Source organism: Necator americanus, chromosome V, assembly GCF_031761385.1.
Source record: "Necator americanus strain Aroian chromosome V, whole genome shotgun sequence".
Lineage (NCBI taxonomy): Eukaryota > Metazoa > Nematoda > Chromadorea > Rhabditida > Ancylostomatidae > Necator > Necator americanus.
In genome coordinates this window covers 26714272-26857189 of record NC_087375.1, presented here as the reverse complement: position 1 = coordinate 26857189, position 142918 = coordinate 26714272, and the positions used below count along the sequence as shown (strand labels likewise).

At 41.0% G+C, this 142918-nt stretch overlaps 13 protein-coding genes across 24 annotated transcripts in view; 3 read left to right on the top strand and 10 right to left on the bottom strand.

Moving 5' to 3' along the window:
- Positions 1-788, top strand: part of RB195_015337 (uncharacterized protein) — a gene marked incomplete at both ends in the record, with an annotated part of 9671 nt that extends 8883 nt beyond the window's left edge. Inside the window, 5 exons of the mRNA XM_064206003.1 lie at positions 6-103; positions 172-268; positions 324-452; positions 516-606; positions 683-788. Of these exons, the coding sequence (XP_064061884.1) occupies positions 6-103; positions 172-268; positions 324-452; positions 516-606; positions 683-788 (521 nt within the window). The remainder of the gene's footprint in view (positions 1-5; positions 104-171; positions 269-323; positions 453-515; positions 607-682) is intronic.
- Positions 789-23582: 22794 nt separating this feature from the next.
- Positions 23583-49386, top strand: RB195_015335 (uncharacterized protein; the record flags this gene model as incomplete). 3 transcript variants are annotated; one of them, XM_064205999.1, is made up of 16 exons in its annotated part: positions 23622-23672; positions 27703-27783; positions 27854-27949; positions 32431-32598; positions 38990-39169; positions 39347-39494; positions 39815-40054; positions 41138-41260; positions 41458-41598; positions 41649-41802; positions 41974-42101; positions 42175-42330; positions 42387-42574; positions 42640-42757; positions 42832-42968; positions 46300-49386. In XM_064205999.1, 16 exons carry the CDS (start codon positions 23622-23624, stop codon positions 49384-49386), a joined length of 5196 nt encoding a protein of 1731 aa, XP_064061880.1. The 3 variants fall into 3 exon arrangements, with proteins under 3 accessions (XP_064061883.1, XP_064061880.1, XP_064061881.1); XM_064206001.1 differs by lacking the exon at positions 46300-49386 and having other exon boundaries at positions 23583-23672; positions 42832-43019; XM_064206000.1 differs by lacking the exons at positions 23622-23672; positions 27703-27783; positions 27854-27949; ... (10 more) ...; positions 42640-42757; positions 42832-42968 and having other exon boundaries at positions 46441-49386.
- RB195_015336 (uncharacterized protein) lies at positions 45491-46198 on the bottom strand (the record flags this gene model as incomplete). Its single annotated transcript, XM_064206002.1, has 2 exons — positions 45491-45724; positions 46088-46198. 2 exons carry the CDS (start codon positions 46196-46198, stop codon positions 45491-45493), a joined length of 345 nt encoding a protein of 114 aa, XP_064061882.1.
- Positions 49387-52991: 3605 nt separating the features above from the next.
- On the bottom strand, positions 52992-53321 carry RB195_015334 (uncharacterized protein; the record flags this gene model as incomplete). The annotated part of the gene is made up of 1 exon (XM_064205998.1): positions 52992-53321. One exon carries the CDS (start codon positions 53319-53321, stop codon positions 52992-52994), a length of 330 nt encoding a protein of 109 aa, XP_064061879.1.
- Positions 53322-53404: 83 nt separating this feature from the next.
- Positions 53405-54864, bottom strand: RB195_015333 (uncharacterized protein; the record flags this gene model as incomplete). Its single annotated transcript, XM_064205997.1, has 2 exons — positions 53405-54165; positions 54576-54864. The coding sequence occupies 2 exons, from the start codon at positions 54862-54864 to the stop codon at positions 53405-53407; spliced, it is 1050 nt and encodes a 349-aa protein (XP_064061878.1).
- A 175-nt stretch (positions 54865-55039) lies between these two features.
- RB195_015331 (uncharacterized protein) lies at positions 55040-80331 on the top strand (the record flags this gene model as incomplete). 2 transcript variants are annotated; one of them, XM_064205995.1, is made up of 14 exons in its annotated part: positions 55040-55053; positions 55339-55467; positions 55637-55696; positions 56030-56126; positions 63596-63653; positions 70657-70702; positions 70765-70900; positions 75582-75722; positions 75773-75886; positions 75941-76033; positions 76493-76588; positions 79744-79919; positions 79976-80132; positions 80197-80331. In XM_064205995.1, 14 exons carry the CDS (start codon positions 55040-55042, stop codon positions 80329-80331), a joined length of 1452 nt encoding a protein of 483 aa, XP_064061875.1. The 2 variants fall into 2 exon arrangements, with proteins under 2 accessions (XP_064061875.1, XP_064061876.1); XM_064205994.1 differs by lacking the exons at positions 55040-55053; positions 55339-55467; positions 55637-55696 and adding an exon at positions 55933-55985.
- RB195_015332 (uncharacterized protein) lies at positions 77272-79134 on the bottom strand (the record flags this gene model as incomplete). Its single annotated transcript, XM_064205996.1, has 3 exons — positions 77272-77622; positions 77884-78301; positions 78893-79134. The coding sequence occupies 3 exons, from the start codon at positions 79132-79134 to the stop codon at positions 77272-77274; spliced, it is 1011 nt and encodes a 336-aa protein (XP_064061877.1).
- A 2113-nt stretch (positions 80332-82444) lies between the features above and the next one.
- RB195_015330 (uncharacterized protein) lies at positions 82445-85752 on the bottom strand (the record flags this gene model as incomplete). 3 transcript variants are annotated; one of them, XM_064205993.1, is made up of 10 exons in its annotated part: positions 82445-82595; positions 82702-82785; positions 83280-83369; positions 83430-83498; positions 83592-83687; positions 84167-84281; positions 84754-84898; positions 84981-85070; positions 85129-85210; positions 85688-85752. In XM_064205993.1, the coding sequence occupies 10 exons, from the start codon at positions 85750-85752 to the stop codon at positions 82445-82447; spliced, it is 987 nt and encodes a 328-aa protein (XP_064061874.1). The 3 variants fall into 3 exon arrangements, with proteins under 3 accessions (XP_064061874.1, XP_013301216.2, XP_013301217.1); XM_013445762.2 differs by lacking the exons at positions 84754-84898; positions 84981-85070; positions 85129-85210; positions 85688-85752 and having other exon boundaries at positions 84167-84279; XM_013445763.1 differs by lacking the exons at positions 82445-82595; positions 82702-82785; positions 83280-83369; ... (1 more) ...; positions 83592-83687; positions 84167-84281 and having other exon boundaries at positions 84746-84898.
- A 926-nt stretch (positions 85753-86678) lies between these two features.
- RB195_015329 (uncharacterized protein) lies at positions 86679-91557 on the bottom strand (the record flags this gene model as incomplete). 2 transcript variants are annotated; one of them, XM_064205992.1, is made up of 16 exons in its annotated part: positions 86679-86789; positions 86849-87000; positions 87054-87157; positions 87229-87256; positions 87303-87365; positions 87428-87502; positions 87678-87753; positions 87877-87972; positions 88055-88192; positions 89149-89241; positions 89652-89723; positions 89772-89843; positions 90227-90368; positions 90450-90572; positions 91166-91260; positions 91447-91557. In XM_064205992.1, 16 exons carry the CDS (start codon positions 91555-91557, stop codon positions 86679-86681), a joined length of 1551 nt encoding a protein of 516 aa, XP_064061873.1. The 2 variants fall into 2 exon arrangements, with proteins under 2 accessions (XP_064061873.1, XP_064061872.1); XM_064205991.1 differs by having other exon boundaries at positions 87229-87502.
- Positions 91558-91959: 402 nt separating this feature from the next.
- Positions 91960-115889, bottom strand: RB195_015328 (uncharacterized protein; the record flags this gene model as incomplete). 3 transcript variants are annotated; one of them, XM_064205990.1, is made up of 27 exons in its annotated part: positions 91960-92061; positions 92125-92231; positions 92303-92426; positions 92685-92866; positions 100611-100686; positions 101685-101767; positions 103063-103306; positions 103366-103437; positions 103492-103587; positions 103697-103830; positions 105924-106003; positions 106132-106229; positions 106292-106386; positions 106452-106527; positions 106602-106761; positions 107168-107287; positions 107367-107484; positions 108241-108339; positions 108476-108560; positions 108619-108731; positions 108819-108971; positions 109796-109942; positions 110020-110095; positions 113257-113361; positions 113471-113523; positions 113613-113702; positions 115844-115889. In XM_064205990.1, the coding sequence occupies 27 exons, from the start codon at positions 115887-115889 to the stop codon at positions 91960-91962; spliced, it is 2934 nt and encodes a 977-aa protein (XP_064061869.1). The 3 variants fall into 3 exon arrangements, with proteins under 3 accessions (XP_064061869.1, XP_064061871.1, XP_064061870.1); XM_064205988.1 differs by lacking the exons at positions 91960-92061; positions 92125-92231; positions 92303-92426; ... (1 more) ...; positions 100611-100686; positions 115844-115889 and having other exon boundaries at positions 101553-101767; positions 113471-113695; XM_064205989.1 differs by lacking the exons at positions 101685-101767; positions 103063-103306; positions 103366-103437; ... (17 more) ...; positions 113613-113702; positions 115844-115889 and having other exon boundaries at positions 100611-100740.
- Positions 115890-116204: 315 nt separating this feature from the next.
- Positions 116205-117923, bottom strand: RB195_015327 (uncharacterized protein; the record flags this gene model as incomplete). Of its 3 annotated transcripts, none has more annotated exons than XM_064205986.1 (9): positions 116205-116254; positions 116317-116422; positions 116513-116641; positions 116697-116777; positions 116846-116965; positions 117192-117323; positions 117380-117464; positions 117720-117820; positions 117888-117923. In XM_064205986.1, 9 exons carry the CDS (start codon positions 117921-117923, stop codon positions 116205-116207), a joined length of 840 nt encoding a protein of 279 aa, XP_064061866.1. The 3 variants fall into 3 exon arrangements, with proteins under 3 accessions (XP_064061866.1, XP_064061867.1, XP_064061868.1); XM_064205987.1 differs by having other exon boundaries at positions 116317-116419; XM_064205985.1 differs by lacking the exon at positions 116205-116254 and having other exon boundaries at positions 116303-116419.
- Positions 117924-121973: 4050 nt separating this feature from the next.
- Positions 121974-129896, bottom strand: RB195_015326 (uncharacterized protein; the record flags this gene model as incomplete). 2 transcript variants are annotated; one of them, XM_013445769.2, is made up of 11 exons in its annotated part: positions 121974-122112; positions 122277-122401; positions 122485-122575; positions 123937-124054; positions 124138-124194; positions 124749-124906; positions 124975-125078; positions 125165-125272; positions 125341-125476; positions 129239-129323; positions 129827-129896. In XM_013445769.2, 11 exons carry the CDS (start codon positions 129894-129896, stop codon positions 121974-121976), a joined length of 1191 nt encoding a protein of 396 aa, XP_013301223.2. The 2 variants fall into 2 exon arrangements, with proteins under 2 accessions (XP_013301223.2, XP_064061865.1); XM_064205984.1 differs by lacking the exons at positions 125341-125476; positions 129239-129323; positions 129827-129896 and having other exon boundaries at positions 125165-125230.
- Positions 129897-133740: 3844 nt separating this feature from the next.
- Positions 133741-142602, bottom strand: RB195_015325 (uncharacterized protein; the record flags this gene model as incomplete). Its single annotated transcript, XM_064205983.1, has 21 exons — positions 133741-133815; positions 133871-133944; positions 134026-134119; positions 134287-134406; positions 135819-135887; positions 135954-136088; positions 136152-136236; positions 136336-136415; positions 136489-136588; positions 136654-136742; positions 137843-137950; positions 138068-138194; positions 138478-138558; positions 138628-138727; positions 138783-138876; positions 138950-139100; positions 139189-139334; positions 139390-139524; positions 139927-140073; positions 140152-140292; positions 142501-142602. The coding sequence occupies 21 exons, from the start codon at positions 142600-142602 to the stop codon at positions 133741-133743; spliced, it is 2253 nt and encodes a 750-aa protein (XP_064061864.1).
- Between the last annotated feature and the right edge of the window lie 316 nt (positions 142603-142918).

The following is a 142918-nucleotide window of genomic DNA, read 5'->3' as shown; positions in this document are numbered from 1 at the left end:
TTCAGGCCACGACGGCACGTGGGTAGCTCACCCTGGATTGGTGCACGTTGCTCGCCAGGTCTTCGACGCCCATATGCCAAGCGCAAATCAGATCCAGAAGCAAGTACGTAATCGCGCAAAAATCGTTGATGTTAACACATTTCCAAGCTAATATCGTCATTTCTACTACAGTACGAGAACCTCGTGACAACGAAAGAAGACCTGACCGCTATTCCGGAAGGAACCCGTACTGAAAACGGCTTCAGACATAACATCAGTGTCACTCTGGGTAAGTAGACGATGATCTTGGGAAGTTTAGGATCAGTGTCTGTCTCTTGATCCAGGTTATCTCGATTCATGGCTACGCGGTGTGGGCTGTGTACCCCTGTACAACCTCATGGAAGACGCAGCCACGGCGGAAATTAGTCGTGCTCAGCTCTGGCAGTGGCTCAGACATGACGCTCGGCTTGAAGGTAAGTTCCGGAAGGGGCGTGGACAGGAATGTGAATGGCTAGGATTTGATGGTGGAATTCCAGACGGACGTACTATTGACGCTCAACTCGTGAAGCAGACAATTGCCGCAGAGACTGAGCGACGTCTGATCCGAGCTGGATCGATTGTTAGCAGGTAGGCAGGGCCCTGTGTTGTGGATTACAAGTATATCGATTGTGGCAAATCCTCAAATAATCCTCCTCTATTCCAGACTTCCCGAAGCAGCCGAACTTTTGGAGAAATTCGCTCTCGAAGAAAATATGAGCGATTTCCTCACGCTGGACGCTTATGATAAGCTCGTTTCCGAGGGTCACTAACTAATGACCAAGGATTTACTCTTTGTTTAAAAGTATCTCTAAGCATATTTAAGGATTTCGATTAGATTTCAAATGTTTTTCCGTGATTTCACCCATTCCTCATTCCTACCTTTTCATGTACATATATAGATTCAATGTAAATAGGAAGCACGGTTTGAGCGTTTTATTATATTATTTTACGAATTTTTAACTTGGAAATTGTTTTAGAGATAAAAGTAATTTCTCTCGTCTCTAATCTTCGTTCGTTTCTCGGTTTTCACTATATTCGCGCAAGAGAAAAGCTGAGCTTACGCTACGAGAACAATCATCGTTCCAGAAGAGTTGTTCTGGTTGTCCAGGGGGTGTAGAATGTGCGAAAGAAGTGGAAAGTAAATCGAACCTTATTTTAATTCATCTTCAAGCTGCAAGTTCCTGTCCTGGGGTTCAGGTTCGAAATTTAAGACATATAAAGTAAAAAAAATCAGAGAAATAAGGCAGATCCTAAAAAGGTGGATCATTCCTAGTCTATTCTATTATTTCTATTCTACCTAAGCTTGTCAAAGTCAGGAAATGAATTTGCCACCTGTGTAATCCTGGCTATGAATTCCAGTCCATTTTCATCATTTTAAAGCGAACCGTTAGGCGAACGCATAGAGATCTCCTTGATTTTGACCAAAAGTATCTAGTTTTCGTACTCCCTATTCTATCAAATAAGCGAACTGCATGTGTAATAAGTGTATGACATCCCTTTGTTCCCGGAATGTCTTCGGCTACCTATAAACATCCGAAGAGTTGCTAGCCCCCAGTGTTTTTGTGATCTCATCATCAATAGTTCAGAAATAGATCCACAAAAATGAGTGGTGAGATAGCGGAGAACGCTTTGTAGCTTGTTGGATTCTTCAACGATTACAAATTTTCGGTTCGCCATGGATTCCTGAGCTTAGCGGGAATTTTCTGAATGTTTTCGGTGGAATTCATGGCTGAAAAATCCCGACAAAATACGCTGTGAAGATCATTAGATGTTCGCCTTTCGGTCGGCAACTCATTTTCTCAGCAGCAACTCAGCAACTCATTTTCAAGACTCACTCAGAAATCTTAGCCTTGTTACGGAAAAAAAATGTGAACAACATTATCGCTCTTCGAAGAAACAAGCGTAGCACATTTTCCAGTGGTGAGCTTGAAGGACATTTATGTATATCTTTAGCTTTACGAGAAAAGTTTCCCTCTTCTACGTACAATCTGCAAATAACGAAAAGCAAAAATAATTCCTCAAAGGGTAACGATTGGAGAGCTGGGATGCGAATTTTTAAGATTCTTTCTGGATTCCTCAGTAAATATCCTAATAATAGTTTCAACAATAATATCAATAACAATACCAACAATAACATTCCTCATTTGATATCCCAAAAATAAATATAGTGCTTTTGTTTTGCGCGAATTTGAAAGGATTCTTCTCGTAACATTGAATCTACTCCGAGATCTTTTATTTTCGTCCTACTGCATCCAAAACTATCTGAGTGCGTGATGCACACTAAGATACTTACACACGTTCACGGGAAAGCATAAGTCAGTGGAAATTGCGAGAAAATTTCGAGATAAGAGATTCCAGTAATTATTTTCTGTTCTATTTTCTGTTCATTTACGTGTTAAAATTTTTTTAATGTGGTCTGCACACCATTCGAATGTGCTGAATTCTTCGAATAGCTGAAGATCTCTTCTCTGCCTTTTTTCTTTGCTCCTTTTTTTCTCATCTTTCTCAACAAAAATAGACGAGTGAGCGGATAAATATTTAAATAGATGCGTGTGGATGAGATCTGTAAAATTTTTTTTTTTTTAATCGCTTCATTTCACTTCACGAGGTTTCACTGAATGCAAACACAACAGCTAAGCCATTCACTTTAACTTTACTATACATTTATTTATTTTAGATTTTGTGCAAGGATGGAATTTCTCTCCATAAAAAGAAGATTTGCATTTATTATGGGCTAGCAATTTTAGATGCTATGAAATCCTCATAGATATCCTTGTGACTAAAAGCAATTGTATTTTAAAGAATTTGGGAACTTTGTACTTCAAATATTTGATTTGATTCTTCCTTTTCTCTCTTTTTTGTTCTCACTCATTCATTCTTCACATTTCTCGATGCTACGTTAAAACATATGAATGGATGCAAGGTTTCCCAGTACATATTTGTAGCGAAGAACCTGAAATCCTACGGAGTACAAAGTTTTTTGAGGTAAAGTGTGTCATTTCTCTGACGCCTCTTCCATCACCTCCTCAGCCCAGTCTCTTTTTTGTTTTCCGGTGACGAATTACCGTGGATATTGTGGATCTTTCATCTCTTGGCTGAACATATGGGTTGATCACGTCGAAGGATCAGTATGTAAAAAGTGTTCAGGAAACTGAGACGAAACCAGTTCACAAGCCTATTCACTCCCTTTTAAAGCTGTTATTTTAAAACTTTTTTCCTTCTGATCCTTGTTTTAGGAAACGTCGTTGATGAACTGAATGCATTGTGGTGTACATACAGAGGAGTGCCCAAAAAAGGTTGTTTCCATCTCGCTAATCCAGATCTCCCCAACAGTTTGAGGGTATTTAAAGGCTTTACCCGACGAATCTGAGGTGGTACCGATTTCAGGTGGAGTATTCGTATACGGGATCTTAGATTATGGAGAGGAGTGATTCCATCTATTTCTTCCTAATTGCCGTAAAAAACGGTCCGAAAGATGCGGAGCGTACACAGGGCTGGCGCGCTCTAATCGAACTCCTTGTAGAAAATAGCGCGCCGGAACGCTCGAAGTCGCATCTTCCGGGCCGTTTTCTACGGCAATTAGGAAGGAATGGGCGGAATCACCCCTCTCTCCATGATCTACGATCCCGTATACGAATACTCAACCTGAAATCCGTTCCACCTCAGATTCAGGGGTGATGCCTTTGAGGAACCATCTAAATTTGTGACACCTCGTGATCTACGCATGTAAAGAGTAAAAAAAGAGGGTTCTGTTTCAGATAAACTTTAAAAAAAAACTTAGTAAAGTGGTGCGCAAAAAAATTAAGGACGAGAAAGGTATTGTGTTAGCAACTCAGTGGAAATGAATGAAATTCCCGGGATATGTTGCCGGCGGTCTTCCAGTCATGCACACAAAGCTGGATGTCACATCCCATGAGGTTAGTGTGACTGTAGCGCGACTATAGGCGACGGCGCCCTATCACAAAAACTCTCCACCAATCTTGTGGCTAGCGTAGCGTAGGAGCACGTTCCATATCATATCATCATAGATCGCGGTGACTTCATTGTGACTAATGCCTTTGAATAAAAGTATCATTTCCGTTCGCCTCAATGCGTATTTCTTTCAGCTGCCTTCTGTACTATACTTTGACAGTTCTTTCCATGTGTGATCCATCATCCAGCTGAGTTACTTGGCAATGACACATCATGCGAAACTTACTTTCGTCCCTAACTTCTGAACACCAGCGTACTTCTTACTTCGACAATTAATCATAGTAAATATTGGTTTGGAGAACTCACTTTTTCAGGAATTTCTAATCCCGGTCGTGGAACACGAACAAATTGAGGGAAAGTAACTCGGAAATTGAGAATATCAAAGTTTTTTCTTCGGAAAGAATTAGGCCTGGACAATCTTTAAAAAGAAAGTAAGCACAAGTTTCTTAAATTTTCACCTACATGATTCACAACTTTTCTTTGGATTTTGGAAGAATAAAATTATCTTGGATATACTGAGGGTTGATGGAGAAGAAAAAGAGAAAAAAAAAGAAGACATGTTAGTAAAGTTGCCGCTCGCGTTAAGACCATAGTAATCAGGAGTCACTTGATCAGGCTTGATGTAGCTTCCGTAGCGCAGTAGGCAGCGCGTCAGTCTCATAATCTGAAGGTCGTGAGTTCGAGCCTCACCGGGAGCAGTGTTTTGTCCGGAGTGTGGAGTTTATTTTTCTTTATAAATATTCGCAGTAAGTAAATACTGTCAGATTTAGATCATTCGAATCCCATTGGTGATTTTTCCCATCTTCTCTCATTTTAAAAAGATTTTCTCCATAAGAGTTATATTGTCATTGCACCAAGGCAACTATTATTTACTTTTTCAAATCCAGAAATTTGAATAAGAAATTAATTGTCTGTTACAATGATACAATGTTTCCTATAAAGCTTTTAGAGTGCCATAGAAGACTAAGAACTTCTTTTGTTGAGATGGATGCATAGAAATGTAACTCGGCCCATAGAAAGATATTTCTTCACTTCTATTTTTTCCATCAACAATGTAATCCTGCGGTTGAACCGCACATATTCACACGGTTATGTTTTCTCTGGTTTTGGTGAGTTTCCCGCGGACAGATTTTAAAAAAAATGCAACCATACTGGTTTCCTTTGTTTTCTCCTCTGGAGGGAAATTCACGGAATAACCTATGTTCCTTATCGGGTTGCTCCTCACGTTGACATCCTGTCCCCTTTCTGGCTAATTCTGTATAAGAATCGTTTCAATAGAAGATTTCTCCCTTTAAATGACTGGTTAGCTCTCCAGGAGCTTCTTTTACAAGTTCCTCTTTTACATTTGTCTGACCAAGCCGGGGGTTATCAGCAATCCATCAACCTATGCTTATCCGAGAACAGGCTGCGCTGCCGCCAGTGAACGATTTGTTCGTTGCTGGGATCGGCTAACTAGCCGCGATGTCAACAACACGCAGAACACTACTGTCACATACCGGTGATATCGTTCCTAGGATCTAGATCCGAGTGAAAGCCGGTGCGGAGCTGAGGCATCCGGGTAGCGAAAGCTAAGGCTAGTGGGAACATGTGCACACGTTTTTTTTATAAAACAGATATCAGTTGTTGCAGTAAAACTGAATTTCTTCTATTCGCATCAGAATTTCGACTCATTTTTGGGAAAAAAATGGAGAATTAGATGAAAAACTTCAGTTTTGACTTGACAGTTCACCATTATCTCTTAACTATGCAAATATGATGGAGAGGCCATTTATTCTAGAGATATTTCCAGTTTATATGAAGTTCAGAAGCCAGAAAAGCTAGAAATATGAATTGGTCGGACCTCAAAGAGATGGATTTGGATTGTAATTAAACCGAATGGTGGATCATCAACCATCTGGTTTAATTACACACATGAAGACTACAATCCAGAAAACTGCACAGAAAAATTACAGAAAATTACACAGAAATTCCTCAAAGCCATAAATGAGGCTACCAAAACTCCCGTGGAAATTTCCTCTAAGATTTCTTGATTTCATAGAGTCTGATGCTGCAAGAAAACTTGTCATATGAACCATTGCTTCGAAACACCTTTTCTAGGAATAAAAAAATAACCAAATAAATGCTAAATAAAATGTTCAATGCCAAATAAAAATTATGCTTCAAAAAGCTGCTGCTTAGCAGCTTTATTCTTTTCGAAAGAATACCCGCAACAATCTTAAGCGCTAATTTCAGTGTAATTTTGCGGTGAACTCGATGCGATGCAAGTGTTGCCTGTCAGAAAAAAAGAGAAAAATCTTGGAAGTTAATTTTTTATGTGTCAGGTGCAGTTTTACATAAATCCCAAGTAAAACTTACGTTTCGTTTTATATTTCTTCCATTATTATCCTTTTTACTATTATTATTATTTCATTATTATTTTCATTTTATTCTTATATGTCTTTTGAGGCTGACCGCATATCTTTCCCTGCTTTTTTTTCAAGCGATCTATATATATCCACGAAAATGTTAGAATGGGATTCGCATTTTTTTGTCGTACATCCCACCAAACTCTTTCTCTCCACTTTCCAATTCTCAATATCGTTCAAAAAACAACATTTCTAATCTTAGAATGCGGTGATGGTATGAATATACTTTTCTTAAGCTTCTTTGGGTTTTCTTTCCTACAAAACCTCTTAGCGTATCGCGCTTGCGGTCTAATCGCATCCAAATTTAGAACCGAGAAGTGGAACCAGTTGCAGCGACAGAGCTATCGAAAAGTATCCTGAGCGGTCTAATATCTATAAGCGAGTGAGCTGAGGCAATTTCCACTGAAAAACCTCGTATCCACATCTTACGGTTTTCAATCACGGAAGCACTAAGATTTAACCACATCCCGTCCGACTAACCAAGTTGTTCCATTAAGAGGAGCGCCTCGCGTATTCAACGGAATTGTTTTTTTTATGACATGCTTTTCGAGCAAACTACAAAACGTCAAATCTTACTTTTCTTTGTTACTTTCCATATTTCAAATTTCATCTTCTTATTATATAATGTTACCTCCACTATTATATATTATTATATCTTTTTAACTTTTATATTGTGTTATATTATATACCCTATGTAATTGGTAGTTTCAAGCCGCGTTCGTAAGTAAACGCAGCTATTTGCTCCATCTATCAAGAATCAGAAGAAATGAAATCACCAAAATTTTTCGAATTACTCAAAAGTATTAAACTAAATTTTTTAAACTTTTTCACCAGAAATAAAACATTTTATAAAAATACGAAAAAACCGAGTCAATCTCCTACCCCTAATCTCGTTTGACAAAGGGTGACCGACCGTTGGTCTGCGAAGTGATCTCGACAGTTTGACGAGGATCCACATAATCCACAGTAGGTGGTCCTCCGGATCGCAGTTCCTCCTTGAAGATGACGCATCCGTTTGCGGACATTTCCAAACAACAATACAAAAAAATGGTAATTCTTCGACAGAACACATTCTCCATAACTTGTCCAGATTTGATCTTCAACATTATATTTGGATATCAATCAAATTGTTAGTGTGAGATCAATCGAATGATTGGCCTTACTCCAAAAAAAGGAACTTAAAGCTCTCTGAGATCCTTTTTGATGAAACAAGTTTGCTGTAGCTACTTAATAACAGGGCTGAGACCTGGATAATTGCGTCCTAAGGGCATATGATCCTCGACGTACATAGATTGTGCGGAAAAAATTTTGGTTATATTATGCAGTATTCCATGACTCTTTTATTTTTTCAGGGTTAAGATATACAAAGGACGGGTGTGGCGCAGTCGGTTAGAGGTCCGTTGTAGCCACACGGTGGAGGGTTCAAAACCGCCCTAGTGCAAACCAAGCCTTTCATCCCTTCGGGGTCGATAAATTGGTACCAGACTTGTCTGGGAGGATATAAACACTGACTTGATGATCGGCTGGCCCTCGCAAGTCATTGTACAGGCCAACACGCGTTCCAAAGCCTCAACGATTATGAATTGCAGTACATCCCGTTGGCGCATCCCAAGTGGATTGATACGCCAGTGACTTTATTCTTTATCCTTTTAAGACAAAAATGTGTGTTCTTGACGAATGATGCGGTGCGCTTAGAAAAAAATTATCCAATGTAGTTGAAAAACCGCTTCAATTAATTAACAGCCCATTATAAAAGTGGCATGAATATGTGACGGATTAGTACTTTGGAAACGTTTAAGTCACGTGTTGTTTGCTCAGTTTCTATATTAATTTTTTTAAAAGATTACATTTTGTTTGAACTGCGTTCGTAAGACTAATTCTAGGGAAGAGAGCAATTTCTTGGATTTTCTGCAGACAGATCCTTAGTGTTCCTTAGGGATGCAGGTGTGTAGCGCCGTTGATAATAATCCATTTGTTCAATCCAGAAGTACATAGATCAACTACTGACTTCCTAACCCGCAAAAAAATAGCCACAGCCTCGTATTTTAGTTACTAAGTTTCAAGTTCAGTCCCTCCCAGCAGGAGTTCAGTTGGTTTTGAGATTGAGACATGATTTGATACGGATGACGTTTCGTTGAATGTGATCGTGGAAAGACACCTTTTTATGGCGTCATTTACAGCGGCCCCTGGATGTTGCATAGTGGGCTGAGGATTGAGGTTAGTGAGAGCGAGAACGAGTTTTATTGGTGAGATGTGAAAACGGTAACGACGATGAGATGAGTCGAGCTGATCATTGCTCGCTGGAATGTTGTTGAAAAGATTTTGAAAAAAGCAGAGACCTCAGATCCTCTTATGACTTTGCTATCCATTAGTCTTCAGTAACCCTAAAGAAAAAAGAGAAAACAATAGGGAAAACGACTGTGATGAATGTTCGAAAACGAGATCTGCTATAAGTTGATTTGCTGACCTACAACTAAGAATTATTATGGGTTAAGGATCAGTAACACTCCTAGAAAATGTTATTGGCTGGTCTCCAATACATAGATGTTTTCTATGTTCTGTTCCGAATTCTGCACATATTCTGCTTGAATCGTCCACATCCAGATCATCCGATGGATTTCGTGTAGGATCCGCCTTACTTCCAGATATGCTAGAAGTTAGATTCTATCAGGTTAGCATTTTTAGTCGTTTTCATTATTAGAAATGCAACCAGTTACACAAAAATGAACGAAGAAGTTACAAGAAGAAACGGTTCCGAAAAATCGTACTGCTGATGTTTCAGACCCAAGCAGAACATAGAAGATTCGCTCTTGTGATTAATAGGTCAGCGGTGGTCACCACCAGGCTTCTCCAATCCGAGACAGACTGAAGAAGGCGTATCTGGCGAAAAGTTAGCCAATTAAATCAATTAACAAACTCGTGTACACCTCATAGAGAATAAATGCGACAACTGACTATGTCGAGATTCATTGAAAGTCGAACATTTCGTAACACATGGAATGGTTCAAAAACATTAATGTTCTCCAATTTTTCGGTATTGTACCATATAGCGATCCTGAGCAGAGAAATTCGACTTCTATTGGCACGGTCGGGTCAAAACGACATAAGCTTGGTGCAGCTGCGATTGTTTCCGAAGCGGCGCGGTTGCAGGTGGCGGTTGCGACCCATGCGGGACCTTATCTAGCTTTATTCGCGTTTGCAAGAAGAAGCAGGCTAGCGAACCTCCGACTGTAGAGGCATCACCCCACGAATCTGGAGTGGCACGGATTTCTGGTGGAGTATTCATTTCCACTGAGTAGTTAATACAATGTCATGTTATTTTACCTATCTCCGTCCTTAATTTTTGCACAACACTGTACTAAGTTTTTTTAGAAGTTTATCTGGAACAGAACCCTCTTTTTTACTCTTTACATGCTTAGATCACCAGGCGTCACAATTTCCCACGGTGCCCCTAAAGGCATCACCCCACGAATCTGAGGTGGTGCAGATTCGTATACAGGATGGGAAACTACGGAGACGGGGGTGATTCTGTTCATTTCTTCCTAACTGCCGTAAAAAACGGCCCGGAAGATATGGCTTCAGGCGTTTTGGCGCACTATTTTCTACCGGGAGTTCAACTGGAGCGCGCCAGCTTTGTGCGGCGCCTCATTTTCCGGGCCGTTTTTACGGCAATTAGGAAGAAATGGACGGAATCACCCCCTTCTCCATAATCTATGATTTCGTGTAAGAATACTCCACCTGAAATCCGCACCCACTTAGATCCGTGGTATGTTGCCGTTAATCACTGATCCCATCACGCCGCTTCGGGTGCGCCCGTTCATTACTGTAGCAGGTGTTCTCATCTGTTCCTACATTTTACACCTATTTCAATTGTTGCCCTGGATTTACTCTCAAAATTCAGGCGCATGAGTCAAGAATCGTCAAATCATTTAACGCTACTTTGACCGAAACCTATTCGGAATCTACCCATGAAGATTTGCCAGAGGTGTTAATTGCAAAACCTTATGTCTGTTCATTTCTATGATTTTCTGTAGCTCTTTGTAAATTTTTTTAAAAGATTTTAATATTCATGTGTTTGAATAAATAACATGGCACATGTTTGAATAGATTACATGTATAGAATAGTTGCACTTTTAAAATTTTTATTACTTTGTTCTACTCCATAAGTTAATCCATAATCATAGGTTATTTTTACAAACCTCCCTTATGAAATCGGATTGCTTTTTTCATATTCCACAATGGGATTTCCGTTCGAATGAAGTTTTCATCCAATGAATGCTAATTCACTTTATTTGAGTTCCCCAAATAAAGTTTCGAATATTCGATATTAGGGAAAGGGGAAAGGGAAAATCGGGAAATTTTAACTGGCTTAAGTTACTTTCGGTTTAGTTGAATAATAATGGTAGTAATAAGTAGTAATAATAACTTTGTGCTAAGCTACCTTAGGCTTCAAGAAGGATTGTGGTATAATTTTTTTTTAGCAAACTATGAACAAAATTTCCCCACAAATAATGTCCTGGATTGCTCGTAGCGTACATTCGGAATTCCCTCAGATCCTTTTGTCAATTCTAATACTTCCCCATTCCCCTTCACAACCAACTCTGCGTTGTTTTTTCTGAACAATGAAACTGGTTTTGCGTCGACAACACTTCCGTTGGTTGGTGAGAGCTTGCTAAGCTTCATTTGCCAATTCATGCGCCATAGATTCTTAACATAAAAGGGACAATCTTCATGAGGAGTGGAGATTTCTTTGAATCTTCCCTCAGAAGCTTGGAGACACGCCTAAAGAATATTTATAGGTAGCCTTCATGAAGTTGACGTAGTGTGGAAATCTGGTGGAAGAAGACAGAGTTCAGGGTGTAGATTCCGAATGCGAACGTGGCCACTCTTAATTTCCCGGAAACCTCCTAAAAGAAACGACATGGGAAATGCGTTTATTCCTACGAAGTACGTAAGAACGCGTCAACCTTTTGTACACATTCCAATACCCGCAGCACTCTTTTCGCTGATTTCACTCGAATACGCTGCTGAGGAGACCTCATCGATTTTCGACTGCTTCCTCAATCGGACTTGGGGCTTGCACACGGGCAGCGCGTTCCAACTCACTTCGTAGGAATTAAGGGCGTTTTCCACGAACCGTTTCAGGACGTTAAGGTGAAAATGAGCGGAGCCACGTTCATATTCCTAATCTGCATAGTGAACTCTAAGAGCCCTTAACTAATGTTTAATTTCTTGATCTGTATTGATTAAAAACAATCGCATACACATGTTCACTGGACTGTAGTTAAATAACGTGAATTTTATAAGAGGGGTGGGGCGAAAAAGCGAAAGACCATCACAAAGAGCGGAGATACGTACATGATTAATACGATGATTAATTCGGTTCGCTAGATCCACAAACTCGTCCGTGAATTTTTCTTAGAACGGCACTCTTGGAGCAAAAATGTGTTTCCGATCGTAGATCAACTGTAGTTGATTACATCGCTTCGGAATCAAGATGGAACTATTTTTTTTCAGTCTCTTGATCGCTTGATCGATCGATTGATCCAAAATGGAGTTTTTCTTTTAGATAAATCTTGTTTATCAGTACCCAGTGGCGTTTTGTCGAAGAAGCTGAATAGATTTCTGATTCCATGAACTCGCCAATATCTCACATAATTTCCTCATCCAGACATTTTTCATTGAGTGTAGATCATATCGGGAAGACACCTCATATATACAAAGAAGATTGTGGTGCCTTAAGACTAAGGAAGTGGAGATCGGAAGTTTTTTTTAGAAAGGATAAAGCTAATTAAGAAGGAACCGTTTGGAGGGATTTTCGCTGGCTGCGAATATGTTTAGCACTCGTTCACTTTCAGATCCACCTGATCCGATAAATCTGCTTCTGCCAATTGGGACACTTTCGTCCTTAAACTGATTAGTCGTAGATCAGAAACTTATGAAAAAAAATCATGGACACTCACTTGCCTGTCATCTCCCTTCTCCATCCCTTCGCAGCTCAAAAATCGCCGATGCCGATAGCGATGATTAGTGTTTTTGGTGTGTGGTGTTTGGGCGCTTGCGCAATACGCGCCCTGTTCAAGTTCTTCCAGACTTGTTCGCAGCTTCGGATTCCCTTTTTCGCATCCGAAGAGAAGTGATGAGGAAAAAAAGTTCAGTGCTTCATCGAAACGCAACAGATATTGAAAGAGCATGGCATGGTCTGACAGTGACCTAACACAACTTTTCTACAACGATGGTAATGAATCTGCTTTTTGGGGGCGGGTGTAGCGCGGGCGGTAAGAGGTTCCGCTGCCTGCACGATCGATTGGAGGTTCGAATCCGCCCTAGTGCTCACCAAGCCCTTCATCCCTCCGGGGTCAATAAATTGGTACTGGTCTTGTCTGGGAGGATAAAACACTGACTTGACACATCGGCCAGCCTCCACAAGTCATCGTATAGGCCAGTTACACGTTCGTAAACCTCAAACGATTCTGAATTGAAGTGAACGTGGAGGCGCATCCCAATTGATTAACGTCAGACACTTTAAGGAACAAATAATACAAATATACGACATAAAAAATGGGTAATACATAACTGCGTTTCTTATTAGAAGCCAAGAAACCTGTAACTGTTTGCTTAAGAAATCCACTAACAGCTTTTTTAAACATTACATTTGTTAAACATTACATTTGTGCCTGTGAACAGAAGGAGGTGTGATCACAAATTCAGCTCCTTTCTCAAAGAACAATACAAGTTCTTGCATTTCATGCAGTTCATTTTCGTTTTCATGTAGATTCTGAGCGCTCTGTGAGAAAAGGCTGAAAAATTTGAAGTGAAGTTGTTTTTTTCTGGGAATTTCCAAAGTACTGCACGCAGAAGACAACCTTTTGTAAAAAAAAAATCAGCTCTACAGCGTTCTTTTCGGTCTACTGAAATCAACTACACTGCTTTTCAAGAGGAAGGCAAGAGTAATTCTCTCTGTTACAGACGTTATACATCCTTCTACTACAAAACTATCTATAAAACTCAGACGATTCTGAATTGCGGTCGACAGCGTTCGCGTATCGCAGGGGGAATGATCAACGCCTGCAATGTTATCGTTCAGCTTGTAGAATTGACAAATAATGGGATAAGCAATAAGGTGACGCAGCTGAGCGAAAAATGAGACCCAAAGTACTTCAATATGGTCACGTGCTGGTTGATTGACACCAACTGACAGGTGACCAGATTGACGTTAGAATGCTGGGACTAGTCCACATTTTTTCAATTTGCGGAGTCATGACTAGGTACTTGGACCAGTAAAAAAATTCATGATATTTCCATCATCACATAAGCTCTGGTAATCACATAGTTTCTCGTATGACCGTAAGTCTCCAGGCAGGTTCTCCGTGCCTGTTCTAGATGTCCATATAACTAAATACATAGGTTGTAATCACAGGAAAATGGTTTCGATTTGAAGGAAGTTGCCGATCATTCCCGAAAAGGAAAACAACAAATCCTACAACTGTACGGATTACCATCGTAGGATCCACCGTTGGATTTTCTGAAGCTAAATCAAAATGTGAAACAGAAGTCTCTGCTTCCGTTGACTGATTAAAGTAGACAACAACCGTCCTCTCTCCTCACTTTTTCCCTTCTTTTCACGATCACTCGTCGGGTACGAGGCTAGAAAACAATTATATAGCAACGCTCTCTTCCATAACAGCCACTTTACAGCTTGCGCTACACCATACAAGTTAAGCGAGGAAACTCGTCCATAGTGGACGGAACACACTTGGGATTTTCGAATCTGAATAATTGTGCGCGGCTAGTTCATAGCCGCGATGAGGGAAAGTCAATTAACTGGTATAAGGCGTAAGTAGAAGGATCGCTGACAGCTTTTACGTGGAGATCATGTTCGTCCACAGCACAGCCTGAGCTTTGCGCAGCATTTTTAGCAACTTTTTAGCCGCCGAAGCCATCCGTCCAATTTAAGGGGCATTGGAGGATGGAAACGAGGACGAGTTCGCGGGAAAATCGCCGCCGCTCTCAAGCAAATATCGTTTCCTCATCCTGGTGCCTACTTGATTTCTGAAATTTGCTTAAATTTCTTATCTAAGATTATGACGACTCGAAGAGCGGAGAGATTTCGTTAAAGAAAAGCTACCTCTCCTTTCAAGAGAGTATAAACGGGATGGGACTACAAGCGATGTCCCTTGAGGATGCAGTTAGTACCAAGCATGTATCGAAGTCGTTTTCCGCTCGAGTCACAAGAATCGCTGCTAAATAGAATTTTTGGAAAGGAATTTTAATTTTGAAGCAAATTCCCGAAAACAACTCAGCGGGAGATATTGACTGGCACCCTTCTTTTTGATATCCGTACCATTCAAAGGCAGCATACCGAAAATGACGATGTGGTGATTCCTCCACGAAAAGATAGGGTTATGAGTGTGGATCACCTGTAAATTGAGCGATTTCAATTCCCCCTGATTATAATGAAAAATGCCATGGGAAACTCCTTCGCAGATCGATGTTTCCTACGACGCACCTGACAACGTGTCATGCGACTCATGTCACTCATGCGACAGCACGTACAAGCGCTGCGGGCGAGTAGACAATCAATGGAGCTGCTCATGCTCTCTCCCAAACTTTCCGCTTTGTAGATGATATCCTGAGCTAATATCCGATAAATTTGACACTGGGAGGATAAATACTATGGAAACAAAAAAAAGTCGATGATTTCTTTTTTCAATCGTTATCCTACATTATCTAGTGAAATTGCTGGTTCAAAGTCTGTATTACGGCACTTCGCTGCGGGACCTGTTTGTGTTCCTGCAGAAACATCCCCAGAGGCAAAACGAGTAGACGCGTATTTCCGCTACTCGTTGCGTTGTCCGCGGACAAATTTTTACTGGATAGTAACGAATCCAGCAAGGACACGTTTTTCCGCCGAAAAACTTTTATCCAACCGGAAAATATAATTGGATACGGATTCTGGACAAATGACTCTTAGCGGAACCAAAGAAGTTGCCTGGAGGTGAATGCAGAAATTTCTGCAACACTCGGAATGAGTTAAAGGCTGAGCTCCAGTAAATCTCGAAGAAATCTAAATCGACTACGACGAGAAAAATTCCCCATAAATCCAGAAAGAAAATGAATTGGGACACTCAGACCAGATCAGTCCAGGCGAAAAGAGGACTGATCTGGTCTGAGTGTCCCGTGAGTTTTACACCTACGGGAATGACGCGAGGATGTCGCATAAAGTAGCCTTTATTACGTCACTGGTGTAAAGTGTAGAACGTCGCTGACGACTTTCAATCATCAATTCATTTTCAGCTTTGTTCATGCAAGTGTAACGAGTTGCTTCGTTAGGTAAACTGATCATCTGATGCTCTTCACCCATCTGAATTCCAAATTTCTCTTCTCCTTCTCTAAAGGCTATCTAATGCTGGAAAAAAAACCCAGAAAAAAACCCAACATAGGAAGTACTGTTGAAGCTGCCTTTGAGATCGTAGTCTTTGCTCCTTGCTTCACACCCTGACGGTAAAAAGCTTCCGGCGCCGTCGTCGTAATCCTACGACGAACTAGATGAGAAAAACTTCGACGAAAAACGACTGGACATAGACTGCCAGGAAAAAAATTCCAGCATCTTTTCGTGAAAAGTGCTCTTATTATTAGCTAAGTGCGAGCGACAATAGAATCGAATTCCGGTCATAATTACTCGAAATGGCTTCACGAAATGACGTCTTCTCCCCATTTCACTATTTTTTGCACACTTATGCAACGATTTTCAATTGGTCATTTCCCAAGTTGTCCAGAGAGGAAAAAAAAGATTGCTTCAAATGTTGTCCTTCAATGATACAAACTGGTTATGCGAAGGAACAGTGCCGCGTCAGAGAAAATCGCAGTCAGCCGGGGCGATAAAGATCACGATCGTGGTTGTGGTGTGTTGCAGCTGCATCGCTATCGCCCTACGTCATCAGCGATTTGTGCGGACACAAACGCAATTTGCTTGTTAATGAATCAGGATTACGATGTGGAATCGCGATTAAAGCACGTATTGTATCATTCTTGACACCAACACGACATTTTTTTATCGTGTGATCAAAAAGCCTCAATGACGTAAATATGCTGCATAACAACGCCGAACAAGTTCTGAATACGTACGATACGGTGACTCCGATCGATTTGGCTACTAGGCAGGATATGGATGGGACATTCAGCAGAGCTTCGAAGTCAGAAAAAAATGGGCTGAAAGGTAACGGCTCTTGAATTAAGGACAGCCTTTTAGGAATCCTTTTGTTTATTTATTTCACTTCCTTTTCTCTTCTTTTTGAAGCAACGGCACAAACTTCTGGAATTAGCTTAGAAACTCAAGGTTCAACCTAAAGGAGTCATGCGTGTAGGGTTCTATCTATTATAGTCGTAACTGTGGATTATAAACCATTGTATTCTCCAAATACCACAGAAAAAAAAAGAAACACCCCCTAAATCACCAAAAATTGGAAGAAGCAGGTATGTATAGGCCCAAAAAGGTGTAACGAGTGAAATGTCATGTGAACTGCTCAATTTCGTGTGACATTCGCCTCAGTTGATTTCTGGATTTGCAGGGGTGTTCGAGGTTTTTGCCGTGACGCTTACAAACTGTCGCATGTACCCCGTGTGAATACTCCAGTACTCTCCGAATGCGCTTCTAATGAAGATCAAAATCTGCAGGCGAATGTGAAAGTAATTCAATCGCTATGTGAATGTGAACGGAAAACTATTGGGGTGTCCTGATCAGGTACTGTAACCACCCGCCTTTTTCCCCGCAGAACTCGCAGAAAATTACAACTAAGATGGGAGATACATGCACGTGCTCGTACGTGCATCGCACACGAAATAATAATAATATATAATAAATAATAATAATTAATAAAAATAACAATTCACTTCTTTCATGTTTTCTTGTGGTGCCAATGAGGTTTTGTTGGAATTTCTTTGGTGACCTGATGTTTCGACCATCTGGTCCTTATCAAAAGCCTGAAAATAATTCGAGGTCTTCGACGTTATCCACATTTCATCGATTTCCTCCTCTCTCTCTTTCCCACGCCTCGATATCGTTCTACGTGCACCACGCAAGAACTCCAAAAAAGAAAACAAACTGACCACTTCTTTCACCTTTCCGTCCTTACTCGCATTTCTCTGATTCTGAAAAATAGCATTATAAAATCAGTGAAAACGTTTTTCGCGGCATATTAATGAGTGCGAGGAAGAATAAAAATGACTTCTGAACGAGGTAGTTGTGTGACTCCTAACCTCAAATCTTGACCAAGTGGAAATTACGTATACGAACACTCCACCTTACATCCGTACCACCTCAAATTCGTGGGGTGATGCCTTTAATACCACTTAAATATAACCCTGTGGACAAGAAATTTGAGGCTATTTCAGTTCGAATCACAGTCCAAAGGGCTTGTGGTTTTCGGGATGAGTTAGTCGCTGAGCTGAATGGTCAGTAAAATAATGCATCACATAATAACCGTTGTTTCTTTACTTTAACGTCATCTCCATTTAATTTCCACAACCAATAAATTAAATTGCTGACTTACAAAAATACTACACGTTTCTTTATTTTTTCCGAGAAAAATGAGGCAATTTCAAACCTGTTACAACGATCTCGGAGTCCCTGAACAGTGATAGTATTAAAGGTGTTATTGAAAAGTGTCGAAAGGGTAAAAATTTAATTTTGAGAAGTTGAAGAGAAATTCTGAGAATTCTTTGCCTCCTCGGTTAAGGATGACTGCCATCTGTAATATAACAAAACGTTTCTGTAGATTTGGAAACAAGTGGAATTTTGCTAAAAATTGACCTAGTTAGTTAACACTAGTAAAAACAGACCAATTAAAAATACTATATATATTATTAATAATTAAAACTAGGATTTTAGTTGATTTTCATTCATTGATTACTTTGTGTGCGTTTTTTTCACCACTCCATGGTTCGAGCTCTGTACTATGAGTGACTTACGTACATTGACAAGACAGGTGGTTCAGTCTGTCAGGCTGTAGACGAAAGAACACAGTTGTCAGATATGTGCGTACTGTCAGGATAAATCTGTCGGAATTGTTTTTTTATATCGATTTTTTAATCTTCTGAACACACAATTAATTTGTTAACAAAATTAGCTTTAACAAATGAAGACATTTTCAATAAAAATATTAGGTCGACAACTAAGTTCCCGCCGCTTTTTTCAAATTTTTTCAAAATTTATTTTTCAATTAAATTAATTGAGCGGTTGATACATACATAGATATGTGCATAACCTGCATGATAAATATGATATTGACGCTTATAAATAAGTAAACAAAAATCTTAATAAATAGAATAATAAATATATATATCTATAATTAATTAGTTAATTAGATCGAGCGGTTCTTTCAGCTATGGGACTCTCTCCATACACAACACAAATTTCACGAGCAGCTTTTGCAGCATCCGAACCTTGAAAATTAAAAAGAAGAAGATGTCGAAAATGTTTATTTTTCTCAACTTGACATTCCATTTTAATAATCAGAAAATTAACAGAAAGTAACCCCAGTGAAAAAAAAACATAGATTACGGTAAAACAACTGTTTCGAATGATTGAAAACATTATGCCAAAAGCATTTAATGACATGCAGAATGCTCAAATAAAAAAAAAAACGTCGGGAACTAAGTTGACAATCCAAGACAAGAGAATCAGAGCAACCGTGGTATTGTTATCTCTTGGGTATCCGTTCTGAAGTTACTTCTTTTCGCCTTTTTCTGGGGAGCTGCACATTTTGTGGACCAATAGTAATGAGCTTCACGAACGCCTACTAAAGCTGGTTGAAGGCAGAAGCCTACAGCCCCTACAGTACTAGTCTACAAGGATCTCGAATCCCACTGAAGTATTCTGTACGCGGCAAACATTTCACTACGAAACAGTTTCCTCTCAAATATCTGGTATTTTCCCTTGCTCTGCTAGCAATACTATTCATATGCAACGTGTTTCTCTAGCACTCTTAAGCCTTTAAGGAAAAAAGGCTCTTCAAGACTAGCCTGAAAAGAACACGATAAGGATATCATTGTAGTAGCACTTCTAGAACGTTTCGTCACACTAAGCGAAAACATCCAGGCTCTTCAACTCCTCGTTTTTGACGACGAAAAGTATCGGCAATGAAGTGCTCGAAACTAGCTGTGGCATGCAATTCCTCTAAATTTTCATGATGTTTCTTTTCTGCCACTTAAGCAAATGAAGAACTAAGCAATAGAATGAAGAATGCGTTGAATACATTGAAATGGCAGTGCTAAACTTGATACGGATCCAGATTGCCAAGTCCTGAAACAATAGATCCATGATCGTCTGTTTTTACTGTCGTTCTCCCGTTCCACAACGGTTTAGTTCTTTGCCGCTCCTACATATGCAAACAATAAGCAGATATTTATGGATAAAAAAAAGTTGTCCGAGACTTTTATGGTCCTTGAATAGAACCTGCTCAGAAATTTCATCAGAAAATTACATCTAATTACTTTGTAACTCATTTACACAAAGTATTCTGACGTGACTTGAGATTATTCAGTAAATTTCCTAATTCTTCTATTATTTTCTGCTCTGACTCCATTAGTCTCCTGAAACAGAAAATATGAATAAAAACAAATAAAGGAATTGAAGAAAGGGGAAATGGAAGAAGAAAAAATAAATAAAATGATTCTGCAGAGGATGAAATAAGGCAAGACTCAGTCACATTTCCAGGTAATTCTCTACTGAACGTACTTGGTAGCTGCGCTCGAAGGTGGTCCCGTTCGTTTACGAGCATGCATTCTATTCAATTCTGAAGTTGCTGATGAAGAAATCCTGAACCTTTCCTCCCTGCTGCCTCAATGATATTTGAGGTCTAAGTTGCAGAAGTTTGTTTCTTTGTTCTTCAGAATGATATGAAGGACGAGGTACCTATTTCTCTGCTTCGCTGTGTCATCGTCCTTTGAACAACCGAGCTTCCTATTCCTGTATTTTCTCTTTTTTTGTTGTTTTTTTTCTCTTTTGGAAGTGGAACCCTGAATTTTGGAATGCTATGTACGGTTCTAAGGGTGTCATGCGTCAATTATGTATCACTGCCGAGTAGGGAACTGAAAAGGCACTTCTTCCAAAATAGTTCCGGATTTAATTTAGCAAAGTAATAATTTGGAATCCTGGTTTAAGAATTCTGCTATCAGTCTGTATCATCTGTCTTAAATTCTGTACCGGCACTGAGGATGATGGTGGGTAATCTCTGAATACCTATGCTAGTCATGAAATCGTAAGTAATCGTTGGCAACGTTCAAATATCTTTTTACTTCTACACTTTACAGTGATTCTTTTTGAAATTCAAACAATTATTAGAACATAGGTTTCAGAACCGTTTAACTAATAACTAACTAATCCATACCTTTAAGTGTGAGTATGAATGAAAAAAGGGAATTTCGATAAATACGAAATTTCCCGGCGAAATCTTGTGTTTACATCTCAGCGAGTACTGAACGAACCTTTCTGACCTCAAATCATCGGAACTAAACTAAATTTCGTGAAAGGAGTCCGATGAGCGGTTGTAGCGCAGCCGATGAGATGGTTCGAAATTGCTCTTAAGCCAATCAAAAGCCTTTCATCCGTTCGGGGTCGGTAAATTGCAACCAGAGTTGACTGGGAGAATAAAAACGTTGACTTAATTCATCATTTGCACTTCGCATGCCACTGTATAGGTTTCACCCCATTTCATAAATCCAGAAATCTCAAGAGATTCTGAGTTGAAGTAAAACCTCGCGAATCCTACGAGGATTGATCACCGCCGTGCGCTTTATCCTTAATCCTTAAAGAGAGTGATTCTCGAGTCATTTCTAGTTTCACTGCTGCCGACCCACCATTGGCTGGAGCACCGACACAGTGTAGGTCACAGTTAGGAAGAAAGACATGTGATCAGCGTCCAGCGGTGTGGAAAGAAGCTCCCGGAGTTACTCGAACTTTGTCACAGGACCTGAGCGTATATAGGAGGTTCTGAAGGATAATGCGATCACGAAAGCGATTTGCGCAGCTGATCCTGAGAAGAACCTCCATAGGTCCTCAGCAGCGAGAGCCTCCTTCCCATTTTCCCATGCAGACCAAAGTATTTGGTGACGATCGTCGTGAGAGCAATCCATGAATTCTGCGCCAAAGTCCAAAGTGTACGCCTGTTGCGGCATGCACGATCGGCACAGTATTTGCAATGGAACCCGCCTGCACGAAATTTGATCCACAAATATCCCCAGGAAGGAAGGTGCGAATCCGAATCCTGTCCTCGCGGCGCGTTCGCTACTGAATATTCACATCATTTCAATTGTAATTATGATGATAGGATTGCGACCGGATCGTTGTCGATTTCCGATTTTGCAACGTGTCATTAGCACGAATTTTTAGGATGAAAAATATATGAAAACGTTTCTACCATGAATTTAATTCATTTCATTTTAACGATAGGCGACATTTTTTGCCCGACAAAACTCGTCCGTATCGTAATTGGGCCAGTCTATTCCATTATCAGGACAGGCATTCTCGAGGGGGACGTCGATATCTTCCTGGCTTCCATGAAACTACAGAATTGCGTTTTCATGGATGTTTTTATTAATTACACTTTTTTATTTGTAATTATTTTTATTATTATGATAATTGCTATTTACAGAGAAAATCAATTTTGAATAAATTTTTTATGCTAGAGTCGTTACCGTACTCGTCGAAGTCACAGCGCAAAATAAGCTTGAAAGAAATTCGTTTGGTTGGTGATGGACCGCTCTTTTTTACACTTATCTAAAATTTTGCATCAGAATAAATGAAAAATAAATGCAAAAAAAAAGATCTTCCGGTTCAATGTTTAGAGGTACAAGCACTTTCTCACATTATGTGGAATGCAGAAAATTAGAGGAATGCTCATTTTTCCCAGTCCCCGTAACCAAGATCATTTATCCGGTTGGATAAATGCGCTTTGCCGTATAAATAGGTCTGGGTTGCTGTTCAGTAAAAATTTACCCGCGGATAAATGCATCACGCAGGAAAAGAACTACGTATTCACACTCGTTCTAGCACTGGAAAAATCTATCCGGTAGATGACCACACCCTAGAAAGAAGCAGAATTGCACCGAATTTGTATCGGGAAAGCAAATAAGTAATACTGGATAGCACTAAAGAAAAATGGTAAAAGAAGTCGATGGTTCCATTTTCGTCGCATTTGTCCTTTATAGGACAAATATACTGGATAGTTGCTCAGGACGTCCACCCCATAAGAATAGAGCACCAGTAGAACGAGATGAGAGGACATTTGAGATGAATTGAAGTGTAAATGGAAATAAGGACTTGGTTAGCTCCAAAGCGGGTATGAACCATCGACTGATCGCCTAGTCTCGGCTGTACCTCTTACCAACTGCGCTACATTCGCCGCTTAGATGGATTATCGGATATTCTAGGTTAATTTTTTCGTTATCACCCATCCATAGCAGCGTGTTTGTATCTGAGATTTCGGTTATTAAGAACAATTATGACGTCACGTATGTGCTATCCATCCTCATTTTTTTCTCTTTGCATTTCGGCTTTACACTTATTTCCTTTTGTGCAACATTATGAACAGCGAAGTGCCTATTTTTCTGTTCCGCTCTCTCATCGCCCTTTGGGTACACCAATACCTTCCTGCTGCATTTTTCTTTTTTTTATTGCTTTTTTCCTTATTTTTAGAAGCTCGCCTGAAATCTCGGCAATTTTGGTTTTTGTTACGGTAAATTTGATCATATGTTTCAGTTTCAGGGAATGTTTCAATTCACGAACAAAATGAATCTAGTGAGGTTATTCTCTAGAACTGAGAACTACACTACCTACTGCCTGGATGGATTTCTCAGGTTGTAGTCCAGGAGAACACTTCTCTCTAAAAAGTTCGAAGTCATCCGAACTCCGGAGGATCCACCACCTTTTCCACTCGTTTTCCCTCCATTACCACCTCCAAAACAATGCAAAACATCCGAAAACTTCTAGCGAAAAATCACAATCACGAACAAAGACATCGATGCTTTGTGGATGTCGCGCGTTGTGTGCGCGAGCGGCATTTACGTCTCCGTAGCCGGCTGCGTCGGGCCGTTCGTTCATCCATACGACCAACGCCTGGCCACGCCCACATTTCTCACCGAGCGACAACGCCCGCCCCAGCGGATAGCTCAAATCTCGCATCTTCTATGCGCAGGACGACATGCGTCAAGCCTAAGCGTAATTCAATGTTAATTTCCGCTCTATTATTGGCATTAGCCGCTTCGGTGGCGTCCACGGTGAGTAATTTCGATTTCTGGGGACGTTTTTTCACGTTTTCTTGATGATTCTGAAAAATTTTTCGTCACCTCTACGCTTGTTGAATTTCACATCATAAAACACTTATTTTCTTCACCAAAAAGTCTCTTTTCCGATACCAAACCTACCAAGGATGTATTTACTTGGTTCTGAAACTAGTTTGTCCACTCCCGCGTCTTTTATTGCGATAGACTCACACACGAGGCCTATTCACTCAATAACTTTCAGAATCCACAAAACCAGAAACTTTCTCTACACTGTTTTTTCCAGTCTCCTATTCTCGAATTTTCATTGACCTGGAACCGTGAGCAGAAGTTTTCTGGAAGATTCATTCCTGGAAGATCTTCATACCGTGTTGCGCATATTCCGTAACTCCTCCATTTTTCACCTCTCGTTTTTCTTCCTTGCGAATCCGAAATTTGTCTTGAAACTGAGCGTTTTCTGCAGTTTTTTCCTCTAACATTTCTCATTTCATGAAGTCATTTCTTAAGTCACCTAAAAATCCGGCGAGTGATTCTGAGGTGACAGCAATAATCAGCACCAGAAGCATAAATTATTCAGATAGGGAAGAATTATTCTTCGGCCCCGTAAGACAGAAGAAATTATTATAAAATGTTACGCTTCATATTCACTTAGAAATAGAAAAAACAGAAATTAGAATTCAAATTATGGATAAGAATTAATTGTTTATTTCGCATCTCCAGAAAAACCTCTCGAAAGAGCCTTTTCTCGCTCGCGCATCCTTTGGTTCGCAGCTTAGAAGAGCTGTAATTAACGTAAAAAGCGCTTCAAATACTGAAGATCCTGACTCTTGACAAAAAAGCATTTGCACACATCTTTTGATTGCTTTCGGACGAGTTTGGACTTCACACCACCGTAAAAAGAAAAGCATTGAGCTTCTGAAAAATATTTTCACTGAAATATTGAGCAGTTTGCTCATAATGTTGATGATATAATTAAAAATATTTGGCATTGACTGGGCGTGAACCATGTTGCGGTCACCAAAACCCAATGAGAACATTTGTTGTCGACTCCCGCCATCTGCAGGATAGCGCGCTCGGCAGCGGGAAAGAGTCTCCGAAAGATGCTCGGACTTCGCGTACTGGGACCTGAGCATGGGGCATAAAGCAATTTTTGCCACTGATTCTGTGTAGAACCACTGTGCCTTCTGTACACTAGGAGCTTCCTTTCCTTTCCTTATTGTTGATGCCAGATTTCTTTAAAAGTTATTTAACTGCGAGAGAAATTTTGTTGTCCCACAGCAGCACAAACGCAGTAGAATAGCAGCAAGAGTGTAACGTAATGCTTTAGTATGTAAGGGAGGAAATTATGACCATGTGGTTTCCTTCATCAATTCTTCTCCGGGCTTTTACTTTTATTTTCAAAACTTGAGCTGTGCTTGAACGAACGTATTCATCAAATCCTGCGACGATGTTCCTGTCGAGAAACCCCTCTATAGAATCATTTCGAACCAATCAATAATTGGAAAAGGTTGCATCGTAGCTGGTTGGCGATGACGATGAGAAGGCGGCAAGGCGGAATACGAGTGGCCAGCAGCCACCACGAGTGGACCGAGGACTTGTCGTAGACCTTCCTCGCTGAACGAACACTCAACGGCTTTTTTCCAGCTAGACGCGCTTTTCTGGCGTTAGCTACGCTGTTTTAAGCTGCCTGCATCCACACAATCGGTTTGGCTGGAATCCGGATACGAAGGACATGTTCGAAATGTGTTTTTATTCTGAAACACATCGTTTCCGTATATATTCTGCTCTACGTTTTACCCTATCCGCTTATTTTCGACAACACGGATGTTTGTAAAAAAAAAAAATCATATCCTCCTCCGCAACGTTTCCTTCCCTTTTGGATGTGAGTTCGCTAGGTGAAATTCTTGGACCAAAACTAGAAATTGAACGCAAAAGTGCACATAATGAAATAGTTCACGTGAATTACTACAGGTTTGGACTAATTATGGCTTCGTTGCGAAAATGTGCAAATAAATTGACGTCGCATGTAATTCCTTCGATCCAGGAAAGATTTCGCGAGACACATTAATTCAGTGCGTGGGTTTATAGTATTGCGTGCGCACTTCACGCCGTACATGTTATGTGTCCATCATATGCGTGTACTGTCGTGTTCAGGTGGGGAAGAATGACTCGCTAAACTCGTCCGTGTGACTCAGAACTGATCGATTTATGGCGGTATTACAAAATTCTGGGATGGCTAAATTATACTGAAGTTGTTATAGATGTTGAGAGTGGTTACCTCCCGAGTTTTAATGAGAATTGATCCAGAGAGCAACGAGAATAGATTGAAATCTAAAAATAGAGTCGTTTCAAATGTGGTTACAACATCCAACCCCATCCGTCCGCAAGATATCCCGCTGCTCCTCTCTTCCGCATTCTTCCGTCCACACTATTCTCTCGGCGAATACGAAGGATTTTCCTATCATTCAGGATAATTCAGTGGGAAATCCTCAATGAATAACGGCAACGAGAGCGAGGAATCTTTGCGGAAATCAGTGTAGTTAGGGAATGGGATAGTTTATTTGGTTCAATCCATATCTAATTCAACCATAACGACAGATTACCATTTCTATATCTCCATTCTGAAATAGCTTTTTCAAATAAGCTGTGAAGAAAATGCAGCTCGTCAGGAGAAAAATCCATCATTCAATACAGTATCAGAGACTATACTGTAATTAAAAGACTTTTCTTTCCAAAGAATAATTTACAAAAGAAATGACTGCCATCGCAATACCGTTCTAAACCTTTGAATGAGCTTTTTTTTAGGACAAGTTCTTTTTTCAATGCCATTAATAGAAAATTTCTAGCACAAAACCATAGAAAATAGATAATAATAATCTATAATAATTCTCTCAACTTTTTTGAAAATTTCTCATTTGTAAAAATCACTGTTTACTAGTGGTACTCGGTACTGTATACGTTCTATTTACAGTATGATCTCGGAAAACTCCTTTTTCATTTTATTCCATCTCAGACGTTAAAATTTGATTTAAAAGTGACGGAAAAAATTTGGAAAAATTAATACATTCTGGGCTCCTGCCTCATTTGTTTCAAAACGACGCTTCTGCACCTACAGAATAACGTTGGCTGAATTGATGTCAACTCTCAGTCGACAACAGAGCAAACTGTACAGAAAGCCTACGTTGGACCATGTCTGAGTGTTCAGTTCCACTTAAATCTAAAGATATTTGATTCGCTTATTATCATCTGTTCACTACCCCCTACGAATTAACGCTGAGAAATGACGCTTCTTTTCTTTTAGACTAAAACTAAGACTAAAGTTGCAGTGAAGCAATACAACTAAGGCATGTTCATCTTATTTGAAATGGTCAGACAAAAAACTGTTTTATCGGTGCTCTGTGGAATAAAAATCGCAGTTTAAATTTGCATTTACGAGGTATTTCATTGCCTTCGGAATAATAAATCTCGCTGTGGAACTAAATTAAAGAGTATCAAAGCAAACACATCCTCGAGGGATGAATATTCTTCAAATTTATAACTGAAAAGCTTCATATCAACTGTAGAAATTTCTACAATTAAAAATCGTCCCTTACCCCAGTCCGAGCATCGTATAATCCCACTTTTATATTTATATATATATATATATACTATGCATATGTATAAACAAATAACAATAATCTCAACAACAACCTATACCTTAAAAGAACTTACATCAACAGAGCCCTCTGCCGACTTATTTTTCTCCATAGAAGAAGCCTCATTTCTAAGAGCTCAATTTCAAACGGCTCAATGAAATCAAAGGAAAGGGGACTATCTTCGAACATTATGTTCTTCGCTATTTTCTCATTTCATTCGATTAGCAGAATAAAATTTGCCAAAATTGCCGAAATAAAAAAAAACATAAGCGCTAATTATTTTTGGTATTATTTTCTCTACGTCTTCATTCTTGTGAAAAGAAAAATAATGGAAATAATTGGTAAAATGGAAATAATAATGTTCGATGCTAACCTTTACCTACTCTTTTCAGGATTTCAAAGTGAAACCGGTGCGGTTACAAGGAGATGCTCCATACTCGCACAGAAGACTATATGGAATTCGGCGGTTGAAGGTATGAAGCAGTAACGGACGAATTCACAACAAATCTTTTATCTTCCTCGTGTTAACCGTTTATACTACAGGTAATTCGGCCACTAGTGGCGCCAATGGGCGAAGTGGCACGAACGGCGATGGTGCGACGACATCAATCAATCGACGAAACCCCGTACACCTTTCCTGTAAGTGATTCTGGTTGTTCTTTTTTCATTTTCCACGGATTTCCAATCAAAACAAGCAATCGCGAGTATTTAGCGGCTTTTTTCCTACCATAAGCGTATCCATAAAGACCTGTCCTGTGCTCAAAAGCGGCGCCATCCGTAGATTTTCGATTTTCTTGACTGGCACCATACCCAACATGATCTAATCAGTGGTTATGCATAGTGGACAGGAGATAATGCGATGACTAAGCGAACACACCACCCAATGCGCACCAATGAAAAGTGGATCGGCATTAAATGCGAATAACAAGAACGTACGAGAAGGAACAAGTTCTCAGTATGACGTAACGCAAGAAAACGGAACTTAGCCAGGATAAGCGAACTTGTGCGCTCGGCCGACGTTTGCGCCGAGCTTAGTCGCGGTTGATGTGCGCAATTCTGTAGAAAAAAGGGGATTGACGCAATTTTCAGAAAAGCTGATCAGGCGCTGCTTTGGGATATTCCCGAAAATGTGCGGATCCAATGCATCGTTGCAGGGCTAACTGGCCCACAAAAATTCCTTTCTTTTTAAAATAAGTCTGTAAATGAATGAATGAATGAATGAATGAATAATGACAACAAAAAATAGGCGCATAAATGCATAAATGGAATGTGGACAGGACGAAGACTATACTGTAATGGATTTTGGATCGTTCATAGTTTCCTGTTGCTGACTACAATGGTCATAACTTCCAGTTATGCAAAATTACACATTGAACCTAACCTGATAAAGGAGATTCCGTGGCGTTGTGAAGCTATTAATTATTGGCTTCCCGATCGATATCTATGTGCAGAAAAAGATTCTAATCGATAGTGCGCAGTTTTCACAACTAATAATCGATTATGCTTAATTGTGTACTGCCTTGCATACCTCAAAGCACGTCACAACCTAACTCATAGTTTTCGTCACACTACTTATTGACGAGAAAATTCAACTGAGAAAAAATTATTTGCGTTTAACGCGACCCCTTCTTCACATCCTCTTTCGCTGAGTTGCATTTAGGAATAATTCCTTGATCTCGTTTTTACCGCAAACCATGACCACCTCCACCCTGTTGAGGAACCAAAATTTTGAAGAAGAACTAGAAAATAATTTCAAGAGCTCTGCATCATTCAGTGCTTTGGATAATTATGCTTGAGATTACGGTAACAGTAAGAAGCATTCAAGTTCCAAGCATCGCGCACGCTAAAAATCCTTTTTCAAACCAATTATTTTAGCGATCCGCTAGCGACGTCATTTTGCCTCATTTAGAATCCGTTTTTTTCCTTTGTAGCGCGCTGGCTAAATCTTGGACGTCGGACTTTTTTTCTGCCTCGGCTTGATCCTGATCTAAGTAAAGCCTATTATAGAGACGTTTTGGTACAAAGCCAGCATTCTGGTTTTTCGTTTCCTCCAGCAGACACTGATCGTCCTCGAAAATGGCCTTCTTAAACAACGTGTCGCGGCGATTCAGGCTTGGTCAGTTGGAAAGAAGAAAAAAAGCAGAGAAAAAACCTTTGAATCGTTCGTTTGTCGCTGTCAGCTCCACATCCAGGCCAAAAGTGATTGAATTACGTGATGCTGAAAATTGTCCTTTTAACTTTCTAGCGTGGCGTCGAACGGTTACGGGTCAGCGCATCGCATTTTAATCGCAAAGCCGACGACACCTCCCGCTGAGACGGTGAAAATGCCCGGAAAATCTGTCGGATTATCCATCCGTCAGGGTTTTGTGGACAAAACAGGAACCTGGTGGTCTAGTCTAGGACTTCCTCTTCCTACTTATGCATATATATGTATGTTCCGAGCGTGTGTGTGTGTCTGTGCATACATGATCGCGAAATCGCGTGCTGTACATATCACGCCGGATGGGGAGGAGGACACGCCTGCGATGTCGATGCTTACGCGCTGTGTTGGTTGATTGTCCAGTTTTAGTGTCGTCGTGTCTCCAACGTACATCTACATGCATAATAATGGAAGATTGACTGATGAAGATGATTATTTGTAGAAATACTATCGTTTCTCGAGGAAAAAAGTATAATGTCGAGAAAGACTATTTGTTTCAAATCAACTATGAGTCATTGAAGAAAGACACGGTAGAAATTTCGCTATGGAACTGTCAATGTCGTGGAATTCTCAAGAATTTCGCAACGGAATTCCCATGAACTTCCTCCTGATTTCGTGAATCCTTCCCATAGGATTTTTAATAGTGTACAGAAGTCAAGCTTAAGACTTCTTTTATGTGATTTTGGTCCAGCAAACTTAGGAAATAGTAGAATTTTTCCCATTTTCTAAGCCCGTCAGAAATTGTTGAGAAAAATGACATTCAGATATAGGTACTTCAGAATGTCAAATGATCAAGGCGATTTTTTTTTTATTTGTGAGAAAAAATAATATTTTTATGAAAAAACCATAAAGCCCAAGGCCATGAAGATTGTGCAAAAAACTTAGTCTTTCTCGATTTCGAATTTTAGGAACAAAAGATCCGTAATCTTTTCCTTTATGGAAATATATCCCATTTATTTCGAAGAATCCTTCGTCGCTTCACCACGTTTTTTTACCCTAAAAATTAAATAAAGAATTAATTTTCATTGAGAAGATCCCAATTAGGATGAGACGGGTATGGATTCTACAACTCCTCTAGGAAATGAATAAAGTGGAAATTTTCTTGAAAATCCCTATCTCCTAGGTTTCTTCGTTGATGGCGGGAAATTCTAGCTTCAATGTTAATTATTTAAAACCGAATCCAATGGAAAACTCCGAAAATACAAGGATGGCGAAGACTGCTACACCGGCACCAAATCTTAATATATTTTTGGCAGGTGAATTGAAAATGAGAATTATTTGCTACAGCAATCCACGAACACTTATTTTCTACTAACCTCAAATCTTTTCCTCTCCTTACCAAAAAGTTCTTCTCAAATCAAAACCAGCTTTCAGCCCTTCAATATGATTTCATCGTATCTTCGTCAAAAAAGAAGATTTTCCAGAGTTTTTGTCGGCACTGTCACTGGCACTAAGCTTTTAAATATGGAATCTCCTATACTTCTTCTACCACTCGACCCAATTTTAGCTCTTCGTCACTGTTTATAGAACAAATGTAAACTGTAAATACATACTAAAGCAGCAGGCCTATGAGAACATACTTTTAAACTTAGCAGAAATCTAGTAGAGCAATTGGTGATCGTAATAATGTAAATTTCCCATAATCCATATCGATCCGTGAATCCCACGCTGGTTCCAGGGTTATCGCCAAATCTTCATTAGCTCGTGTCTTCAACTGTGTTTGAATTGTTTTTGCTATTTTGGCTCCACATGGTTGTTCTTCTTTATGAAGCGTTCCGTAAGGGAATGAACTACACGAGAATTTCTGGCATTTAAGAATTTATCAACGAGAAAGCGGCTGTTGCTATGGAATGAGGTCACTAAGTGTGAACGGAAAGCGAATTGAGCGGACAACTAGTGGAGAAAGTGGTGAAATAACACCGGCGAGAAACATCCGTCTATGAACAGTTCGAGGACGGAGTTCATTTATTACAGGGAGGGATAGGCTGTGAGAGGATTACGATCCTGGAATTTGACCGATTCTTCTGATGAGAGGATGAAGAAGCGTAAGGGGTGGTAGCAGAGGAAACGCGAAGAAAGGAACAAAGGAAAAGTGATGAAAAAAAAAACATGAAAGAAAAGATAGAAAGTGTAGTTGAGAAGTATAACTGGGACCAAACGGATCCAGATCCGAAAAAAATGCGCTGCGTTAGCATTTTATTTTATTTTATTTATTCATCTCTTTATTTATTTATTTACTTGTTCACACACCTCCCCCATATGCAAAAAACAAACATCGTATCGAAGCCAGAAACAGAATTCAATTTTCTTTTCGAATGGATGGCTCCGTTTTCGACGTAACAATTCTTGGAGAGGATTCTTCATTCATGGACACATTTCATAATGTGAATTTTTTTTTCAAACAAAAACCCGTTGAATACAAAGAAACAAGAAGGAAATAAGCATATTCTTATTTTGAAAAGGTCTAATAAAAAAACTGTTTTTTCTTCGTGGAAAGTGACGATAACAGCAGAAAAGTCCTTCGCATTTTCGAAAGATACAGAACTTGGGTTTTTTTATTTGCCAAACCATTTTATCGGAAGACGTTAATCGATTAATTGATTAAAATAATGTTCGGGAATTGCTTTAAAAAAGTTATTCAGCCCCTTAGTCGTTCATTTGGTCTAAATGAAGAACTATGATGACATTAAGAAATAGTGAAATTTTTATTAGAAGTGAACACATCTCAAGGTTTTCAAAAATACATTTCATTCGTATTTTTGACGTAAAGACCTTGAGAATCACAAAACTGTTCCTCTTGGAGAAAAGAAAGATTAAAATCTCCAGCCAACATCTGAAGGAATTGTGTCTTCTCATTTTTTTCCTAGAAAAAAATTATTTTTAATTCCTGCGATTGTTTGCTTATTCCATATATTTTCAGCCGTATGTTCCACGAGCACAAGTGCCTCCAAGGATAATTCCTGCTTCTCATCCAGAAGCATCAACGACTACTGTCATAACTTACACCATTGCCGCCGCCACCACGCCGCCAATACCTCCACCAAGATCCATTCAAGATTTCGATGAAGCGAGGAGAAAACGAATAGAGGTTGCACCTTCATACCGTACTACTAGATTACAAACCTCAGATCATATCCGAACTTTACAATGTTTTCCTTTCGCGGTCTCAGTAAATTCCTGGCTGGGAGTACAGTTTTTGCTACGTTCCGCTTACGTAGGACAACGGCAGAACTGATATTCTTAGCAAAAAGTGGCGAAAGCAAGCAAAAAAGCTCACTTATCTTGCACGAACGCTCGTTCAGATGCAATCTCCGATCCTAATCTATTTTTTTCCGCGGAAAGCTTAACGTTGCTTGAAAGTGAACGGCTACAAAAGAAATATCCCTCATATATCCACCAGTTCGAATAAGTTTGAACTCGAACATTCGGTAAACGTGAATTTTCCACCGAATAAGCTCAAGTATTCTAGTCGTCAAGAAAATAAGGTTCAAGTGCTAATATTACAGTTAAATGTTCAAAAAAATCCCTCAACCATTCACATCCTCAAACAGTCAGAAATTAAAAATTTCCTGAGCACGAGTGTTTGGTCTTGAATAATTTTTAAACCTATCGATCGAACATTTCCTAATGTATGGGGTATAACTAGAATTCGAAGAGTTGTTTGACTTTCCACGAATATTTTTTTATAATTCAAATTGTTCTACAATCCGTACCGAACGTCGAATTTTTCGATTCAAACATTTATCAAACTTAAAACCGTGGAGACTCATTAGTTGCTTTGAACTCTTCGATTCGAGTGAGAATGTCACGTTTTTTTTCCCAATTTCTACCTCATGTGATGAATTTAGAGTGAGTAACAATTTTTCTTCTATAACTTCCAGAAAGAACAGCTTCATAACTGATCTGCAGTTGAAATACCTTTAAAATTGCTTTTTTCGACGAAAAAACTAGTTTTCTTGGCAGAATTTGTGGGAATTTCAGTTGATCCACGCTGATTTTTCTTGTTATAACTACCTTAGATGATACAGTCAGAGTGAATCTTCAATTTTTCTTTATTTTCGTGATTTCCATAAAGGGAAACTTCAGGACTGTTCTGCAGTTAAAGAATCTTTAAAAATCACTTCTTCCTAGAAAAAAAACTTATTTTTTGGGCTAATTTCCTAATTATTCTATTCCATCCATACTAATTTCTCTTCGTCGTATTGCACAAATGAAATGGAAATACTTGTTGCATTGAAGCTGGGCGTCTACTTCAGCGCAGTTCTCCTTCCTTATCATCCCTTAAAGAATACCGCGTCGATCTTCAGAGACGGAGTGCACTATCGATTGACAGTCATCGAATTCATCTATGAATTGCTCTATTGCTACACTCCTACATCCAGGAGCGTATATTTGTTCACATTTTGCCGTAAATGTGTACAGAGCATAAAATTCAAAAGAGGACAAAAATATGCGAGAGAATTGCTTGCTTTGAGGATCTCGGTCAGATTAATTGAATCCTGGTGTGATAGGTGCCATTGCGGTCATCGTTATAAAACGTGTTCGTTCCTACTACGTTTCGCAAAAGTTCACATGGATGTTGGAAGATCGTTGTGACTACAGCAACAATATGGCTCTGGAGCATGGAATGTTCAACTTCGGATTAGGTTGGACATAAAAATTCTGTACACACACGAACATATGACTGGAAATTCCCACCATTAAGTTGGGGAACTCTCACATCAAAAAAGGTGTTCATCAATCGCACTTTTTTGGCACTAAGAGTCATCAGCTGACTGAGAAATCGCATTGTTTCACATGAATCACCGAATCCTCTCCAGAAATCCAACGCTCTCTCGTTCTCTCTCGTTCTATCTCGACAATCTCACTTTCACCTTTAATCTGCTGCAGTCGTGTAGCCGGATACGGTTCGTATGAGCGAGATCGGCGGCCGTTGAAACCGTCCACTTGCTTGGATCGGGGTCATTTCATTCGGACTATTGAGTGAAGGTTGAAGCTTCATGATGAGTGAAGGCTGTCCGGATTTTCACAAAAGAACTAACTGTGGAGAACGGCAAAAAGCAGTCCACTTCTTCTTTTGATTTTGAAAAAGATATGAAATCTTATGCTTACCCATCAATATTCTCGTAGTAAAGACATCAAAAGACAGAAAATAATTAATTAAGGAGTATTTTATGGATCCGCGAAAAAAAAATGGATGATTTTGTTGTTATATTAAAGAGTAATCTGAATTTCTCACTGAAGTTTCCCAATTTTGATTGCTGCTTTTTCCGAAACACTTTTTCATACCATGTTTAGCTGAAAACAACGTATTACCTATGAGGATCTACTTTTTTAATATTTCGTTTGTTTCGATAAGTTCGTGAGAGCCTAGAAAGTTTTCCTGTCAACATTCTCATTGTTCACCAAGTGAAATTCATCAAATAATACTGTAATTTCCTGCAAGGTTAGAAAAAGCTGAACTCCACAGTTGCTTTCCACTAAGAGAGGCTTCAAAAAGGTTAATCGGTCGCCATCTAATCGCAGTACCCTCGATAAATCAAGTGGAGATTGATTTTATCGTCATTCAACAGTAATTTATCGTCGCTAACGCTCCACATTTCTACACCTTCTTCACTTTCATCTCTTTTTTTTCTCATCAACTACTTATATTTCAAACTTTCTTCTCTGAACCCTCAGAAAATCGTATAAAGACGCTCAGAAAAAAAAAATCAGAGAAATTTACGGGAACAAAGAATTGGTGGTCACGCTACAGCGAATTTAAAGGTCAGACGAACTAACTTGGTTGGCGCCACTTACGCTTCACTAATGTCGTAAAACGAGCGTAACGAATCGTCGTTTTTGTGAACGGAACGTACCGGTACGAGTTAGCCCTTCACCTCCCCGGTAACTTTTGCCATTCCTTACAAAAAGATAGCTATCTTGAGTTTAAGACAGGATTAGACTGGTTTTGCTGCTTAGCATCGACATATAGCGCGTCCCACACACCGGAAAAGGAGAGTTTATGGCGGCGAGACTGGATCTTAGTTATTAGGTCAATCCAAAAGTATTGGCGACTTTCACAATAAGTGCCGTTTCTGAGGGAGTTTCACTATAGCAAAAGAATTCGTAAAGTTCTTTGTTGATGAAGCAAAATACTTGATTTTCTTATTCCTTCAAGGTCTTTAAAAAATTTTCCTAATCAGTTAATGAGAATTAATAAGATTAAAGAATAGAATGCCACGAATCTGAGGTGGTACGGATTTTAGGTGGAGTATTCGTATACGGGATAGTAGAGTATAGGGGAGAGCGGTGATTCCGTCCATTTCTTCCTGATGGCCGTAAAAAACGGACCGGAAGGTGCGGCGCCGCACAAGGCTGGCGCGCTCCAGTTGAACTCTTTGTCGAAAATAGTGCACCAGAACGCCCGAAGCGGTATCTTCCGGTCCGTTTTTTCACTGCAATTAGGGAGAAATAGACGGAATCACCCTCCCTTCTATAATATTCTACTATCCCGTATACGAATACTCCATCAAAAAATAGAATTGAGATTTATTCCAAAAATTACAAATGAAAAATCAAAAATTAATCAACTGAACTGAATCAACTGGAATCCCAATTCAGAGGGTCACATCTAACGTGAAGCTGTCAAGTCTTCAATATTCAGTTTCAATTTTCTTCGTGATTCTCAAAAATTCAACTTAGGTCTAAAGCAGCAGCAAGCAGACATACGAAAAAAACAAAATGAACAAAATCTCTTTTAAACAGCTGATATCCACCTTTTTCAACTGATAAAGAAAGAGTAGGGGACTTGCTTTCTCCGAAGAGCTCTATTCTATTGTACAAAACCTACTTACCTGTCGAAGAAATAAGTTATTGACGAAAAATTCCCCTGGTCAATAATTTTTTCTTCATCATCTTTTGTCTTTTCATCATTCTTTATGGTTTGTAGCGAGAACAACCAAAATCTTTCCTGCTCCTCAAATTTTTTCTAATCATGTGGCAAATCAATTCCATATATCTAGGATTGCTGACTCAATACATTCTTATTCCCTTTCCAAAAGTAGTCATAAGAACTTTCCAGAATTTTCGTAATCAAGTAAAACTATACATACATAGCACGCTGAATTTTGCTGACAACATTGTTTAGTTGTTTATTTCCGAGAAATTCGTTCCATTTCCGACTTCATTCACCTCTTTTTTGAAAACCACTACCTCTTTTCATCTCTTTTCATTGTCGCACCGACTGTGAAAAACATTAATGCAACCTCACTACTAACTGGGTCAAAAAGAGGCGCTAGATACGACATGCTTCCTCAAAATCCCTATTTGTAAAAACAAACATGAGAATGAGGTTAAATAATTGAAACTAGGGCTGCGCAATGGCCACGAGAAAATTAAATAACAATCGAAAAAAGATCCTGAAAGGATGTCTTAGTATCTTTTTTTACATCGCCAGTAAAAATTCTCGAAATCTTTTTTGTCATCATTTGCTCAAACCCCTTCCACTTTTACCACTGCACCTAATGTTTTGTCCAGTGCCCACCGAGTACAATGAAATGTCCAACTGATGTGTGTTTCTTAAAGATTAAAAGGATCTTACTTAGAGAAAAAGGGTGAGAAAAATTTAAGTAGTCATCAAATTTGAATTTTTACGAGTAGTGAAGTTAATCAAATTTGAATTTTTACGAGAAGTTAAGTAATGTTAATCCTGAACTTGTGAAGGAAAGTCAATGCAAATAACAAAGGTAATTCTCCGCCAAAAAAAACGAAGTTAAAAAGCGGATCCATTAAAGAATCGCCTTGTGAGATCACAATCTTATGATCACAACCACTTCCCACTTATCAAATTAGGAGGATAAAAGGATAAAGTCTCTGGCGTGTCAATCCACTTGAGATGCATCTCAATGCAGTTCGTGATCGCTGAGGTTTTGGAGCGCGTGTTGGCCTATACAATGACTTGCTGGGGCCAACCGATGATCAATTCAGTAGTTTTATTCTTTTAGATAAGTCTGGCATTAATTTGTCGACTTGGGATGAGCTGCTTGGTTGAGACTAAGGCGGTTTCGAACCATCGACGGTGAGGACACAGCGGACCTCTTACCATCTGCGCTACACCACCGCCCCCCTCCCCTTTTTCCCTCCTCTAATCAAATAATTTCCCATTATTTATTATTGATTGTCGTTATATTGATCACTTGTTATTATGAAGTACGCAGGACATTGAAAAGTATAGTGCTTGCAATCCCTTTCAATCCCTCCGAATGCGCCTACCGCTCGCCTTCAATTCAAGAGTAGAGAGTTTACGAATGCGTATACGACCTATTCAATGACTTGCGGGGGCATCTAGGACTGATCCGTTGAACCAAGTCAGTATCCTTATCCCCCGAGACAAGTTTTGTACTGCTTTATCGTTCCCGAACGGAGGAGAGGCTTGTTCGGGCTTACAGACGGACCCTCGACGTGTGCGCAGTACGAACATTCTTAGTCTCTGCTTCACTCCACCTGCTGAACATTGAAAAATTGTGAGAGCCGTTCGTAAAAAATCGAATAGATGCGCAATTTATCTACTTAGTACTGATGCCTCCCACGATCCCAACGATAATTCAAAAAGAAAAAGAACGAAAAATTTAATAAACGAATAATTCAGTTGCATGCATTAAGGTATTTTCCGTCGCCAACAATAGAATTCTGATAAGGAGGCGTTGAGAACCTACTAGGAACACAAAGGAAGTTTCCAAAAATAAAGGAGTGCCTCTTTTAGAATTAATTAACTTATTTCAATTATCTTACGGTAATAATAATTAGTAGTACAATAATAGAATGAAATAATTTAATAATATCTATAATAATACTTTTTTTTGTATTAATTTCGAAAAACAAAAAAGTATATCATTATTAATGAGATAGCCAAAAAAAAACAAGAACTACCAGCTAAAAGTCATTTACAGACATGCATAGTCAGAGAATGGATTCCTATCCACGGGAAGAGAAACCTCATAGAGATGTACAATAAATACAGCTTATCCTTGATTTTCTTCTCATATTAAAAAATATCCACAATAAGGATAGTAGTTTATGTTGTAAATATTGAAAATTATATGAACAAAACGAAAATATGAAACTTCTATGAAGGTCCAGAACGTCAAACTGTTCTAGTTTTAGTTTGCCAAATCTCTACTTTTGAGCAATAAGAAGAGAACTAAACTATATTCTCTAAGAGAAATGGCAGTAAGAATAATAAATTAATTGAATTAAAATATGATCAATCAACAATTCAATGAAACTCTTCTTTTTCTAGATGGTGAAGATATTAAGCATAGCTAACAATGACCTCTAGTAGACTGTATTCCTCAAATGTCCACAACTTTTGAGAAGATTAAACAGACTCCAAAATTCCCTCTGCAGAACTTCATTTCTTCGTGGAAACAACAATTTTGTGCTCCGAATCTCTGTTAAAAAACGGTCAATTTACTATGCCTTGAAATCATGATATTCAGGCAAGATGGAAGCGACTAGGCATCAACCTCAAAGCAATTCAATATCCGATCCACCGAGCTGGTCGCGAAAAGTCCTCCGAACTGGAGGGATTGATCTCGGGAGTAAAACCCTCACCTCAGCCAAAATTTATTGAGGAATCTATGGAAGAAGAAAAACAGTTGCAAGCTCTACCGTCCAAGGTACGATCCATCTCCGAGGATGAGCTGTGCAAACTTTCAACAACTTCAAAATAAAATGTTGCAAGAGTGTCAAGTATTGCACTTTGAAAGCGATATTTGAACTAAATTGGTGCAATTTTTAGTGGATTTAAATTGCATTCTTTGTTACTTCGCACTCAAATGGTTTTTTTTTTATAGAAGGACGAGATTCGAGTGGCGGCGACGCCAAACACTCGAAAATCGGTCCCTCTGCCGACTGACGACAAGGACATCCAGGTGGAGCCGCCAAGACGACCACGAATCCACGGTCCGATCCTGGGGACATTCCCGTCTTCGAAGGACGAAGGTAAAGATATCCGAGTTCGGCTCTTTTGTTCAGTTAGCCGCTTGCTTGCTTCTCCCCAAAAATCGAAGACGTTTGCTGGAAACTCAGTTGAGGCACACTGTTGTCAACACTGTCTTGCACTGTCGTTTCTGCTTTACCATATCCAGCAGCCCATACTAATACCGTAACCCAGATGCTAACTCCCTTCCCAGAACCAAATTCAAATCAGTTTTCGTCCTGCTGTCCTCAGTTCTGCTAACCACTAGCCGAATAAGTTAGTCTAACATCGTGTGCAATGCAGCACAACCTCCGTTCTGTGAGCGGCCCAAAACTGTGTTCAGATATTCAAGAGTCGGGTTACGGTATCAGTACTGGTGCTGCATCGCGGCGTCCAGTGGCATCGTCTGGGTGGTCTAAGACTGTGATATTACCGTCGGCTGCGTTACCACCACGATTTGCCTCACCAGTGGCGACACCAACGCCGAATAGCGACTACCATTCTCGAACAACCCCCGTGTTCAAGAGTTACAAATTCGCACAAAAACTCAGCCAGCGACCAAGATTGAGGATACGGCGACCGGGTAGGACTATCTTCTGCTGAATTTACCAGAGTTTTAGAGTTACCAGCCAATTAGTGTTGTCGTTGTACAAATTTCGTAGGGAAGAAGACAGTAGTGGTTAGAAAGAAAAAAAGCGAAACCTCGCCAGTAAATTCAAACAGGCAGTTCTGTCATTGAATTTACTTAAATAGGTTCGTGAGGAGACCTTATTGATTGTATACCGCTTGCTCGTAGATGCGGAGCGCGCACAAAAACTACGTTTTTTGATTTTTCAACTCCAATTCGTCAATTTCGTGATGTGCTGGTTTTGGTACGAGTATATTTTAGTATGAGTATTAGTATGTGCTAGTTTTAGTACGTTTGAATGAAGCAGCGTTCATTTTCTTTTCGAAAGGGATTCAAATATAGAAATAAACTCTCTTGCATTTTATTGCTAGAATATTTACATAGGAAAAAAAAAACAAAAGTTCGTAGAAACTGGTGCAAAAAAGACTACAATTCGGATACTGACTGTTTCATTCATCTCGGTTTTTCAATCAAGCCTTCATTTCAGCTCAATGCAATGATAACCGAAATCTTGTGCTTCAGCAGGAAATAATTACACACCTTGGCGCGTCACCTTTCTTTACGATTCTCAAAGAAAAAGCATCAAAAAACAGCTCCAGAAAGATGCGCAGATATGGGCAGGACCACATGTACACACTCGATCCCTCTTTCTCTATCTCTTCAAAAAAAAATCCCACTCTTCAAAAACTTGATTTTTGGAAAATAGTACGAAAGCGCTCGATGCAATGATTGAAAAAATTTTGCTGCACATATGCTGCGCTGCTACTGCTCGAGTTGGATTTGATGTATGACTGCATGACAAAAACAGAATTCTTTACTCCATTGATTTTTTTCTTTATTTCAAGCAGCGCATTTTTGAAATGGGATTCAGATTTTTCTCTTTAGGCGCTCCAAAAAAGTAGATAAGATAACGAAGACTCATCTACTTTCTCCATTTCTCCTTTCTACACCATTTTTCATTTTTTGGAGTTCTTCCAATAAATAAGAAATGTTTTTAATTTCGAATGAATGTTGGGTCAATTTAAATCTTATTTTTAGGGGAAAAAGCGATCTCTGAAAACTCAATTCAAGAAGATCCAAATCTGACGCCGTTCCAGAACTCTGCACGAAATCGTTTCGGATACGGTAACCATATTGGGGTTGCCGGTCCTATACCATATCGTTAGTTTCTGCCGTTTTGCTTTTTGCTTCCAGCTGGTCAAATATGTGCAATTTTATAAAATGTAATAGCTTTCCATAAACGCTTTGGAGGTTTGGACTACTAAACCCTACTAAACAATCTATTATGTTTCTCAATGGGAGCAATTTGAAAGTTTTTGTAAATATACCGCTTTCAACATCACAAATAGAACTTGCAGCGCGAACAGCTCCACCAGTACCACTCACAGAAACTTCTACCACTTCATCTACCACTACAACCACAGAAACTACCACCACAACAACCACAGAAGCACCAACGTCGTCAGCAGATGCTTCAGAAGGTGACGCTGGCGATTCAGGTAGTACGAATAGGTTATCGCTCCTTATCAAGCTTCACTTCTCATTTTAGGAGCAGGTTTCGGTTTTGGCCCTTCGGAACTGCCGCCTGAGCTTGCAAACGTTGGCTTTGGTATCGGCGGCAACGGCATCAATTTCAACGTGCCCGCGCAAGAAAAACCGTCCTCTCCGGCACCGGAGAATAAGCACCAGCGACCGAAGCAGAGGTAAATCAGCGGAAGGATGAGTTGATCCCAATGTTATAAGGTTTCTTTAGTGTGAAGGTTGTTTTTCTTTAATTTTCGGTTCAGGTGTTTCCCTCATAAGACTACAATACTTTCTTTATTCTTACATTTCGTTTTTTCAGTTCTATCCAAACTATCGAAATCTCATTCCAGAAAGCAACCAAATCCAGAGATTTTCAAAGAAGGCGAGCCATTGGTCATCCCACAGAACTCTGGTCTCCGGCCAGTTGCTCCACCAAAAGAGTTTCTCGACGGCGGTGGTTTTGGACCCGGCTCTGGAAGTATGTTCAAATACCAATCCTTGATTGTGGATTACCATCCCTGTAGAATTAAACTAGTACTACATATGAGCAGGTATTGGCGGAGGAGGCTTCGGTGGAGGAAGCGGCGGCGGCGGATTTGGCGGCGGCAGCGGAGGTGCTCCTGGAGGAGGTGGCTTCGGTGGAGGGGGTTCATCGCCTAATGCAGGATCAGGACTCTCCGCCGGATCAGCACCTGAAACTCCACCCGGTCTGACTATGATCGCAATCCCATCTTGAAGAAGTGTTATCAAATCATGTTTTAAGATCTCTTCACTGGCGACTCCGCCCTTACACCATCACGTGGTCCAACTGGGGACGGATATGGACCTCCGATATTCCCTGGAGGAGCTGTACCTCCTCCCGTACCGGCTGTCGGCCTTGGAGGTGCAGCGGCTGGAAAAAGCCCTTACGGTGCTGCTGTTATGGAGCCAACTGAGAATCCACCCACGACTGTGAGAAATAGGGTTTTTTTACGCTTACTTGTTTTGTTACTACTAATTTACATTTGCTTATCCAGGTCAAGCCTTCTGCTTTGCTGAACGTATTGAACAAAGCCGACCAAGGGATCAATCAAGCAATCACTCATTTCGAGCAGGGTAGTCCACTAGAAACGGCCGCAATCGATATTTTGGAAGGTAGTATCTCGCAGGAGACCCAACGAATCTTGTTCGTTCTACACTCTCCAGAAAATATAAGTAATCAATTCCAGTTGCGTTGGGATCTCAAAAACTTGATTCGCAAGCGAAACTATTGGGACATGTCGACCGAGCGATAGGTTTGGACAATTTACAGCGAATTCAGCGATGGGCGAACACCGCTGGTGCGATGGACGTGTTCAAAGAGGAGGTAGTTTTTCAAGTAATCGTTTTCATGGAGTTTGCTCAACAAGAGCACTAGTGACTGAAAAGACCACCCTGAGGTGTCCAACTACACCGCAAAAATATCTTATAAAGCATGATAAGAATTAACTTTGTTGAAAAAAATAAAACCCGTACAAATAAAAATGACATTATGAGGAAAGCCGCTTTTATTGCATGGAAAAAATTTCTTTCCAGAAACAGAAAAAGGAGAGAGTAAAACGCTACTGGGAGATAGACCGAAATACACTTTGCTCGTAAATCAAAGCAAAACAACAGGAACATGAGTAACGGCACTCTTCGAGCGCAAAATTATGGGTCTGCACGTATGTAACATAGTAGTATCGTGAAATTTCAACCGCTACATGACCGCGCTTCTGGATATTGTCAAAGCGATATGGAATTACGCAGTCGCACCTCGTAGGAACTAGAGCGGTTCCCACGCCGTTTTTTTTTTAAACAACGATTAGGAAGAGATAAGCGGAACCATCACAGATCCAATAGCCCCATCTCTAGCTTTTTCAGCGGATTCCTCGACTTCGTCAGATTCGTTGTATTATGCCTTTATTGTCGTTTTGACCCGACTATACCAAGCTACGTTTCTCGGATTTCTCTATGAGCCCTACTTATCTAAGCAACCATATTTTCCGCTTTATGGCTCAATCAAATACATTCTTCAAAGTATCAGCAACTCTGCCAAATCCAAGACAGATCACCTTCACTGCGTATTTATTTGACCTCTAGCCACTTTTCTCCCTCCGAAATCAAACGAAGTCCAAGTTTGATCTTAAAATCATGCTCAACCACCTACAAATTGAAGAAATAACCAGTAATGCGAATGAAATCTCGGTTTCTCTTAATTCATTAAAATATGCCCTCTGAATACGCGATGGAACTTGTAGTGAATTTATATTGCTGATCTGGTACTTTTTTACGTTATTCAACCAAAAAGAGTTCATTTCTATGAGAGAAGAAGAGTTACTTATTTTTCTTTTCTTTTCTTTTTTTTCTTTTTTTTTGACAATTTCTCGTTATAGATGGTCAAATTCATCAAAAACTTCGAGCCTCCGGAGGATCTCTTCCCAACGATACCGCCTCAATTAGATTATTTATTCAAACCATCGGGGCGGTAGTCCGTTATTGCTATTGTTATTCTACGAACCACTCACTCACGGGAGTACCGCGTTGCAAGCCAGGATGTTCAGGTCCATTCGCTCTCTCATACATCTTCTTGCATACGAAGCTGGTGTACATGGAAGAGGTCCTTGAACTCCCCATCATTGTCGCATCGTTACTTAGTTCTAGTGTAGTGTTGATGCTAGTAATTATGTTGCTATATGATTTCTAGTGGTTCTTTCAATAATTGCGTGTGTTTGTGTTTTCACGTCTTTCATTATGAAGTGCTTCTCATTCATCTTCACTTTATGTTCTCCGACACTGCTTTGATGTTGTTGTACAGTCCTCCATGAATTAATTGCCAACTGCTCACGTCACTTGCCATTATGATTCTCGCTCGGTTGTTTCTGTATGAGGAAAAACGAAATCTCGAGTAAATTATTAATCTGATTCTGTTAACCAAGATGTAGATAAAAAAACCGTGGTTACAAACACATTGTGGATCACTGAGGTTTGCATTTACCTTGTACAGGTGATAAGAGGTGACACAGGTCCATAACGGGAAATGGTTTGAGACCAGACCGACTCAACAAATCCTTTCATCCCTTTCGGGATGATTTTACTTAATCGACGGGCTGATGGCATTGCCTGATGCGATTACCCACATCCCTCGCTGAGATGTGCCGTCCTTGAACACAGTTCTGCCCAACCTTCTCGATCTTCTGCGATAGCTTGCACAGAATCAATCCATTTTTCTATTCCCTATTCTGCGAAACCTTACGTCTCGGCTGAACCGCCTAACCACGCCGAGTGTTCTCCGGTCTTCTTTCACCCCCTCAGTCCAGAACTTCTATTTTTAGCCAAGTGGCTTCTCACCACTTCTCACTTCTCACCATATATCACCAAAGAAGCGAAGGCGATTTACTTTAGCCACTTTCGATGGCAGTGCAAGATGTTGACATCTTCAATGTGTCAGCCGCCGGCACACCACATAAATTTCTGTATAAGGGTCTTCATTGTGGCACATCCTAGGCCAAAAGTCGTCTAAGTAGCTTTCGTTCCGTGCAATCAAGCCTCTCCAACCCCGTAGATGGAGCTGCCAAAGTCTCCGATCCGTTCATCATGATGGGGCGAATTGAGGATGAGTAAACTCGCAGCTTGATTTCGTTGGTGATGGGGCCGACCACAGGCATTTCGTTGAGTTAGAAGCAGAAGTGGCTTTAGCGTATATTTGCTGAATATCTTTCTCGTAGCTGCCGTTGTTCTTCAGTGTACAGCCCAGGTAACAAAACTCATCCTGATAGCTAGAATGATATCGGAAGGACACTAATCTACTGTTCTTCGCATAATGTCGTCGATGGCGAAATTGAACAGGAAGGGTCCTGCCACTACCCATCATCTTACTCCAGTTACCACCTCAAACGGTATTGTACATCCGGCTGGTGTTCGAACAGCAGCAGTTGTTCCTTGATTCTTATCATCAAGCAAGCGAACGAACGTTCCTGGTACTCCATCGGTGAGGAGCGCGTTGAGAAGAAGGCCTCGATGAGGAGAGTCGAAAGCGGCTTCAAAGTACAGAAAGCTAATTGCATTGGCTTGGAATACCGCTGCCAGATTTCGATCACTCTCCTAACGATAAACATCTGCTCAATCATAGATCGAGCAGGACGAAACCCAGCTTGCTCGTCGCGCGTTGTTTTTTCTCGATGCTTAATGAGTCGGTCCAGGATACTCCGCTCCAAAACCTTGCACATAACACGCAACAAAGAGAATTCTCGATAGTTCCTACGGTCCGTGACGGAATTATGATGGCGTGTCTCCGCGAGCCAGGTATCTTTTCGTCTATCCATATTGGGCGGATGATTTTGTCACCTCTAGATGTCAAGATATTTCAACATTTCCGTACTAATTCCGTCATCTCCACCAGATTTGCCATTTTGATTATTTTGATTTTTGATCATCTTTATTTTTTGAACCTCCACAACGGTTTACCGCCTCATAGTGGCGTGGAGGTGACACTGGGCGTCGAACTGCGATGCACAGCGGAGGTTCGTCCTCCGGCAGGGTCTCCCAAGCTGAGAAGGAGTTCGACACATCCGACATTCCGACTTCTCGGAATCGGAAGCCTAACTAAGAGTAAACCACTGCTAAGATTCACCACCGTCTTGGCAAAATGTCGCAAGGTGGTTCCCTGATCCATATAGGTTGGGCGACGACCTGTGGTGAAAGCTAAGCTCGCCGTGGCATGGCTGCTTAGTTTGGGGAAAAGTCTCTTTGCCACTCCAGCATATTCACTGCCTCAGTACCCTGCACACTGGGCCCTGCCGTCTCAGACGTCGGGCGGTATGGCGACCGGTGAGAGGCGATCAAATCTCAGGTTGCTCAGGACGTCATTGATTCTGGACCAAGGCGACACACGCACGACTCGCCATGGAGACTGTCTCAGACTGTGTACTTACAACGCGAGAACAGTTTCCACAGACGCCGACCTGCATGCCCTTCTCGGAGCTGCAGAGCGTATCAAATTTCACGTGATTGCTCTGCAGGAGACCAAATGCAGAAGGAGCGACGTACGACAGATGAATGACGGTACACTCGTCATTCGTGGAGAGAAGGTTCCGTCGCGAAATGTAGGCGGTGTTGGTTTTGTTGTGCACCCATCTGTCGTCCATCTCGTCGATTCTCACGAGATCCTGTCACCTCGTCTGGCCATTCTTCGCCTCCGCCCTCTGCGCCAAAAATCCATCAGTATCATCAACTGCTATTCACCAACATCAGCAGCTGATGATTCCGAATTGGACGCGTTTTACGAGGAGCTGGAGGAAGTAGTCCACAACGAGAAGTCCTTTTACAAGTTCGTTGTCGGAGACTTCAACGCAAAACTAGGAAAGGCCACAGAAGAGGAATACAGGATTGGAAGATTTGGACTAGGGGACCGGAATGAAAATGGCAATCGTCTCGCTGGGCTGTTGTCCGCCGCTCGCCTCTTTCATGGGAACTCTCTTTTCATGAAAAAAGATCATCGTCGGTGGACATGGGAATCGCCCAATGGCGCGACTCGTGCGGAGATCGACCACATACTCACCAACCGGAGGTGGTGTCTACTTGACGTCTCAGTAGTACCATCCTTTTGTAGTGGTTCTGATCACCGTCTCCTTCGTGCGAAAATACGACTTAGCCACACGATGGAAAAGAACATGTGCTATCGGCAACGAAGGAGAAAAGAAGTCGTCTACGACGATTGCGTACTCGAGGACTCCCTGTCCCAAGGTGACTGGCACATCGAGGAGGACCCAAACGTGGACTACGAGATGCTGCTCAGAGGATTACGAGCCTGTGCTGAACGTGCCTCGAAGTCGCGCACGACAAACTTGGATCGAATTTCGAAGACCACCAAGGAATTGTTAGGAAGAAGAAGGGCTTTGAGGCTTGATCCGAATGCATCGCACATTGAGCGGTTAGTAGCAAACACTAGCTGCAGAAAAGCGTTGCAGGAGGATCTTTTGAAGTACAGGCAGAAGAAGATTCTAGAAGCAGCACAAAGAAGAACGAGTCTAAAGAAGTGCCGCAGGGATCTCCGCGAATATAATATTCCGCTAGCAACCTTGCTGAGCGAAGACGGGACTCGCACGTCTTCTCGTCGTGAGATGGAAATCATTACGGAGAGGTTCTACTCGAACCTTTTCCGTTCATCAACTCCTGTGTCAAGCCCAATCATCCCCACTGGCGAAGCTCCACCACGGATTCTCCCTTCGGAAGTACGAGTCGCTATCAAGAGCATGAAACCTGGCACAGCCCCCGGACCTGATTTTATATCAGCAGACTTTCTTCGGGCTGGTGGCCATCCGCTTCATGTAATCTTAGCAGCGCACATGACATCCTATCTTCAGAAAGAAAGGATCCCAGACCAGTGGAAGACCTCGCGAACCGTTCTTATCCATAAGAAAGGTGACGGAGAGGACCTTCGGAACTACCGTCCGATATGCTTGCTGAGCGTGTTATACAAAGTATTCACCAAGATCATCCTCACACGCATATCTAGGACGCTGGATGAAGCCCAGCCTCAAGAACAAGCTGGATTCCGCCAAGGGTTCAGCTGCTTGGACCACATCCAGACCGTGTCGAGGGTCATAGAGGTTTGCCGGGAATACCGCCTGCCCCTAGTTCTAACCTTCGTCGACTATGAGAAAGCCTTTGACAGCGTAGAAACGAATGCAATACTGTCAGCGCTGGTCGATCAAGGTGTGGACGCGTCGTATGTGAGGACATTAGCCAATTGCTACGAACGATGCACGACTAGGATACAGCTTTTCCACCGCCCTCTCACCATACCCATTGGAAAGGGGGTACGACAAGGCGATACTATATCGCCGAAGCTGTTCACGGCTGCATTGCAATGGATAATGAAATCACTATCCTGGGAAGAAAGGGGCATACGTGTTGATGGGAGATTTCTTTCGAACCTTCGTTTCGCGGACGACATCGTTCTCTTTTCGAGCAGTACCAATGAAGCAGAAACGATGCTCAACGAATTGAACGAAGCAGGGAAGAGAATAGGACTACGAATAAACAGAAAGAAGACACAGTTCATGAAGAACGCGCACTGCGAGGACGGAGGAGTACAACTTGAAGGCTCCCAAATCGTGGAAACTCCGTCATACGTATACCTTGGACGTTCTATGAACATGGAAAACGACTTGAAGGAAGAACTGAATAGAAGAATGAGAGCAGCATGGGCAGCATTCGCAGCCGTCAGGGAAGCTACGGACCAACTGACGGACCATGATCTTCGTGCCCATCTGTTCGACTCGACAGTCCTTCCAGCGCTCTGTTACGCAGCGGAGACGTGGGCAGACACCGCAGCCACGTCTAGGAAGCTACTTACTACCCACAGAGCCCTTGAGAGATGTCTCCTGAAGTTTAACCGGCGCACACAACACCTTGCCGGTCTTCGTAGCTCTGAATTAAGAGGAATGTCCCGTCTTCGCGACCCAGCGGAATATGTATCGAAAGCAAAACATAGATGGGCCGGTCACATCATGAGAAGAATCGACGATAGATGGACTAAAAGAACGCTAGAGTGGATCCCAAGGGACGCTAAACGCCCCCGAGGGAGACCGCCAACGAGATGGGGTGACGTGTTCGCTGCACGGATGGACCAGCTGAGAGCTCAGCTGGATACGGCTCAAGGACCTCGTCATCGTCACTCACGAAGCTTGAGAACATCTTGGATGACAATGGCGAGGGAACGAAACGAGTGGAAGAGATGCTGGGGCCCGCACGTCGAGTGAAGACGGGCCATCTAAGTATCTAAGTAAGTAAGTAAGTTTATTTTTTGAATACAGACTAGAACCTCCGCCTCGGTCGTGGCTCCTCGTTAACCGCATATATCGGCCTATGAACGTGCTCGAGTTCAGAAGCTGACGGTGTCTGCCGGTTCAGCAAGGTCTTGAAGTGATCCCTCCAAATTGGAAGGGCTGCTTTACCGACAGCCACTCCATTGGCAGTGTTAGGGACAGGAGAACATCTTTTCATTCTGCCGCTAAACTGCATTAGTAAAGCATAGGCTTCCCGCGGGTTCTTTTCCTCCCACGCCTTTTCAAACTCATTGCACTTGACGTCCACTCATTATCGCCGGCTTATTGCAGTTGACGACACAATTTCCTTCTAAGACGCTTTTCCTGGTTAAAGTCACCAGTGCTGCGGGCGACACATACAGAATTGTGCGTGGATTTTGCCTCCACAGATGCAAAGGTGAACTTCTTCCGCGGCACTAGGACCGGTAGCGTTTCCCTTGTAGCGTCCGCACGCAGTTTGTGAAGGAATCCGCATCGCTAAGCTTCTTCCTGGTCTGTACTCCAACATGAATAGACATTTGTGGAAATTTGGCGGTGTGCTGGACGACAGCACCTTTTTGCACTGTATGGGAATCTTTCGCCATATAACAGTGCAGGTTATATAGCACGGCAACGCGGCTGCTGAGGTAGGCACAACGATTTGGGCTCTTTTGGTTCTGTTTCGGGTATAATATCTTGGAGGATGATGACTTGTTCTGGATGAGGCATTTGAGAGGATATATCGCAAATGTTCTCATTTTCCAGGCTCTGACGAAGGCGACAGTGCCAAAACGTTAGCCATAATAAAGTTTGTTGACAATATTGGCTGTTGCTAAATTTGACTATCGACAACGTGACCAACCTCACCGACTAGCGGGGCCGGTGAATCACCGCGCTCTTACGGATTGTCACCCAAGGCAAATGAGATTTACGTACTGTGCAGTATCTTTGAGTACTGGTGCTTGGATAGTGTTAATGAACTGTACGTGGGGCAATATTACACCTCACAGAGGGTTACGAACAGCATAAAGTAATCAGTAATTGCTAAGCGCTCATTTTTGTTATTCATCGAGGGATTATTGACGGAATACTGATTTGATATATTGGCAAGCTCTCGCAAGGCAGTATATGTGCCACATAACCATTTAAAAACCTCAAACGATTTTTAATTGAAGTCAAACACGTAGTGGATCCGAAAACAATTCATTGGCGCAGTGTACTTCTTCCTTTGTCCTTCTTGTTCAAGTGAACTTTGATGAACTCAAGCGCGCAAAAAGATTGGAAACAAAAATTATAGCCGAATGTACAATTTTGTGACCTTCTCTTAGCTGAATGCGACACTCATAAACGTGCTCCAACCCCCTCGCAAGCCCTCAACTCGCATGTGAAACGTTGAGACAAAAATTATAGACAGACATCTTTGTCAGTATCTTCTTTCAATCACATCCTCTCGCATAAAGCAGCGGTGTACTCTTGTTGTTGTAGTTCTCTTGAATTCCAAGGTGAGATGTAGAATTTGAAATCGTTCATATGCTTCTTGTCAGTTAGAAAACTTTTTGTAAGATCTCAATCATATAGTGATATGTTGCCTCTCGTAAACACTGCAATAATCTACACCTCAAAGAGTACGTAAGTTAAGACACGAATTATTGTACCGCCAAAGAATACAACGAAATGCTTATTTTCGAATCTAAGAGATATCCAAAAACCTGTGCTGGCATTAATCAGGCGATGGTTGGAATGGAAGTTATGTTTGTGTGCTTTCAAAGTAAAAGCAGCGTATCACGAAACTGACGATGTTGGGGTCTCTATGAGCAAATATAGTATTATAGATTACAAGTACGACGTGGACTTGCTCAACTCCTACCAATCTTCCTGAAAACGGCGTGGGAACCGCTCAGTCCCTACGACGTATGTTAGAACGAACCACTCTTGCACACGTTCCGGTTCCATCAACAACTCATTTGTATTTTCTTACTTGAATAAGCTGCACAAAATTGTTGACGCTCGCTAGTGGGAGCGTTCGTGTTTTCCATTCCTGAGTCGAAGACTACGAACTTCCTCCACAAAAATGCCACTGAATGGTTCCATGAAATATCGAAAAAAAAATGCAACGATGTTTAACGTATGATATATTTCACCATGTGCTTCTGAAATGGTTGTAGCTGTGTAGTGTACAGGGCAGTGCGTTCTAACGTAACTCGTAGGAACAAATGCAGTTTTCTGCTCCGTTTTTCACGACAATTAGAGGGGATGTGGTGGGGCACGCTCATACTCGTAATATGCACCCGGAACACTATATCTGCCTACAGAGACGTCAGTTTATATATATATATATATATATATATATATATATATATATATATATATAATAATACATATAGTACCTTTAATGCAAATTTCAGTGAACGTGTTCATCAATATTCTTGAATTCAATTTTTCAAACGCAATTTTCGTGGATGCTCAATATGTCCAAAACAAAATTTTCATGGAGCTCAAACCCATTTCGTACTTAAGCGAGTATCTTCTCCTTCTACTTCAGCCTTTGTCCTTCTTAGAGGTAGGATCCAGTTTTCCGGTAACATGACGACATTTGGTCTCGATCGGGTATACGAGCAGAATGGATGTCAACTAGCTTCATATCAACGTGAATCGTATCCAGCCAGGGCTGCATCGTTCCTTGTGTCGCTTTTCGGGTACATCTAGATCTACGCCGATCTTACGGAGAATGCAACTGTCAGGACCCTTAGGATGTGACTCTACTTGAGCAAGTATGTTTTTCCTTATTGCTGCTCCTGGCTGCCGATTTGCGATTTCACATCGTATTCACTATTTTTGTGATGAGGTGAACGCATAAATTTGGCCTCCAAAATAGCTTCATAGAAAAAAAACCACAGCTATCACGATATCGTGCTTCGGTGTAAGACAAGTCACCTCGCCTCCAGTTGAATGGGAAGGACACCAACATGTGAGAAAGGAATCATTACATCTAAGCTTATCTTTTTTTTACGTTTTCGTGTTCATCTGCAAAGGAAATTTACCCCTTTGAAACAGCTGCATCTTGAACCACCTTGAAATGTCACTTTTGACTTAACACTGAAGACTGTAGGTCATATGCAAATTGATCAACTTGATCACCTTGACTCCCGTTGATCTTGGTCTGGTCGAGCGGGCGCCAGTAATTCTTCCATTTGTTCCGATCGCGTGCCTGAGTCGGCCTGTGGATCCTACTTTCGCGTGGGACACGAAGAGCATCACAATTTTCATTGAAGGACTTCGTGAAGAAATCTGACCATCGGATCGGCGATCTTCCTGTAGTGCGCTTAATATCGCGGGGAATCCAGTCACTCACGGCTCTGGTCAAACGGTTGTCGTTAAAGCGCATCACGTGTCCGGCCCACCTTATTTTACTTTCTTGGCAAACGCGGGGGTGTCACTAATCTTCGATTGCTGACGTAGGAGAGGATTTCGAATCCCGTCCCTCACGCGACTCCTAGCATCACTCTGCCAATTGCGCGTTCAATGACGTTCAGCGCGTTTTCTTCCTGCTTGCGAATTGCCTAGGTTTCCAAAGCATAGGTCAAAGCAGGAAGTACGGTGGTGTTGAAGAGGTGAGCACAGAGCCGCGTGTTCTTGGTCTTCTTCACTACATCCTCGATGGTCTTATACGCTCCCCAAGCGGCTCGTCTCCTCCTGTCCAGCTTGGGGGTCGCGTTCTTCATCATGTTCAATTCCCGACCCAGATACACATAGCTGGTGCATTCAAATATGTTCGTTCCGTTGGCCGTGATTGGGGTATCCGAGACCCATCCGTTGCGCAAGAACATCGTCTTTTGTAGATCCAGCTGAAGACCGATGTATCCACATGTTTCGTCAAAATCGGTCAGCATTCGTTGCGTTTGGCTGATGCTAGCTGTTATCAGTACAATTTCATCAGCAAAGCGCAAATGGTGTAGCTGCCGACCATCAACCTTCACTCCCATGTCGCCCATTCCAACTTTCGCATTGCGTTCTCGCGGGTGGCCGTGAATATTTCGGGTGAGATTGTATCATCCTGTCGGACCCCCCTCTTTGCGTCAATGATAATATTCTTGTAGAATGGCGGAATTCCTGTGATGATGTTGCTGTACAACTCTCGAAATACCTTTATGTACTGAACGCATTGCTTGTCGAAGGCTTCCATGACCGTTTCCGTCTCTAATGAGTCATGTGGATCTCCTTTTTTATACAACAACACAGTCTTGCTGGTCTTCCACTGTTTAGGAACCTTGTATTCCGACAGGTTACGTGTAAAGAGCCTCGTCAGGGTGTTGATTAGTACTGGCAAAAGGTTCTTCAGCTGTTCTGGTTTTGTTCTGTCAAGAACACGTGCCGTACTTCTTACCGACATGACAGCATGTCGTTTTTCGAGAAACGTTGGAATGACATCTCTGCCTTCCCTTAGATAGTCAGGAGGCAAGTGGACATGACTGTCAAAGAGATCAGAGTAGAAATCGTAGACGATTTTCTCCATTCCCCTTCTCGATGCAATGGTTGTTCCCTTAGGGTTTCGGAGAGCAGTTATCCTTGTCTTGCGACTAGTGAAGTCTTGACGGGCATAGCGGACGGTTTTACCCCCCTCTACAACTTCAGCCAACACTTCTGCTCTTCTCTTCTCAAGGTTTTCCTTTATCGCCTCTCTGCAGAGCCTTGCGAGCTCGGACGTGAGTTCTTGGTTCCTTTCGGCTCGTGCTGCTAAATGCTGGCGTATCAGCTCAAGAATTTTAAGAGACAGGTGTATCTTGATGGTTTTAAAACTCTCACTCGATGTTGTCCATTACAGAATCTCTCCAAAAGCCAGCTAGCGTAGCGAAGAGATCCCAAATGATGATAGTTCTGTGATTTCTCTCTCTGAACTTGGCTGCTTTCTCTGCTCTCCTTGTGAAGGAAGATCTTCCTCGGAGGAGGCGATGGTCCCGTAGAGAACTTTGGTACAACAGCGACGTCCGTCAGGCAGAACCTTTTATTGATGAGGATGTGGTCTATTTCATTACGGTACCCTCAACCGGGTGACTCCCACGTAAAGCGTAGAGAGGAGGGCTTCTGGAATTGGGAGTTTCCATGGGTGGTCTTAGTCGTCATGATGAACCCTGAAGGCCTCTTACCCCAATCATTCCATTGTAGGCCGTGGGTCCCGATGTGAAGTTTCTCCGGCGTTCTTCTCGGACCAACTTTGGCGTTGAAATCGCCAATTATGACCTTGTAGAAGGCATGATATTCTCGGTAGAACTTCTCCAGGTCTATATAAAAGGTTCGACTTCTTCTTCCTCGTAGCTTGATATTGGAGCATAAGCGACTAAGATCAAAGCTAGTGTTGGACCACATCTTCTCATCCGCAGACATCCCATTCAAGTCGTAAGTTGTTGTTGCCGAAGAGTCGATGTTCTTTGCCATACTCGTGTTGACGAGGACGCCTACTCCACCAACACCTTTCTCGTCGCATATTCCTGAGAACAATCCTTCTTCTGTTTCATATATTCAGAAGATGGTGTCGTCTCGTCTCAGTCAGTTCGATGACGTCGTCATGATGTCTTGGCTTGCATCATGAGATCTTCTATGGCCGCTTCCGATGCTTCGGGTGTTGTAAGTACAGATCGTCATTCTAGTCCTTTTCCGTTTCGGTAGCCTATATGACTCCTGCAACCCCGTATTTCCTGGCGCTACTGTACCAGGCTTTCCTCTGGGATCAGAAGACTCTTTTCTATTGCTGTAACTTGCGCAAAATTTCAAAACTCGGGCAGGTTGCAGGCCTCTAGTCCCATGAGTTTTTGGGGAACGTTGCGTCCTCTCGGAGTGGACATGTGGAGCTTATTTGTTGGAGGCGACTCCAAACCGCCTCCCTTGCACCTCCCAGTCACTTGATTGCAGGCATTTGGCCGGACCGACGTGCGAGATACGACAGCATTATGTGCCGATCCTGCTACAGCAGAAACAGGGAGTCCATCCTAAGAATCCTCCCGCGTCTCTGGGTGAGCACAACATCACTTTTGGTTTGCGGTTAGACCCCTATCCGCCACTCGGGGACGCGCCACGTAGCCTCGTGACTAACCGGCTGTGATCCCTCTTACAAGGGAGATCTGTAGGCAGATAGATCAACGGATCAATAATTGTGCTGCTTGTGATGCAACGATAGTTTTATCAAGTATAGTCAATAACAATCTAACAGACTGGTGTTCCGGAATGGTTCATTCTTTCCTACTCACGTCTCGTTACGCTGGAATAGCTGGTGGGTCTGTGCCGAGCATTATAGTCGAATCAAACGACATGAATCCGGCGCAATTTGGCGCTGACAATCGAACCCACGCGATGGGGCGTACCAGTTAGGATCGAGAGGAATCCTTGCCGGCACTGAACTCGTCGTTGCATCCCATGTCGATTCTAACGGTTAAATTTACCCACCTCGAGCGCAACCGCATACGCGACTGCATCCAACTTCATATCGTTCTGACCCGACCATATTGCATGCAAGCTACAGTGCCGATCCTGAATGCACCACACGTTTATCCTGTGAATTGGTTTGTTGTACGCAGTATTCACCTTATAGATAGCTGAAATTTAGGGAGAATATGCTAAAAGTGGAGAAATCAAAATCACATATCAGCCGGAGAGGTAAATCGGACCTTCCTCCTGAAGCGGGTCGTGTACGAAAGAGACTAGTAAGTGGTTTTTTTTTTCTAACGACAACTAATGCATTTATTTTCAAGCAGCTTACGAATGAATAGAGAGGGCATGTTTTGAAATGTTTGCATCTTCGCTACTTCTAGGATAAAAACGTAATCAATTGAGATAGAAGGTTAGCACATGAGGATCACTGCGAAGAGTTTGAGCGATTCGTAAGGTGTCTCTTCGATAGAAGTTCCACATTATTGCCTCATCCGAAATAATTGCAAGTTTAGTGACACTATGACCTCACGCACATTTATCACTTCAGAGGAAAGTCAGACGCGATCGTTCCTCTAAAATAAGCATAAGAGATTTTAAGTAATGAAATGGAGTTTATAGCTCACCAGTCTGAACGTCCGGCTAACGCCGGACTTCAGACTTTCTGTGGCATTCGCTTCGGTCGCGTTCACTTATCAATGAAAATTAATAGTAGCGGCGTTTGCTGTGAAATTATATTGGCGCCTTTCTAATAATACTTTCTACTTTTTTAATATAAAATTAAAGGCAAGATTTCTTAGATTTTTCTCCAAACGTTTTTCTCTGAACCATATTTGGATATCATTCTAACGTCAGCTTTAAATACTCCTACTATACCAACATAACATACACACAAATCGAAAATATTACTCGAAGTACGGGTTTCCTTCCTATTTTTCCCTGCACTTATCACAGAATGACGTTTTAACATAAAATGACGTGAAGATCATCGTAGTGATAAAGATAACGTTTCACGTCACATCATGTAAACTGTTGGACGCTATTTAAGCAGCGGGTTTCATTTATGTTTCTACTTTCCGAAGAAGGCATGTTACCATGTTAAGGCAAAGGAGCTGAAAATAGACACGCGGAGGAGTTATTGAAGAGAAAAGGAAGATGAAGATGAAGTTATTGTGCACTAATCTAACGCTCCGGGACCCGCCCACCCCATTTTATAGTTATTTCGCGTTGGCGCACCAATTCGATGCCGTGGGACCCGTCGCACCCCTTTTTTGGAATTTCGTTTCACACACACACACACACACACACACACACACACACACACACACACACACACACACACACACACACACACACACACACACACACACACACACACACACACACACACACACACACACACACACACACACACACACACACACACACACACACACACACACACACACACACACACACACACACACACACACACACACACACACACACACACACACACACACACACACACACACACACACACACACACACACACACACACACACACACACACACACACACACACACACACACACGCACGCACACACACACACACACACACGCACGCACGCACACACACACACACACACGCACACACACACATATGCACACACACACACACACACACACACACACACACACACACACACACACACACACACACACACACACACACACACACACACACACACACACACACACACACACACACACACACACACACACACACACACACACATATGCACACACGTGACAGACCAGACTTTTACCCGTTATTGTATAGCATGATAATTCATAAAAAGTCCATTAATTTACAGCATTGCGCACATGTATAATCAGCCCAAAACGAAATGGAGCACGCCGGAATTGCGTTAGTGGTTGTGTTCGAAGCGTCGCGGTGGAGATAGCGGTTGAAAATGATCTGGAACTACGGCGAACTCCACCAGTGAACAGTGGTAGAAGGGGTCCTGACCTAACCGCTACGCTCCACCGCACCCCTTCGACAGTAACCGCCCAGGCAGCTGCACCGTGCTTAATGTCCTTTTGACTCTGCTATATCTGCATACGTTTGTAGTTAAAAATGTGGTAAGCAGATGTTATTGTGTCAACAAAAGTGGACAATATCATTATCAAGAAAACACTAACAGTTTATTACAAAATCACTACCAACTATAGTCTAGTCAGTCTGGTCAAAAAAGACCTGGTTTGTGGTGTATTACGTATGTTGTTCAACTCGAAGTAGTTCGTTAGGATCCGATTCCATTTCTCGAACGACTGGACCGATAGTCGGGTCAAAACGACATGAATCACAAGTGTAGTTGCGGTGCATTTGCGTGAGCGCTCGAAACGGCCGGTGGAGGCAGCAGTTGGACCCGAGTTGGAACCGTCGCAAACTGCAGCGATGAGCAAGGTCAATCGTGTAGTTGGGAAAACGTCCTCCCGATAACGACCTCCTCCATAGAAGACCCTCAGAAAACGACCCGTTCGTCTCATTCCTTCTAGTATAGCCGCTCATATAGCAACGGAAAATTAGTTATAAAAAACAGAATTAAAGAAACAAATTGAAGAATTGACAATTTGAATAATATAGAAAGTATTAATAAATAGTGTTATAATGGATCATGATGTATAACAACGGGCTTATTCTGTCACGTGTGTGTGTGTGTGTGTGTGTGTGTGTGTGTGTGTGTGTGTGTGTGTGTGTGTGTGTGTGTGTGTGTGTGTGTGTGTGTGTGTGTGTGTGTGTGTGTGTGTGTGTTTCAGTCACGAAATTTCAAAAAGGGGGTGTGACCGGCGTCCCACCGGCGTCTGATTGGTGCGCCGACGCCAGATAGCTATAAAATGGGGTGCGACAGGTCCCACGGCGTCGGATCGGTGCGCAATAACTTCGTGTGGATGTCACGAAAGGTAAATTAGACGTTGCAGCCGTTTCATATTCATGGGCACTGCTAGTGTTGCATTGCGCCTCTATGAATCTTCCACGTATCTATTTCCTTTACTCCTCAACTTGGTAGCATGCCTTCTTCAGAAATTGGAAACATCCACACAAACGGCTACTTAAATAGTACCCATCAGTTTATATGACCTGATTTGGAACTTATCTTTATCAGTACGATGATGTTGTTTAGATCACTTCATAAATATTCTCCAAATGTAGAATTGACGCGTTTAGATGGAAAACTCTGTAATATTCGCCTTAATTCACAATAAAAAAGAGAAGGAAAGTGTTATTTAAAAACACACACATCTAATTTTACAGAAAATGCCACTGCTATGAACTTTCACTGATCAGTGAAGGAAAAATATCATGATCACACTATATAATAACACGCTTGGTCCATGTGTGTGTGTGTTTTTTTTTGTCTGTGTGTCACGAACATACTCCATAATGATGCAAACCTTTGCACCGATGGGGTGCCAAACCATTGCCATGCATTGGTAGGGGAGCACTCTACACTCCCACCATTGTCCAGAAGTGTATTTCTATGTATGTTGGGTTTGATAGGCCACGATAGTTTCTGTCATACATTAGTGAGGGTAAATAAACTTTTATGTGAATGTACACTTCCAAATTTGCAAACTATTATACCATAAAATAAATGACTTATTCTGTCACGTGTGCGACTGTGTGTGTCTCAGTCACCAAGTTCCAAAAAGAGAGGAAGAGGAATATCATGGCGTCGGTTTGGTGCACTGGAGCTCCAACGCAGTAAAGTTAAGTGGGACGGATCTACGACGTCGAATTCGTGCCCCTGAGCCGGAAAACCATGGAGTGGGGTGATACGGGTCCCACTGCACGGATTTGTGCGCGGGAGCCCAACAGGGGAATGGGTTTCTATGACTCATTCGCGTATCTCTCTCAAAACCTATTTCCCTGATGCTGCTAATATCCTTTCTTCACAAAATGGAAACACATATACAAATGGCTGCTTAGATACAATACAAGCCAACACACGTTAACGTGGTCTGACGTAGAGTTTTATCTTCATCACTACGATGGTGATATTCACCTCAACTCATGTTAGCACATCATTCTGTGCTGATAGTTGAGAGCGGAGGAAACCCACACATAGAATAATGTTTCCAAATTGTGGAGGTTTCAGAGAAACATAAAAAATTGAAGAAAGGGTTGATGAAAAAATCAATTGTAATTTTGCAAAAAAATCACTACTGTTATTTCTTATTGATCGGTGAAGGCGAGCGAAGTGAACACCACAGAAAGTCTGAAGTGCGGCTTTAGTCAGACTTTCAGACTGGTAAAAATATATAATATAATATAGACGTCACTGATAGCCCACTGGGTTAGAAGTAAGTCAGTATATACGTGCACATGTAAGTTGAAAAAGGAGGAAGCTCTCAACGTGTTATCGACGACACAATTCTTCTTTTGACAGTAATCACAAACGATTGGGAGTTCGACCTCCGCAGGAGCCATTATTTTTTGCAAAATACAAAAAACAGCTGCAAACAACATTTTAAAACCATTTTCAAACTAATTCCTAATATCTGCAAACAATTTTACTCATCCACATTGGAGGCGAAAGATTAAGGGTTCGATCCGCGCAGGAAGTTTTCATTTTTGCAAAATGGAAAAACTACTAATACCAGAGCAGAACGCATGCTAAAAGCATTTTATCACTACTGTCTATTTTCTGCACACAGTTTTACTCAATAACTGTTATTACACACAATAAATAGTTCGATCCACACCGGAAACTTGATTTCTGCAAAACGGAAGAAAAAAATTATTGAGAAAAACATTTCACCGGCAGTTTCTCTGAAATTGTATTTAGAATACTGTTCGCCGCATATAGGTATTATTCACAGACCCCTTCAGCGATTAAAACGAGACTCTGGTTGGAAATTACTAGTGGACTGGTCGCATTGAAATAAGTAGGAATAACGGACTATAGAAGAGATAGAGAAAAACAAAGGTGGCTGCTTTCTGTATAGGAAGTATTTCGCTACAAAAGAATTAAAATATCTTTTTTGGGCACCCTCTAGATTTTTTTGAAAACTAGTTGAGAGAAAGTTGAGAAATCTGGCATTTTTCTCAACTTTTTCTCAACTAGCTTTTGAGAGAACGAAAACTTTCTGCAAGGTAGTAAAAATGAATTTGATAGCAAAAATTCCATTTTTCTTCCTCTACAACATACTTCAAACCGAATACTTCTTTATAAAATGTGAGCTGAGTTGTTGTACTTTGTTCAAATTCACTCAAATTTCTTTATAAGATGTGAGCTGAGTTGTTGTACTTTGTTCAAATTCACTCAAATTTTGACACGTTGCCAAAAATCTGAGATTTAGCACTTTTCCCCATTGCGAGATTACGGTAGCGCGGTTGAAAAGTGCGATCCCATATCTTGATAGAGTATCACGAAAAACTCTTTACGGTTTACTTTTGGTCCCTGTAGGTGTTAAGGTTCTCTCAAAAGCTAGTTGAGAAAAACTCGAAAGTTTGAGGCAAAATTTAGAACTTCTCTCAACTAGGTTTCGAAAACTAGGAAATCTAGATGCACCAAGCTTTGTAGAAATACAGAAGTCTCTCTCTCCTTATTGCATGACATTCACTTTGAACGCCGACATTCAGAAACTCGTGGAGCCTGCTTTGCACTAATTTCATAACTAATTGCGCCTGTAGATGTCTTTTTTCGCTCAGTAACCATTAAAATTGTCTTTTCGATCTGACAGTCGCAAAAAAAAAACGGCCACACATCACGTTCCGCCATCGAGTGTCAAAAATTGACCTCAATCAGATTCAGCCGACTATGTACCAATACTCACTATTTGATTCCTTCTCCCATACTCAACATTTTCCTTCTTTGGTGAAATTTAAAAAAAAAAAACTCACTTAAAAGCAATGCCGGAAGACTTCGTTCAGAACGCATGTATAATTTACACTTTTTCTTGCTTTCGTGCTCTTGACTCCCCATTTATCTAATTTGGATGTCCTTCAATTATTTAGTATTTTCCCAAACTAGTCCTAAATCAAAAGGTATGAAATTATACCAGCAAAATCCTTGAAAAAAATACTTCACGACGCCTGTTTTTCTAACATTTTGCATCCCTTAATATGAGTTCATTTGAAATCGTCAACACTCTCGTCTTTTTCTCTTTGCTGTTCATTTCTTTCTCCTCTTCGTACAAGCATTACGACCGCCTCCTTCTCCGACACCCCCTAACCTCCACTGAAACCTATCGAGAGAAGTCGCGTGCGCATTTACGTGCTTCATGTTGTTTTGACCCTACTATAAGTAATGAAAAACCATCTGCGAGAGCTACAGCCTGCGTAAAAAAATGGAAAGATTAGTTCGCCAGTGCCCTCACCCCATTACAATAATGTGATCTTCCTTATCGTCAGCCTCTTCTGCACCAACTTATTTGTTTTTGGGTACCTAACGACCGCCCCCTCCCACCCGAATATTTGGGCAGAGCTGTAGTCAAGGACGACACGCCTCTGCGAAGACGTGGCCAGCCGCGTCATGCAATAATAGCAGAGCACCAATTGAAGGTAGCATACCGCGAATTTGAGGTGGTGCGGACTTCAGGTGGAGTATCCGTATACGTGGTCGCACATTATGGAGATGGGGGTAGTTCCTCTCATCTCTTCCTGCATTACTAGAAACAGCCGCCTCAAGAATGCTGTTTTGTACGACGCCATCCATTGCAACGCTCCACCCATTGCGCTGCCTCTGTCCTGGGATTCGTCGAAAATCAATTTGGACTGCCCCGATAGACAGTAAGAGACGCTACTTGTGCAAGGATGACGCGCTGCAATAGAAGGCATCGTACAAAACAGCATTCAGGGGACAGCTGCTTGCAGTGATTCAGGGAAAGTTGAACGGAACCAACCCGAACTCCATAATTTACGACTCCGTAGGGGCTAAAAGAGGTTGAGTTATTCGTTCGGTCCAGAAATAGCCTGTAATAGTTGTTCTGTGGATTCATCAGAACTCTTGACATGGTTAATCTTTCATCTTTCATCATTCATAAAAAAAATTGGGGGAAGGGTAAGAAAAGATTGCACATCTGAGGGATAACATGTTATATCATGTTATCTCGCGTTAAAGGCATCACCCCACGAATCAGGGGTGGTTCGGTTTTTAGGTGAGTTATGCCTATACGGGGTCGTAGATTATGTGGAGGAGAGTGATTCCTTCCATTTCTTCCTAATTCCCGTAAAAAACGGCCCGAAAGATGCGGCGCGTGCACAAGTCTGGCGCGTTCCACTCGAACAACGCTCAAAGCCGCATCTTACCTGCCGTTTTTTTTGCGGCAATCAGGGAGAAATGGACATACTCACCCTCCTCGCCATAAACTATGGCCACGTATAGGCATAAACCACCCGAAACCCGCACCACACTAGATTTGTGGGGTGATGCCTTTAATCGACCGGTGTTAAATTTCACCTCCGCTGACGATGGCAATTTTATCACCAATGGGAAATGATTGATCCATTGATTTGAAGTAATGGTCATAGCTAGAAGAGAATCTTGTCTCTCACTAAGTATCTGTCAAAAGTGAGATCAGAATGCTAGCCATGAACATCGACGGACAAAATAAAGTTATTCCCTTGAATATTCACCGAACACGTCATGCTAACATAGTGGTGCACCATGGAGGTTGTTACAAATGATGTAAAATAGCTTCAGTTAGTTAGACTCTTCTGTTCTTTATCGAATCTTTAAAAAAAATGAATTTTCAGAGCTTATCATCAGCATCTTTTGCGATACGGAAGTTTTTTAGCGGTCGTCGTAGAGGAAGTAAGTCCGCACTTATCACATATCAACTCTAGGCTCAAATTAGATTTTCAATTGTAACTTCCTGACTGCACCTCTAGACTCTGGAAAAAAAGACTGCTTCTGATTTCCGGAGATCCCTGAATCATGTCTCCTCACAGAAATAAGAAAGTAGACCCAACAGCTATTTAATTAAATAAAATACCCTAACTCTTAACTTAGGTAGGGTGTAGCGCAGTCGCTTGCACGGTTGATGATTTGAAATCGCTTAGCTAACTAACTCTTTCACTCCGCCAGGACCAATAAATTGGTGCCAGCTTTATTTGGAAAAACGATACTTTGACTGGATATATCGATGGTTCTCGATAATAACAATATATCATAATCATATCATAGTATATAGTCACATCATAGGCCTCATATAAGCTACAAAAAATTCTGAGTTAAAGGCGAAAAAATCGATCGTGCAGCCACAGCGGAACCTCTGACCACCCCGAATTTTTAAAAAAATATAAAAAATGTAAAATATAAAAATATATAAAAATATATAAAAATATAATTAAAAAATATATATCGGCAAAGAACGAGAGTGAGCCTGTTTTGTTTGCAGCCTCTCGTTTAAAGGCAGTATATTAGGAATCTCACGTGGTGTGGATTTCCCATAGAAAGCATCTATAAGAAGTCGTAGGTCGCGGAAAACCAGGTGGTTCCGCTCATCCTTCCGTAGTCACTGTGAAAAATGGCCCAGAAGTCCCTCTTCTTTACGACGACTTGCGTTGCAACGCGCCACCCTTTGCTCGTGCCGCATCAGTGAGCAAGCGTTCGAGGATTAGTAAGTTCTCCTCACCAACTTATTCACATTAAACTAATGAAGACACTGAAGTGAACGTAAAGGCGCATTCTAACGCGATTCCATGCCATTTCTTACCACGATCACGGAGAGATGAGAAGGTTTTCCGCAGTCTACAGCTCCGTCAGATTCATGGTATGCTGCCTTCAAAAGCAGTATATCACAATTTTGACGTAGTTCTGAACCCTTTGCGAAAGCATAGAGTTCTGCCCATGTTCGACTGTCTTTGAATCTCGGCACGTTGAAACGAAGTTTTTAATTGATTTCCTTGAGCTGTAGCCAAGATTGGTATTGATCGCCTTTATTAAACAACGGCTAACGTTTCGGCGTTATCGCCTTCGTCAGAGCCTGGAAAGTTCAAAGCCATTAGTGATTTATCCCCCCAAGCGCCTCATCACCCTACCGAAAGCATCCAAACGGTAGGCAAACTCAAACAGCAACACATTGGCTAGTACTTACCTCATTAGCTAGACTTGTTAACGCAGCAGACCACCACGTACCACAACTACGAGGGTCTTGATATAGGGATAACTCGTTTGTGATAGCAATGCACTCATCCTTCTTGTTCATTTTTGGACTTTTGGCGGTTATCCAAAAGGCTAGCGTTCTGCGTGCTGTGATCTCGGACTCGTAGGATAATATACGAACTTTTACGTCCACTTCGGAAATTGGATGACATATTCTACGGTGTGCTCCAAGTGGGGTGAAAGTTCTAGATTTTTCGAGTCCATCTAGATGCTCCTTGACCCTTATACACACTGGACGTCCCGTTTCCCCTATATACTCGTCACCGCACAACCTACACGTGATACGATACACTACCCCTGATATCATGCAATCACCCTCTCTGCCATACGGGCAAACCACGCAGATGGGAGTTGTGCAGAGTCGATCATACGCACGATTACGTACTGACTAACTGACCCTTGAGGTTTGCTGGAGGTATTTCCACAACCATCACGTCATTCTGTAGACCCGCTTTTCGTAGACAACCCCGTACCGCTCTGCTCATATCATCAGATATATAAGGTAAACAGAAAAGGATCTTTTCTGGGCTATCCACTACGTTGGATCTTCGAGAGGGATGTCGTGCTTGTCGGGTAGCACCATCCCAGCTGGGTACCCATTGGATATTGCTACTTTATGGGCCAGATTTTGCAGAGTTCTATTAGTAGGTTGCGGAACCCAGTTGCGCTCATCTCTCCCTAATCGTAGTTAAAAATACCGCTGGGAACCGCTTTATTTCCTACGAGGTACGTTCGAACGCCCTTCTATGTACATGTTTCAGTCCTCTCACCAACTTACTCAGTGGTTTCACTTGTATAGGCTGCTGGTGAAGGGGCCGCGTATAGAAGTCTGATTGCTATCTATTCGTGGTGGCCCTGCTTTATCTAAACGCAATCAGGCGCTCGAGCCTATGCATTGAGAACGTACTAGCTATATAATCTGCACTGTTATGTGGCAAAAACTTCCCATACATTGCAAGAGGGTGCTGTCGTCCAGCACCATACCAGATCCTATATCCTGAAAGGTCGAATGTCTGAGGGAAACATGGAATCTTTGGCGACAAACAGCTATCCCGTTACACTGAACTGCCAGTCGCTGTCAAATGAACTGAAACAAACCGCTCTACATAGATTGCAATTTCTGCATGCACCACTTGCTGCATTGCAGGAAACACGCATCAGAGATCGTCTTTCTCATCAGTATCGACAGTTACGCCATCTACTGCGACGATGCTGATGAAAGGAAAGTAGGAGGCTGCGCAACAGCTGTTAGGAGCGATTGCAACAACCTGGTGGAGGAGTTTGAATCAATGTCGTAAATATGCGCTTTTGTACGATTGGGGGATTACGCAGAGGACTGAAACCCTGAATTCTCCGTAGGTGCTTACACACCTACGGAGACCGCAAAGGACCACAACAAGGACGCGTTTTATGATGAACTCAATCCGTTGATATCCAAGATCCAAGCCTGCAGGCGGTAATCGTCGGAATTGATGCGAATGCAGAGATGGGACTTGAACAACAACCAGGTGTGCTTGGAAAATGGTTCTATCGCATAGAGTAGACATCGGACAACGGGAATCGTCTCATAGACCTTTGCGAGCAGACGAATCTCATCATTGCATCCACGTTTAAAAGGAATCATTGACGTCATCAGTTTACGCTTCAAGGGACAACCCCATTAACGCCGGAAGAGCAGCAAAAACGGAAGATGCCGACTCCCAAGCCTCAGCTCGATTGCGTTCTGACGAAGAACATGTCTTTGTCAGATATCCGAAAATATAGAGTTGCCTGGGATATCGCATTCAATTCCGACCATTGCCCAGTTCTTCTCAGCTCTATGGTACCGTTCCAGATATCGGGGAGCTCAACATCAACCGAAGCTCGACTTGGCAGGTCTGGAAAACGAGGAGTGCGAAAAGAAGTTCCTCCAACGGGTGTCGATCAATATTGGATTCCGGACCAGGAAGTGGACGACGCTGACTCTTTCACCAAGTGCATTCAGGACGCTGCAAAGAAAACGCTCCCGGTTTCAGCACCGAGGAAGAAGTTCGTCTTTGCATCTATGGAGACAATGTCCACGTACAATTCTGTATGTGTTGCCCGCACTACTGGTGGCTTCAGCCAGGAGAAGCGTCTGAGAAGGAGGTTTCATCATCAGCTGAAACGTAATCGTGAGAACGAATGAACGTCAAAAGCGAAGGAGTCTGAAGAGGCGTGAGAGGACAAAAACCAGAGAAAAGCCTATACTCCACTAAGGCAGTATAGCGGCAAGATGAAGAGGTCTTCGCCTGTCCTGAACATAGGCAACCAAATCGCTGTCGAGGAGGCAATCCTGCCCATCTTGAGGGAGCATTTTAACACTCTGCTAAAAAGACAAGTGCCGTCAGTCTCTGAACTGTACGCCTAAAGACAGACATACACCACGATACACCACGACAGACATACACCATGAAGAGCCACTGACTGAGTCGGGGGTTCTAGTCTATATTCAAAAAATGAAGGATGGCAGAACTGGTGGGGACGACGGAATCAGCGCAGAAATTCTGAAGTTTCTTACTCTTTCTGGGATTCGTAAGATGATGGAGATCATCCGTTCAATAGAGATTGACAAAAGGATTCCTGACTCCTGGCGACACGCTATTATAATTCCTCTCCACAAGAAGTTATGTGTTACGGAACCCAGTAATTACCGAGGAATATCACTGCTGTGTGTAACGTACAAGGTTTTGAAGCAGATCAACCTGAATCGACTAATCTGACATCGCGAAAAAACCACTCGTAACGAGCAAGAGCTTTTGCTCTGGTCGATCGACGATTGATTAGGTGTTCATTGTGAGCAGAGTGATTGAAGTGTGGCAGCGGTATACGAAGACTCTACAGTTAGCATTCTTAGACTTTGAAGCCGCTTTTGATTCCTTTTACCGAGGCCGTTTCTTGAACGCGGTTCGCGCCGAACACGCCGAACCGAACGCCGCTTCTTTGCGAACTCTAGCTGAAGATCGAACAGGATCGATTCAGATATGTTCAAGGACGACACACTCCGAAAAAGATGCGGATAGCTGTGTTAGGCCGTAACACCCGCCCGTCGATTAAGTCAAGTCAAAGTCAAGGCTGGTGAAAAGAAATCACTGATCTGACATCACTGATATCACTGATGGAAGCGTGGTCACCACAAGGGTGGCGCGCTGCAGCTGAAGGCCTTGTAAAAAAGGCGTCTTCCAAGCCGTTTTTAACGACGATCAGGGAAAGATCAGTGGGACCACGCTGGATTCCGGAACCTACTTTTCGAACTCTACGCTTTCGCTGTTGGTTCAGCAACACGTCAAAATCGTGATACGCGTCTTGTAATTTAGACGACATCTACAAATGTCTCTAATCTGAAGACATTCCGGATGTACTTGTGTTTTCTGCTGCATTCATTTGCTGATCAGGTACTTCTGCGGTCATCAGAAATTCAGGGATGGGGCACATCAAATTAAAAATCTATATAGGGCCAAGATTTTGCAGCCGAACATGACCTATTCAGCAAAATTCCTACTTTACCTCGATGAAGGCTTACTTTAAAAGATTCTGCTCTGTGAAATCTCTTGATCTCCTCGAGTTCAAAATCAGAAATTTGTTTTATTATGCTTATTTGTACTACTTTATTTATCCGAACTTTTAAAGAATTATCAGTGGCTTACAACAAATCAATCCGGACGTCCGGCTGAAGCCGGACTTCAGACTTTTTTATGGTGTTCTCTTCACTCGCCTTCACTGAATTCGAATAATCAAAATTAATCGAAAATTAATAGTAGTGACATTTCCTGTGAAATCAGAATTTCTAACAACGTTTTCTTCTTTCTTTTTTACAATAAATAAAGGTAAAAACTTTTATGGTTTTCTTTCTAAACGCGTCACTTCTACATTTTGAGAATATCCAAACTTTCAGCTTCAAACAATACATCTCCTTCCATACCAATGTAATATAGGCACAATTTGAAAGTATTACTCGGAATACGGGTTTTCTTCTTGTTTTCCCCATCAGCTATCACATAATGATGCACGATATTATCGTACTAATCAAGATAACATGCCACTTCAGATCATGTAAAATGTTGACTAGTATTTTAAAGGCATCACCCCACGAATCTGAGGTGGTGCAGATTTCAGGTGGAGTATTCGTATACGGGATGGGAGACTATGGAGAGGTGGGTGATTCCGTCCATTTCTTCCTAATTGCCGTAAACAACGGCCCGGAAGATGCGGCGCCGCACAAGACCGGCGCGCTCCAGTCGAACTCCTTGTAGAAAATAGTGCGCTAGAACGCCTGAAGCCGTATCTTCCGGGCCGTTTTTTACGGCAGTTAGGAAGAAATGGACGGAATCACCTCCCTCTAAATAAACTTCAATCCCGTATACGAATACTCCACCTGAAATACGTACCACCTCACATTCGTGAAGTGATGCCTTTAAGCAGCAGGTTTCATTCGTGCTTCCACTCTCTGAGGAAGGCATGTTACCAACGTGAGGCAAACCTGCAAGGAAACAGACGCACGGAGGAGTCATAGAGGTGTAAAGCAACGCGCGCAGTCGCCACGGATATGAAACGGTTGCAACGCCCCGTTTACCTTTTGCGACATGCACACGAAGTTACTGCGCGATAATACTGCACTATGGCACAACAATTCCACGTCGTTAGAACCGCCGCACCCCATTTTATAGCTTTCTGGCTTCGGCGCACCAATCCGACGCCGTGGGACCCGTCGCACCCGCTTTTTCGAATTTCGTGACATACAGACACAGACAAACGCAGACGCAAACACGCGCGCACACACGCACGCACACACACAAACACGTGACAGCGGACTAAGTTCGTTATTATATAGCATGATACTTCAACCCTCTACTCGCTACTTGCTTAAAACTCCTTCCTTTATAAGGCGTGGTATCGGTACTTACAATGTTTGACATAGTAATTTCTGAGTGATGAAGTCGAAGAGAATTCCGACTCCTTTCATGGAAGCCCAAGTTCTGTACCATTTCGGGTTTTGAAATAAATAGTTTCACTTGTGAAGAAACAAAAAAGGAAGAGGTACGAAAATAGAGAGTAAACTAGTACTAGAACATAGTCGAAGCATCCCTCACCTTCGAGATACACAACGAACCATTTCTGGCGGGCTTACCATACTGCTAAGAAACGGCGTCTAGGAAAGAACTTTGAAACTTAGTTTGAAATATAAAATTAAGATTGTTCGATAGATGATTATCTAACATTATCATACGTAACGCACTGGTATGACTTTGTTAAAAACCCAAGTTGATTCGAAATAACACAATAGCTATCATTGGTGTGCTGAAAAATCCTCTGCACGAAATCACCATCCCGAGCACCATACCCTCTCTCAGTAACTTGACAAGAAACGATAACCTACACGTGAACTTCAAGTTACAGTCGACTGTTGGAAGTATATCATTCCACGCTGATGAAATACTCTCCAAGTTCGATCATTGCACGAAGACAGCTCGTTTGGTAGCACCCCATAGTTCCAGATACTAGTTACTATACTCACCGCCAACTGCAAACGGTAGAAAACCGCACCACCTTGTAATTCGTCGGCTTCCGCGTTTTCCGTACATAAATCGAACCGCTCTTGTTGTACTGTATTTCTAATCACAAATTCATTAAGGCTCACCAAGCACACCTCGCCATTCGTTGTCACCCGGCAAACTGAGGTTTGCACCCAAAACGTAAGAATATTAAAAGATGGGCAGCTAACATAGTTCTGAAAATTTAGGAAGAATTCCAAACAAGATGAGTTAACCAAAGCGTTCGACGAAGTCTCGGAAAATAATCGAGTAGAAACCCAGGAAGGTTGGAATTACCTGACGTCACCAAAAGATAGGAAAATGAAAAAGATGCGTCGTAAGCAGGTACATATTGTAGATATCGTAAAACTACTAGTTGTTTTGTCAATGACATCCAATTCTTCTGTTTCTATCGCCGTTTCTTAACGGGTGACTGCCGAATGTAGGGGAGAGATCTCTTCCACCCACAATAAATTGCAACAATGCGTGACGGAATTTACTGCGTAATACATAATAGGGTCAAAACGACATGAAACACCATGCAGTTACTTAAACAGTACGAAAAGTAGGTTGCCACTTAATCTTATTCCAATTTTGATAATCTGTACTTCCCAAGTACCTTCCTCTTGGGCTTTTTCCACCCTTTATCTCATACTTCAGCTTGCTCCGTACATTTTACTGTTTAACACTAGTATTATCATCAGGACCTTCATCACGAATTCCTTCTCTGTCACAATTCCTGCTTGGAAGTAACCTGACCCCACGCCAAAATAGTACAAGTATACGGCGAGGACTTTAGCTCTTACAGGACGTAGTTCGACAAATTCAAGGATGGCGACTGTTAGCTGGGTAATTCTGATTAGTCGGGTCCAGAAATCGGTCGATGTGGTGTAGGCGTTAGACCTTGCGAGAGTGAAGATAAGATAGTACCTCACCCTTCTTTCTTTTCAAAGAAGACTCGGTTTTTTTATACGTTCATCCCTGGACATAAGAATAGTGCCACGTTCAAAAGTCTCATGAAGAAGAGACAGTAATTGGATCGTGTTGAAGAAGTTCGTTTGTCCAGAAGCCTAACCTCCGCCTCATGAGGATGTTCCATTCCTGTTGTCGGTCACACACGCTGAAAGCAGACCGAAATCGCTTTTCACGACGACAACGACTACACTACACTACAGCTGATTGGTAATCCTCCACCCTGGTTGTCTCAGACTCCATTCAATCATTACTTTTTCTTCACAACTTACTGGATGCAGGGAAGATCACAACTGAGGACGAAGTGAGGAAGATATTCGTTGGTCTCTCCAGCTCCCAGAATTTCTGTAAGGAAAGAATCGACATGTTCACCGGACCTTGGCGTGGATTTGTTATTAGGAATGGAGCATACTTCTGAGCTCAGATCTCTTCGCATTTGAAAAATCTACAATAGAAAGTCATTCAAAAAATTGGAAATCATTTATGCGACAATCTAAACGAAGAAATTCTCTCATTCTATTTGTCGTAAGGGTGTAGACTTGTTCAGATACCATCCGCTTTCTGGACCTCACCGTATTTTTAGTAATACTTTAATTTTAATTTAATTTAGCTCAATTTTAATAATAATACTTTTTAATAGTACCAGTAATAATACTAACAAATCACGTCCTAAAACTTAACTTCTAGTAAAAAGGGTCCAACATCAAAAATCTCCGCAAAAATTGCCTTTAATTGCAAGCAGTTTTTTGTGACTTAAAAACAGATTCCTCCTTTTTCCATAACAAGTTCCATACAACTGCCAGTGGCATAAATGACGCATTGAAACTAAATCGTTTTCAGAATTATGCAATTTCCAAGGATCCATGAATGTTTTCCTGATAGATAAGTCTACTATTGTTTTAGCCATTACTGATCCCTCATATGATTCTGGAGTTCGTTTTGGGTTTGAGGAGAGAAATACACGTAAAAGGGGTTTCGTCATGACGATGCGACGCGTCTACGGTGGAGCGATTCACTGAGCTACTTCTAGAGTATGCTGAAAATTCTTCGGAGACTTTTCTTTTTATTTTTTATAGTTTTTCACTGACTTTTCAGATGGCATTGTCTGAAAGAGCTTAAGCATTCTCGATCAAGTCGTTTTCCATCTTTGAGATCATAGTTTATTTAATTTCCATCCAACCTTCAAATGTAACTTTCCACAATTTTCAACTTTTCTGGTCATAATACCAAGGAAACCATTTCTCGCTAGTTCAATGCATAATTCCTCCTGATTTGATTGCGTCTCCATAAAGAAGTCAGTTTCTAGGATTACTGCACCACTTTTTACATGTATGCTCATACTTCGCCTTCTGTTATGAATTTTGAGATCTTACTATGATTCCAATTACTACAAACGCTAATCATGCACAGTTAAAGGAATCACCCTACAAATCTGAGGTGGTACGGATTTCAGGTGGAGTATTCGTATACCGGATAGTAGATCATGGAGAGGGGTGTGATTTCGTCCATTTCTTCCTAATTCCCGTAAAAAATGGCTCGGAAGATGCGGCGCGCGCACAAGGGTGGTGCGCTCCAATCGAACTCGTTGTAGAAAATAGTGCGCCGGAACGCCTGAAGCCTCCGGGCGGTTTTTTACGTCAATTAGGAAGAAATGAACAGAATCACCCTTCTCTCAATAATCTACGATCCCGTATACTCCACCTGAAATCCGTACCACCTTAGATCGGTGCATAAAAAACCACGTCAATTAGGAAGAAATGAACAGAATCACCCTTCTCTCAATAATCTACGATCCCGTATACTCCACCTGAAATCCGTACCACCTTAGATTCGTGGGGTGATGCCTTTATTTGAAAATGGGAGAAAAATTAAATCACTCTGAACGAAGACCTTAGAGGCGTCCTCGGAGCAAAACACACAACGAAGCTATTCGGAAAGAGCTTTGTTATGACCACGTAGGCCCATCAGGCACTGTTGTACGAAAGAGAGCGAAAACGACAAAAAGTGAATAGGAAACGTAATTGGGGGCACCCAAACAGTGGTGGTAATGGCTGTCTAACCATGTTTCTTGGGGTCTCAACCATTAAACAGGCTTTGTTGGTTTAGTAATTATGTTGTTTACCATAACCATCATAATTGATCAAATATAATAGTTTGTCTGCATTCGTCGAAATGGCTTTCTAAGGGTCCGCCTGAAACCTAAACTTTACACGATAAAGTGCAGATTGGCGTTGACGTTTCTGCGTCTACGCGTTCGACTTTAAAAGCAGCGTGTTACGATGTTGATGTGGTAAGGAAAAACGTTGAGTTCGGGTTTTAGATTGCGGAAACTAGCGTGTATACTCTCATTTTCCCTTAAAGGCAGTCGTAAAAATTGGAGTGAAAATCGTTCTAATTCTTACGAGGTACATCAGAAAGCACGTCCATGTACGCGTTCCAGTCCCCTCAGTAGCTCATTCCTCTGTTTCATTTGAATAGACTCGTGAAAAGACATTGATCTTTCATCACTTGCACTACAATGCGACACGTGAAAAAAAAACACGTAGAAGACGGCGCTCCTTCCTACGAAATCAGCTGCACCGCGCTACTTTCTTTCATGAGGTGCGTCAACAAGCAAGAGGTTAAAGAGTAATGAGTTCCTCTCATAGGTCTATTTAAGTAAAACTGATGAGCAGACTGCTGACGGAACAGGAACATACAAGAGTGACGCATTCTAGCGTTTGTAAGAACTAAGGCGGTTCCGATTTTCCCGTTTTTCAGGTCGATTGGGGGTTTTTGAACGGAGTCACGCTGATTTCCGTAATTTACAACCCGAACTCTACGTTTTCCCCAAGGTTTCCGTACTATTGTCAATTTCGTCCTTTAATTTAGAACCGTTCAAGATTTATGAACGCGCATACTGCCTTACAATCACTTCCATCTGTCAAGTCATTTTTTTCCTCCCAGGCAAATCTCAGACAGTTCGAGCCAACATTCAATCGTGCAGCCACAGCGCCGCCGCTTACCGACTGCGCTACACCCACCCCACCTTGAACCTAGTAGCTAAAAAAATCGTTCAAAATTCGTTGTGGCCTCCTACTGTTTGGTGATTGATTACGAGATACTTTCGCAAATCGCAATATATAAGTTGGAATCAATCGGAAACGGCCAAAAATTTTCATAACGGCAAAAATGGATGCTGCTAACTTACCGACTCTTCGTGATTTCACTCGGGTTACTATGTGGGCGGAGTTTGCACCGGCGTCCAAAGAGGAACTTCAAGAATTCAACCAACCCTTTTTAAAAAGCAAAGAAAAATCCTACACACTACATCCTGCATGATGTAGAGTAAGCGCAGTGCACGAACTCACTGCAGACGCGTCGTTATGCAGCCATTCGTCTTACATTAAAGGCATTACCCCACGAATCTGAGGTGGTACAGATTTCAGCTGGAGTATATACGGGATAGCAGATTATGGGGAGGAGGGTGATTCCGTCCATTTCTTCCTAATTGCCGTAAAAAACGGCCCGGAAGATACGGCTTCGGGCGTTCCGGGCCCCTATTTCCTACAAAGAGTTCGATTGGAGCGTACCAGCCTTGTGTACGCGCCGCATCTTCCGGGCCGTTTTTAACAGCAATTACGAAGAAATGGACGGAATCACCCACCTCTTCATAATCTACTATGCCGTATACGAATGCTCCACCTGAAAACCGTACCACTCAGATTCGTGGGGTGACGCATTTAAGTCCAGCTTTCGTGACCGCCTACTTAACTACGAGCTTTAGACGACAGCTGCAATGACAGAGGAGCAGCTTACTTATGACTTTCAACTGAATGCAACAGTAGGTTGAGAACAAAGTAGGTCGTCGAAAGCTGGTCACGAATACGAATGTCCGACTTTCATCTAGATGAGGAACGAAACGACGATAGAAAACTAAGGAATTGCTATCTCACGAGGATGCAACATTTAACTGTACAATTCCCAGCATAGAACTTCTCTAGGTGGAACGCTCCCTTCCGTATTCCTCTACACCCTCCATTATTTATACGCATCACTTAATAGCTGCTTGTAGATACGGCCTTTTGTTGAGCATGCCCTCAGGAGGACTCCCATTGGTTTGTCAGCAGATTTCCGCCAGATGAAGAGGAGCAACGATCCTTCGAAGATGACGGAATTCGTGTCTCAAATTCCTCACGGAAAGAATCGTTATAAGGTAACTGGTACCTGTTAACTTTGCGTTTCGCATCCGAAAAACAGTTGCAGGACGTCGGCTGCCTTGACAATAATCGTGTCGTTCTTAAAATCGGCTCCTGCTCTTACATACATGCCAACTTTGTGGCTTCACCAAATAATCCAAGAAGATTCATCTGCACTCAAGTGAGTCACGTACTACCAATGAGAGATTCCAAAATACTTCACGAAATGAAGTAGGGACCCTTGCAAACAACATGTTCTGAATTCTGGTGCATGGTTGTACAGGAGGAAGCGGAAGTGATCCTAATGTTATGCAATCTTACTGAAAAGGTATTACAACGCTCTTCTTGTAATCCTATGAGCAGTTCTCATAAACGTTACGGCTTTACAAATTGTGATCATAGACGATATCATATGTATCGAATATTTGGAGGTATACCATCCCAGTATGAAAACGGATGTAAAAAACAAAGGGATTATGTGCGGGTCAAAACGACGTGAAGCTCGGTGCAGTTGTGTAGGCGGCTGCTCTCGAAGCGGCGCTGTGGAGCTAGTGTTTGGGATGTGAGTGAGATCATCATAGCTACTGCAGCGACCAGTGGTGCTAGCAGGGACCTCCCCCAATCCTACTCCTTCCGCTCTACCGCACCGTTTCGAGCGCAGCCGCTTACGCAACTGCACGGAGCCTCATTTCGTTTTGATCCTCTATAAAACGCTTCCGAGAACACGGCTCACAACTAGGAACTTCACATCGAATTTTTAGCCTTAATGTTTTTTTTTAATGTTTAGAGGGAAAGCAAGTGTGCTGTGTACTATCCCACAAAAGAAGATGAATTCCTAACTTTCCAGGGTGGCGTTTCTGTCAAATTCAGAGATCGAGAAGAGGTTTGTGACTTACCTGACTTAATCGGCGGACTGATGTAATTGCCTGAGCGATTATCCACATCTTCGCCGAGGTGTGCCGTCCTTGAACATAGCTCTGTCTAATCTTCTCAATCTTGAACGGTACCAATCCATTCCTCGCTATTCCATACCCGTCAAAACTTTACGTCGGGCCTGAACTGCCTGTCCACACCGAGTGTCCTCAGGTCCTTTTTCACCACCTTAGCCCAGAACTTCCGTCTTCGGCCAGGTGGCCTTTCTTTCCGTGCAGTCAAGTCTATCCATCACCGTAATTGGTGCTGCCCATGTCTGATCCGTACATCATGATGCGGCGAATTGCGAATAGGTAGACCCGCAGCTTGGCTTCGTTGATAATGCGGGTCGACCACAGAAATTTCGCTAAGGTATTTAATGCTTTAGCGGTGGTGCCTTAACGCATCTTTGCTGAATGTCTTTCTCGTAGCTGACTTCAGCATACAGCCCATGTAACAAAACTTATCGACGAATCCGATCGGTTGTCCGTTAACCATAATTCCCCCGTTCGAAGTCTCGAAGAGATCCAAATCTGCTTGCATTTATTAGGGCGTATACGTAGTCCATAGGATGTAGCCAGCTTCGACACATGGTTGACAAGATGTAGAATTTTCGCACTTCTTTCTATGAATATAACAAAATCGTCGACGTACTCAAGATCGGTCAAGGGGTACCCTGATGGTGCTAAGACTATGTCGCCAGGACACAATGGACTGTTCTTCGCATGATGCCAGCGATAGCGAAGTTGGGAACAGGAAGGGTCCTGCCACTGCCCCTTGTCTAACTCCAGTCACCACCTCAAACGGCATTGCACATTCGGCTGTTCGAACAGCAGCAGTTGTTCCTTGATTCTTATCATCAAGCAAGCGAACGAACTTTCCTGGTACTCCATCGGCGAGGAGCGCGTTGAGAAGAAGGCCTCGATGAGGAGAGTCGAAAGCGGCTTCAAAGTCCAGAAAGCTAATTGCATTGGCTTGGAATACCGCTGCCAGATTTCGATCACCCTAATAATGATAAACATCTAGTCAATCATAGATCGACCAGGATGAAATCCAGCTTGCTCGTCGCCTGTTGTTTTTTCTTGATGCTTAATAAGTCGGTCCAGGGTAATCCGCTCCAAAACCTTGTACATAACATGCAACAAAGAGATTCCCCGATAGTTCCTAGGTTCCGCGACGGATGACTTCCTGGGGAATTATGATGGCGTGTCTCCACGAGTCAGGTATCTTTTCGTCTATCTATATTGAACGGATGATCTTTGTCACCTCGCGAATCCCAGACGGAGGAAGATATTTCAACATTTCTGCACTAATCCCGTCATCTCCACCAGATTTTCTATCCTTCATTTTTTGAATACAGACTAGAACCTCCGACTCGGTCGGTGGCTCCTCGTTAACCGCATATGTCGGCCTATGAACGTGCTCGAGTTCAGAAGCTGACGGTGTCTGTCGGTTCAGCAAGGTCTTGCAGTGATCCCTCCAAATTGGAAGGGCTGCTTCATCGACAGCCACTCCATTGGTAATGTTAGGGACAGGAGAACATCTTTTCATTTTGCCGCTATACTGTTTTAGTAAAGCATAGGCTTCCCGCGGGTTCTTGTCCTCCCACGCCTTTTCAAACTCCTTTGCACTTGACGTCCACTCGTTATCGCCGTCTTGTTGCAGTTGACGACGCAACTTCCTTCTAAGACGCTATTCCTGGTTAAAGGCATCACCCCACGAATCTGAGGTGGGGCAGATTTCAGGTGGAGTATTCGTATACGGGATGGGAGACTACGGAGAGGGAGGTGATTCCGTCCATTTCTTGCTAATTGCCGTAACATACGGCCCGGAAGATGCGGCGCCGCACAAGACTGGCGCGCTCCAATCGAACCTCTTGTACAAAATGGTGCGCCAAAACGAATGAAGCCGTATCTTCCGGGCCGTTTTTTACGGCAATTAGGAAGAAATGGACGGAATCACCCCCCTCTCCGTAGTCTCCCATCCTTTATACGAATACTCCACTTGAAATCTGCACCACCTCAGATTCGTGGAGTGATGCCTTTAAAGTCACCAGTGCTGCGGGCGACACATACAGAATTGTGCGTGGATTTTGCCTCCATAGATGCAAAGGTGAACTTCTTCCGCGGCAATAGAACCGGCAGCGTTTCCCTTGCAGCGTCCTGGACGCACCTTGTGAAGGAATCCGCATCGCTAAGCTTCTTCCTGATCCGCACTCCAACATGAAGAGACACACGTTTGTGGAAATTCGTTCCGCGTTCTTCGTCTTTCAGACCTCCTATAATCGCTCCTAACAACTATTGCGCAGCCTCCTACTTTCCCTTCATCAGCATCGCCGCAGAAGATGACGTAATTGTCGATACTGATGAGAAGGGCGATCCCTGATGCGTGTTTCCTGCAATGCAGCAAGCGGTGCATGCAGAAATCGCAGTCTATGTAGAGTGCGATATGCAGTTCACTTGACAGCGACCGGCAGTTCAGCGTAAGGAGATAGATGTTTGTCGCCAAAGATTCCATGTTTCCCTCAGGCATTCGACGTTTCAGGATATATGCTCTGGGATGGTGCTGGACGACAGCACCTTTTTGCAATATATGGAAATCTTTCGCCATATAACAGTGCAGGTTATATAGTTTGTACGTTCCCAATGCGTACACTCGAACGCCTGATTTAATTGAAGCAGGACCACCACGAGCAGTTACCAATCACGAACAGGTTCTATACGCGGCCCCTTGAAATTCGTAATATAATTAACTTTGCATATTTAACAAGGAGTAAGCGAAAGATGTAGCGGTTGGCACCTACCAGTCCTTTGGAAGAAGTTTAAATATTTCTTGTAAATATTAAAACCATCGCCTTGCTATTATTTCTAACGTGCTAAATTTTACCGATTTATTCCGTCGTTCTTACGAGTTTTACGCACGACGAACAAAAGTAAGAAGAAAAATCGCAAAAGGACGAAGATTTATGCGTATACAACAGTTTATTTAAAAATCTTTCATTCCTACAGATACTTCCTAGACATTAATAGGACTCTGTATAAAAACAGTTTATGGAAAAATGGCAGTCATACATATGATGTCGTCGCAAGCTTCACTATTACAACGATAAAAAACACTTATTTCTAGTTGTCTTTTCCGTTCAACACGAAGACGAAGGTCGAAGTTACCTATCTTGAAGTAACGATTATGGGTCATGCGCCACAAATGTGCAAACATTACCATTGGATAGATTGGCCTGATCGAGGTGTCCCCGAAGCAGATTTGGCGCCACTTTATCTTCTTTATCAAGTTCGCTCTGTTAGGTACGCTAAGATGGTTTCTAAACAGAATTATGTCAGTTCTGGTTTTTCCAATTTAGAACACCAATTGTAATCCATTGTTCCGCTGGTATTGGAAGGACGGGGACAATGGTTTTGATAGAAAATGCCATGGAAATACTTGAAAGAGGCGAACAACTTGAAAAAATGGACGGATATTTACAACAGCTAAGAGCGCAACGAAATAACTGCATTCAGGTAAAGTTATTGACAATACTTATAGTTACTTTCCGCACCTAAACATAAATGAACACTGTTTCAGACTGACCAACAGTATTTGTTCGTGCATCAAGTTCTACTAAACTTCCTACGTGAGGCAGGGTGGCTACCACAAAGACTAAACTCCAGACTTAAAGATTTCACTGAACATTATCTCAGACTAACTAGGAAACCTTAACTTGCATAAATGGATACAAATGATCCAGAACATATAATCATGTCATGTTCTTTGCCTTTCTACAAAGCTTGGAATATTAAATCTAGACTCAGTGTGAACGTCTCATGGTGTCATGTTTGAATAAAATGTTTTCAATTACCTTTTGGCTCTTTCATCGGTGTGGAAATTTCATTTCTATTCTTTCTCGGTTCGGCATTCTGAATCTACCAAAAGTAAAGTAGTATGCAAGAAGCGATCCGCAGAATGATACATACGGAATGCTATTCATGTGTTTCGAAACACTTCTGTACTCCACTGACCTGGTACGTTCAATTATCATGATCATCCTATACAATAACGGGTTTAGTCTTTCACGTGTGTGTGTGTGTGCGTGCGTGCGTGCGTGCGTGTGTGTGTGTGTGTGTGCGTGCGTGCGTGCGTGCGTGCGTGCGTGTGTGTGTGTGTGTGTGTGTGTGTGTGTGTGTGTGTGTGTGTGTGTGTGTGTGTGTGTGTGTGTGTGTGTGTGTGTGTGTGTGTGTGTGTGTGTGTCACGAAATTCAAAAAAGAGGGTGTGACGGGCCCACTCGGCGTCGGATTGGTGCCCCGGTTTCAGATAGCTATAAAATGGGTTGCTATGGGTCCAGTGGCGTCGGATTGGTACGCCGGCACCAGATAGCTACAAAGTGAGGTGAGACGGGTCCCGCATCATCGAAATGGTGCGCAATAACTTCGTGTCCATGTCGCAAGAGGTAAATGGGGCGTTTCATACCCGTGGACACTAGGCGCGTTGCTTTTCACCTTTATGACTCCTTCGCCCATCTAATTCCTTGTAATTCCTTCGTCTGCCAGAAGTTAATAACATGCCTTCCCCAGAAAGTGGAAACACTCATGCAAACAGCTGCTTAAGTAGTACCCAGCAGTTTATAGATCTGACGTAGAATGTTATCTTCATCAGTGGGCTGATGTCTTTCACGTCATTTTGTGCTAAAACATAGTTTTTTGATGGCTCTTGGAGGGAATAATGGGAAAAATCCATATTTCGAGTAATACTTTCAAATTGTGTACATTATATTATCGAAGGAGAGTTTGAAGCTGAAGTTCGAATGTTCTCCAAATGTAGAACTGACGCGTTTAGAAAGAAAACTATTAAATCTTTCGCCTTTGTTTATAATGAAGAAAAAAAAATTGCTAGAGGTACATAAGTCTAATTTCACGGAAAAGGATACTAATGTTGATTTTCGTTGATCAGTGAAGGGGAGCGAAGTGAACACACAGAAATTCTGAAGTCCGGCTTTAGCCTGATGTTCAGACTGGTGGTAATTAATAATTAACTAGCAATAAACAACCTCTTTTCGCATGTATGTCAATCTAGAATGAGATGTACCACCGGTAGAATTATCAGTGATTCCGAAGATTGCAAATGATATCAGTACTGACCTAACCCAAAGCCGTCTTACACTATGACTTTGTCTGTTTCCCTAAGATATAGTCGGGTTATAGGTTGAAATCGAGGTGGGACCATTGCGAACTGCAGCGATGAGAGGTACTAGCGTGTGTCCCCACTCGATCCTAATAGCTACGCTCCATCGCATCGCTTCGAGCGCAGCCGCTTATGCAACTGCACCGTGTTTCATGTCGCTCTGATCATGCTATAACTCTAGACTGCCGTACCTGCATACATGTACATACAACAACTGCAATAGCGCACTTAGTACCCAACAGGAATTCTTTTTATATAGAGGATAATCAATGAAGCGACAACAATAGCTAAACATGAGAAAAATACCTGTTGGAAACGAGTGATCAATGGATGTACTACCGGTGATAAAAGAAACAACCTGATTGCCCTTAAATTCAGCGACAATGATATCAATGCTTACAATGACACATAAGTTAGTTTTCGCATCCGAGGTAGAACCAAACTGAAAATGACTTCTTAATGAATTTCGCATCTAATCGTAAAAGCAAACAAATCAAGAAAAATCGTAGCTCATCAGAAGCAGTGTAGAAGATAGTGGCAGTTATTTTTGAAAGAGAAAGTACTAGACAAGATAATCAGATAATGTGGCGAATTTGAAATTCTTCTATGCAGCACACAAAAGAACTGACTGCTGAAAATTCAATAAAACCTGCGTCAACTGATCGTTTTACTCAAAATTAGGTAATCTCGTCCTTGGTTCTCATCTGGACAAGTGACGTCAGTCTCATACCCCAGTTTATGAAAGAATCCAAGCGACTTCTCGTTGAAAGCAAACACAGTGGCCATCACTTTTTCCATACCGGTCCTGAATTAGTCAGTTTGAAGTTTTGGAGGGAAAATTGTCAGCGTAGAACATAACACAAACATAAGAATTTAATAGAAGTTCCTGAGTGAGCAGTAAAATTACTTACTTTTCTGCAAGTGTTTCCAGTGTTTGCATAAGGAGAGTCCCTACACCCTTTTTCTGATATTTGTTTTGAACTTGGATTTCATAGCTGGAAAAAGAAGCTTGAGTCAGCTTCCAAGTAAGATACTCACCATAAAGGGAGTATCGTTGGGTCAAAATGACATGAGCACGGACAGTTGCGGAAGCGGCTGCGCGCGAAGCGGTGCGGTGGAGACAGCGGTTGGAATCGAGGTAGGACCATGGCGAACTGCAGAGATAGGTGGCGGTAGCGATGATCTTTACCAGGACCAATCCCAACCGCTATGTTCCATCGCGGGCTTCGAGCGTAGCCACTTACGGAACTGTCCCTTCTTCATGTCGTTTTGACCCAACTATAAATTTAATTGATTGGTTTTAAATAGGAGATGTTGAGCGCAAACAATAGATAGAATGAAAATCGCTATAATCAGATCCTTTACACAAAATATCAAATACAAAGGAAAGTTACGGGAAATAATTTTGAAGTTGCTATCGAGAATCAAATATCAGTATATTGTGAGACATAGAACCAAGTTATGATGAGCGTTCAGCTAATGAACTCACCAGTACAACACTGGGCAGTTATGATCCATATCAAATCGATAATGCGTGTAGCCAATATTTTCGCCCAGTGCATTTCTAGCAATGATAAACCTAAAAGCTAGTTATACGGGGCAGTCATAGTGAAAAAATGCCATCAAAACGGGAACTTACCTGGCAGTTGTTGCGCCAAGTTCTTGTTTCTTGGACTCAGGATCCCACCCCCATTGTGACATTGAGTATCTGAAACACTACAATGTTGTGCAACACTGAAACAAGGCCTACTAGCGAAAATGCTATGACTAGGATGATTCAATAAAGCAATATATTACTTACAATTCATACATGTTTTCCTTGAAAAGATCGAATACCCATGCTGTTTGTTCACTAGAAAGATGGGTTGCCCAGAAGGCTTCGAAGGCAATAACTTCTCTAAACCAAAATAAAAATAGGAATCATAGAACCGATGCATGAGTAGCATGTATATGTAAAATGATCAATTAAGATCTAGAAATTTCTTCTGTAAATGAACTTGATTAGTCTTAGAACAATCTACACGCCATGTGATGTCGGACACTATAGCACGTCTAAGGTATTTCGCATCAAATTGTTTTTCTTTGCATACTAATGGGAAGAAAACTTAGAAAGAATTAATAAGGAAAAAACTGAAAAAGCCAAATAAATGTAATCGACTTCCTGTGGAGAAGAACAATAGCATTCTTCGAAGCATCTAAGTAACTACGTAACAGAAAAAAAGATAAACGCATATATATATATATATATATATATATATATATATATCGCGGAATAATCACCTAACATTTGCTACCCCAATCAGAACAGATAGAAGAAACCACAGGACGAAAAGAGAGATGTATTCGCTGAAAGGGAGATCAAGCACGTGGACATACCCATCCAGAGTTTTTCGATCTTCGTGTGCAGGCAAGCACTGAAGTTTCTCCACAGGATTCGACATTTTGGACGCCTTCTTCACGTTCTTTTTTGACGTTTCGCTTGGTGCCATATCTACGCGGAAAATTTTAAGCTTCTTATGCAGGTACATATGTGTAAGCATTTAAGATAGACAATTATGAGTAAGTAAAAGACGACGAGACCGTTTAAATTTCGCAATAACAACAACAATAGTAATATATATTTTCTTACATACAAGTATATCTAAATTAGTCTATCTCAGAACTATCAACACTATGCTAACGCACAAAACGGACGCGAGGTCGCGCCATATTCGACGCTAACTACCTGGTCGATTAACGCAAATTACACAGCATGAGGTGCAAACGAGGCATTAAAGTCAGGAACTAGACACAAAGAAGAGGAGCATCTCTGAAGACGTACAATACTACTAGAACAAAATATTTGTAACGACTTACAATATCTACACATACACAATTTCTTTCTAGCTTACAGCATGGGAGATGCACCTATGTCGGTGAACCGCATACACCATTAGAAGCTGACTAGTTTTAAGGTCATAAACTGAAAGATTCTCCGCAACCGCATGTGCCCTTGATGTTTGGATTTCGGAAGACGAACTCGGAACTCAGTCGATCGGTGATGTAGTCCATTTCAGTGCCCAGCAGACCAAGCTGAGCCTTCGGATCAATCCAGATACGGACCCCATCCTGCAGAGAAGAAAATCCATATGATACAATACGAATATGATAGTTGTGAGTAACAAATGTGATGTGACAAATACATTGCAACCTGAACAACTTCTTCATCGAACTTCGCCTTCTCCTTCGCATAGTCTAACGTATATGTGAGTCCATTACAACCTTTCGTTCGAACGCCTATCTGTTAAAAAAAAACGAACAGAACCAGCACTAGAGTTGGAGAATTATTTCATTCATACCTTAAGCGCTTTAGCATCCTTCTGATTTTCAAGAAGATATCGCACCTGTTTTACTGCGTCAGGAGTAAGCGTCAGTGCAACTCTTAAGTGTACAAATAAGTATCGAACTGCCACACCGTAATTATAAAGTAATGAATATTAAGAAGGTAAAAGATTAGTTGTGATACAGGAAGGACTCGTGAACAATTGCTCTAGCGTATTTCCTGCTATCATTTTCAGTGCGTAATTTTACAAGTCATTGTCATATCGGTGGACAGATAATATAATCAAGTTATTTTTTCCAAGAAAAGTGTGCTAAATATGCAAATATAAGTACCAGCCGCAAAAAAAAAGAATTTAACGGAAATTTTACTAAAGAGACATACATAAAGTTAATAAATTTAATTAAAGTGGGTAAGTTTCACTCCGATTCCATGAAACAAAATGTGTTGAAGGTACTATTGAAACCTGAGCTTATAGGCGCAAGTGTTTATGTATAGATAGGTGACCTACGCTTTCGCTGCAATTCATTTCCACTAGTTCGTCCAGGTCAGCGCAAACAGAGGTGTTCATATTTTACCTGGTTGGTTTTAGCTTCGTAACACCTTTGACCACTTTTGCCGTCGCACCGGCCAGTTTTGACATCAGCGAAGGCCCACAACGAGATCGATGGAATACTGCTTAACAATAATTTACATGTTGAAGTTCACTATAGATTCAATTCCTAATAGATCATATGTTCTAACAGAAAACGAATCCATTGAATGAGCCCGACACATCGATTAATGTCAGAATGTACAACCAAGGGTAAGGCACTAAATGAGAATGTACGAGAATGAGAATGTATGAGATTAGCTTAAGCACACAGTGCAAGCGGAATACCCCACCATTTTCTAATATCTCATCACTCAGAACAGCTGACTTAGTATGAGTGAATATTAAACAACACTTTTCTCTAGATGCTTGCTCGAACGAAAAATAACCTCTCTTCTAAAAGATGGTGCACGAAAAGCGCAAACGTTGCGGAATCCATCAACTACCTTTGGGCTTATTGCCTATATCCAAGTCAATGAAGGGTGGATGTAAGTGAAAAAAAAAACAAAAGTTGCCTCCAAAAGATTCTAAAGATCATCCAATTTTATGGAACAATCGGTTTAAGCAGAAAATCGAATATTAACAGTGAAAAGTGAGTGTATAAAACTGTAAAACATGGCATCCACACCAGGTCTATTTCTTTGTTTATTCTAAAATCGCACACAGCAAGCACAGCAATATGAACAACGGCAAACGTCATTAGTAGACCAACAATTCAAAATATTTTTATTGGAGACTCTGCATAACAATAAAACAAAATCAAGAAAATGAAGAATGCACAGGAAATGACCGTTAAAAGAAGAAAAGAAAACCAAAAATTTTGTAGGAGCTAGACTTCTTCTAAAAAAAGAGTGACACCAAGAGGTTTACGCACTAAAGATATTGAGCTCATCAATTTCCCCGAGAAAGATTGACACTCTAACAGCAATAAAGATCTCCATAAAGGTATCCATCACCGCTTACTTTCCTTGGTTTTGTCACACTAACAGTAGAACTGCTTGTGGTACCGTCATTATATTCCCATATTCATTGTAGCGAACAACACACATATCTGCTGGACCAAGATTCACGACTGTAGCCAAATAGTACTAAAAACGAAACACCATAATAACCTGCTTTAAAACATATGCAACAATATAAAATACACCGATCCGTCTGTCCATGGCGCTTTGCATTGATCTCCAACTTTCCACTGCGGGAGAGTATTTTGATTTCTTCCGAAATGCTGGATAGGTGGAGGAAAAGTTCTGTTGGGAGCATCATTCCTTGGGCCGTTACTAATTCGCATATTGGAAAATGCTGGATGTACGGAAAACATTATTCAGAAATGCAAAAGAAAAGCGGGCGCAAACCTTGTGTTGCATCATCAGTGAGAGGAACCATGTTTTTCATTGACGTATAAGGAACAATGCTCTGTCCTCCGAACTTATGAGAGATTTGCGTTGGCATTGAATTTCTGCAGCAGAAGGAAAGATACATTTCCCAATTCACACAACTGTTTTAATTAGCATTGATTGGGAAACTCACCGTTCGTTCACAAAATTACGCCCATAATCTTGTGAGGGGTAGCTCCGTGCAGAATTCGCGAACTTATTTGCTACCCTTTGCGAATTCGCCTGCTGCGTTGATTGCTGCTGCTTGTTCCTTTGATTCCATTGTTCTTCCTGAAGCCTTGGACCTCTTCGTTCTCCTTGATTTGTACTTCGTTGCTTTCCTTTATTCCCACCATTAAATTTAGGAGTCAACGAACTAGTTCCCTTCTGTGGATTCCATTTCCGTTCGCTCCCAGAATTTGATTTTTCTAAAATAAGCACTTAAATTAGAGTCGGTCTCCAAAAGAAGAAAAACTTCAACCAGGTCAGTTCAAAACAAGAACAAGATCTGAATCAGATCAACATTACTTTCAAGATGCTAGATCTGAGATTACTCTATGCTTAAACATGAAGGAATTCTGTAACTCTAAAAATTACCCTAACCTCCAAGGAAACTCCTTCTATTTGAACTGAACTGCAGTGAGTTGTGATCTCTGTTCCCCTCAGAGTTGTAGTTGTGCTTTAAAAAATGTCTTTTGCACAATTATTAACTAAAAACATAAACTAAATCTAAGCACCTTACAAAATAGTATAAAGAATACAAAAATATAAAGAGATCTGCAATTATCGAAGAAAAACTCACATTAGGCGGTTGACCCTCGGAAATTTCTGTGGTTTTTTCTGAAACGTTGGTTGCAACAAAGTCAAAAAGGGTAGATGGCTTGGATGGTCGAGCGAACTCAGCAGGGACCAAAAAAGGAAATTATGCTTGGACATACAGTAAATTCAAAGTTTAATTCAAAACAAAGCATTGAATGTACCTCTTCGTCGTCACTATCTTCTCTGCCTCGCCCTCTTCTCTTTTTCATTCGACGATCGTGACCTCTATCACTGACGGCTGATATTCGCGTCTTTCTAGGTACAGTTGATTCTTGCACAGTTTTAACAGGAAGCTGGATCTAAACTATATTATATATATATATATATATATATATATATATATATTCATTGAATTATATGCATCACAATCTACACTTGGGTACGAGACTGATCTGCTGCTCATCTTAGTAAATGCGTAGACTTTCATGCATAGAATTGTTGGTTTCTTAAGCCAGCTCAGAAGCCACATAGAACTTTGTACATCCTCTCAGTAGCAAGAAGGCATGCGTGCTGAACTCATGTTCATCGGAAATTGGAAAGCCTAGCTAAAATGAATTAACCACTGCCCAGCCTTTCATTCCACTCATCCTGTTATCCTGCTTTCTCACAGCCTTGACAGAACAAATTCCAAAATAAAAGCTATATTGTTCGATGATTCATCTATAAGGGCGATTATCAAAGTTAAAAACAACAGGTACCTAGGAAAGCTGGTCAAAACGAGAAAAAAAAACAGCAATCATCCTCCTCCCCCTCCCCCATCCATCTGCTAACTCTACACAGTAAATGGGACGATGGCCTCCTTAGAAGTCACAAGGGACGACGCCCAGTGATGAGCGACCAATTCCCGTATGGCGCAGCACGTCTTCTTTCATCGATCACGGTGACGTAAGCACTACGGCAGACCTTACATCCGTGATAGTTGTGTTATCAAACTAACAAATCGTCAATTTCTAACTTTAAAGGGCTGCCTTTAATGCTTAATGCAAACGAATTCCGTATTACATAGCAAATTCTTAGGTGACGACAAAAACGAGTGGGATGGATGTTTGAGATAAGTTACCCATTATCCTGGTATCCAATTATTTCTAGAAGGATGACATGGCAAAATAGTGCAAGTAAAAAAAAAATGAAATCTCAGGCACAAGTGGTGTGTAATAGTATAAACATGCTTAAGGGCCCTCAAATATAATGCATGGACATGCCGAAGGAAATAAAGCAGAACAGAAGATTTCATGGAAGGATGATTTTCAGGTACCTTCGGAACAGTGAAAGCTTTGACAGTTCCCTCCTCAACAGCGTCAATATTTTCTTGGCGTTGAATATCAAAGCTGGTCTGCTCCTCCGAATCCTAAATAGATGAATATACGGCGGTCATGAGGGCTAGTGATGTAGCAACTATAACCGTCGTTATGATGCTTCAAATTCAAAAATGAACACGAAAACCAATCACTGAACCAGGAACTAAAGAAGCCATTAAAGTTGAACATTTCTGTGGAAACACAGAATTGCAATTGCTTCAAACACATAAAAGGCAAAAACCAAACAAAACTTTCAAAAGCTATCGATATACTGAAGAAAAAAATAAAACCATGAGACTCTAGAAAATATCACACATGAGAGAAATAAAAGAAACATGGAGAAAAATATTTCTCAAAGACTTAATGACGCACGAAGGCGATTGGATGTTATAAAAAAAAGTTCAGCTTCGCTGAACTAGAAAGCCCAAATACTCCGCAATACTAAAGATGACACTCACACCTTTTTATTTGTTGCTCGCAAAGCATCATTTGCCTTGAAATCCTTTGGAGTCACTTCAACTGCTGACTTCCCCTAAAACGTGCCACATAGAATCTGTAAAATGGTACAACGAAAACGTACTTTGCCAAAGGACACCCATTTCGGTGCTTTGCTATCGGATCTTCCTCCCCTTTCAGCTTCACCACCAGTGTGCTAAAAAAAAGTACAGCTGGATGTGAAAAAAATCGCTTAGTTAAAAGCTGGAAAATATGAGGCTCCACAGAGTTCTACCAGCACCGAAAAAACACACGTTTGTATCCAACTGAAGAAGGGAAACGTTGGCTTGGCAGCAATCGCAAAAGGAGTAGTTTATGGCCGTTCATAAGTACCGTAACAAAGGACGGTTTGGCAGAAGTTACGAATAGAGCGACCCACTTGCTATTCTCACTCTATTATCTGAAGATTGCATTGCTTGCTTTTTGCCACGAAGACAATTCTCGAACGGGTGCGCGTTTTAACATCGCTGGCGAAAATCTGCGGCACCCCAGAAGTACAGATATGCGTATGGACGCGTTATTGACCAAAAAACCACTCACGCGCTCGATCATCCATTTTTCTATTAATTTCTCAACACGTCCTCCAATAATGACGACGTCCGAAGCAGAAAGGAGAACAAATCCGCACTCGACTGGAACTTTTGTAGCAATCAGCAACTTCGTACCTGGCGGCGTATCCGCACTGAAAATACTCAGTTATGGAATGAAAAGGATTCCTAATTACGAATAATAGGAATGAGCATCATGGTCAAGCGAAGCTCACCTAATTCCTTTGATGTTGTCTAACAAAATGGCAGAAATGGAAGTGTGTCCATCCGTTAGCGATAATCTCACTATGTCACCTTCGCTCCGAAAGTCTTCCTTGACTTTGGGTTGAGATACATTCCTAAAAAGGTTAAAGTCAAAAATGGTGTAAGAAAAAACAAATAAAAACTGTAAAGATGTTATAAGCGACAAAAGGTGATCCGTTTGAACAATCAGAAGTAATGTAATTCTTATATTAGCTTAAGTGTAATTAGCAACAAGATCCAAAGTATAACTTTCCATAACTTGACACTGTCTAGGTTCCCCAAGTCACACAGAGCTCACAGAAGAGAAAGCTGCATGCAATGTACACGAATGTTTCCGTTAGTTCCGTGTCCTTCACTGTTAATGACAAATATCCCAAAGATACTGGGGCTGAGCACCGAATGAGAGGTGATACTTCACGTGGATACTGTGAGTACGACGTCCATACATCTTTATTATGCGCCAGTGTGTCATGCGCTGCTACACGCTGTAGTTGTATAAGAAAAAAAAAATAAGCAAAAATATGAGATTGATTGAAGTTAAGGGCCATAGCTAAAAACCAGCTACTAGCCTCTCGCATTAACAAGTTCTACATTACAAAAGATGAAACGATTCAATTGATGAGGCACGGTTCAATACAAGTGTATTAAAACATTACAGTGAAAGCTCTCACATTTATGAAAGACCAACCTGTACCGAGTAAGCTGAAGAACAACTGGACCAGCAAGTGCGTCTTTCGTCATGCAGCTGGAAAGGCAAGGAAGAGCGAAGTCACGGATATCAGACTAAAAATTTTTAGTAGTCACCTCGCAGATGCCATCAGTAAAGTTGAGAAGATCGCAGTACTTTATTCTTTCGAATTGCTTCAAACGGAAGAGTTTACAATCACAGGCTGCTATTACATGTATTTTTCAGCTACACTCCAATATTGCACACTTAGCAGGCTTTAGAAAAAAGATACGATCACTCACATCGCACAGTTTTCTTTCCAGCTTTTTCCTATCAGTCGGTACAGGATTACCATCGAAGAGATCAGGCAGAAGGCTATCGTTAACGTGCCATTCAGAATCCAGAGTCATCATACTTCGGAATCAATTATAAATCGATAACCTCTTTTACGATATATCACGAAGACTAGGTAGTGATGATAATTACTGCCAGCAAACATTTCAAATGAGAAGAACATGAACATTTATTTAAAAAAAAAGAAATGAGAGTTTACTTAGTATTTAGTAAAAAAAATCGTTGCACCGTGAAACCAAAACCTGCATCGAATCATAAAAATAAAACAATTTTCAAAATTGCAAACAAGTGGAACATAGCTCAGTACCCTGTATGTCGTGAAAAAAAAAGGATAAAAGGAAAACAAAGTTAATTGGGTACTTCAGAATTTCATCGGGTAAGGAGAGAAATGTGTGAATGAAAAATTGAAAAAAAAACGACTGAAAAAGGTAAGACAAAGAGTAAGATCCGTAAAAAAAATCTCAAAGTTGCCTCACAGGTTCCAGAGGGATAGTGTAGCAAAAGTAGTTGGAAGGGCAACCAATTTCTTTGACAGCGCACTCACGTCCAATTAATGGAAGACTCTGTTTAAAAAAGAAATCATAAACAACAGGTAACAAATGAAAAAAATAAGAATACAACAATACTTCAGGTGCTTCAAAATAGGAGCACGCACGAGATTCATCATACCCTGGTAATAAGGCATCGAAAAAGAATGATCCATCTTCTAATGCAGTAATTTCGTGTATATTTCCTTGAATGATATTAACTTAGTTCAATGTAATTAAAAATGAACAATCTGTGATTAACCGAACCACTTCTTACCTTTTAAAGGATGCAAATTTACGCAGCCATCTCCTTTACTAACTATTTTCTCCCCTTCGTACCGAACTTTTGTACTGCCAGACCAGTGCTTGCCAGTGGCATCCAAGAATGAGAACGACCTCACCTAAATAAAGATCAAATTAATTACAGACATTATACGCTTATTTGGGATTTGTTGTTATTTTATTTTATTATTTATTATGATTTATTATTGCTTTACTTTCGCTAAGGACCAAAAGTCATAAAAGCTTTGCTAAGAAGCGCAGAAAACATGGAAAAAAGAAAAAAAAAGAACAACAGTCTGAGTAAGCAAGAAAACAGAAATAAAAACTTGAAGATAGATGGGTATTAGAATTCAATAAAAATAAGCTTGGAGTCAAACCTTTACTGCTCCTCTGAGAACGGTTATGAAACCATGAATAGTCGGGTGGTCGTGGAGAGGGATCCTTTCCCCAACTCGCGTGAAACCGAATACGGACGCGTGCACATTGGGGCATTCATAAACGAGACCAAATAGAACTGGGCATGTCTGCGCGGCGCAAACGTCAACATGAGGCAATTCGCCTGAAAGTACGAGTAAAATCACAAAGACCGGGGGCGAAGCTAATGTAATATGGTTAAAAAGTATCTGTACCGTAAACACATGCCCGAACAACCAAACAAACAAAGCGAACCAAATTGAGCAAAACAAGTCCAACAGGGGAACTCGTGCGCTCGTGCCAGCCGACCGGCGCGTGACGACCCTCCAGAGCGTTCGTCGGAGGTGCGGGTCGTGCGGTTCACCGATCGCTGGTTATTCGAACAGTGCTGTAGGAGAGGGGGAGCGCCCATTGGTTAATTAATACTAATATTTGTTGGACTCACTGAACTGCTAGAAATAAAAACTGCTTACTGAATCGTTTAACTACAACTTATACAAATAACGCTATATATATATATATATATATATATATATATATATATATATATATATATATATATATATATATATATATATATATATATCTATCACACATTGGATCAACATCAAGCGAAAATCATACGTTTCCAGAAAATCCGTTCCTGCACTCCTCATGATGCTGATATCCACATTTTTCTTCCCTTCATGAACATTGAAATATTGATGGTCTTTTCTGATACTGATTGTACACGTCCAACAAAAATGGACTCATTAACCTTCTATTTGATATATATCCCCGTATATCTAATTACTCATGTTTAGGGAACAGGACTCAACGACTCTCACATATAGCGCGGTGCACTGGGTCCCTCTTCAACATGGTTTATCCGACTGAATAGATGTGCCCAAGCAGATAAATGGGGTTACATTAGATATACGGGTAGATATATGGTAAGAGTTTTTGAGGGAGAGTAATGAGGATGGCGAAGGAAGGAGAAGAAAAGATGAATAAGAAGAAGAAAGGTCGATATCAAATAGAAGGATATTGGGACGTATTATGGTGTAAGTTCTCTAGAGGGCAAATAAACAAGGTGCAACAGAATAAGTAGAAGTAAAAACGGTTCATTTCAGGCGTAATGCTGCAAGGTGAAAGTGATTCCAATATAACGAACTTTCACCTGCGCAAGTCTTGCACATATTTCAGACAATAATGATAATGAAAACTTATTTGAAAGAGTTCTTTCCAGATCCTTATATCCACGATTTAAGAAGAAAGAACTGTTCTAAATGAGAAAACAATGATAAATCTATGTTCGATAGTTGTCTTTGAAATGAAATCATGTAATGCTTGAATAGAATATTGAGAAAAATCCAGAACTCGAACAACGAAAGCATGTGAACGACGTGAACGACATAACTTCCTAGGAAAATCTTTGGGATAGTTCATTATCCCGAAATAAATTTTGCAAAATTTCATGCAAATAACCGAAATGGAGAAACACAGAGAAATAAGAACAAATAGGAGCGCAATCAGGGCCCTGAGTTTTGTAGAGAAACGTGAAAACGAGTGCGAGTAATACAAAAAGAGTACAGGATGCGTCCTGAACTAAACTTTAGAGACAATAACATTGAGGATTAAGTATAATAGGGTCAAAACGACATGAAGCACTTATGCAATTGTGTGCGCAGTTTCTCTCGAGGTGCTTTGATGGAGCGAAGAATCCTTGCTGGCAACACCCATCGCTGCAGCTCGCGATAGTCCCTCTGCTCCAACTGCTACTTCCAAATTTATAAGCGATCTCAACATCCTTCACTTTTGAACAGTTCAAAAAAGGACTCCATTCACTTTTGAACGGTTGGCGAACAGATTCTCATCATTTGAGCTGCATCCCATGAGCTATACCTCCTTCACCGAAGGAGGGTCCGACTCTATCCCATGCTTGCTTATGCTTATGCACTTGTGCTTATCTAGCCTTTCCTTCGTAGCTCTAGGGAGAAGGGAAGGAGAGGGGCATGTTTCATCATTATGCTCAAAAAGGAGTATGGGGGTTTTCTCAACGTTCTATTACTTAGATATGTAGGAGTTGAACTATGTAGAAGCTTACCCCGCACCCACAAAAATAAGAGAACACTACTGCCTCTCTAGCTATGATAGTACACCAAAAAAGGACAACCAGAACCAGAGGCCACTCACTGCCTTTAAAACAGTACTAGCTTACGAGTAAAAGTTAGCAATGTGATAGTAGTTAGAGTAGGGTCAAAACGACATGAAGCACGGTGCAGTTGTGTAAGTGGCTACTTTCGAAATGGTGTGGTGGAGCGTAGCGGTTAGGATCGAAGTAGGTCCCTTGCTGGCACCATTCTTCGCAACAGCTCGCGATGATCCCACCTCTATTCCAACCGCTTTCTTCACCACGCCGCTTCCAACGCAGCCGCTTACGCAATTGCACAGTGCTTCATGTCATTTTGACTCTCCTTTACCGAGTTACTGGAACACGACTATCTATGGAAACATTACACCTCGGAACAACACTTGCTGCTCTCAACTGTAGACTCTAGTCCCAACTCGAAAAACTTTATAGAGAAGCGAAAAAGGAGATCTAAGCTGCGTAAGTGGTCGAGATAGAAAGTTTTCCCCTTCCAGAACTCAACTGGAGTGAGCACTGCATCGAGAAATGCCGTGTAGATCAGCCAGTTTCTGGTCCGAATTTTGCGTGAGGCAAGTCCACTCACCACTTGAAGAAAGATATGATATTTTATAGGTCCTATCTTTTGAAACAATATCGGTGAAGAATTGCATTTCATCGGTCTAAGAACTAAATATGGACATCTGAAGAACCCACTGCCAGCTATACAATTCGCTGACAATTCTATTCACAACTTACCTGTCAGGATGCAAAGTTTCTAACTAATACAGAACCAGTAAGAATGTGCTGCAATATAAATAAGAGGGTTCCGCACATAAAACGGCAACCATCGCCTAGCATCCTTACTGTTTGTCGAGTAAAAGACCTGTAAAGGAGTGCTTCTTAACTTGGTCGAAAAAACATTAGAAGAATATAGCCATTTGAGAAAGCAAGATTTAGAAAGGGTGCAGCACGATTGATCACTCCTTTATAGAGCTGAGATTGAGAACATGCATGCTACTTCAAAATAGGACAACTGAAATGCCTCTACTCAGTACATAAAACTGCTTCATGTGTCCTGAGCTCTCTCTACAGGGGAAAACTCTTCGGACCTTTTCTCATCTTGCTTTTCCATGGTTTTTCGCTATCTCTTTTGCACAAGAGTATCTGAATGGATTTACTCTTAATAAAGTACTTTTCAATTAATTATATCGTTTGTTTTGCCACTATGTGGCCTTTGAGATCGGAATTTGTAGGAATTTAATTTTCTCCCATTTAATAAAAGCAGTTATGTATGACTAGCAGTTTGTTGTGGTTGGAATCATAGTAAAATCCCAAAATCCGTTCCAGGAGAGTGCTAACTATGTACGACCACACAAAAAATGAGTGGAGAAATTCTTTCCTAAGAAGCGACGTCTTTGAGACGCCTTGGAATGAGGAGGAACTACTGAACTAGCGAAGGTTTTCTTTTTATTACGACCACAAATTATGAAAATCGTGTACAATTGCGCAAAAAAAAGGAAGTAAAGTATGTCCGTACAAGCCATGACTGTAGAGGGGTCCCAGGAACAAAACAAACAACAAAACTAATTAAAACCTTGAACTATGTTAAAGTTACGTAGGTCCACTCAGACGCAACTGAGCAAAAAAGTAGTGAAAACCCAAAAAAGCGAAAAGAAGAGGGATTCAGGGAGTTTTCTGTATACTAGAGTGAGACCCTTTCATCGAGGACGCCTCGCCTCGCCATGTTCTCATAGTTTGTCCTACGTCGACTGTACAAATAGTACTGTATAATACAATCAGACTGTTGCAGCTATACAGTAGCATAGTCGTCAACGTGAAAAGAATAGTCCGAGAGGGAGATACAATCTCACCTATAATATTCAGCATCACACTAGAAAACCCAGAAGTGAAAGTCGAAGCCCAGCTGTTACATCATTGCTTCGTTAATAAATTTATCTTATAACACCATGTAAGTGCGGAGCGGATCGAATGCTGGCCGAATTCAGAAAACGTATGGAAAGATCGATCCTCAGCTGAACCTGGAAAAGACTATGTTTATGAAAAATGAATGGGTCCCTTACACCTCATTCACGTTCAACGCAGCAAACATTTCTTAATGCTCTTGAGGTAGTGCAGCTAGGTTGAAACATAAGGAACTTACACCAGAGCTAATTGGGAGGAAGTGATTGGCATAGGACAAATAAGGTCGTCAGTAGTTTAGGGAAAATCTAGGACGTCCGGCTCTGTAAACACCGGAGAAAAGGGAAATGGGAGGGGTAGGGTACCCTAGAATTGTCCCTAATGGCTACCTACTTAGTTTCCTTGAGGTCTGATTCACTAAACAGAGTTAGTTGATTTAGTAATTACGTAAATTGACATAATTACCTTTACTAAAAATTATCACTTTTCGACAAATTCCGTCGTAGTGTCTTTGTAACCACCTGTCTGTCTGGAAGCCTAACATCTAAAAAATCATTCAAAATTCGTTGTGGCTTCCTACTGGCTGGAAGACGATTGGGAAATATTTCCGCAAATCGCCGTATGTAGGGCCGACTCAACGGAAACATTTCCAAACAAACATTTCCAGAGCTGCAAAAATAGGTGCTGCTACCTTGCTGACTTTTCGTGATTTTACCATAATTACTATTTGGATGGAGCTTGCATCGAAATCCAAAAAAGAATTTGGGGAATAAGTCCCAAGTTCGACCTTGAATCTTGGCATCGTAGAATTAGATTGTGTGCTACTTTTTGAGCAGAACCAAGATAGTTATTGATCTTCATTCTGGTTAACGCTTCGGCATCGTCGCCTTTTTCAGAACCTGGAAAATCTCAGTACAGTGCGTACTTAGCACAGGTTTATCATTCAAATCGGAGCCACATAAATGAGCGGCAGTACCACATGGTAGAACAAACAACAAAGATCCTCTTCTACCTTCCTTTTATTTCGGATGAGATGAGCAATGCAGTGCAAGCAATCTTACGACAGGCGGCTCTGCAAGACTCAGTCAAAGTAGTAGACATACCACCTGCGAACCTGAAGCAACAGCTCATCCGCAACCGTCCCTATGACAAGCCTTGTGAGACACCTAACTGCATCGTTTGTCCAAATGGGAGGCAGGGTGACTTCGGTGTGTCAGGGGTTATCTACTTAATCACCTGTCAGTTATGTGGGGCAGAGTACATTGGCGAAACAAGAAGACAACTATGTACCCGCGTCAAAGAGCACCTAGACGGACTCGTAAAATCAAAAACATCAATCGCAGGCAAAAGTTCATTAATGAATCGTAAAGAAGAATGTATCGATGTGACCATCGAGCTGGCATAACATCAAGACCTTTACGGGTTTTGATCCACCGGCAGAGGCGGGTGCATTGTTACTAGTTACTACTAACTGCGCAATACTAACAACTAGTGGTCCTCTAACATTACGATTTTGTGGCTATCAAGGTGAGCGCTATGGTGGTCTGTTTTTTGACGTTGCCTTTGAATAATCTGTTTGCTAAGTCATATCTTGTGGGATGACGAGGCGTCTGAGGGAGTAGGTTACACCTGCCTTTGATTTTCCAGGCTCTGAAGAAGGCGACGACGCCGAAACGTTAGCCAGAAGCAATCGATCGCAAAGATGTGCGCTGGAAATTTGACTGCTACAAACGCAAGTGCCGCCCTCGTGGAATTCCGTATAAGATCGGATACTTGAAGGGAACTTTCTTCGAAACGTAGCGTGTCGATCACAAAATCTTCCTGGACACCTGCTTTTTCGCCTAAGAACTCCGGTTCGTTAAGGAAACGGCGTCAACGTTGGAGATCAATGTAAAAAACGTCGTTCAGTGAAATGAGTAGTTTCGCGATGTGCGCTCATTGTGCGCCGTAACTACAATACTAGTGGCATCGTTCGCAAAGACTGCTTGTTAGAGATATTCAGGTTGGAACGAAGCTGGCATTCGTGAAGGTTATGGACGATCGCAGCTTCACGAACCGTGATGCTATTCACCAGAAGTATGTGCTAACAGGTGTCGTCTGCACCAACATGTGGAAAAGTTACAACATAACGAACCTCGGCTATACCCACGAAATGGTCAACCATTCTACAAACTTCTTGAACGTGGCTTCAGAAGTGCACACGCTATGCATCGAAAGCAGCTTGCCTCAAAGGCTAAAATAGGCTCCCGTCACAGAATGTCGATCTCTTGGAAATCTTTCGGAAGTGGCGGTTCAACAGAAAGAGTCTTCTCTACGAGCAGTGGAAGCAGATAGCTGCGAAGTATCCCATTTCTTGGAGGATTTCACTACAGCATCCACAAAGGCTCTACTCACTTGAAGTCAGTATACTATGCATCCGATGTGGCATAGATCTCTCATGGAAGGCTTCAATACAGGATCGCAGATTGCGGAAAACCAGGTGCTTCCGCTCATCTCTCCGCAGTTGCCGTCAAAAACGGCCCGGAAGTCGCCGTTTTTTTTTTACAACGACTGTCGTTGCAACGCACCACTCTTATGCACGCGCCGCATCAACGAGCGAGGATTAATAAGGTCTCCTCACCAGCCTATTTAAGTTAAACTAATGTATAGCCCACTCATGGGAACCGAACGTGTACACAGAGGCGCGTTCTAACGCACCTTGTAGGAACTAAAACGATTCCCACGTGGTTCCCCATGTGGTTCCGTTCATATCTCCGACCCCGTGTAGAAGGTTTCCATGAGAAATCCATAAAACGTCACATTCACGGTATGTTGCCTTTAACCCAACGGCCCTCTTTAGAGCCGCAACCTTGTGAATCCAAATCAGTGTGTGAATAAAAGCTGTTACCTGCAAAAATTTTTCAATTTTTACCAAAAATGACAAGAATATGACACGGTCAACTAAGGTGTTTAACTAATGGTCAACTAAGGTGTTTAACTAATGGTCAACTAAGGTGTTTAACTAATGGTCAACTAAGGTGTTTAACGTTATGACTAACGTAATTGCTAGACCAAGGAACCCTGCTTGGCGGTTCAGACCTCAACAAACCTACTTAGTTCGCCATTGGTACCACTTTTTGTTGGGTGTACACCAACTCACTTCTCCCTGCAACCACCTTTTTAACACCACCGTTCTGACCTACGCTTCTGAAACCTGAACACTTTGCAGGCAGGGAGAAGTTGCGATCAACGTCACTTGACTCCATATAATAATCCTCTAGACAAAAGTGAAAGAAAGGATTGCGAACACTATCCTAAGTCAGATAAAGGATAATAACAAGGGACAGTGGTTGCTGCAATACACAAAACAGACGACAGGGAAAGCGCTGACACAGTGATGACGCTGAAGTGATCCTTTCGCTAAGTTTCTCGAAGAAAAATATGACACTTTTCTTCTTTCTCGAAAAAGAAGAAAGTACTGAATGAGTTCTTGAATGATCGCATGATGATCGCAATGATCGCAACGCAAGCGTTATTACAGACTGTCTGTCCGAGGAAGCGGAAAACAACAAGGAGACAGGTAAGATAAGATTGAAATGTTATTTCGAACAAAATTAAAACAGACTTTCGTAATCCAGATAATATTTGTGTATCACTCTAACATTATCTGTAGTGCTGAGAAAACACAAGTAGCTGGATCCATACCAGGCATCATAAACTAGGACTAAGAAACGTCCGATTATAGGCTAGGAACACTGTAGACAACACGTATTTACTAACACTGTGATGTACTTAGTGCAGTAGTTCAAGTTATTTGCTCCTTGTGGGTGATCATGTCGACAATTGCGTACTGTTAACAAATACGATACAGTGCACCTACCGACCATAGACTCGTTTACAGTGCCAACGAGCGAAACCGCTTCTCCAACAGCGGCCGGGTCGCCGCGAATTATCTTCTGTGCCGATCGAACCAACCGGCCAAGCACAAAGCATAGAGCCTTTCGTTCCATTCACCCAGAGAGTGCCTGTGGAAAGAAGTTTGAATAGCGTAAGAAATATGTTGTAGTTCCAGAGTGAATATTGCCCCACTCGGTGCAACATTAGCTGCTACTGTGAGCTGCATCATATTTCAACGAGAACCAAGCCACCAGCTAATATCAAATTATGAATGACTTGTTAATCAAGATCAAAATAGAGAACTCATGATTGACGGATGCCCATTGTACTAAGCCCTTCTTTGTTAGTTGCCCGGATTCACTACCGAACTCAATAAACCAGAACCCAAAAGAAAGTTAATTATCCTATACAGCAATAATTTTCTATATCTACTCCTGAAATTTGAGAAAGGCTATATACCCATTTAGCGATAATCACGTCTTATCTTCTCCACCAACGCTTCCATGAAACTCAAAGATATTTATCGCAGATATGATCTGAGACATTCATCACCGGCATCACAATAAGGCATTGGGAAAGTGAAAGGAATCACGACTGAATAAAATGGGGACGCAAAAAGTAGAGCATTGCGATAACATGACAAACTAAGAATTTGCTCTGAAATACCCCTAGAAAATATTTCAGCTTAGGAGAAATCAAAAAAGAACATTAATACTGTAAAGTGAGAAGTAATCATATGACAGCTATTCTAAAGAAAGTGATGGTCAAACATGATAATATGTAGCAAAAAAATTCAACAAGTTAGCAACATCAATAAGTATTAGTAAAAGATGGAAATGAAAGAAAAAAGGAAAGGTCCATCACAGAAGGTACATCTCTCCATTGTATAAAACTCTCAACAATGCCTTTAAACTCAAATCACAGACTATACTAATGCCTCTGCATTCTTATCATAACCTACTAGAATATCCGACTTAGGATCAGGATGAAAGGTGCTCCAAATTGTGGACGAACATGTCGTCGTGCAACTATCATGTATCACGAAAAAATTGCTAACTAGGGACTGGAACTGTGAAGCATTGTTCGTCGAGTAAATCGGTAGCCACACAGAGGCAATTATTTCTGGAGAATCCTCTGTATCTGAAAGAAAAAAACAATTAAAATCGTGTTCAAAAAATTCAAGGAAAAAGGATAAAGTGTTTGACGTTACTCAATCCGCTCGGGATGCACCACCGCGTTCACTTCAATTCAGAATCGTTTGTGGTTTAAAAACGTGTAACTAGCTTATGCAGTGAATTCCTGAGCTAGGGTCAAATGGGTCAAATCAGTGTTTCTGTCCTTCTAGACAAGTCTGGTACCAATTTACCGACCCCGATGAAAAGCTTGATTGACATAAGGGCGGAATCGAAACTCTGATCGATCATGCTGCAGCGACAGCGGAACCTCTTACCGACTACACTATACCACCCGGTTATAAATTCGTGTTATTAGGTAAACCAAAACACAACACAGTTCGGCTACATACACCCAGTATCTGACTTTAGGACAACAATATAATAATATCCGTCAGAAAAAAAGACAAGATCAATAAGGATGATGACAAAGACATCTGACACAACTGCAAATCTCGAAACTTCGAAAATTTGCATTTTTCCAGCAATTTTCGAACACGGTTGAAGGGTGGAAGTGATAGAAAGCCAGACTTGTCTCAGATCCTTAGTCAATCGTAGACGGAGTTTCCCATTTATTTTTATTGTTGCCCTAATTTTGACGGTCGACTACGCAATGTAAGAGGATGCGACAGTGCTCCTTATTATGTTGACGCGTCACAAAACATCTAATTTAGTTCACTCATGCTTCGTTTTGTTTTAATTTAAAGCGCATAAAATGTAACAACGAAAGATCATCTTCGCCCAGTTCATAATTTTTTACATACATTGCAGCAACTGTTCTTGAGGAGCAGGTGAGAATTCTACGCCAAAAATCTCTAGGAAGAGAATTGGGCCTTTAATTAAAAGAGGGATCAATATAACTGGGGTTCACATACTACATGGACTGATAGTTGGATCAGAACGACATGAAGCACGGACAGTTTAAGCGGAGGCGTTCGAAGCGGCGCGGTGGACCGTAGCGGTTGGGATCGTGTAAGTATCCTAGCTACCGCCACTTATCTCTGCAGTTCACCATGATCCCACCTCGATTCCAGCCGCTATCTCCACAGCATCGCTCCGAGCGCAGCTGCTTAGGCAACTGCCCGTGCTTCATATCGTTTTGACCCGACTATATTTTCCCTTCACTTGCATTAATTCATGCTTGCGAGTGCAAGTTCAAGATATCGCGAACGAACCTTGTTCACGGAATAATAGAAAGTAGGAATATTCAACAGTATGTCATGTAAATAGTAGTTTGAAAACAGTAATACGAAACCTCCTCACCAGTTTGAACAACAACGCTCCACATTCCTGACTCCAGATTCGACGTATTCAGATTCTTTAACTGTAGCGCGGCAAATTGAGCGCCATTTATAGAATCATACGGGCGAAGTTTCTGAGTTGCGATGAGCTTCTGTTTTGGACCACGCCATAGAAACCGAATACTAGGACTAGTCTTAGTTTCATTAACGGAAGTGGCCATTCCGGGCACTCGACTCCAACGTAAAAGAATAACGGGAGATGACATCTTAAAAGAAAGAGGAAATTATTACTGAGATCGACATTTGGATAACTGCTAAAACTCACTACATCAGCGTAGGCTGTAGCTCCTCGGAAAATTTCTTCCTTGTGATCGATATCAGTGCCAGCCATGACACCCTTCGTATAAATTGAGTAAAGATTATCCCAAAGAAATGAGAAACTAAAAGTTACCTCGAGCTTGAACCCATCCACAATAGCGGGCGATGCTATATGAGAAACCAGCCGGCGCTGAACTAACAGTTGCAAGGGTACATCAGAATTCCGTATCTGAAGTCAAGAGTTTGACATAATGCATGAAGTACCCAAAATCATGAAGCGTTATCGCCTCCCAAAAATTAGTATGACAGACATAGACGTAAATGGGAATAAAGAGCACCTGGATTGTGAAGACCAGCTGATGAGGTGCTGATGAATGCATCCTCACTACATCTATTCTCAGCAAAGACATAAACTCTACATCTTGGGTGTATATAGATAACAACGATTGGGCCATCATAGAAAAGTGCTGGGCTGAAAAATAAAAATGCAAGAGACAGGAAGCCGCATTATCAATTTCGACCGTTCACAATTTAAAATACCATCCGTGCGACGCTAAGAAACCAGTCGATAAATAATTAACAATAAGATTTCTGGAACAGTGACGGCGTTTCTCATCAACAACATGTGATCTGGCAAATTCTTTTTTGTTAATTCAGACATTAGAATATTCCAAAACGTTTGCTATGAAGAAGAGTGAAACGAAAATGAACAATATAACGTCTAGCGCTTTTTTTATTGCTAGCTTTCAGAACGACAGCGTATGTCTCGTCTGTTTGAAATGAATGGTTTGAAGAAAAGTCACAAAACCCGTTGCACGGCCCAGATGCTGTCAACTAACATCAACTAAAAAAGAGTTCTACACTCGGCGAACTTTTATGTGACACATCAGCTTGCTCCATCAACCTCTTCCATGATTTTCGATGACTCCGTACTTCACGTGTCCTGAGCGGTCCAGTCGGCCACGAGAAGGTGGACACCGACAAGTTACAGAAGCCTCTGGAAGAGGACCCGTATGGCACCACTAAACAATTAGAAAACACGTTTGGATTCGACTACTCCACGTGGCCAAGCGAACATTGACAAGGACAGGAAATTCGGTCGATGGGTACTCCACGAGCTGTCTGCATTTGACCTTGCTGGAAGGAAAAGCACATATCTTTTCTTCTTTCTCCCTCCTTCTCTTTCTCTCCGTAGAATGCTCGGTTTCCCAAGGGGCTCGTTAATGGAAGGGAGATGTGGGTCATGTAAGAAAACTGTGAGAGAGAGAGAGACATGGATACATCGGGATGAGAAGTCCATTCAAAAAATGTGCTCCTCTTCCGTTAGTGTCCTAAGAATAGAATGTAGTGCTGGGCGTTCCTGTCTAAAAAAGCAAGTTAATAATGTGCAAACCTTCGTTGTGCAAGTAAAAGAGCTGAAGGTTCACATCGGTCGCACACGCGGACAAAATCGCTTCCTGGGCGACCAGACAGGGCAACCTTGAGGTTTTCGCTTCCTCAGATTAACAGACCTTCAACCAACTCCAGCACTCCCTTGATGGAAAGAATTTCGAGGCTGCGGAGATGAGGAGAGCAGTCGCCCACTTTTTCAAGTCCCAGCAAGAATACGTCTGAGGAGAGCATTTACAAGTTACCTGAGTGTTAGTGCCGAGAAGTGAACAAGGATGCTGCATACCTTAGTTTTTGAAATATTTGCAATAAACAGTCATTCAGAAAGGACTTATGCGACAAGTTCGTACTATACGTACTGATTACTCACCATAATTTATCTATAAGAAGTTGATAGAAAAAAAATCAGCTAGATTTTGAATTCCACGGCCACGTTCCAGCTACTCGCATGCTGAAGGAACCTCAGGATTCACATTAAAATCTACTTCATTTACGTTTCTGAATAATCATCATTTTTATATACCCCGTTGGGTATAATAGAAAAAAAACACTATTGAAGTGAAATATTAACTACATGTTCTAGCAAATGTCAAAGTTTTCAGGAATCTCATCATTTCACCGCTTATTTAGTTATGTTTTTTTTCCATACGTCTGATGCCATTCAATCTAGTTTCAACAGTGACCAAAATGGTTGCAAATTTTTTAAAACATTAACAGGAGTGCAACCGCCAGTGCGTAATGTACTGACGTGTAGTTTTGCAATTACTAGTTTCTACCTTAATCGTTCACAAAGTCATACATCCAACTCATACACACCCCTTTTACGCCGTTCATTATTGTTATCGGAAATGATCCTCCGAAATGCCAACTCACATAAAGTCGGGTCAAAGCAACATGAAGCTCAGTGTGGTTGCGTAAGCGGCTGCGTTCAAAGCAGCGCGGTGGAACTAGCTCTTATGTTCGAGGTGTGAGCTTCAGCGATGATTGGTGCTAGAAAGGGTCCTTCGTCGATCCTAACCGCTATGCTCCACCGCACCATTTCGGATGCAGCCGCTTACGTAATTGCACCAAGCTTCACGTAGTTTTGACCCAACCGTACCAGTGTTTGCTTAGTATTGAAAGCATCTTTCAAAAAAAAAAGAAGGAATAGAAGATAAGTGAAGAAATGTCACTTACAATAACCGTCAATGTCTGCCTTATAATGGTTCACGAATGTTACGTTGAACATTACATCAGAAAAGTGCAAGAGATGAGGTCTGGAAAAAAACAGAACATTTAGATCAACACACATATCTACCACCCCTGTTCAATTTCAGCAAACAGGAGGATAAACGTCATGAGATAAACCTCAAAACAAAAGTTCATGTTACACTGGAACGCTCACCTGTCACGCAATGCTTGCTCCTCAGCCTGTGCAACGGCGTCAATATCAATGAGACTCTCGAATTTCCGTGCGATGTAGAATGGTTTTGATTTCGCATTCTGAAGAGATCCTTTTATAACTATAACTTACAGAGCTCAAAAAAAGAACAGAGAAAATGAACCTCGACTGCGAACTTGTAGGTGTGTTCTTTTTTAAAAACCAGAGGAGAGCAACCACACCAATCAACGATCTTTTTGAGGCTTTCACAGCGACAACCTTGAAAAACGAAGAAAGACAGAAAGAACGAAGATAGGTTTCATAGAAAATATCTTGTACCCAACCTTGTTTTCTGTTCCAATTTGTGAGTCTTAGATTACTACCCAATATGTTATTGCAAAACCGAGAGTTGTAAGCTAACTGAAATAAGGTGAATGCAAGAAAGTCCTCCATCAAGAACCTCGAACAACAGCGTATATTTTCTTTAAATTTACCGTGTGGAAAAAGCTCTCAACAGGAAGAATAACGCTGCCAAAAAGTGTACGCATCTTCCTTGGCAGTTCATCTTCTGATATCGAATACTCGGCGAAGTCTCGGTGTAGAATTATCCAGTCGGAACCACCGTCAATGCGTAGATTGCGTGGGAACTCATCTCTATAAAGGGAATGAATCATGCGAGTATTCAGAACCTTATTCGCGAACAACCCAATCAAATGTATTCGAGCGTTCGAGACATCCCAAGAACCTATTGCTGATGAACTTTCCCACTCTACAGATCTCAACAAAGAGTAGCATGTGTTCCTGTTTAGTGTTTGCGCGGACCAGTAGCTTCCAAAGAGTGAGATATGAAGCCTTTCGTAGAGTTAAATAATTATTGAACCAGAAAAAGATCGCAGCTGCTGTGATACCCACGCAACTGCACTCATGAAGAATGATGGCCAGCGCACACCAACCTCCAGCCAAAGTGAAGATATGCGAATAAAAGTAGTACAGATAAATTCCATGATGGAACAGATACTGAAGGAAATTCCAACAATGACATCAAATTTTAAGCACCAACCTCTTACCAATCCTCCACATCCTATTCTCACACTCAACGAACACAAAATCGAATCCTTGCTTCTGTATGAATTTAGCCGTATTGTACCCATGACTGCTCATGTACGACTTCCCAGGATTTCTACAGAAGTGGACGAAATTGGATGTTAGAAACACAGACGTCAATACTGCTTGTAAGAAAAGAACAGAGAAAGAATCACAAGCGTAATTGGGTTTCAAGCTCCTTAAGTGTTAGGACCGGAAAGTCGCTCTCAGACAAGTTGATCAAGTAGTTCCAATCCGACAAAGATGGTATAGCAATGGATCGTCTAATGGCATCTGTAACAAATATTTGTAAAATTACGGATGAGACCAAAATCACGAAACAGAAAAAAAAAACAAGCAAATATTTGACAGCAGAGGAGAAATTGCAGCAGAAAAAACCCAACAATTTTCAAGTCCTCTCTTCTTGAAACCTCGGCATTTGATAGTGTATTTATGTTTTCTTGTTCTGCCAACGAGGTTTAGGAACGTCAGGCCAATAAAAAAGTTTCACCTAAACCTCGTTGGCATAACAAGAAAATATAAATGCAGCAGAAAAGTTACACATTCTAAGAAGAACAATTATAAACACTTATGAAACAACAATATTCCCTGCAATCTGATATTTTGCAGCACTAAAGTGCGTCCAATAAAGCAAAAAATAGGATGAAACTTTTCGTGCACTTTTTCCATAGTTCGCTCAAAAATGTGTCAAGGAAATCCTCCGTACACATTTTCGCACCGTCATCTTAAGAGTTCAACAGCAATAGTTTGTGTAATGACGAGTAAAATGTGCTGAATTCCTCAGCACATATAGTCGAGTAAAAAAGATATGAAGCACGGTACAGTTGCGCCCTTGAGGGTGCACGGCGGAGAAAACGGTTGGAATCGAGGTTGGACCATCGCGACCTTTAGCGAAGAACGATGTTAGCAGGGGTGCTCCCTCGATCCTAACCGCTACGCTTCACCGCTTCGAGTGCACGTGCTTACGCAACTACACCGTGTTTCATGTCGTCTTAACCCAACTATACATAGAATGTACCTTTATCTCACCTTGCACCATGGTGAGCAGGGAAGCACCACCCCAAATAGTACTATGAGCATCAGGAGCAACGAAAACATTTGGTAGCTTTGCTGCAACTGCTCTCACTTCTGCAAATGTTTGGTTTAGTTTAAGAAAAAAACTCTAGGAAATCAAAAAGTAAAATAAAAAAGACTAAAATATCTGCAAAATAAAGATGGACACAAATTTTGCAATAATAGATTATCACCATAGAAGCCAACTTGCCTGTTAGCATATACAACTGGCGCTGGTCTACGTGGATGTAATAATAATGGTGCGGTGAATACAGAGCTTTCAAGAGGCGCTTCACCTTAGCAAAAACATATTGTAGCAAAAAAAAAAGTTCACGAGGAACAAGATAAGCAAACTTGGCGTTCGTTCCTTCCGTTGAGCTGCAAAAGAAAGAGTATTTTAGGGATCTTCAAGTTAATGTCAGAGTCGGTCAGCTCCACATATCTCGCTTTCGGCATGGGATGTGGTTCTAAATGAATCTTAAGTTTTGTTCACATATCAAACATATTCAAACAATTCTGCAACTTATCAAAGTGAAAAAGGAAGGTGAACACACCTTTTAAGCCAGTGCGGAAAATTTCGACTGCATTGAATCCACCACAAAACTGAGAAGAATTCCCCGTGCAGCGATATTCTGTACATCTCGTCTCGTCAAGAGAAGATTTTGTTAATGTATCTCCACAAAAACATTCCCGTCCGAACTCTAATCCTGAACATTCACATCTATAGTTTTATTGCGGGAGAAAAAGTCAAATAAAGGAAAGGGGTAAACAGAAGTTCCAGCTCTATGACTAAGACATAAAAAGAATTATTATAGTGTCAACTAATTTGTACTAGTTTGACCGTGATTAAAGGACGCAGTATTACTGACCATATGAGGATAGAATTCCCTCAAAACAGACTCAATAATCAATCACAAAAACAATAGGACAATAGGCGCTGTTGCATCTGCAAGAAAGAATAACAAGTGCACTATATTATGTTATCATTTGCTTTAGTTCAGTTTCCCCCAAAGTTCGATCGCATAACAACTGTCTTGTAAGTCTTCGTCATCACTTTAACAATGAGGAGGGACACCTTGCTGCAGGTTCTAACAGCACGTATAATTTGGAGGTCACTTCTTCAGTATAGTCACACTTCTACATGCAGGAAGTTTTGATGCATGAACCAACGTTATCAGAGAAATGATCAGTTGAGAAATAAAATGAAAGAAAAGCATAATCGCTTGAAATTACGTCCAAGTTTTTAAATCATGAGTATAATGACCCGATTGCGAGTATGGTGTATACACCTGCGGCCGCCATAATGATGTAGGATCCCTCAAGATTTCACGAAAATTCCTTATAAAACTTTATATTCAAGCGTCGATTTGATTACAAGAGCAAGAAGTGGAAGAAATTAAAAAAAAAAACGAAACTGGTCAACTATTCTCTGCAAACTTCTCTATCCATGTCAATTTTTTATTGGGCCATTGAATGCAAAGTAGGTTGATGGATACACCTCTCACATCAACTTTACTGCCACCATACTTACCAAAATATATGAAACCGGCTCTGTAGCAAGTTGATCGGCACTTCTCTACAGAATTGTCTGATTTGAACTCGTAAGCGAATCCACTCAAAGCTCGGTCTTTCTTGTTGTCTTCAAAACATCCCAGGCGAAAATTTACTAGTAGACCTTCTAAAAATTGCACGTGTAGAGCTAACACATTTAGTATACTGAAAAAAAACATGAGCAACAAGCAGAAATAAACAAACCGTGATTCCCACACTGACTCTCGGGAAAATGGTCATGAAAAAGACCGTTCTTTAGCTTGCAGGCAGCATCACTAATCTAAACTTGTTTCGTATCAAATGGACAAAAGAGAAAAAAGATAGGATTAAAAAAATATAGCGTCACTATTCGATTATCCAATCGCCAATCGTAGTGGACAACAAGACGTTCATTGAAGAAATATAAACGACTAAAAATCGATCGATAGCGTTTTGAAATCGGGTTTTGATCATGAACCAAAACAGAACAGAGAGAACTTTGACTATTCCTGAGGTCTATGCATCCCTTAAAGGCATCACCCCACGAATTTGAGGTGGTGCAGATTTCAGGTGGAGTATTCGTATACGGGATGGGAGACTACGGAGAGGGAGGTAATTCCGTCCATTTCTTGCTAATTGCCGTGAAAAACGGCCCAGAAGATGCGGCGCCGCACAAGACTGGCGCGCTCCAATCGAACCTCTTGTACAAAATGGTGCGTCCAAAACGAATGAAGCCGTATCTTCCAGGCCGTTTTTTTACGGCAATTAGGAAGAAATTGACGGAATCACCCCCCCCCCCCCTTTCCGTAGTCTCCCATCCTGTATACGAATACTCCACCTGAAATCTGCACCACCTCAGATTCGTGGGGTGATGCCTTTAAGCAACTAATTTTGGAGTATTCAAGAAACTAGCACACACGACCGTGACCATACAGACAGTTTAAGATGGTTCCCCAAGAACAAAAAAGCGGGTTCCGCGTAAGCTTCGATGGGTAGGCACGATGGGAGGAGTAAAGTCAAGAGGGGTCAAAAACATAATTTGCGCAGAAATAAAAATTACTAAGAAAACTCAAAAAAACCCTCAACTTTCGAAGTTATTGTTATTGTGCATTACGATTCTAACTCATGCTCCGGATCTTGGCTCGGCACCAATAGGGAGGTTAGATTACGTGTGCATAACGTGTTGAGCCCAACTCAATTCATGGTACGCCAAGGAGTTACCTCGACAGTTTTACGGAAGACCTCAGTATTCACAGCACTCCAGGGCACCGACGGTTACCACTGAGGATGGGCTTTCGTTAGCGAACCTTTCGAGCGAGACAAGACAACATTCGAACAGGTGGTCAGAGCAACATTTTAAACAGCACTCAAGCGACCAGCGATGAGGTAGGAGACAAGGGAAAGAACAGGTTGAACACTTCCACTGGCGATGATCAAGTTCCTCCTTTCATTTGTGGAATTGAACGGAGCTTGGGTATTACAGATAATGACGATGCTGATCATGAATATACATAGCTCGCCGATATAATTGTTCGATTACAATCGAATTTATCATCTATTTGCATCTTTGCGCCAAATTTACCTCTCAATGTTCACGAATGCGACAAAAACTTGACTGCGAGAGTATTGGTGAGTGCTGATTGTGGATGTGGGTACACTTTGAACGGTAGTTTCAAGCATTCGATATTGTTTACATTGCTGTGTTACATTACTTCCTATGTAAACGTTAAAAATCTGACAGCTGAGGATTTTTTATACATGCAGGTTAGAATTTTTACATATGATAAGATATTCTTAAAGTTTTTGGGATCATCTGTGGATTCCTTCTGTAATAATTTGAAAGTTGAAAGTTTTCGTAAGCACACTGCTTTCTTGCATTCGGTATTTTTGCTACAAAAAGCTGTTTCCAGCGCGAGAGGGCGACAGCTCGCGCTGTTTACTGCAGTAGTCAACACTGTATTTTTCTATGCCCTTCATTGCATTCACCTCATAATGACATAGGAGAGCTTTGGTTCTAATAATTATTTTACTTTTGGCTTTTAACAGCATTACTTTACTCCCTAATACGTTAATAATAAACAGAGCAAAAACAAGAGAAGATAAAGTGTACTTTTGTCGCTAGCCTAAATGTTTTAGGATCTTTTAGGATTTCAAGTGGAGTACTCGTTTACGGGAAAGTAGATTATGGAGAGGGAGTTGATTCCGTCCATTTCTTCCTAATTACCGTTAAAAACAGCCCGGAAGATGCGGCGCCGCACAACGCTGCCGCGCTCCAGTCGAATTCCTTGTAGAAAATAGTGCGCCAGAACGCCCGAAGCCGTATCTTCCGGGCCGTTTTTTACGGCAATTAGGAAGAAATGTACGGAATCACCCCCTCTCCATAATCTACAATGTCGTATACAAATACTCCACCTGAAATCCATACGACCTCAGATTCGTGGAGTGATGCCTTTAAAAGTTTCGAAAAAAAGTAAAAGTGAATGTGTTCCTTATTCAAAGTAAAGGAAAAGAAGTACAGAAACATGAACAATATGTTAACAGTTTCGAGAAGCACGATTTTTCAAAATTATTGCAACACATAGTTGCGGAACTCTCCGTACGTACACATTAAAAGAAAGCGCCAAGGAGCAGAGACGAGAAAAGAAAGGCGCAAGCACATTGATGGAAAAGGGTTACTATGAGACGCTGGAACATCTCAAAAAAGAGAATAGGAATGTTATTCTGATACTTGACGACGACGTGAGAACGAAGATGGAATGCGTTGTAACATTGGATGCCCCTCTCGATATTATCGCAATCCTTGTTAGAAAATGTCGAAGCGGCGAGCTACTGAAAACCTCTCTATAAAAGAAGTGATTGGATTGGAGTTCCGAGAATGGGAGAGATCTGGTCTTTGAAGAGCCAACCTTACTACATCACGATGTTCTCAAAACTAGTAATTATCGCTTGCCCGTCCTTTCTGTACTTACACGAATTTCAGCGATCGATTCATAAAAGGAAGAGAACGCTTAGTGCTCTTTCTGCACTATTACCTGTATACGCCCATCTTCAACCGAACCTTTACTTCGACTGAGAAGAAACCCCCTTGCCTGAAAAATCGACCATTTTAAATGGATTCAGGAAGAAGACGAGAGCATCAGTTATTTCGAACTCTCATCAAATTATAGATATTATGACTGCTTGACTCTCTATGGGCTAATGCAACAGTCTTATAACTTGTCGCAATTGCAATTAATTGCGCGAACTAGAACAAGTCATTATAACTTTGTCATATTGTTTACGAAGTCATTGTTTCTGGAGGAATGAAACACACAGCAATCGGCCAAAAATACTTTGACCACATTGAAATGGCTAAGCAGTTGATGTCAATGAACCTGCAACAACTACTTCTTTTACTATAGATATTTTGCCAGCAGCAGGTACCACACGAGCCTACATTCTTCTGCAAAATTCAACACTCACTTTTCTCTGACACGACTCAGTTTTCGCCCTGTTAAGAGCGTTGAGAGCCAATGCATCGCTGATGTCACAGGAATGAAAATTGATTCCTTGTGTAGATGAGCTTGTCTAAATTTATTAGGAATGAAATGAAAATATTATAGAATTCTTACTGAATCGACCAAGAAAATGGAACCAAAAACCCTAAGAATATTCTTGCAAAGAACGAAGATCTTACCTGTCGCGGATCATCTTTCGAAGGTGACAAATGAGACTTCTCGAATGACCTTACTAGGTCGTCCTTCGAATTATTTTGCACGTATACGTAAATGAAGTAGAGATTCAGAAAGAAAAACAAAACTGTGGCCGCTACTATATACATTGTGCGAAGAACGGGAATTCGATGCGGAGCAATAGCTGCTGGTGCAGCAGTGCGCAGAGCAGTCGTACTGCGCTTACGCATGCAGACCCTGAAAGCAGGAAGTTGAAGTGTGAAAGTGAAACAGTTCAACTGTTAACCTTAGAAGCTGCAAAAGAAGTGTTGAGAAAAAAAGCGGATAACCAAAAATCTCTACCAACAGGAGTGGGGAAAAAAGTGTGATGAGAGGATGCACTGTTTTAAATTACAGAAAAAAGGCTATACGAAAAGAAGCAAAAAAGCATGTTTAGAGGCATAAATTTACACGACAGCTGCGGTTTGTGTGTGATCTGGCGCGGAACTTCTCTGAGGGATGGAATTGGAATAATGAAATAAATTAAATCATAGGACCGCTTTTTTCAATTATCCTTTCCTGCAATCTCCCGCTTCCTGTTGATATCCTTGGAAGAATGTTTCACATTCAAAAGAAATAGGGTTATGTTTTCTTCAGAAATAATGCACTTAATACTTCGCAAAAGTTACTGCTTTGAAAAGAATAGTAAAAAATACTAGTAGTACACGCACAAAAATTATCAGCACTCTTTTTACGAACCGAATAGCACCGTGAAAGAAAATTCCGACTAATGGGAACTACAGAATCAGTTTCTTGCTTCCTGAACACGCAGAATATAAAAGACAAGCGCAAGTGCGAGGTAGTTACTGTCACAACAGGCACCATTTCCCTAAACGAGAACTCGTTCGTGAAAGAAATGTCCTTTCTCGCGTCTAAATAGTATAAGTGAATGAGCACAAATCAATTCGTCATGAGAAATGGTGAGATGTCAGAAAAAGAGCCAACAGTTGTGTGTGGGTCAACAGTGTCAAAACTGATCACGAGAAACTGATCGGTGGTGGCGTACAACAACTCATACAAACATTCATGCATCCCCTCTAACAAAAACCAAATAAAAACTTATACGTCCACTAAATAGGTTCTATTTCTTGTTTAATGGGTGCCACTTTAGTAGAACTGCTACAGCGGAAACAGTGGCGCAGTAACTGTTATAAACTTGGCACCAAAAAGGAGTTCCACTCTGAAATGTCCTTAATGGACGAAACGATAGAAAAAGTTCAGGGGTTTACTTCTAGTAGGTTTTTGGTGTTGTATTAAACGCGTGAGAGATCGCGAGGAGATGTCCATATGGCGAAGAACCAACGAAGCAGAGCATATAAAGCACAGCGAATATCCACGAAGGACAAAAGCAGTTCCGAACGGAAGTTAATTAAGGGAAAAATGGTGGATGCAAACAAGATTTCTTCCTCAAACAAAGGTCGAGGAACCTACAAATTAAGACACAAATCCTCTGCAAAAACACTCAAGATTTCTTCAAAATTCGACTAGAATTTCACGCACGAAATTGATCAGTACACTTGCAAAGAAGAAAATTAGGAATGTACATTAAAGCACACCGCCACGCAGGACGATTACGACACCACGGGGGACGCTGTGAAACCGGAAACATCACCATAAACAAAAGCAGAAAAGACATATGTGCAGCGAGAGTCTGACTGCACGGAGCATATGCATAAATGTACAGTTCAAAAAATAAACACTTCTAAGAAGGGACCTCTTATGTAGTATGAATACGGAACTAACTCATTCTTAGATGCTAAAATTTCAAAACTAATCTTTCACCATTTTCACAAAATAAACTGTATTTTGCAAGCAAAGCATTTAAAATTCGAACACAAATACATCACATGAAGAGGTCAAAAAAGGGTAAAATGTAGCTGGAGGGAGCGAGGGTAGCACTCATTTATTTCTAGAAATGAATAACTAAATCATTCGGGGCACTAAGTCCTAAGCAATAGTCTCAATAGAGGACTTATGAGATATAAAGAAAACTTTAGAAGAGAAAAATGAAAGCTAGAGCGTCCAAAATTAGGACGCCAGTGAGGTTTCTAGAACAAAGATTTAGTTGATATCTTAGGGAGTCTCAATCAATGATCGCCGAGAGTAGAGAAATGTTTCGACATCATACTTGATCATCTGACGCAAACATGAGGCAAATCACAGAACGAAACGTATTATCATAAGCTGTATATACAACGGAGAAAAGATATGTAACAACAACACTCTCAAGCGCCATCGCATGAACAGTAAGCTGGCAAAGATGGGAAAGCGTAGAGGAATTATTGTTAGAGGAAGAACAGAACAGAGCAACACCGACAGCAGTACAAAACGAAACTTACTATTGTGCCACACTTGCTGATAAAGTGTCGAATAAACCCATGACATCTACTAAAAGAGGTTGCAGTAGAGCTTACAGCCGCGACGAATTAATCAGAGAATGTTAGGTACTAAAATATAACACCGCTCGAAAGCGAATGAGAATACATGGCGCCCTCAGTGTATACATTTATTGAAAGATTATATACGTTCAGTAACGTAGTTACAACAACAGTATAGGAATCGCCAACGGAATCCGGCGGGATCTACTACTGGAAGTCTCTACATAAATTGGCAAGTGCCAAAAATGCATAATCAAAGCAGAAGACAATAGTGGTGACAACATTTTGATTTGGAAAAACAAAAACCAAGAACAATAACAAATTACATATCACAGAATAACAACTTGGAAACTGCTAAACAAACAGATTTAGCTGAAAGATACCTCGTGTACAACCCATAAAACGAATAATTCTTTATTGTCATGAAGACGGACCGGCTGCAGGTGCTGGCATGATAGGTGTTTGGCCGAGAACAAATGGACGGGGAGGCATGAAATCCATTTTCTCTTCCTTCGAGATAGAGTAGAAATCCAAAACCTGCTAAAATGCCACTGAGACAAATGTCGCAAATTTGCAACTAGTGCTACTCGCATACGAAATCTATCTTTATAGGTGAAATATTTCTAGTACCTTATGGCAGATGTCATCGATAAGGCTGTTCGATAAGTTCGCAATGTATTCGTTCCACCAACAATCTGGCAAGCCTATATTCACTTTTCGAACTGTGATTGAAAGGTGAAGAAGGGCAACGGCGATAACCTAAATCGCGATATTTGCAAGAAAAGCTTCACAAAAGTCTTGAAAATCCAATCACCTGTGGTTCCCAAATTAAGCACAAAACTGTAAATGAGCTATCGTTAACAAAAGTCCATGATGTGTGGACTAGAGAGTTGATCTATAAGGTGAGGTAAAACATCAAGTAATGCAAATAAACGTAATAGCGATAAGGGAAAGAGACCATACCTCAGTCTTAGTTAACTTGAACTTTTTCGAATAGTCAATGAGATATTGGTACGGCAAATCTACTTGCAAGTCGAATTTCATTGTTTGGAGCAGCACACGCTCAATACCCATTATTTCGTCCTATAATAGCGTTGTGACAAGCTGATAGCTCACATAAAGTCATCTACTTAGTAGCCTAAATATTCTCATTATTCTAATCAAAAGAAAATACGAAATCATATTTTCCGACATCATACCACAGAGAAAAATGAACAAACAAACAGTTTTTAATGAATACAACATCCCAAACAAATAAAAATACATAATTATTTTAGACAATTAAGTAAGATCAGTTGCACAAACTCACAACAAAGGCGTTGCGATTCTTCTGCCCATATACAGTGGGGAAAACATTCTGAGCAGCCGTCACGATATCTTTACATTTTTTCGGTGTTTCTGACACTTTGCCAGCAAGAAAAAGGCATCCCATTGCTGTCATCTAAACAAATGAATTAGCTAGAAGAAAGAGTAAACTCTACGATATGGAATGATTACCTCACGAGCGAATTCCTGGAAAGTATGAAACATATAAAAACGATGGAAATAGACAGCAGCAGTTCCTATCGTGGGCCACGCTTTACTGAAAGAAGAGACCGCTCAAGATTGATCACTAGGTACATCAAATATTGGATGGTTGAAACATCAATAGCTCTGCAGATGTTCGGGAATATCTTCTTTTCTTTCGTATTAGAAGGTGATTAACAGGAAAAATTTTATTCGTGAATTTTTGCGGTAAAACATAGACTACAAAACGAAAATTTGAATTATAACAAGGACATTTGTATTTCCTAGCCAATCTATGTATCGAATAAGTTTTTATAACTTCTAGACTCACGCTCTAACGCCTGTTCCGACTTCCATAATCAACCTTATTCCTTCTCTTCGGAGCTTTGCTTCGTTTGCGTGGGACATTCCAGCTCTAACCGAAGGAGTATCCTGCGAATCAAACAGTAGCAAAGCAAACCACGAACAACAGGACACAAGAGAAAACAGATCAACTTACCTTCACTTCTTCTGGAGACCACAACCAATCTCGCATATTGTTCTATAAGTAGCCGACAATTAAACCAGACTAGAACTCAGAAAGTAGCGAATGTGAAGCTCGAAAAGGAATTAAATTCACACAAAGTGAGGGAGGTTTGAAACTCAAAGCTGCGCTACAACCCAGCAACCACATTCGACAAAACGAATCCCTAAATCTACGCAAAGAATGCGGTAATCTGGCGTGAAATGAGTATTGTGGACGTGATTGCACGCTGTTTCACACATTCCACGTCATATACTGCGTGTGTGTCGGTTTTTGTAATTCTCCGCCGTTAGAATGTGCTGCTTTTTGGAAAGTGTGGCTTCTGACGTTTGCCAGAAGCACTTGGGAGTCCGGTGAGCATTTCTGATGCGCCTTCAGATCCATTGCACCGAGCATAGCAATTGCAAAGTGCGAGGAAGCGTTGAGAATCAAGGGAAGCGCATCCGACCAAAAAGGGATTGGCGGCCATCTATGCCCTATTTCAGATTTTTGCCCTATCAAAAGCGCAATAAATTCGCTTCAATTAAAGTCATCGCACACGTAAACGGAGATTACTGCATTCTGGTTCAAATGACGCAGATCATGGTTCAGTTACCTAAGCGACGCTGTGGGGATAGCCTATACGATGATAGTGAGGGTAAAGTGTCGTTGTGGGGGGGTAAATAATCAAATCAATCGGGAACCTAAGGCCTAACATTAGTCTTAGAGGATCTATGACGTGTAAACTTACTAAGTTAAGTTACTAAGAGAAAAAGTAAGTTAGGGTCTCGGGAATCAGGGCGCCACTGAGTGCCCCCGTCACCCTAACGACACTTTACCCTTTACACTTTAAAGTGGTAGCACTTCCGACCGCACTCATTTCTGAGAACCGTCTAGATTAACTGATGGTCCCATCTTGATCTGCAGTTACTGATGGTCTCATCGCAACGCTGGCTCTGCCGCGCCGCTTACAGCACAAGTGTATATATATATATATATATATATATATATATATATATATATATATATATATATGTATATGTATATGTATATGTATATGTATATGTATTTATTTATTTATTTATTTATTTATTTATTTATATTTATATTTATATTTATATTTGTAGAGGTTCAACTTCCGCCCCTTTTTTGTGCTATTGTGCATAACTAGGATTTGCTATAATTGGAGTCATAGCAAAGCCCAAAATTGGTCCTAGAGGGAGGAACTGGGGACAGATGCCCAAGAGGAGGGTCAAAAATCCACTTCCTGGAAACCAAAGTCTTAGGGGAGATGCTCGAATCGGAGGAACTTCTAAACTAGGGGAACACTGTTTACTCCTTATTACAACTACAAAAAAGAGGAATCATGCCCATAAATTGTTAACGAAGGAAACAAAGAAACAGAAATCGAATCTCTTCAAACTAGGATCATAGTGGCATCTCAGGAGCAAAACAAGCGACAAAACTAATAGAAAAGAACTTAGTTAGGAGAGTGTAAATCTAACCATGCATCACTGTCTGGAAAACAATGAAAAATCACACAAAAAAAAAACAAGAGGAAAGGAGGTCTGGGGAGTTTTCTGCATGTTGAAAGAAAGCAGAGTTAACATCTCCGCCGAAGACGTGCTATCTCGCCATGTTACAACGCAGTTTACTCTGACTGTAGTTAGACTTCTTCTAGGACGGAATTTCGAATTTTACTATGATTCCGATAACAACTAACGTTAGTCATGCACAATTACTAAAAATGGGGCAAAAATTAAATCACTCTGAAGGAGGATCTTAGAGGCGTTCAAGGAGCAAAACACTCGATAAGACTAATGGGAATGGACCTTGTTAAGGGTAAGTAAATCCATCAAATTATTTTGTGTGAAAAAAAATAGTGAAAAATTATGAAACACAACCAAAGATGGTCCGAGGAGTTCTCCGCATGCTGTAAGGGGAACTCAGTGCACGCCTTCACCGAGAACGCGTCGCATCGTCATGTAACCATTCGTTTGATGCGGATTTACACGTCTATAGTAGGGCCAAAACGGCGTGAACCACGTACGCAATTGCGTACGCGTCTCTTCTTGAGGCCGTCCGGTGGAGCGTAGCGGCGAAGAGCGTGGTGAAACGCTTGCCGGCACCACCCATCGCTACAGTTTTTTATGGTCCCAACTACCTTCCAACTGCTACTTCCTCCGCGCCGTTTCGAGCCTGTACGCAAATGCACCGCAACTACGCTCATGATTCATGTCGTTTTGACCCAACTACAACTATCGGACATGAACTGTGAGATCACTACTTCAGAAATATTACTGTGGGAGGCGATGCTAGAGAAGACCACTTTTCGAAATGTCACTCTTCTGAAATAGCACGTCAAACATCCCAATAGCTGGTGTATCCAAATACTCGGACAGTCAGTGAAGTTTACTTGAGTGTTCAGATATTCGAACATTCGCTCAAAGTTTGTGTTTGATTCCAATATCCGATCAGTCAACAGCAGACGCATTATTGTACGGAAAAGTGAGGAACTACAAAATGGAAAAAAAGAGGTCAGGGACGCTTCTCGTTCACTGTAGCACGCTTCCGCAGACGACGCGTCGCGACGTCACCCTGACGCAACACGTTTTACGCCGACTATGGATAAGATACTGAAAATGAGAAGAACAACACACATGTTGAAGCAACAGGAGCGCACAAAATGGTTTCTTTTCTCTTCAGAAATTGAAAGGAAATTCAAATATCATTTTGTCAAATAAGATTGGTGTGTGGGCGATCTCGAATGATTTGGTTTTTTTATTAATTGTGGAGGCAGTAACAACGTATCTCCGTGAGCGTTGCGCATCGGGAAAAAATTCTCACAGGGTTGACGACACTTGGGCTCGACATTTCCCAAGGTCAACCAAGCCTTTCATCGCTCTGTGATTAATAAATCTGCAAAGATTTCTGAGAAGATAAGCGAACTGAATCGATGCAGTGGTAGGTGTTAACAAGTTACCGTCTAGGTCGTATACTCGGTCAGAACCGACATTTTGGGTTTTGCATCCTACGAATGGGAGTAAAAACCAAAGGCAATCAAATCCTTGATTTTTGAATGTGGGTTTCCAGGAAGTTGGAGAAGAAGTGGTTTCAATCAACCTTTTTTTGAACCCGAGCGAAAATTCTCAACTATCTTCAACTCCTTCTTCCTCAGAGCTGATTAGTTCACTTTTGCCTAAAATTGCGTATAGTTTAATTCGAATGTATTCAAAAATAGGATATCCAGGGTTAAATGTTTCTACTATTCTAGTGGCAAACCGAGGCCTAGGGCTCGATTGTTTTAGAGACCATGAGCGAATTACTTTTTTTCAAGAACGAGCACAATAAGCGTTGGGATGATCCTTTTTTAGGACGGAATTTTAGTTTTTTCTTTCTTTATCTCAATGCTACAGTCAGTGATTTTGTTCCCTCTGAGCTAGTGAAAGCCCTGGTTATCTTAACTGCTCTAGTTCCGGCTCTTCACTAACCATCAGTAAGTTAATAATTTTCGAGAATCTTCTAATATTGGTTAATATCATAATATATCGTGTTAATATCATAATATATATATATATATATATATATATATAATATCTCTGCAACAAAATATTGGTGTCAACTTTGGAGATATTGCTCAAGACAATTTTTCAGGCACTTATTTCTCGGACAATTCTCTATGTGAAGCGTTTACTGTCTGAGGACATGAATTAGGATATTTGAAGCGTATCCGGGACATATATAATACAATGTTTCACTCAAATATTGGGCGTTTTTGGGAGGTAGATTCATTTGAATGTTCGAGTACTCGATGAAATTCTTGAATATGACACCGGAATGTCGCGAATAATATTAGGATTCAACACTATACGTGATTCCGAACTTTTGATTTGATTTTTGACTCCCGAACTTCTCATGTGGTATTCTCTCAAAGCTTTGTTTTAGACATCATCACAGTTATTTTCTATGATTTAAGAAAATTATTAGAAACAACTTTTTCATAATAGATTTATTGTTGTTTATTATATAACAATGTATGCTTTTCTGAGATTTAATGAATGACTTCATAGAATTTTTATGCTATCAATATATGTTCAAATGAACGTCCTTTGGGATGTCATGGAGGTTTTTGTGAGTCTCAAAAAGATCTACGAGAGCCTTGCAATATTCGTTATGTAGTTCGTCAATCTGTTGTTGGGTAGGGTTCTCGACCCGGTTCACTCTGAAAAGCGAAAATTAGAGTAAAATGTGAAGAGAAACTACTTCGATGAATAGTAGCCGCGTTTCTTATGTATATATATATATGTATATATATGTATATATATATATATTCGACGTGAACACAAGTAGCCGAGAGTTTATACTGCAACGGACGCAGCTCCACACCTTATTGGTGCTCCGACCACTGATGTGATTGGCCTTCGGTGTGGAAGTATGCCAATACTGTAGTTAAAAATTCCTCGACCCATCATCAACGGTGGACAAATACCCCATATGTTCCTAATCCATTCCTAAATGCTCGAAATTACTCAAATACGTCTGTTTCTCGAGTTCCTTCAATACATTACTCTGATTCAGAATAAATGTGTCTCACCTGAAATTCTCTCGTGCGTGATCCTCGCGGATTTGGAATTGTTTCATATACATCATTTTCACCAAAATTGTACATTGGCACAAGATCTGCTCTGAAACACCAAATTCTGATCGGAGATGCGAATTCCTAGCGGAGGTGGGACACGTTCAAATAAACCAGTATCAATCATAAGACATCAGAAAACTTATTAGTAGATATACTAGTATTTATGTAGTAGATATTTTTTGAATTCAATTTTTCTTCCTTCCTTACTAGACACTGTGCTCATGAACTCAGTAAAAAGTATTCATTTACCTCCTTTGCTCTGAATCCATTGTATGGGAAGAACTCGTACTATTATTAACGCTGTACTCATCAAACTCTTCCTGAGAGCCTCATGGCAGCCGTTGCCCAACTCATTGCGCTTGCAAAAGTAAGAGGACAATCGCCATCAAATTTGTTGCGTCGTCCAGATACATCCTGGGTGGTTAACACTGCCTCCACAATAGGGACTGATCCTCCTCTTCCATCCTCTCTCTCCCTCTCTCTTTTTCTCCTTCTTTTTTTTTCTCTCTCTCTCTACCCGCACAATTTAGTCGATGGAATGATAATCGATCAGGGTACGGTGCCCATGAACTGGATACTTAGGAGTACATAGTCGCAGTCCTAGCAGTCTTCTTCCGTTACTCTAACACTGCCTCCACCGAAGACGTGCGCCCTACCATTACGACACGTTCGACAGCGACTGTTTCTCACCTCATCGGTCAATTTCGTAGAAATTGTCGTACTTTCTGACATGAACATGAACTGCGGGATGCGTTTCTACCGACCTAATATTCGGTTCGCAAGATTCAGTCAGAGTTGAGTGCCACAAATCTATTCGCAGCTACGAATAGCGGTAGTCTTCAATCATTCAATCAGTTCATAAAGGTGCATGCACAAAGATAACTGTATATTTCGGAGCTATCTTGAAGTCCACAAACGCGGAATAGGTCTGAACACAGTACGCTCGTTAATTTCAAAATACTTGTACTTATAACACTTATAAGTACAAGTAATTTGAAAACTGAGCTCTAAGCTCCATGAGATTGGGAGCGTTAGCTGATACCAACTGCTTGGTATTTTCAGTCCGGTCAACGAATCTAGGTTCACTTGCGTAAGCAGCTGCTCTCGAAGGGCTAGGGATCGAGGTGGGACCTTCGTAGTGATGAGTGGTGCTAGTAATCGTCCTCTCGTAACCGCTACGCTCCGCCGCACCACGTCGAGCGAGGCTGCTTATGCAACTAGCATTAGTAGGGGAGGTCATGGAATTTCACGTCGTTTTGACCCAAGTGTATTCCTCTGCACCTCACGGAGCCCGCGTAAGGAGAAAAACCTTAATTTTTTCGTCATTGAAATGAAATTAAGAAGTTCCTTTTCCACTTTCATAAAATCGCTGCATACCACGATTAGATTCCAAAAACAGTACCTTACCCATATTTCAGAGCATAACGACAAAATCCACGTCGGGAAGACAAAGTCAAATTGTGACGACCAGGATGAGCATCCAGCGCTTCGGTTGCTCCTCCCAGCACTATGGCAATTGCTCGACCTGAATCTTCAGCGGTTTTCGCGCCAACTTATTTTTACGACGTGAATTCTGGATTGAAGTAACGATTTGTACGAAATACCAACCTTTTCCAGGATTTTCTAGGAGGTACTGAAGTGATTCTCTCGATGATTCTACACCACCTAAAAAGAACAGATAGCTTATTTCAATATCCTAACTTTTCAGTTAGGACTTAGGTCGGAGTAAGAGTACACGAAGTGGAACAAAACGGGATACGATGCCTCCTACGGAATGGCCGCAACGAACGTCTTGTTGCCTCTCTCTGACGAACACAAACTCTCCCCTCTACAGCAGGTGAGAACGACCTGAAGCTCGATGCCGTTGCGTAAGCGGAGCGGTGGATGACAGTACCGATTGGGATCAAGGAGAGACCCTCTCAGGCCTCACTCATCACTGCAGTCCGGGCAAAGCAAGTGCTGGTCGCATCTGATTACAATCTCTTGTTCCACTATACTGCTTCGAGCGCAGCCGCTTACACAACTGCACCGAGCTTGTCAATCTGACCCGACTATAATCACGAGTGAAACAATTCCTTCTGGGATTCTATTGATCGTGAGTAACTGAAGTTTTGAGAATTTTCCAGAATCTATCTCTCTAATGGAGCCACCTAGATAGCTTCGCAACACACATATGAAAAAAGAAACAAAAAAGAGGAACAGAAATGAATGAAAATTACCTAGAGCTATACCGATGTCCCTCCTGAAAGGGAACCAAAATTGTCCATTGAGTGTAAGGATTGTGGATTTCAATCCTGGAAAGAGATCAGGGAATCCAGAACCGGACGTTATCATCGCCGTAAACGCTCCTATGGAAAGGACTCCATGTGGATGAGATCTGTAAATGCAGGGTTGGGCAGATTCCGTTCGCTAGCAGAATTATTGAGATTTGATTGGATGTCTTACCCAATAATATAGTTTCTGTCTGGAGGTAAGTCTGCAGTTTTGACCACCCTCAGAGGGAAGTAATCGGCAAAATGCTTCCATATTGGATGGTTTTTATACCATGACTGCAAGAAGTAGCTGTGCTTGCATGAATCAGTTTTCGTTGCGTTCGTTGTTTTGTGAAATTTCGAGATGCGAAAGCAGAACGAACCCATCCACGTGATCCTCGACGAGGTCGATCGAAATCGTATATGGTCCACAGAAAGTATAACACCATAGTCCACCAAAAACGCGTGTAAAATAAAATGTAGAATGTTAACTGGAAGAAATTTCACCATATCTTGAAATTTTATGTACAATAAATCCAAGATACAAAAATAAGCCAACCCATGTTGATGCTATTGGTAATATCATCCAAACAAATACAAAATGAACAACAGCTAAAGTCTCTAGACGCCTTTTCATGGGTACAATAAGCGGAGCCCATTCAATCCCTAGGAAGCGAGTGGGGCGAGTCAGCAATCTGAAAATACTGGATAAAATTTTGCGTAGATCAAAACGCTCATATTTCTAACTCTGAAGATTTTCTGAGTTTATTTTGTGAGCTTTGCGTCACTTAATGTTGCGATTCTTTCCTATTTTTTTTCAAATTGGAACATTCGTCTATAAAGTTTTTCTCATACTAATGATTCCTTTTTGCAATTATTATATATGTATTATATATTATGTACGTATATGTATGTATGTATTATTATTATAATTATTATACACTTTTTATTATCTAAATCTTTTCCCTGTTTCCTCCCGTTGAAAGTTGTAACGCATTATTACGTCCTTTATGCACATATTAGTTTTTACTCGAATGACATTTGCTATTGAACCGTCAAAACTAGGAATTGCTCTCCAATATATAATCAATAATAATGTAATCAATGGTAATCAATAACGCACCTCAATAATAATTAATTCGCAACAATCTGTTAGGTCATAACGAATAGGAACGCAATTTGCCAAGCAGAAAAATCAGTTCGTTTTTCTATAAGATTTTGCTACAGGTTGAATTTTTCACTGAACTACCCTATAACACAGTCCTACTAGGTTGAAGACATCACGTCACGAATCTGAATTGGTATGGGTTTCCGCTGGTCAAAGACTATACGGGATCGTATACTGCAGAGATGGGTGGGATAACTCATTCATTTCTTCCTAATTACCGTAAAAACTCGTCGTCGAAAACAGCGTCCCAGAACGTTCGAATTTCTAATGGAGCGCGCCACCCTTGTGCACGAGCCGCACCTTCCTGGCCGTTTTTGACGGTAATTAGGAAGAAATGAACGTTATCCCACTCGTTTCTACTATCTCCGATCCTGTGCAGTCTTTGGCCGTTGGAAATCCATGTCACCCCAGATTCGTGGAGTGATGCCTTTAAGTAGAAGCCACGAGCCACGAAATTGGCGATGTTGGGATCTCTAAAGGCAAAAATAAGGTTAATAGTATGAATTGTTACTATAGGAGTATTGGAGAGGCTATGCTTACTCCTTTTAATCGTATTGAAATATGATGTGAGAAATAGCCTTGGCGTCACGATTTTTCCTACCGGGCACCTTATAGCGAGTAACCGTCGTGCATCTTCCCTTTGCAACCAACTGATTGGTTTCATTTGAATAGTATTTTGAAATGGAATTTTGAATAGAATTTTGAAATAGAATTTTGAAATGGAATGAAATAGAATTTGAATTTTCTGAGGAGACCTTATTACCCTGTACCTTTGGGGTTCTGATTTTTGTCAGCTCGCTCGCCCCCGCCGCGTACGAGAACTACGCGCTATAGGGTGCCACGTGGGAAAAATCGTAACGGAAGGCCGTTTCTCACGCTATTCTTCAGGAAAATCAGGAGTAATAGAGCGTGGTAACGCTCATTCTCATAATGTGGACCTCTTAGTTTCTCTTTTTCTTGAGAAATCTCAAATCGCCAACTTCCTTATGTACTGCTTTCAACGCTGATTTTCTCCACCTCTCACTGAAGCTTCAGTGAAGCATCGTTAGAGATGAGATCACGGATGAGCGAACTTCCGAAATGCACAATTCGAAAGGCCGTTCAATCTTCGTCTTCTTCTTCACTTATGTAGATGACCTGATTTTTTTTTCTACAAGTTTGTAAACAAAGCGATTTGGATGATGGAGACAAGTGAAGAGTGCTCTAAAGAACAAAGTTTTCTTTTCAGATAAGTAAGAACAGTGGTGGGGATTTAGCCACTCCCTCGTTTATGCGTTGGCTTGTTAAGTTGATTGCTTTGCAGAATATCAAATTAAGACAGAACGTTCCGCGATGTCGTACATTTAACCAACTGTATCCGAATCTACAAATACAAATGTCATTGAGGTCGGCATCGGAGATTTTCAGGATACGGCAAAAAAAATAGCCCAACATAGAACGACCATGGAGACTATATAATTTAGTTGAACGTTTTAGTGAAAGAAATCCACTAAACGATTGAGTCCTTTGAGAAAATCCAAGAATTCACTAAATTCTTCAAGAAAAAAAAACAGCTGAAACCCATCAAATTCTCGTGGCCAAAACAAAGCTGTCAACAGAGCCAAAGAGAGGTATGTATAACGGGAGAAAGGCAAGTGTTTTGCTGATAATTAAGATTGGTTTCTGAGAGAAATCTGCTCGAAATCAATTGTTTTCCTGAGGCTATGCTAAAAATGTTGATTCATCTCGGTTTCATCACGCTCGTGAAGTCCACGGAATCGTGCTGCTTCTAAAATTCTTCTAAAATTGAGTGTGCCCAACAAAATGTGCGGCAGAAATCGTAAAGGTGTATTTCAACGGATTTTCAAGCAGTGATATTGCAAGCATGTGGATATAGTCTTAGCCAAAATCAGAAGAAGGGTTTTATTGTTTCATGAATTGTAGGTTTCTAGTAAGATATGGTCAGGTGTAGCGCAGTCGGTAAGAGGTTCCGCTGTCGGCACAATCGATCAACAGGTACAACAAAACAAAAGGAGATACAACAAAAGTTACAACAAACATGCATGTACAAATAACAACAATTGTTACATACTGACTCCTACAAACTAGGATCTTAGAGATCGCTCGGAGCAAAAGAAGCTAAAAAAAGTAATGGAAAAAGGTTTTATTCTGACTACGTCAGCTTTTCATGAGCTATTATACGAAGAAAACTGTTGAAAATTTACAGGGAAGAAAAAGGGAGGGTGTAGTGCATTCGGTAAGAGGTTCCGTTGTGGCGGCAACATGATCAATCGGAGGTTCGAATCCGCTTTAGTGCTCACCAAGCCTTTCATCCCTCCGGTGTCGATAAATTGGTACCACACTTGTCTTGGAGGATAAAAACGCTGACTTGACAATCGGCTAGCCACCGCAAGTCATTGTATAGGCCAGTTTTACGTCCTTTTCAAAAAAGAGAGGCGAATATTTCATAAAATTAATTGGAAACATTCAATTCCGCATGATAGAGATGTGCACGTTTATGAGCGAATTTTATTTTGCCGGAATGTTACCTAGAAAAGGGAAAGTCCTGCAAGCGATCACCAATTAATTAGTGCATACTAGGGATACGGTGCTTTCTGGTGAAATTCTAAAGAGCAATGGCTCCCTCTTCAAAGTAGAAAATGTTTTTGAAATAACCGTAATCTAAGGATCCTTGATCACGAAAACTGTGAACTCCTTTACTCTTTCATCAACTCCATTCACCTGTAAAATCAAGGTTTCTAGTGTTTTTCTGCTAATATAGAAGTACTTAAATGGGTACATTTCTAACCGAAAAAGATTTCCTCTTGGGGTTACTTGATAGTAAATGATCGTTGCTTTTGTTAACACTGCGCTTTTCCACAAACACAGATTGAAAAGGATATCTAAGAGCAAGAAACACCATGTTACTTTTAATCTGTGAAGAAGAAGAATGTTAAAATGCCGAGTAGCAGAAATAAGACAGAGAAGAGAATTAAGTGGATCAAAGCCTCCAAAGGAGGAGAAAGAGGGTAGCTTCATCGGAACTTTCGTGTGGTGAAACCAAATGTAAGTGATGGTTTGGTAAAAATAGTGGCTTCAAGCATACAGTAAAGAGCTGGGTGATCGAAGTAGAAACGTAGTGGAGAAATTCTTTGGCCACAAGATGAGTTTAGCGTACTTTCTCCGACCCTTTCAGTGTGCATGAAGTCATTTGGAGAATATACGAGCGAGGTCAGAAGCTGAAGTCTCGTGATTTGTAAAATTTTCAGTAAGAAAAGCTCTTCGAGGAAAAAAAAATTGGAAATCTCACCCTTTGATTCTAGCCAGAACCTTTGTCAATTTTCCCAGCAGTTCAATATTTTCGTAGTCGAAATTCATGAATTCTGGTGAGTTAACTGAAAATAATAAGAAGAGGTGAAAACCAAGACAACTAACACGATTTTGCGAGGATTTCAGACGAAATCCTTATTGGAAGATTTAAGCAAAATTAACGACAGCCAGAATGTGCACACATACACATATACGTAATAGAGAAAAGAAATCAGGATTTTTTCCGTGAGATGTATTTTTTCGAGAAAAATTTCTCCTACAACAGTTTATCATAGTAAACATATCGTAATGGGTCCAACGAAATCAAAAGAAGGGTGTTAGAGAAGAGTCTACAGGTTTAAGTACCATGTGCTGTATAACACATACCATCAACGTCACGAGTAATTCATGATTTACAGTTACTTAATGCATTAAGTGGTCAAGAACAAGGTCCTAAGTTCCTACTACATTACGACATGACTGAATAACCAGTTTTTCAGAGTATTTTCCTAAGAATGTGTGTGTGTGTGTACTGTAGCCGACATTTTCATCCAATAACATTCATTGAGACAAACATCACTTCACCTACCTGAATCGAGCACTGCTTTGGAATCTTGATGACACTCAAACACAACGTTGTTCCCTCCAGTATGAGTCATGTGTAAAAACAGCTTACGAATCACTAAAATGTCACTGGCAGAAATTTGCGCCCTCCGAGCAGAAGAACGATGAATGTAATTTAAGAAAAATTATGTGTATAAAAGAAGAAAGCCTTCCCAAAATGCAGTTCCTCTGTTTAAAGTTTCTACTCACAACTGCGACGAATTTCCATATATTTCTGGTTCCGGATCTCAAAGAATTCCTTTAATTTCTGTACTCTTGTTCTAATAGTGTTTTTGAACACTTTCTGGTGCTGAGATGAACTCAAATGCTTCATCCAAATCTTTACTTCGCATTCTGCGGATCTAATCCATTATTTTCCCGAGATCTCAATAAGGTTCCGTGAGATATATAGACTTCCCAGTCGTTCCCAAGGTATAGTTTTTTGGAGAATTTTATCAACACCGTTTACCATTGTGTTTCTATAGTCGGGTAAAAACGACATGAATCACTAGTGTAGTTGCGGTGCATTTTCGTACGCGCTCGAAACGGCGCGGTGGAGGCAGCAGTTGGAACCGTGTTGAAACCGTCGCAAACTGCAGCGATGGGTGGTGCCAGCAAGGATTTTACCACGCTCCTAGCCGCTATGCTCCACCGAAGCGCCTTGAGAGAGGTAGCGTACGCAATTGCGTACGTGCTTCATATCTTTTTATCCTGCTATACAATTTCGTGTTCCTTTCAAAAACCAAAAAACATGAAAGTGAAAATAATTTGTACGCGTGAACGTCATTTATGTTCTGAAAACCATAAGGGCTGAGTGAATGTAGATGTTTACATCGTAATTAAAATTTCTCGGGAAAAGAAGAAATTGCAGCTAAAACAATTCTTTTCCAGGAATATGCACAACATGCATTGCTAATGCCCTTTACTGTTGCATTGTGTTATAGTCATTATCCGATACGGTTCTGCTGTTTCATTATCGCTTCTTGAGGTGTTACAGTAGAGTAAGAACGAAATTAAGCTCGGCGCAGTTGCGTAAGCGACTGCGCTCGAAGCGAAGTGGAGCGTAGTGGTCAGAATAGAGTGAGGACCCATGCTATTACCTCTCATCGCTGCAGTTCCCCGCGATTCCAGCTCCTATCACCATCACGTCGCGTCCAGCGCCGAAGCTTACGTAACTGCCCAGTACCACATCTCGTTTGGACCCGACTATACCAATTATCTACCTTTACTTATTTACTTAGTTATATTATTACTTATTTACACATCTATGTATATAGATATATTATTTTTAATGTATCTATATACATATTAATTTTATATTTTATATTTATATTCTATATTTTAATATATATCTTAGGTTTATATATATATATATATATATATATATATATATTCCGTTTATCCATTTTTTCGCACTCAAATGTAATTAAAAACGACAACCATCAGGATCACAGGCCCTGAACACGAGGTCTACAAGTGGATCACGAGCATAATGCGAACATGTATTGGAAAAACGATTTGTGCAGGTCGCCTTGAGCAGAACAGCCGCGGATCCTGGCCAGAGGGAGCCTCCTTCCCGTTTCCCACAACAGTGTCCTCGTAGCTTCTCACAGTTTTGAGAATACAAATAACAACGACAGCTGATAGATGTAATTTACAGTGGAATTCATAGGAGAACAGTATCTTAGGAGAGTACATGTGCTCAGACATATGAATACTCTTCAATATTTGAAAGTCTAAGGACTTAGAATGTGTTGTAGCGACCAAATGGATCACGCCAACGATTAGCGATTTTTTTAGCTCGAACATTGATAACTTATGCAAAAAAAATATATATAGAAGATAGAGGGAAAAATACAAATAAATATATAAATAATATAGATAATAGCAGATAACAGTAATAGTAGTAGTAATAAATAATAATGGATGTAATATAGATAAATTAATATAGAGATGCAGAAAAAAGTGCAATTCTGCAGAGACAATTGTGCTCAGGGGAAAGGACGAGGTAGGGTTCCCCTACTCAATTTTACCCTGGGCAAGGAGACGCGGTTTAGCGTTGTCATGAAAAAATCCTCTACCCTTCTATTCATTCTTCAACTCCTCATCGTTTAAGCAACACGGCTCAATTTTCGAGCGTAAAGATTCGCATTAAAGGCATTACCCCACGAATCTGGAGTGGTGCGGATTTCCGGTGGAGTATTCGTATAAGGAATGGTAGGTTATTGAGGGGAGGGTGATTCCGTTCATTTTTTCTTAATTGTCGTAGAAAACGGCCCGGAAGATACGGCTTCGAGCGTTCTGGCGCGCTATTTTCTACGAGTTCGATTGGAGCGCGCAAGAACGCTCGAAGCAGTATCTTCCGGCCGTTTTTTTACGGCAATTAGGAAGAAATGGACGGAATCACCCACTTCTCCATAATCTATGATCCCGTATACGAGTACTCCACTTGAAATTCGTACCACTCCACATTCGTAGGGTGATGCCTTTAATTGTTTGACCGAGACTCAGCATTTCACAATGCGACAGTCTTTTTGTATTCCACCACACATAGAGTGTCGCTTTTTCCCGATTCATCGTTCGTTTTCGGACACTCATTAATGATCTAAAAAATTGCATTGTCTAGAAATACATCGTAGAATATTCATTTTCATCCAACATCATAACGAGATGGAAAAATCGGTTCCTGGCTAGGCGAAGCAGAAATTCAGATATGGTAACTAGTACTACCTTGTTTTTGTGCCAGAGTTGGTGTGATCGATTATTTGCAAAAAAAATTCTGCCTTGAAGAAACCAAACAATTGTAGTACTAACCTACCTAATACTTACTGTCTGTGATAGAAAATTCTTTAGAATTCCCTTAACACAATGCACTGAAGGTAAGCCTAAGCGTCTGGAAGCGGCGCGTGGGCGTCTGGAAGGCGCGCTCTCTTAACACTCTGTTTAACCTAAAAACCAGGGTGTCGCACACCTTTAGCCCAGTTGATTCCTGTAGAGGCTTAATTCTGTGGGACCTTCTAGACAGAAGGCATGGAGGTAGTAGATGGAGATGTGATTGGTGGGAACTCACTCTTCTACCACCATTCATATTTTATAGAATTTTCTCTTCTGCTAGCTCCTATGTTAGCTGCTCTACGATAGTGGAATGCGGTGCAAGCCCTTCGCAAGGATATTCTTTCCCCTGTTTGCTCCGATTCCTGCGTTCTTGGAAGCAAATCGGAAAACTGGCTGAAGTTAACTGTTACTATGCTGTTACTATGAATTCAATAGATGCTGTAGAAACCGATTCTCTCACCAAACTTGTGTGCGGACCGAACGAGGATCTTAAATGCATGTTATACTGAGTGGCACAAAGCATAGTGCAAAATTTGACCAAAACTGGTTTCACTCAATTCTTTAAGTTCTATGTGAGTAAGAAGTGAGTTTCAAATTTATTGTGCAAATATAAATACATTACTTGATTCTATTAAAATTTCCCTAAAAATAACAATTTAATGTAAAGTCAGAAAGGATGCATAATAAAAAAATGTTTACAGAATATTTAGAGACTTGAGCAAGAATTAATTAACGTTACACATGCATAGACTTAGAGTCATGAAAAGGTTAAAATATTCGTACAACTCTTTCTTCGTACCAGTAACATTAATGATGTTTAAAAACAAAGAAATATATAGTCGGGCCAAAACGACATGAAGCACGGTGCATTTGCGTACGCGCTCGAAACGGCACGGTGGACGCTACGCGACGCTCCTAACCGCTACGCTCCAGCTCACCGCCTCGAGAGAAGCCGCGTACCGTGCTTCATGCCGTTTTGACCCTACCATAACTGCCCTCAGTACACCAATTGTTTACATGTATGCTCATTTATGATGTTTAAAACAACGGATAGAAAATTTTGCTTCAATTCGCTCCACCGAATAATGCAGCCATTTCTTGAAGGGCTGTTTCCAACTGTCCACGGAATCTCGAAGAGTTCTAAGAGCTCATTAACAGTATTATTACGTAAATACAGAAAAGCAGAACCTCTTACCGTATTTTCAGCAGATTTATAGCTAGTAATATGAGCGATGATGCTGTGGTTTCCACCGAAACGGTAGCAAATACCTACACAAAAGAAAATTATCAGTAAAAAGATGCGGTGAGAAAGAAGGACGGAGTATACAGTAATCCTTAAAACTGTCCTACCATAACCATCTTTTGCTACTGCACCGAAACATGCTCCAGACCATGTCCTCCATTTTTCTTTATCTTCGTCTATTTGGTTTGTTACAACGGGAACCTTTGAAAAAGATTGTTGCCAAATTATGGAAGGAACAAGCAGGAAAACCTAATATTCCACTCATTAAACTAGAGAGACTTGATTCTATGGAGTGAGGCACTACAATTCTGTTTGATAATAATGAATAAAAAAAAACAAATAATAATACTAAGAGTAATAAAACCAACATGTGATGTAGATAGCAACCATGGCTGTGAAATATAATGATCAAGAAAAGGACTTGAAATGAGAGTTCCTTGAGAGAGGACGTATAGAACGAACAGATGACGATCGATACCACCGCCGACCTGTAAGAGTAATTTTTGTCGATTAACTCAGTCGAGGATGAGTTGAGTGAGAAAGTTAAGTTGTTGGCAATTTGCTCTTTCGTAAAGAACCCGAAGCTTTCTTCCGCGGACCCCGGACCTTTCCGGAAAAGAACTTAATTGTTGTTGTTGTTGTTGTTAGAGTACTGAATGCAAGGAGAAATAGTGAATTCAAGGACATCAATGATAACTGACACATACTAACACATAGCAACGTTGTGTCCAATGAACACAAAATTAACCATTTTTCAAAAATCTAACTTTCTAAACCTTATAAAGTTCGAAACGTTATGTGAAGTATAAGATTTTCGCTACTAGATAAACTAGGCTCGTTAGCTTAGCTTAGAAAAAGAGCAGATTGAGGAGCGCACAAAAGAATTGGAAATGTGAATAAAATGAGAATAAGAACATTTCACTCCTTCCTCACCTTTCCAATACTACCATATTTCTAGCTCTGACCTGCACTTCACTAACTTGGACCTTTCCCAGCAGGAGAAAAATGCTACAGCCTCAAAAATTCTATGTTACTGCTACTTTTCTCGAGCAATATAATTTCATCGGGTACTAATATTTGTTAACATATTAACATGACCCGGATTAAATCCGTCTACGAAGTCTACGGTCTAACTGCTGTTGATTTCCCATCTTATAGTACCCACCTATTTACAGACAACGGTTGTTGTTAAAATGCATTTCATATCCAACCAATCTAATCCCACTACTATTAGCAAGTATGTATGTACTGTAAACCGCCGATTACATCTCATTGAGGTACTGGATTCTATATTCTCTCTTTCAGTTGAGAGAAACGAAATAATCCCGTTATCACCGTTTTGGTTGTGAGCTCATAGCATTTTTCTCCTACTGAGGAGGGTAAAAGAAGTCAGTGAAGAGTAGGTCAACGCAGGAAACACGGTAGTAGTGAAGAGGCGAGGGAGGAAAAGAATGCTCTCATTCATCACACATTTCAATTCATTCACATTCGATGCCGTCGGATCTTCCTCAATCCCCTTTTTCCCATGTTCAGGGCTGGCATCACAAACATTCATCAAGTTCATTTGTCCTTTGTTTTGTCCTTTGTTGAAAATATATTTTCTTCAAAAATATTTCTGATTCAAAGAATTCTACGCTTCACCAACAGATCAGAACTCTGAAAGTTATAAATCGTCTTATGAATGGATAGATAGTTTGCTGATTTCCAAATCGCGCTGCGCGTGTCGGTCTTACCGCAACATGTGTTAGGTTAAAGTGAACGCATTTTATCGGTCATCGACTCTCCTGTACCGTAATCATTTGCAAGACACACCCATCTTTTATTTTTCTTTCTCTCATACGGATTTAGTTCCCCAGATTATACAAATAGTGTAGAAAGAATGCTAAGTCGAACAACTTACCATCGCTTCTCTATTCCTCTTACTGTGTAATTCACAAGCTACTCGAAGCCTCTCTATTTTTTCTTCATTCTGGAATGCAAAAAATAAATTTTGTCTCTTTGCAAACAACAATATATTTATGAATATGAAACTCACTGAAGCTTTTCCGTTCACCATAGCGTAGACAAATTCACATGACTGATCAGTTACAGTTCGCAGTGTTTCCGTCCGTGAATTTCTGTAGAATCGGGCTGACGCCGGCTCGTATGTTAACACAAAACGACCTTGATCCTTAAGAAAAAAAGTAAACTTGACATGACAGTGAGAAATACAGTTGAAAACAAGAGCACATACTCGGTAGTTGGCTAGTTGTATTGCCATCTGCATAAAGGCGTCAGGGGATACGCCACATTTCTTGATGAAGCCTTTTCCATACTTTCTGGAAGAGGAGCGTAGAGAAATATTTAATAATTAGTTTGTTTGAAATGTGCAGAAATTGTTGTCTATTATCTTCAAGTAATATTGTACAAGTTCCTACCTAAACAATGAAGCGGCGAGATCGACATCCATCCTAAGTTTTTCAAACTGAGAATAACAGCGTTGTATTTCCATACCCATCTAAACATGAAGATGTAGATCACTACGATCAATGACAATTGTAGGTGGTTGCAAACACTGTAATGAATCTCACCTCATCACTGACTTCAACGGGAAGTCGAGTCGCTAAAGTAAGATTCTTGTCAGCATCAGTCAACTTTTCGATTCGCTGCTGATCTTCCAGAGAAGGATATCTACAATCGGATCTATGTAGATCATTTTGCTGTGGTTATTGAGAGAATTTTTGGATAGGACAAACTCTGTTAAAAGCTCCATGGAAACAAAATTCTCCATAATGTGATCAAATTCTGAGCCATCGCCGATGGAATGTTCAGTGGTACCGCCGCACTGAAAGAATAACAAATACAATAACGTACACTCTTTAGGGAAATCTCAGATTGGACTAGAAAAATCTTTTCACACATTTTTGCACTTTTTGAGGGATATGCAGAGTACTGAATGTAACGAATTACGCAATATGCACAGATCTTTAGAAGTGTATGGGTTGGAGAGCGTGACTTAAGGAGTAGCAGGAAATTGAAGAATAAATGATTTTAACTGGCTTCAGAAATATGAATTACAAAGTTCCAAGCTCGACCTTCTTTGAATTTTGGCATCGTAGAGTTTGATTGTGTATTACTTTTTAAGCAGAACCAAGATTGTTATTGATCTTTAACAAAAAAATAAATAACAAAAATAAATAATAATAATAATAACATAAATAAATAACAAAATAAAAAAAATAACACAATAATAAATAACAAAAATAAATAAATAATGAAAGCCAGAATAAAAATCAATAACAATCTTGGTTCTGCTTAAAAAGTAGTGCACAATCAAACTATAAATTAAGGGAGCGCGTCACAAAATTGGTGTGGTACGGAAGCCCTGGGACACTCCCAGAGTTCAGATTATGGATAGCGGAACCCAGCGTGGCTACGCTCAACCTACTACGCTCAACCTTCCCTAATCGTCGAAAAAACGGCGTGGAAGACTGGAATCTTTCCTACGAGAGAAGTTGGAATGCAACACCCACGTGTGCGCGCCGCGTCCACGAGCGATCAGTCGCAGGTCAAAGATGCCTCCACAACAGCCTATTCAAATAAAATCAATGAATAGGCTGCTGAGGGAAGTGGAACGTATACAAGGAGACATGTTCTAACGTACATCGTAGGAAAAAGCGTCGTTTCCACGCCGTTTTTTTTACGGTTAGGGTAAATTGAGCAACACCACGCTGGATTCCGTAATATGCAACCTGAACTCTACGGGTTTCCCGGGTACTATGTCAATTTCCTGATACGCTGCTTTTAAAAACAAGAGATCGGAAACCAGCTATATACAAACAAGAGGAAAAATTCCAAATAGATAAATATTTCTAAATAAAAATTAGGAAACAAAAACGATGCTTTCTCTGAAAGAGAAAAGAATAACTGCAAAAATGGACGCACCCTTGAATTTTTGCTAACGACATAACTCAACGATTTGTCAGCCCAACGGTTGACTCCATTTCCGGTGAGCATATTATGAAGGAAATTTGACAATTTGTCTGGGTTTTCCTGAAAACCTACCATGTAAGAAGAAATATAAATAATCAAATGTACATACATAACTCAACTTTTTAGAAGAAAAAAAAGAAAAAAAGAATGTAGGGAACATATTTGAAAATGACTCACAGGATCTATGTAATATTCGTAATCATCGAGGGTAAGGATAAATGCGGCTGATTCGATTTCTCGTAAGGTAGCCGCATTCTTCGGATGTTTTAAAAAGAATTTTTCACGATTTCGAGCCCATCCGTCACTATAACATACAGTTTAAAAATCTGTCTATTTTTTGAATCTTTTTGAATAACTTTCTGAACTGCTATGAACAATTTCAGCTCCCTACTAAAATCTGTATCTGCATTCTGCAGCTCAGCTTAACATATACTAATCGGTGAAAAAAAATGTATAAATTTAAGCTCATCAACTATGACAAAAAAATTGATTATTAATGTCTTAGTCGACAAAAGAAAAAACAGTGACGCATTTATTACTATTAGTAGCATTACTGATCATAAATGTTGAATATATGACAAATTTACCGCCTGTCCGTTGTCAAAGCGGCTACCATTGCCGATGGTCCATCTATGGTGTCATTATGAGAGAACAGTTCCGCGTAGATTCTACAATTTTTGTATCTTTCCGGATTTTCAAGCGACATCATCAGAGTGGCGAAGACGCATTTAACCTACTTTGCTAACTCATTAATGCTGTAAATTCGATTGTTCTCGTCGCATATCATCACTTTATAGAAGCATCCATTAAGTATAGCTACCACGTACTTAGATATTCCTTAAAAGAGTGTTTTTTTCGGAATTTATTGGTAATTTGATCATTTTGACCTCACCATAATTAACAAGTTCATCCACTTTCTCTCCAGGAACACGACATACGCTGTAAAGTTTGTCGTAATGGCATGCGCACAGGAGACCGTTGCCTAGCTAAGGTAAATAGGAATACGTTGCATAAACCGTACGATCGGAGAGCAGCGAATTAGAGAAAGAAGAGACTCACCGGTGGGATAGCTTGTCTGTCAATAGCTAGTTGAGACAACGATTCGAAATATGTTACCCGAGCGGCCATAAACGCTCTGGTGGCTCTTCGATGTTCAGGAATTTCCATGAGATCCGTGTGTGCGACGCTACTGTTGATGAGCAGTGGTTCCCTTCAAAAACAACGATTTTCCACATCCACGAACGAAAAATGTGGAAATTTGAAGACAACTTAGTTCCTTAAACGGAAATGTAACCGACCTGCTATAGAGGTAAGCATATTTCTCCCAAAATGGTGTAATATAGTTATCTGACATCATGGACATAATCCAAGCATACATATGCAAGCGCCGCCCCTCATTTTTCAGAAAGGAGTGCGCGTGTTCTTTTACCAAGTCGAATTCATCCTGAGACACGTATTGCACAGATAGCAGAAAACGATAAGAAAATGATAACCCTAACCCTTCTGAGGATGTTCTCAACGGATTTGAGATATTTGCCTACGGTCTCATCCAGATCAGGCACAGATGGGCTGGGCAATAGGTTGTCGCAGGATTTCAGTAATGGAGGCGAGAGCGACAAGAGTTTTCGACAAATCTGATAAAAAAAGAGGTTGCAGTGTGGAATTTTGAGTGTACTCAGAAAATTCTTGTGTACAAATGTTGCTTTTTGTGAATGGAAGTTACGAGAAGTTCCCTGAAACGGATTCAACAAAACCGTAGTATATGAAGATTACTGTAAATGTCCATAACATTTAGTGGAAACAGTAACACCATACCTAAACTGAGTATAAGTGAAAAAAGAATTAAAAAATTCAGTAATGGTGCAAAGAGTGGGACAAACGCTTGACTTGATCTTTTCAGCACGGAAATTGGAACTCGGGAATTTTGTCGGAATCATATTTTCCAGTAATTGTACATAACACGATAGAAATAGTACATTAATACATTACGTAGATACATTATGTAAATTCAAAATTAGAAAAAGAGAAATACGTACACCCCAAAATCGCGTTGCGAGAGAAGGCCTCTTTGGATCCTCAAAAAGGAATCGCTTGTAGGTGAAGAAAAATGAACTGAGAAATTGTCTGAGTAGAAAAACCGGGATGTACGCTCCGATTAACGATATCACGCATACTTTTGAGTACTGAAATGACATAAAATACGGCATAAAATATTTTAATAGGAAGAAGAACATAGCAAAACAATTAATGGATAATATTACCTCTGCAACTCGGTTGGCAAAAACTGGCATGACATTGAGCAGCGGAATTGCTTCAAACTTTGCCTGGATAGCTCCAAGCGTTGCAGCACCAGCGACAAAATAAATCGGTCGCACGGGCCATAGTCGATTATCCACCGCAGCCTGGAAGGAATCAAAAACATTACTCAAACTTTGAAATTGAAGAAAAGATACCAAAGGAGTAAATTCAGATATTCTAGGAGAATAAATCTGAATACTGAATTTTTACGAATTCCCTCAGCGCCGATTGATTCAACGCTGTGGTATCAAGTTTATCATCGAATTTGCTGTTTGCTATTTCAAACTCAACTCATAATGGACTCGATGAGTTCGAAATATGCCTTACAATAATGTACCCGATAAACTTATACAAATAAAAGGAAAAAATAACTCATGTTGCATTAAAAGATTCACGTAGCCTATTTAGAAGATAAAATTCTATTTATTTTTCATTTTTAAATTATTTAAACCTTTTTTACTCTATTAAACTGTCATTTATTTACTCAGATGTCACATAAAGTTAACAAAGTGTGAGTAATACCAGAACGAGACAGAAGGCTTATTATTAAATAAAATAAAATAATTTATTTGCTAAATTATTTGTACATTCCAGGAGCAATCACGTCGATTAACTTCCAGTCGCATTAATATAGCGGACTTACTGTCACGATTATATGCTTCAGAACTTAACGGATTAAAATAGAGTTGTTTCTTTTTTTTTGCAGTTTTTTCTTATAGAAGTATAAGTTCCACTTAAGTTTCACTTAATTTAATCCACACATCGACTTCTCATTCTTCTTTGATCGTGCGTTCATTGTATTCAGACATAACTACAAGTCCTGGCTTTTGTGATGCGGGTGTGTCTCGCATTTCTGATGGCCTCATCGGAACGCAAGGGCTCTCAAAGGGTCACTTTCCTCCCACAGAAATTAAAATATCTAGAAGTCGTTATGAGAAAGTCATATTTTCTTATAAGGAATTCCAGAAAAGTTCCAGTGTAGCAAATAATACAAGATCACAGAAAATTAATTTTATTACCATTTTACCTTAATCGTGATGCTTTACAAAATTGGCATTTTAGGTAGTCGTTTTGTTCGTAAAATAATAAAAATAATAAAATAAGATTGTTTCATTTATTTTACATATTCATCCGTCGGAAAATAGCTAAAAATGGGATTTATATTCTCGAGGTGCAAGTAGACGTGCAGATACAAATATCCTTGAGATACACTTGCATCAGGACTTAAAAGGCCAACTGGCTCTTCTCAAATACCGTTTCAATTTGGATCCACGTTTACCTTGAGCATTTCTTAAGGACACAGGTAATTCCGAACTGCGAATGAAACTGGTTTTTTTGCTGCTTTATGTGTTTTCTGGAAAAGAATTAAGAAGAAAAGAAAAAGTAGCATTTGATCTGAAACTCGATAAGAACTATCTGGCAATGTTTTTTTTTCTTAAAAAATAGTGGTCGTTTTATAAAAAGTTTTATAATTCAAGTCAACGTTAAAGTAACTATAAGATGAGCGACCGTGACATCCGCGGACAAACCGTCGTTTTTATGGCGCCTGTGCGCAGTGTTGTATTCCACACTATTCGTCTGCAGAACACTGAGGAATATGTTGGAAACATTATATTAAAGATGGAAAGAATAAGAAATACTCTGTTATTTAAAGCCTTGGGTTTTTTTGGTGGATTTTCGCCACCAAAAAAACCCAAGGCCCTTCTCTTCTCTCTTTTTCATGTTGAAAAAATTGAAAAGTGGATTTCTCCCAGAAACTACACTCTTTTCATCCGTAATTATATCGGAACTCCCATAGAACTGACGGATGCAAGTATTGTGTGTGAAAGGAGCGAGAGAAGGCTTTGATCCATGCGTGGATAGCTAGACTGTAGCCAATTGCTCACGGCTACTAAAGCGCGAAAATACGGCGCATTGGAACCGAGAACTGCAGCAAGAAGATGGCGCAACGCAGGTAATGAGTGACAGAGTTCAAAGTACATTCCAGAGGACAAAGTACAGGAGGTTCCAGTTGAAAATTTTCAGATATCCTCAACAGTGAAGTAGAATTGAAAATAACAAAGAGATAAAATACGAAGAGGTGCAAAGATAGGTACGATCTTATAGAAAAAAAAAGTCTCCTTTAGCTAAAATGAGAAAATATGAAGGCAATGTAAGATATTAGCAATTGGCTACTAAAATATTAGCAAGGTAGCACGAAAATGTAAAATGTACAGTAAGCAGGAGAAACTTCGAAAGAAAGGAACTCCTAGAGGTGTCGCATTGACATATGTATTTTGCAGAATACATCACAGAATAAAACAAAAACTTACATAAAATTTATAACAGCATCTGTTGAAAGTTGTGGGAAATTTCTTTGGGATTGGAAGCGGTTTCCTCAACGGCTTCAACACACCATTCCCTTCGCTCGACATTCCAATCTAATTCAGTAAATTGATGAAAATTTCCAATTTTCACACGTTCACACAAGTTTAGGGGAAAAAACAAGCTTGAACCTGCACCAAATGGAGATATGGGAAGGTTTTTCGAGTTTTTATTGACGAAATGTAAATAAACAATCGATATTTGGATTTGTTAGCACTAGTATAACGCTGGGCGAAGGTGCGCGGAAAGTGAATCGCACGGCTGATGGGCCCCGTCGTCCCGCCTATCCTCGTCCCAGAAAGACTCATCAACACGGACTGAGCGTCTGTAGTAAGTCGGAGGTGGTTGGTAGCGAATTACTAGATA